Below are 122,601 nucleotides of genomic sequence, written 5' to 3'. Positions count from 1 at the left end.
GCGGCCCTTCCCTCCATCCCCCAAGGCGATGGACACAGAGATGCTGCCAGGGACACGGGCCGCTTTTACCTCCGCTCTCCTGGGAGAGGAATCGGCAGGGAAAGCCCAGGGGACACGCGGGGAGTGGGGCTGCCCACCCCACTCAGGTCGGTTCCCACGCACGGCCCCGCAGCACAAGCGAATCATCCCGACGCGTGTGTGCCTCTCTTTTTTTCTTCCTTTTTTTTTTTTTTTTAAGACGTTAAAATGTGTCAAACGCCAAATTTAAATTTCTTTCCAGGTCGAGGAGACGATGGGGCGAGAGGAAATGCGGGTTCTAACCGTGGGCAGGCGGGGGTGGACAGCAGGCCGGGGCGGGCAACAGGCGGGGAGCTCCCGGCCGGCTCCGGCCGTGGGTGTCGGTGGAGCCGCCGTCTCCGGCTTCCCTTGCCTGGGCTCATTCAAGGCCCCTTTTTCCCGAGGCTGGGATTCGGCCGGCAGCTTTGCCTGAGTTTGCCAGGGGTCCCAAAAAATACGAGAGAGAAGACTGAGGACGGGCTAGTGCTGGTTTTAACTGCAGAGCTGGTCTCGACGTTGGCTGGGGGCGGGGGGAAGCCAGCGTTCCCTCCCAAGAGCTGCAAAGCCCAAACCTGTCCCCTCCGCAGCCCTGCAAAGCCCAAATCCGCTGCCAGGGACCAATCCGACTTTTCGACTGCCTTCAGCTCCCCAAGCGTGTCTGGGTGCGTTCCTGCCGGAGCCACGGGTGCCACGGAGCATCCCCCGGGCTGTCACAGCAAAAACTTCTCCCTGCACACCCTGTCGACCCCGGCTGCTGCTCCTGGACACAAATCCCACCCCCAGCACCCAGTTACAGCCCCCACCCGGGGGCTTCGACTTTGTTCGTTCGTTTGTTTGTTTGTTTGGACAACGCGAATTTGTTTATACAATTGACTCGTGGCCCTTTGTAACAAATTGTTATTAACCTTCCCCTTCTGAGCGTTTCATAATCACAGATGTTAGTTTGGAGATGATATCCAAACATCCCAGGGGTACTTTTGATAGCTGCATGGGCGGGGATTGAATGCGGAGGTCGGATATTAAATCAGCGGGATACAGAATTACTTTTCCTTTTTTTTTTTTTTTTCCCACAAACCCGAGCAGCTAAATAGTTTCCCCCTCTAACTCCGATATGCATTTCACAATAAATGGCGGGGTCATTTGCATATATAGTGCCCGGGTATGGGTTTCTATATAGCCTGTGCGATATACTTCATTAACAGCCAGCGCAGCGGAGGAACACCTTCACTAAACCTCAGTGCTCAGATGCTTCTTGAACAGACTTATGGAAAAAAAATACGCTTAATTAATTACACGGAGGGGCTGGTTGGTGTCGAGTATTGTGCAGATGTATTTTTACTCAGCCCTGAAATACTTCCCTGGGTTGGTTATTTTTATTTTATTGTATTTTTTATGGGACTCCGCTGCTTTGACCGGAGGGGAAGGAGCCTGTCCGGCTAGCAAAGAGCTGCCTGACAGCCAGAAAACGCTGCCAGGCGGTGGGTGACTCCAGGGCAACCCTGTTTCTGTCCCTGCCCCCGCCCCGACGCAGACGGGTTTTGGGGGGGAGGCTTTGACTTGGCTTTTGGTCTTTTGTGGTTTGGGGTCGTGATTTTTTCTTTAAAAAAAAAAAAAAAAAAAAAAGACTCCTCCAGCAAAGCGATGTTACTTCCCTAAAATTGCAAGAGGCTCTTGTGCGACAGCACTTTCTGTTAAATTAATTTGAAATTTTAAATTAACGAGGGCTAATTTAGTTGTGCTGTCCTTCTCGGAGCCAGCGGGGAGCCGCTGCCCGGGCGTGGGAGCGCTGGCTGGGCGGTGCGGGGAACCAGCGATAGCTCCGGAGATGGCGAAAGGAGCAGCAGAGCAGAGGTTTCCGAACCTGTGCCTCTTCCCCTGAAAGCTTTACTCCCCCAAAAAAATCAGAGGCAGGTGAGGAGTGCAGCCCATGCGAGCCATTCGGGGCTCCCAGCTGAAGGCATTGCTTAGCAATGGCAAATATTTTGTATTCTGGTCTGGATAAAATCCAGGGAGCAGCGAGATATTCTAACCTTGCTCCAGAGACTGAACTATCTTAGAGAAGTTACCTTACTATTTTTTTAACCTAAACCAAAATACTTTTTCCTGCTAGTGTCACGCAGCTGTTTCCTGTTCCCAGCGCTTCTTGCAGGCTGGGCAGGACAGGTGGAAACTTTGCCCCACTTCACAGTTAAGCGGGGCCAAAATTCCCCTCGGTGCAGGTTTAGTCACTTCTTAAAAAAAATAAAATCTCCGTGGGGCTTATCCTCTGGTGTTTAATACACCCACGATACCCTTTTGTCCCATCGGACAACCGGGGCTATTTTTCAATCCAGATTTAAAACAACCTCTTTAGTGCCCACCGTCACTGATTTTCTCCCTCTGGATTATTAATCACCTGCCTCCGTTAGTGACCCAAAAAAACCCAAACAAAACCAACCAACCAGCCAAACAAACAAAAAAAAAAACACCACCAAAAATTCTCCTTAAAGGCACGTAAACCAGAAGGGCTGGAAAAACAAAGCGTGGTTTGGGAGATGAGCCCGGGAGCCTCCCCCACCGCCGGGGAGCTGAACCCCCGGGGTGCTCCGGCCCAGCGGCATCGCTGCTCCTGGAGGATTTGAGCCCTTGCAGAATATATCCCAAAGCAGCAGCTTTAAAAACAGAAGATCAAATTTTAAGACCCTCCTCCTTGGTTCTATCTGTGAGCAGGAGCCGGCCCCGAGGGTGAGGCTCTACCCCTTGCTCCCTCTCCTTCTTCCTGCTAAACTGTTTTGGAGATCTTGTGCCCTTTATTGCAGCAAGGCGGGTGATCGCTTTATTTTTGTCCAGCCCGTCCTAAAATCGTGGTACTGTCGTCTCCCCATGTAATTTACAGCGTGCGTGGTTTCGTTGGGTGTCACCAGCAATATTCCCATCACCTCTCCTCCTGAGCTCCAGGTTTACGTGTTTATCTAGCAGAGGGTTTCCAAACGCAGCCTGCCAGAGCATCACACCACCGGCTGTTTAAAGTCTTGAAAAGGTGAAACCTGTTGACAGTACGTGGGGTTAAAGAGATTTTCTTTTCCGTTTTCAGGTGCTTTTTAACACGAAGGGTGCCTTAGAGCTCAGTTGCGGCTGCCCGTTGCCCTCTCCTCCTTCTAGAAATGAATCCTCCGAAGTTTCTTCATCAAGTCAAAAGGCTGATGAGGCGCCTGGCTGCAAAATCACCTCTCTCCTAAATCGCCACGGAATTTACCCCCCTGTAAATAGCTGAAACTATGAAATACTTGTAACTCGAGCTCGAATGCTCGAAAGTACATCCTAAAGACTTTATAGTCAAACATATAGGGATATATAGCCCCTGATAGCACTGCTCCATTCCAACGTCTGAGTGACACCGTTTATATTTCGTAATAAAGTAGGTTGTTGTTGTTTTGGTTTTTATTATTATTATTAAATGCAGTCCCCGAGAACTGAAACACACAAAATGCAGCGAGAACGTTCACAATTTTGAGAGCACAGTTGTAGAGAGAAACATTCATATTTCATCCGATTATAAATATTTGATACTGCAATTGTAAAATGCACATGTTTTATAAACTGGAGAGAAGAAGAAAAAAAAATCCTTTACTTTGTTGCTAAAAGGCAATGTCATTTCATCCTGGCTCCTAAGCAGCTGATGATTATTCACAGGAATTTAAATTACCGTATTTATTTTCTAGTTCGATATTTTCCTTTTTTTTTTTTTTTTTTTAAGTTTATACTGCTATGTACAACGTGTGTCTATTATAGCTGCAAAATAAAGAGGTTTTAAGGCAAAGCACGAAGTTTCCCCCCCTACAAACAGCGTCGCAGGAGAGTCCGTTCCTGAGCAGCCGCCCACGCACACCCAGGCCCACGCAGGACACAGTTCCCCCCCCACCCCGTGCCGTGGGGAGGAGGAACACCACGCTCGGGAAAAAACGTGTTAAACGCAGCCCAAGGCCTCGAAACCCCCCAAAAAAACTCCGATTACAGGAGGTATCTGTGTGGGGAGGGGGGGCGTGGGGAGAAACACCCACCCCTACGGTGCCACGAAGGGTCGCGCTAGCGAGGACCGTGCCGTGGGATGGGGATGACGACGGAGGGGAAGGGGAAAATAAAAACCTTGTATTTGGGAGGTGGGGGTAAAACTCTCCAGATTGCTTCGGGTAGGAGATGCCGGAGCAGAGCCGGACCCCAGCCCGTGGCCGCCCCCCGCGGAGGGGGAGCGGGGTTGGGAGGGCGGCAGGGGGTCGGTACCGGCCCCCCGGTCCGCTCCCCCTCCACTGGGGGCGACCACGGGCTGGAGCCGCATCCCGGAGAGTCTCCCACTTTTTTGGAGGGGTTCCGAAAGTTTTCCCAACAAGTTGGAGAGGGAGGGAGATGCTAACCCCACAGCTGCATCCCACATCCACAGCTGCATCCCGCATCCACGCACGCCCGTGGGTCTCGCTGGGGGTGAAGAGGGACCAGGGGCTCAGGAAAAGATCCTCGGCATGTTGCAAGACGGTGCTTTGAGATTTCTTTCCCTATCCTTACTTCTCTATATTTTTTTTCCTTTTTAAATTAAATTCTCCACGTCTATCCCCAAAACCAGGCCCAGACACACACAACCTCCACTAAAAAAAAAAAAAAAAAAGAAAAAAAAAAAAGGAAAAAATAAAAAGAAAGAAAAATAAATTAAATAAAATGGGAGGGGTGGGGGAAAAAGGTAAAACTCATAGAACAAATAGGAGAACTATTTATTCGGTTCACAGTCGTGTGAAATGCAGCAATAAAAATCTTTGGACTTCAGCAAAAGTTGTTTTTAATTTTTTTTTGAGTTTCAAAAAACAGCGTCCAATGTCCATTAAAACAGCGCTTAAGTCTATAAAAATGTAACTTAAGCATTAAAAAAAATCATAAAGATAACATCTAAAATCTCCATACAACTGATAAAAAAAAAAAAAAAATCAAAGCCAAAACAAAAACCCAAACAAAAAACCACAACCATCCCAAACCCCCCAAACCAAAACCAACCAACCAAATAAAAAAAACAAAACAAAAAATATTTTATAATCAGATATCTTGGATTTTTACACCACCTTACCTGTAAATTATATATACATAGAATATTGCAGAATTATATCTAATACACAATATTTTCACTATTAATGCTGGTATAATCTTTATACACTGGCCCTTATGTTTCTTTTTTATTTTTTTAATTAAATTATTGCATTATATAAACTTTGACTGCAAACGGCCCCCCCTCCCCTGTCTCCCCCCTCCCTCGTTCCCCCCCCTCCCTTGGCTATTCACTGTCCGACTTGCCGTCTTTCGCCGTGGTGGAGTGGTTGTAGAGCCCCTGGGCCATGAGGTGCACTGCCAGGGAGTTCTTGCTGCCCGTCGCCTTCTTGATCTTGGCTCGTTTATTCTGGAACCAAATTTTAATCTGGGACTCGTTAAGCCCGAGCTCTTGGGCCAGGCTTTGCCGCCGTTGCTCCGTCAGGTACCGGTTCGTCTGGAACTCGGCCTTGAGTCTCTGCAGCTGCTCGGCGGTGAAGGCGGTGCGGGGCCGCTTGTCCTCCTTGTTGGGGTTCTTCTTCTTTGGTTTGCGGGAGCGGGGACCTACGGCCGGGAGAGAGGAGAAGCACCGACACCGCCGCGCTCCGCTGCGGTCGGCTCCGCGGGCGCGGTCCCGCCTGGGGGCACCCACGCTCCCCCCGCGCCCCACGGACACCCGCCCCACACCACCCCCCCGAAGAAAAATAAATCCCGCTTTGTGCTTCCGCTGCCAGGGGATGCTCGGGAGGAGGCGGAACGGGAGCCGCCGCTCCCCCCGAATGCCCCCGCAGCCCCCGTCGGCCGCGCTTCTTCCGCCGCTCCCTCCGCAGCCCCTTCCACCCCGGCCACAAACACGTTTACCGACCCTTTTAATCTCGGGGGTGTCCGGCAAGTACAGCCTGCATCAGAGGCAGCGGCACGGAGCTAAATTTTAATCCTTGAGCAGAATATTTATTATTTTAAGGACACCTCTTCTTTTATTTTTATTTTTATTTTTTTTTAGCAAAACTCTTCCCTTTTTTTTTTTTTAATAATTTTTTGGCGAGTCGCGGTTAAAAAATAAATGAAATCAGCCCCCTCCCTGTTTACATTACAAGAAGAAATCCGCCGCTTTGCTGCAGTGCCCATATGGCACTGCACGGCCCGATCCGAATCGCTGGGATTATTCTCGGGAATATTATTCTCGGCAGCACAAGGAGCCTTTTCTGCCCGGGCCGAGCCATTGTGAGGATGTATGTTAATTAAATATTAACAAAGGAGAGCACTGGAGAACAATGGAGTAAATTCCAATTCAGCCCTGAATATTACCTCTGAGTAAGAGTTTGTTTTCAGACATTACGAACTAATTTTCAACTCATCCTACAATCCCTCCTTCTGCTGGCCGGCTCTCTGGGGTGAAAAATCATAGCTCGCTGCTTTTGTAAAAGGAAACCCCCCCTTTTTTTTTCCCCTCTTTTTTTTTTTTTTTTTTTTTTAAATGGGAACAGATCTCCTTCGAGCTTCTTCCAATGCCTTCCCCCGATGATTTCTACTTCTTTTTAGGGAAGGTTTTACCAATCTGTCGGGGCCATTCCTTCTCTCCCTGTGGTAGTAAAAGGACATTTTACCCCTGGGCTTTTTGTTTTTAAATTTTCCCAGTGTTTTTATCGATAATTTCAGGAGGTTCTACTCAAGCCCTTGCCAGGAGACGGACCCTGCCAAGGAAGTTCCCTGGCTCTCGGAAATGTCCCCCGGCCCCTCCAGAACTGACTTGCAGCACATAGAGAGAAATTAAAAGAAAGAAACAAAACGGCGACCGCTCCGAGGCCTCTGTTAGAGAAATAAATGGTCGCCAATTCTTTTTGGCTAAACAGAAAAAATAACCAAAGCAAGGCGAGGCCTGTGTGAATCCACCCTCCTCTCCCAAAAACACAACGCGGAGTTATTTTGCTGGCAGGGAGAAGGGCACCTCGCCGGGACGATGAGCGGGGAGCCCAAAGCCAGATTTTTTTTTTCCTCCCTTTTTGATAAAACCCGGCAGTTGGTTGGAAATGCCCCGAGCCCGAAGTGGCCCCAGCTCCTCCGCGGGAGCGTGAAGGAGGAGACCCCCAACACCCACCTCGTCCCTCCGGCTCCGCGCATACCCAGCCAGCCCTTCCTCTCCCCACATTTTCGTGCGTTTTTAAGACACCTCCCCCCCGCCCCACGCAAAGGAAAAGAAGAAGAAAGAGCGGGAAGCGGGGAGGGGGCCTTTTCCCTGCCGCCTTCCCGGCCCCGCAGGCGGGCAGAGAAGAACCGGGGAACCCGAGGAGAGGGATGCGGCGGTGGGGAGTGGGCCGGTCCCGCGGGCCGGCTCTTACCTGAGGAGGGCCGGTCCGAGTACCGCGTGCAGTAAACCCAGGCGGGCCAGAGCATGGGCTGGTTCCCGGCGTTGGAGCTGGCCTGGGAGCTATCCGAGTCCGAGCTCACCGACAGGTCGCCGCCGCTCAACCCCCGCGCTTTCAGGGCCGCCTCCAGCGCCGCGGGGTCTCCCCCCTTCTTGGCGGCGCCGTGTAGGGCCAGCCCGGCGGGGCTGCCCTCCCCCCGGCCCGGCGAGCCCGCCCCGCCGCCGGGGAGCGGAGCCCCGGGGGCCGGCGCCGCGGCGGGGCTGCGGCGGCTCTCCGCACCGGGCCGCCGGGGTTCTCCGCCGGGGCCGCCCGCTTCCTTCCTCCGCCCGAACTCGGGCCGCAGGATATTGTCGATGAAGAAGTTGGTGATGCGGTGCGGGTGCGGGTGGGGGTGCGGGGGGTCGCCGGGGGGAAGCAGCAGTCCCCGCCGCCCGCCGCCGCCGGGCTCCGCGTCGCCGCCGGACTCCTGCGGCTCGGCCGCCTCCTCCCGGGGGCTCCGGCCGCCCTCCTCCATGCTGCGCGGCCGGCCCCGCCGACGGTTCCACTGCCCGCTGCGCCGCCGGCCGGGCGGCTGCCTAGAGCTTTTTGTTGATGCTGTTGCTGTTGCAGTCGCTTGTTCTTTATTTTATTTTTTTAATATATATATTTATATATATATATATATATATACACGCACGCACAGGTGTCTATTTGCTTTCGCTTCTCCTGGCCGCGCCCGGCATTCAAAATCCAGAGTTTGAAAAAAAAAAAAGATTGAATAGTAATTAAAAAAAAAAACAAAACAACAAGGAAACCAAACCAGGGAGACCCAAAAGCCAGCAGCCGAGCCTCCACGAGTTTCAACTTTGCCAAAAATGAAAACACAAGGGCTCCGGTCCTCTCGCCGCCTCCTGCCGCCGCTCAGCCCCTCGGTCCCGCGGCGCGCTGCCGCCTTCTCCCCCGGCCACCGCCGCCGCCGCCGAGCTTCATCCGCCGCCCCCGCGGAGAAAAAATTAATGATAATAATAAAAATAACAATTTTTGTGGTGGAGGGGGGGGTGGGTAAAGCAAAACGAGAAGCCGGTGCCGGGCGGGGTGGAGGCGGGCTCTCAGCAGCCGGTGTCCCGCGGAGGGCAGGGCGGTGAGGGGCGCCCCGCGGGGCTCCGGCCGGCAGCGCCTCGCCCCGCGCCGCCCCGCGCAGCCCCGCGTCCGCACATGCGGGGGCCGCCGCGGGTGGGGGGGGGGGACTAGGGGGGGGCGTCCCGCCCTGCGCTGCGCTACGCCCCGGCGGCCGCCGCCACCGCCGCGCCCGGACACTTCCACTCCGAATTGTTGTCCTTTAGGTTTTAACGGGGCCCCCGCCGGTGACGTCGCCGGCCCGGGCACTTCGACACGTGCCTCGGGCCAATGATAAAGCGGGCATGCGCACACGTGGTGCGGGGAGCTCCGGTAAGTGACAGCATCCACGCCCCTCCCCCCAGCCGGGCCCGGCCGCCGCGGGGATGTGCGTGGGGGAGAGGAGTTTTGGTGGGGGTGCCCCGCCGCGGGTCGCGCACCTCTGTTCCCCCACCCTTATCCCCCAAAACACTGGGTTATTGGGGTTTTAATTGCCATGCTGTTTACCCCGGGAGGGGGTGGCATCCCACAATTCCTTGCAGAAATGCATAAATAATATTAAGCGAGCGGCGGTGATACAAAGGGGGTCCGGGGGGTAGAAATGGGGCCCGGCCCGGTGCCTGCGGGCTGCCCGGGGCCGGGGGGTTGTGTTCGGCGGTTCCCCTCCCCGCAGCGCGATTCGGTAATTGACTCGTCCTTCCCGCTGCCGGACAGGAGTCTTTGATCTCACCCTCCTGCTCCCGAAACGGCAGCGTGGAACCGTCTTTCCCCTCAGACGCCTGCCTATCACTCTGCGGACACCCAAAAAATCCCTGCTTCTTTGGGATGGGAAAACTGTGGCTATTCTTTTGTCTTTAGGGGGAAATACCCTGGAACAAAATTAGGGAGTAAAGTGCGATTGGATGACCGAGGGAGTGAGGGGCTGAGCCTAGTGAGGGGCACGGATCTTCCGCGGCGGGCACAGGAGGGGGACGAAAATGTGGGCGCTGGGTCCTACCCCCAGCTGACCCGTTATGCCTCCCCAGGACCCGCCGGGACGGGGCGCACAGCGAGGGCCTCCGCGGCCCCGCGGAGGGTCAGCAGAGCCGGCCCGGGGGCGGCTCAGCTCCCGTGGCCTCGGCGACCCGACCCCCGGCTTTCCCCACTAAGTGACATTTTTATTTGGAGGAGACTTCCCTGCGGGTGACATGGACCGCTCCCCACCTCGAGGGGATAGGGACAGCGAGCCCTTCATCGCCTCGTCTTCTTTTCCCTTTTATTTTCCTTTTTCTTTCCCTTTTATCTTTCATACTTATTTTATTTAAAATTATTTCCCCCTTTCCATTGTATTTCTCAGAAAATCGGGTCCATCAGAGAGACCAGCTCTAGCTCATCCAAAGTTGTTTTGCTCAAACAAGCACCTAGAGGTTAATTTCTTTAAGCGCCCCATGAAAAGCGATTAGCCTGTCTCCCAAGAAGTATTTTCTAATTACTTGGAAGCTCTCGCTTTGCTACTACCCCATAATTAAACGTGTTCAAGGTGCTGCACTTCAAATATTTCGCTCCCGGGCGGACCCAAGTTACCGATAAAAACTTCAAACCTCCTTGAAGCCGCGTTACCTGCCCGCTCTGCCGGTACCACGGCAACGTTCCCATTCGTTATCCCGCTCCTTCGCGGGGATAGTTATACCCCTACACAGGACAAGGAGGAGAATTCCTAAGATGAACTCCAAAGTAGGAGATAAACAAAGCTGTACAAAACAATTACTGCATCTGCCTGTCCTCTGACAATAATCCAGCACCTCAGGTATGCAGAGGCAGCGGGGGGGAGGCGAAGGGTGAAGGGGTGATCTGATACCTAGCCGAGGAAATCGGAATGATCTAATTTTTTTTCCCCTCCAAGGTTATTTTTATCTGGGCGTTCGATCTCTGTAGAAACATTCCCCAGCAGCACGTTTTCTCGCCGGTCTGCGGGCGCCCCGCCAGCGGCATCGCGGCGTGAGGGGACTTCTCCTCGGGAACCACCCCGGGTCACCAGGAGAGGTGTATTGAAAATAGGGCTTTGGCTTCGTTTGCTTTTTTGCTTCCGTCCCTCCTTACAGCCTTTATGCTTCCAAAACTCACCTATCCCCTCACCATCCCGATTTCTTTTCCCTGCGCTCCCCTCACAGTTTCAACGAAGCTCATTCTGCACTGCTATTCATTAAAAATACGTTTTTTTTTTTTCCCTCCTGCAAACAGGCGAGTATGTAGACACAACCCCAAGCATGCCCGTGCGGACACCCGCACCGTGCTTTTTCCTCAGTACTTTTGGTACTGACAAGTTTAAAAGCGGGATGACGAGCCCGGTGTTGGGGAGGGAGGGAGCGGCCGGCCGACCCCGCCCGCCTGCGGGCAGCTCCGCGGCCGGGGCCGGGCTGCGGGCAGGGGCCGGAGCCGTTGGTGCCGCTCTTCTGAGCGAATCCTCCTCTGAGCTTTCGCCCACACTTCGGAAAAAAAAAAAAAGCCACAAAAAAAACCAACAAAAAAATAAAATACAAAACAAACAAAAACCCAACCCCTAGGCTCTGGGAAGCCTACATTTCCAGACAGGAGGCGGAATCCCAGGGAGGGTCTGCACCTCCCCGTCCTTCCAGTGTGGAGAATGATAGCCTGCAAAACGTGGGCATGCACTAAATTTCACCGGGTTTTCGTCTATTTCCTCTCATTTTCAGCCAGTCTCTGCCCTTGCCACCGGAGGAGGTCTGGCAGCGGCCGGACACAGCCTGGGCACACCGCCGCATCCCCGCGGCTGTCTCCATTTCCCTCCCGCTTACACCCGGCATCGACTTTTATTTCCGAGCGATGCCCTTTTCAGGCAGCTTTGCCAGCGCTTTGGAGCCGGTGGCTGAGGACGGGGGAGAGGGGAGAGGTCGCTGCTTCTCCGTCCCCTCCGCCGGGGCTGGCCCTGCTGCCGGCCGTGTGCCAGGCGCTGCCCGGCGGTCTGCGGGCTCAGTCTTCCCTGAGGTCCCGTGTCAGTTTGAGAGGGGGAAAACCAGCAGTGACCCTCGCCAAGCCCCGGTTAGGCTTTCCCTGAAAGCGGCCGGCTGGTGAGCTCAGCCATCACGGCTGCATTTCCACCAAAGCAGCCGGATTTTCACTGCACTGCCAAAAACCAAAATCCAAATCAAAACCAGTCAGATTTTCCCAAATCCTCCCCACCGACAGGCTACACCAAGGACGTTTTGCGGCCCCCCTGTTCGCACTCCGGCATCGCCTCCTCTTCAAGCGGGCAAGACTTGCCCGTCAACGGAGGTAAAAGGACGAGTTTGGAAAGCGTGCCTTCCACTTTCTTGCAGGACCATGAAAATTTTGTGACTGGCTTGTGGCGAGGTCAGAGCCCGGCCCGGGCAGAGGGTCCCTGCATAGTGGCCGCGGGCTCCGGCACAGGGTACGGAGGATGCTTGGGAGTGGACGGATTAAGCTGAATGTCAGTGTCCTGACTCGGAAAGTGGTTTGCTGTCACGGCTGCCGTCCGCAGCAAAGAGTGACGGGGGGTAAATTCACCCCCCGCCTCCCACGGGAGGGAGGGTGCGCGGGTGGGGTGTGAGAGCCGGCCCCTGTCTCGCCCTGCCCCTGGCCCTGCCTCTGCCCTCCCCCTGGCCCTGTACCCCCGCTGTCCCTGCCCGCTCCCCGTCCTGCCCCTGCCCCTCCTACCCCCCGCAGGGCAGAGCACACATCTGCCCCTCCGCTGGGGCGGCGGGCAGCGTCCAGCCCGCATCGGAAACGAACAAATAACAATAATCATTACAGACTTTCGCCCAAATTTGGTGGAGGACCAGAAGGTAAACGACAGCCCAGAACTCGATTGTATGATGTTGGTTGGCAGAAGAGAAAGAGAGAGAGAGAAAGAGAGAGAGAAATTGAGAGAGAGAGAGAAAGAGAAAGAGGAAGAGGAAGAGGAAGAGGAAGAGGAAGAGGAAGAGGAAGAGGAAGAGGAAGAGGAAGAGGAAGAGGAAGAGGAAGGAGGAAAAAGAGAGAGGAGAGGAGAGGAGAGGAGAGGAGAGGAGAGGAGAGGAGAGGAGAGGAGAGGAGAGGAGAGGAGAGGAGAGGAGAGGAGAGGAGAGGAGAGGAGAGGAGAGGAGAGGAGAAAAAGGGTGCAGAATGGAAAGAAAGGTGTTGAAAGTAATGTGTGGAAAGGGGGGAAGGAAAGGGGAAAGGAAAAATAAATAGGAAAAAAGAAAGAGGAAAAAGAAAAAAGGAAGAGGAAAAAGAAAAAGGAAAAGGAAAAAAGGAAAAAGAAAAAGAAAAAATGAACAGGTAAAAGAAAAAGGAAAAGGAAAAAGGGAAGAAAAGGTGCAGAGAGGAATGATGTGGAAAAAAGGAAAAAAGGAAACGAAAGGGGAAATGAAAAAGGAAAAAGGAAGGAAAGGAAAGGAAAGGAAAGGAAAGGAAAGGAAAGGAAAGGAAAGGAAAGGAAAGGAAAGGAAAGGAAAGGAAAGGGAAAAAAAAAGAAAAGAAAAGAAAAGAAAAGAAAAGAAAAGAAAAGAAAAGAAAAGAAAAGAAAAGAAAAGAAAAGAAAAGAAAAGAAAAGAAAAGAAAAGAAAAGAAAAGAAAAAAAGAAAAGAGAAAAGGAAGGAAAGGGAAAAGTGGTTTACGGGCGGGGGTGGCAGTACTCGCTGCAGTGCGGCCCGGGGCCCGCAGCCCTGGTGGAGCCCTGGTCCGGTCGCCCGGGGCCAGTGGGTCTTCACCAGGACACTGGGTGGCACTGGATGGCACTGGGGACCGTTTCCCTCCCTGGGATGCCTGGACTTCGTTCTATCGAACCGTCGCATTACGAACGCAGCAGCCAGGCAAAACTCCAAGCAACTGCGGAAAAGTTTTTTTGGCCTGTGCAAGGGAATACTTTGTGCTCCCTCCTAAACAAAACAAAACAAAACAAAAAAAAAAAAAAAAAAGGAAGAAAAAAACCACAACGCTGTGAGAGAAACCGCCTGTGTCTTTCATTCACACCCACAGAAGCTTTGCAAAGAGGGAGAAAACCGGCCCCCAATTTCTGCCTCCTTCAGCTATGTGGGATGTGCCCAGTTCGGCCTCGCCCGGTCCACCTGTTCACCCAGGAGATGCGAAGGCTGCCATTCCGGTCAGGGAGCGCGTCCCCCGGCTCCCGGGCAGGATCTGCCGGGGCCACTGCCGGCCTCGCCGTTCACTCGCCCACCTGGAGCTGTGCAATAGGAAAGCTTCAAAGAAGTGTAAAAATATTTAGCTGAAATCTTTTTTATTTGATCTTCCCAACACGACGCAACCCGCGGTTTTACACTCAAACACTACATACAGGTACACGGCACCTAAACGGGCGTGCAAATACGCATATAACGCGACTGAGGAACGATTCGCCGCTTCTCCCGTGACTCGGAGGAGTTAATCCGTACAGACACAACATAAGCTGTTGTGACGGTAAAGTTCAGCAACTCTACACCGACCTCAGCATTAGCAAGGGCTGGAGTGGGGTGCGGGGAGCTGCTCCTCCGCTTTCCGCATAGGCAGCTAATTCCCCTAAACTCATTTGGATTTACACCTCGGCATTTACTCACAGCTAAAATAAAGCCACCGCTCTAATTAACTGAGTAATTTCCACTCCAGCTCCCCACCGGATCATCAACTTCTATGGTCTTTCGAAGGCTGTTTTCCAGCTGTTGCGGACCGGGAGATCACCCCGCACCGCCGGGGCTGCGGGTCGGGCAAGTCCCGAAGGAGGTGCGAGGGGGAGGGACCCCTGACCCTCCCTGGCAGGATCGGGGCGCTCTGCCCCTTCCCGGCCTCCTCGTTCAGTGGAGCCGGTCCGAGGCTTTCCCTCAAGCCGCGGGTAAGGGGGCTGCGGTCGGCCCCGTTGTGGGGATGGTGCCCGGGGTGGGGGACGGTCAAGGACAACGTCCCCCTGCAGAAGAGGCGGGGAGGGCAGTACTGCCTCTTGGGCTTGGCCGGGCTGTGGGGCCGTTTGACTTCTCCCGATGAGGATGGACATTTCCCTGGGTGCCGCTCCCCCCCCATCCCTCCCCCCACCTTCCCGAAGCACTGGGCTGGCCGAGGGGTTGCCCGCAACGGTGGAGACATGGCCTGGGCACGCCGGGTGCACACAGTCACTTCATTTTCTCTTGTGTTTCCAGGATTTTTAAGAATACCAAAACACACTCGAAAATCAAACAAGAAACAAAACCCGCTATACTCAGCGAGGGCTCCCCTGAAAAGAGAAGTGCTGTACGCTCGAGTCAGGATTCAGGCTGGATGCAGAGGGGACAGGGACTATGCTTGTCCTCGCCTCTCTTTGCTCTGCGGAAAAGTTTATCGGTGAAAACAAATAGCCCCGACCTCCGTCCTACCCCGGCGCTTGCAGCTCTGCCCATCTTCACCCGCTCGCTGTTGGGAGCCCTACATCCCCCGGGCCCCACAGGGCCCCGCGTCGGCCGTCGGGCCTGGAAAGCAGAGAGGAACAGCGAAAGTCCGTAGCGGGGGGAGAAGCTGGGCTGAGGGGCCGGGGGAAGCGAGGTCGCCATCCCACGCCCCCAGAACGGGATCCGTGCGGGCCGGCTCCGGGGAAACGGAGGCGGGAGTGGCAGGATGAGCATCTTTTTATTTTCTTTCTTTTTTTTTCTTTCTTTTCTTTTCTTTTCTTTTCTTTTCTTTTCTTTTCTTTTCTTTTCTTTTCTTTTCTTTTCTTCTTTTCTTTTCTTTTCTTTTCTTTTCTTTTCTTTTCTTTTCTTTTCTTTTCTTTTCTTTTCTTTTCTTTTCTTTTTCCTTTCTTCCTTTCCTTTCCTTTCCTTTCCTTTCCTTTCCTTTCCTTTCCTTTCCTTTTCCTTTCTTTTCCTTTCCTTTCCTTTCCTTTCCTTTCCTTTCCTTTCCTTTCCTTTCCTTTTCCTTGTCCTTTTTCCTTTCCTTTTTCTCCTTTCCTTTTTTCCTTTCTTTTCCTTTCCTTTTTCCTTTCCTTTTTCCTTTCCTTTTTCCTTTCCTTTTTCCTTTCCTTTTCCTTCCTTTTTCCTTTCCTTTTTCATTTCCTTTTTCATTTCCTTTTTCATTTCCTTTTTCATTTCATTTTTCCTTTCCTTATTTTCATTTTCCTTTCCTTCCCTTCCTTTCCTTCTTCTTCCTTTCCCTTCCTTTCCCCTTTCTTTCCCCCTTCCCTTTTCCCTCTTTCCCTTTTCCCTTTTCCCCTTTCCTCCCTTTTCCTTTTCCCTTTTCCCTTTTCCCTTTTCCCTTTTCCCTTCCTTTTCCTTTTCATTTCCCTTCCCTTTCCCTTTCCCTTTCCCTTTCCCTTTCCCTTCCCCTTCCCCTTCCCCTTCCCCTTCCCCTTTCCCTTTCCCTTCCCCTTTCCCTTTCCCTTCCCCTTTCCCTTCCCATTTCCCCTTTCCCTTCCCCTTTCCCCTTTCCCTTTCCCCTTTCCCCTTTCTCCTTTCCCCTTTCCCCTTTCCCCTTTCCCTTTCCCTTTCCCCTTTCCCCTTTCCCTTTCCTTTTCCCCTTTCCCCTTTCCCTTTTCCCTTTCCCTTTCCCTTTCCCTTTCCCTTTTCCCTTTCCCTTTCCCTTTCCCTTTCCCTTTCCCTTTCCCTTTCCCTTTCCCTTTCCCTTTCCCTTTCCCTTTCCCTTTTCCCTTTTCCCTTTTCCCTTTTCCCTTTTCCTTTGCCTTCCCTTTGCCTTCCCTTTCTTTCTCTCCCCTCATCTTCCTCCCTTCTTCCTTTTCCCATTCCCTTCTCCTTCCTCTTTTCCTCAGTCCCTTCACCACCGGCTCCCGCCAGTCCCTCGGATTATTGCAAACTACGATTAACCCATCCAGGCATCGAAGCCGGAGGACTGCGGCAGCAGCGCAGGGCCGGGGTCGCCCCCACGGGCCACCCCCTCCCGCCGGGCTCCGCGGGGAGCGCAGCCGCCCAAGGGGCCCGCGGCTCCTGGAGGCCGGCGGTGTGGGCGGCTCGGCGGGCGGGGCCGTGCCGGACCGCGGGGCATCCCGTGCGCTATTCCCGGGGCAGGGGCCGGGCAGAGCCCCTTGCCAGCCCAGCGATCAGAGCCCGGCTCCGCTCCGTTGCACCGCTCCAATACCGCCAGGGTGACCAGACAGGGGCCGCTGAAGACCTGCCAGTTCCGCAGGCAGGGTCGGGGAGAATAACAAAAACCCTCAGGAACTTCAAAGCCCAGTTGCGGGGAGACAGTGGAAAGGGTGGGATTCCCCTTGCCTTCCTGGCAGGGATTTTTTACAGGAGGGAAGAAAGGGTGAGGGCCGGTTCCAGCCCTTCCGGAGGGGCTCAGGGTCGGGTGGGCTGCGGGAGCGCACGGTACCGCGACGCTGAGCTGTTGCCCTCCGTAGGTAGATATCGCCTTATTCGTTATCTGTGTTTTCTAGGTTTCTTGGATTCCTAGGATGTATTTATCTTGTCTGTCTGGGGTGCTTCGCTAAGTCGCTGTGTAAATGGAAAGGCTTTTTTTTTTTTTTTTCCCCCTCCCTTTTCCTCCCCTGTCCAGCTCACCACATTTTTTAATTAAAGCTTTTAACTCGCCTGATGTTTACTGTCTTATGTAAAGTATCTAAACACATGGAACCGGCCGAATACGAACTCCAAAAGGGAGCCGGCCCCCCATTCTTACCCCTTCATTGTCCAAAAAAAAAGAGCGCATCTCCCCATGTCATAGTTACAGTTCCAAAAGGAAATTGCTTTTATTTGTAAAGGAGGCTTTAAAAAGCAGTGACATGAAGGGGAAAAGCTCCTTAAGGGAGGAAGGTCACGGGGTTAGGGACGAGATTAAAGGAACGATCTCTCCACCTCGCAGGGAAAGCAGCGCCGGAGCCTCCCCAAACCTGAGAGAAGGGCTGCCGAGGGGAAGGGGCAAGGGGGGGGCGATGCGGGGGGCTGGGGCTGGAGGACACTCAGCTGTCAGAGAAGGGAGTGGATGCAAAGAAGTGAAATCCCTTGCTTCAATGCCCAAAACCTCATATCCTCTGGGTCATCCAGCAAGAAACACCACAGTGGGGGAAGCGGCCCCCTCCAGAGATCCGACTCAGGCAGGCGGTGGGACACAGAGGGCTGTGGGATGCGGGTGGCCATGGCTATGGGGAGCCCTGTTCCCCGCTGGGGCTGGGGGAAGGAGGCTGTGCCCCCTACCCGAGCCTGGCTGATGCTGTCTGTTTGTGGGGAGCCGAGCTGAGCGATGGAAGGAGACAGGACTACACAAGCGACCACCCCCAACCCTCCCTTCCCTCTTCCTCATCCATCCATGCTGGTTGCAGTTTTTGCTGCATAACGGTCCATGACAAAGGCAAAACAGCATGAGAGATGCAGGAACAGTTCTTTTTGCCCCCTACAAAGGCAGCACCCTGCTTGGTCTCAGGTACAAACAGCAGCCCCAGGGGCTCCAAGATCAATGCTGACAAAAGCAGTTGTGTCCCCCCACCCCAATGCCCTCTGCCTGGCCAAACCCCTTTCCCGTTCCACTGCCCCTCTGAGCAGGCACAGACAGCTTCTCTCACCAGTCCCAAAATGGGGCTGTGCCCAGCCCTGCCCTTTGCAGGAGCCTGGGGCCATTTCTGCAGGACAGCAAGGAGAGGGAGATGCAGCCCCAGTCACACCCTGGATAGAAAATGTCTTTTACACTGCTAAGAGACATACAAACATCCCTCATAGCTGGGGTTTGGGTCCTGGACTGTCCATGTCCTGTGCTCAGGAGCTCCCTGGTAAGAAGTGATCCCCAGCATGGTAAAGAAAGGTGCCAGTGGTGGTGTTTTCCTTGCTCCTGGGGTGCTGCCAGCACAGGTGAGTGGCTGGGACATTTCTCCACAGCTCTTTCCTGGAGGAAGGGCATTTGGAAGGAGAGCTGAGACTGGCCATGGTTCCTCCTGGGATGAGAATGGAGAGGAGACCACATTTGCCTGACCCACTCAGGATTCCAAGAGCAGCACTGTGCAGTTACCCCATCACCATACCTGAGAATCGCCAAGATGCGGATACAGGGACAACCCTGCTCGGGCTGCATGGGAAGATGTGGCTCATTTGCAGTGTGCAGCATTTGAGGCAGATGTGAGTAAGGTGGTCACATTCTTTCTGTGTCCCTGAACACATTGCTTTGTCCCCCCATGCTTTTTTTTCTACCCTTTCCCGCAGTCCCAGGGCTCTGCGACATTTAGGTAGCATGTAGCCAGTGGTCTGCACTTCTGCATGTCTCTGCCAGTCCCCAATTCTATTATCACTTTCTTCTCCAAAGTGCAATAGCCGCGTTGTTCTCAATATTTGGAGAGCATGAACGAGCATAACATGCAAAGTGATGTGTGGGAGGCTGCTCCACTCCTAAAATACGTGCATTTAAATTGTCTGAGGGAATTACTGACATTAACCCACTTTGGTTTTGGGTTTTATTACTGTCAGTCAGTAAACATCCTGCTGCAACATGGGTAACCAGTGCCCAGCCATGCCCACTGGAGATGCCACTCAGTGCTCTGCCTGCCACAACAGCTACTTGAGGATAATAAATCCATTCACCCTTTTTCTTGCAGGCATTGAAGCTGCTTTAGCCTGTGCAGAGGCAGCTCCTACGGCCTGATCACAGCTCCCCTGACTTATGGGACTTACGTCCCATGGAGCATCTGCAAACTGTCCTGTCCTGTGGGATCCCTCCCAGCCATGTGGGCTCTCCCCATTCTGGCAAAACCCAGCAGCTTGTGTGGACTGGGAATGTGTCCTTCCTTTTCCTCTCACCTTTCTGCATCACCAGTTTTATTCAAAACCACAGGATAGACCATAAAGTCAATCCTCACTGAGAATTGACTGGGTATCGCAGATACACACTGCTCCTATAAATATGTATGGAGGTACAGTCAGCTGTGGTGTCGGCAAACACAGATGTAAATAATGCTGTACACTCCTAGCGTGCTATGGACAGCACTGTGAGCAGGAACAGCAGTTCCTTGTGAAATCAATTTAATGAATCAGTTATAGTAGAAGGGAAATAATCCCAGCAGCATTATTATGCCCAGTAGCAGGAGTGTTGTGATGATGGCTGGGTTATCCCAGTGAGACTCTGCCTGAGAGCATGAGCATGGGAGCAGGAGGAGCCCTCCAAAAGCTTCCCAGTAGAGGAAGATGAAGAAGATGAAGAAACACCGGAGAGGAAATTTGGGTGCAAGTCACAGGAATGAGAAAGAGACAATTGGGTTTTCCTGGCTGTTACACTTAAGGATGTTGTCATGTTAACTAGGATGGTGGCTGCTGGGGTGGGGAGAGGTGCCCTGGGTAGAATGGTTTTCTTGGTGAGCAGAGGACAAGCAAGAAGTGCATGAGATGAAATGGATTGTCTTGGGTGGGAAGTGATGCTTCACGCTCTGGACCCCTCTGGTATCACATACCCCCACAGAAAGCTTGTTTTCCAGTGATTTTGGCCCCTAAATATCTGCATACGCTCAGCTAATGCTAATTTTACACCTCTGCCAGAAAAGGGAGGAGAAGAACAGATCAGGATGAAATCTGCATTTCACAACAGGCTTCCTAATGTCTTTGGGTGAATCACTTCTACAGCACAGTCCTCTCTCCTGATCAGGCATCTCATCTACGCTCCATCTCTGGAACTGTGCTGAGTTACACCATGAGCCCTACAATAACAGAGCAGCCTCCGATTCACAGTTTCTCCAGCTGGTGACCAAGGATCTTTCCTAAATATGGATGAAGTAGATCCATACATGTTGGTTTTGTGTGAGCAATAGTGAAGGTGGGGCAAAAGGCCAGCGCAGAGGCCAAGCAACTCCCGTGCCCTTGGAAAAGTTGGGGTACCTTTCAGGTGCCTCTAGACTGAAGGGTGATGTGTGTAGCTCACAGAGATGCAGCATAGAAGACAGGGAGAATTTCACTGTCTGTGGGCATATTCCTCAAGTCATTCTCAGCCCATGGGTTATCCATAAGAAGTTCAATGGGAGCATGCAGCGTTTCACAGCGTTGACCCATGCTGCTGGACACATGGCTCATGTTAGCACTGGTCTGCTCTGAGGGGGTGGACAGTACTGTCAGAACCAGGTCAGACTTCTGGAGATCTTTTCTAGCTTCAAGTTTTCTCTTTGTTCCAGCCAGGTGATTATTCTGTCAGGCCACCTAAGGAAAGTAAAGGCAAAAAAGGCAAGAACACAGATAAAGCAAACTGGATTTTTTTTTTTTTTAATCTAAATGAGTATTTCAGGATATTTTTTGAGATGTCCATCAGCTCAAACAGTGGGGATACCACTGGGTCATCTTCTTTAGTTGGGTATCGTCTTTGCAGAACTCTTCCATGTGGTAGTTCTGTGCTTATAAACTCGGTGGTATTTTGACTCAACAAGGTTGTTGGTAGAGCAGGAGGATCAGAGGAAGAGGGTGATCTTGGTTTTGGAAGAGTTGAGCAATCCAGTTTTGGTCAAACTGCTTTCTGAATAACTGGACATGAGAGATAAGAGCTGGGCTTCCACACCAGGGACTCTAGCAAGGGTGTGAAATCTTGGTACAGCTGCACAGTGCTGTAAAGCCCCAATGTATTTAGCATCTTTAAAAGCATATTCCTAGCAGTCTGATCCTTGACCTCATAGTTAGTTTCAATCAATTAGACTTTCAGAAAATATTTTTATCCTTGCCTTCCCCTCTTCCCACAGGTTAGTGAGGCCATAGACATGGTGCTGCGCTTCCACTTAGAACAGCATTGTTTTCAGGAGCTTTTGAGCGGATTGCCTTAACCATGCTGTATTGCACTAACACGGCACACTATAGCATCCATTAACATGACGCACTTACACAGTATCAGATTTTGTCTTGACATCTTTTCCTATTCTAGTTAATGGACTGAAGATGTGGAAAAGAAAACCAATGAAGGGCCACAGTGTGGTTGTTCAACCTCCTTACTGAAATCAATCATAATGGTTTTAGGGCTGGATCCTGCTCCTCATTACATCAGCCCAAATCTGGAGTACCTCCACGGGGTTGAACCCCTTTCCCTGATAAATCCATGTGATGGGAGCGGGCAGAGATCTGTTGTAGCTGAGAGCAGGTGGCTGGTAATCAGCTGGGCTGAGGAGAGGTGGGTCTTGCTGGCAGCTGAGTTGAGCAATAGCATAGGGCTGAAATAAAAGCAGAAATTTAATGACCTTTGAGTGAGGGAGCAGAGGGGAAGGACTGATATAAGAGCTCAAGACCAGACACTAGCACAAAACACCCAGCTAGAAACCACAGTGTGTTTTGGAGCATCCCTGAGGACCAGTGTAGGCTTGGATTTTATTTAATCCGGTGACACTAAGTTATTGCTGTTAAAACCCCTTGCTCTGGCTGCTGCCACAGAGCAGAAGCCAGAAAGCGTTCCAGGCAAGAGGTAGCTGGAGCCTTCACAAAAGCAGCCACAAAACATCGAACTGGAGAGAAAATTAGGACAACCATTTCTGGGAGCTTTGAAGGCAAAAGCTGTTTGTTTAGCCTTAAAGGAGACAGGCTGCTCCAGTTGCTGCTTCACTTGCCTCAGCCTGAGAGACATCCTTCATGCTTTCTAAAGGTGAAAGCCCTGCCAGAAGAGGGGGAGAGGCTGGGTTTCGTTTGCTGTGGGGTGCGGTGAGTGGAGCACGATGCCGCCGTGGGGTCCCTGGCTGCCGGTGTGCCAGGGTGGAGGTCAGGGGGTTTGATCTGCCCTGATCCTCCTTCACAGGGGAAATGAAGCGACAGAGACTTTGCTCCAGCACAGTGGCCACTTTGAAAAAATGTTTCAGGCAGATAATTTATCGGGTTTAATTGCTCTTTAATCCCCCTGATCGGCCTGGCGTGGAGAAATCCCCTCTGAATGGGGGAGCCTGTTTGAAAAGGCCCAGGAGGGCTGGGAGGGTTGGAGGGAGGATGGAGGGAAGGAAGGAGGTAGGCTAGAAGGATGAAGGGAGGGAGGAATTGAGGGATGAGGAATGAAGGAAAGGAGGAAGAGATGGAGGGATTGAAGGAAAGGTGGAGGGAGGGATAGAGAGAAGGACAGAAAGCTGGAAGGGAGAAGAGAGGGAGGGGAGGGTTGGAAGGAGAGAATGAAGGAAGGATAGAGGGATGGAAAAAGGCAGGAAAAAATGAGGAAAGGGTGGGATTGAAAGAAGGATGAAGGGAAGGAGGGAGGGATGGAAGGATGGAGGGAGAGATGGAGGGAAGGAGGGAGATAGGGAAAGAAGAAGGAAGAATCAAAGTATTAAGGGAGGAACTGAGGGATGGAGGCAAGGAGGGAGAGACAGAGAGACTGGTGGAAGGATGGATGGAGGGATGGATAGAGGCAGGAAAAGATGAGGAGAGTGAGATATTGAAGGAAGGATGGAGGGAAGGAGGAACAGCATCTTGCTGTGCCCACATGGCCTGGCTCCTCTCTACAGCCTGGTCCCTGGGTGCTGCTGCCCACAGCCTGCATCCCCTTTAGTGGTTTTATGAACGGATTAAAAAGCCTCAGTTCTCTTCTCTTCTCTGTACTTTCCCGCAAAGAGAAGGGTGGACCAAACTGCATCACTGTGGCAAGTGTGCGGCCAGGGTCTTTTTTGGTTGGACCCAGCCTAGGACCCCATTAGTGATGAGCCAGGGAGGTGCCCACCCTGGTACCGGCACCGTGGTGCAGATTGCCCCCAGCTCCTCAAAGCAGCAGGGACTGATGTCTTCCTTCCCTCCTGCTTGGTAAGGTCCCCCTCCTTCTTGCTGTTTCCATGCTATATCCTGGGCTTTGAAAGGTTTTCAGAGGAGGAAATGTTTTGCACTCTCTGTAGGAGCCAGACCTCTGCACTCTGCCGTAATTACATGCGGGGGAATTAAGGCTTGACCCAAAGGGCAGCAGATGTACAGATGTCACTGGATATGGCAAATCACCGTTCCCAACATGGGGCAAAACCTCCTTTATCACTCCCATCTATTCCTGTCTGGTGCTCTTGGCCAAGTTCTGAGTCTGGAGGTAGGAATGAAAGGGAGCACAGGCTTGGAGCATCTCTGGAATGGCTCTTTTCCTTCACTCTTTATGTCCTTCTTTATGTCCTTCACTCTTTATGTTTCTCCAGTTGTTTTCACAGAATAAGGGAATGGTTGGGGTTGGAGACGACCTCTGGAGATCACCTATTCCAAACCACCTGCTAAAGCAGGTTCACCCAGACCAGATCTCACAGGAAGGTGTCCAGGCGGGTTTGAATGTCTCCAGAGAAGGAGACTCCACAACCTCTCTGGGCAGCCGGTTCCAGGGCTCTGGCACCTCAAAGTTTCTACTCATATTCAGAAGGAATCTCCTATGTTTCAGTCTGTGTCCATTTCCCCTCATCCTATCTTTAGCCTAAGATACAGCAAATCACCCAACACAAGACCATGAAATCATCTAGTTTGTGCCTTGACGCCAAGCTCTCAGAGAATTATAAAACTTTAATAATGTTTAAAAAAAAATAGGGTAAACTGAAAAACGTGTCTGTACATCTCACCTTTTGCCATTTCCCTCCGGCTCTTTGTGGCCAAGCTCTGCTCCCTTGCACACTGGTATAAATCCAGAGTGCTCCAGGAGTGAGTTTGATCTGACACCAGACTAAAACCATATCTTCACTCAAAGGCACGGAGCATTCACCATGTGCAACCAGCAGAATAATATGTGGCTTTATCCTGGAAATAATGCATGTGTTCTGTTTCTGTGGTACAGAAACCTCCCCAGCTAAGTGCTCCTTCTACCTCTGTTTTCATAACCCAACACTAGAACAACATTTATTTTTTCTATTCGGTGCATAGGAGTCCTTTCTTTTCAACCAAAGTGCTTACAGATTTTTTTTCACCATGCTGGTTCAAGGTATGTGCTGCCTTTTATCCCGTAGGTATCATTCTGGTTTTATTACACATTGAGTCCAGACTTTTCCTTGCACGGGTACAAGAAAAAGCACTCCAGTTAATTCTCAGTATTGTAATATGCTACTGGGAGCTTGAGTAGAGAGTCTATGAGCTCCCAAGAAAATTAAACCAGGCTTTCCACTTGAGACTTCATTGGTTTTAAATCAAGATCACAAACCAACTATAGGCAGGTTAATGACAGCTACAAGAAAAAAATTGCACTGATGAGCACAAAAGGCCCCAAGGTACATTAACCATAAGACTGATTTTTTTTTTCCAACCTTCAGCAATGCAAACTCTCAAGGAAAACCTTCGTGGTGCTTAAAATATGCAACACAAATAAGATTGCTTTTATTATTATCTGTGGCTCAAAAAAAATTACCTAGGCTTCTTCCAGACCACAAAAGCCTCAAATCTTTTAGGAAATTGCTATAGCTGGAGGGGTGTAGGTGTACTCCGACCATCAAAAGCTGTGGGGAACCTCAAGGACAGGTTGCTGTGATTCACCAAATCAAAAAACCCAGTTGCAATGATGCTGCTAAAGAGCTTTGTGCTGGATCATGTGAAGAAAGGGGATATTTTCGTCTTAGAGTCAATCATGTTCCCATGCAGCAGGATACATGGGGCTCCGGCTGAGCAATTCCCTTAGGAATGGGAATAGTTGTTCTCTCTTGGTTCAATGTAAGCTGGGACCATGAGGTCCTGTTCACTCCAACACAGTGGTGGCTCCTTGGAAATTGCATTTCTGCATTTCTGGACTCACTAACCAGGAAGCTTTGAGCTATAAAATACAATGGACTAGAAGTCCTCTTTTTTCCTTTCCTTTTTTTTTTTTTTTTTTTTTCCCCAGTGGTTGCTCTACCTGTTCAGGCAGGTGTGGGAGAAGTAGGCACTGACTTCATAGGTCTGAAGAACTGACCATCTTCTTTCCTGCAAGCTCATCTCCAACATTGAGGCAGGGCTTGTCCCATGATATCCAACCCATGAGCCATCAGTAATGATAATATGCTGGAAATGGGCTTTTATTCTGGGTGAGAAGGTTTGATCTGGGGATTTCTTGCTGGTGAAGGGCTTCTTCTGTGGCAATGGGCTGGTCTGTAGCCAACTAACAAAATGTTTTCATGTCCATTTTCTCAACAAGAATCAAGAAAGGTGATAGATGAAGCAAAAGAGAGGCCAGGAAAATAATAAAATATGCTCAGTTTCCTTAACCCACCACCACTCCCTAGCATGAGCAAAAATGGGTGATGCCATAATTAATTCCCTTGGAGCCTCCCCATAGCAAGGAACCCACCCAGTGAGCGCACACCTCTCCAAAGTAACCCCCAAAACCATGAAGTCACTGATGCAAAGCCAGGCTGAAGGCTGGATGGGCTTTTTAACCCTAAAATTCATTTACTAAGGAGCCTGCATGGAAAAAAAAAAAAAAAAAAAAAGAGTTTTTAGAGTAATTCAGTCAGAAACAGATTTTACCTCTTGGTTCAACCATATCATCCTGTTAAACCCAAGTAAATGACTCCTGATGATGGTGATGTAGGAGAGTGGAGTCAGAACCTCTAAAATCTATTTTTAGCACAAGACAACAAATTGTTGATCCAACATACTGTAATTCCTCCCCTCCACACCTTTTCTGTGATTGCTCCCTAATGGAGATGTTACATTCCCTCTCTTTATCAAGAACTGAGTGGAGATATATTTTGTCCTTGTGACAGACACAGCCCATCTAATGGCTGCTGGCCATTTTATTTTTTCTTCTCTTTTTTTTGGCAATTTCTCCTTTGGCTGATGATGCCCTCCCTGAGGCAAGAGAGTTTTGCTTTCCCAGGCAGCAGGCTGGCCAGGCATGCTCACCCAGCCTCTCGCTGCTCTAATTATTAGCACAAGGACAAACAGATGAGGAGCCACGAATGGGGTCAGGTCCACCTGAAAAAAGAAAAATTAATATATCATCTCTGAAAATGCCAGGCCAAGGCATGAAAGCACGGTGTGATGGACAGCGATGGAAATGCCAGACCGGCCAAATGTCAGCAGTTGCACAGCACTGCTTATCCTGCGCAATGTCCGAGCTCTTTCCGTATAAGCAGTAATTTACTGGAGGGAGAGAAAATCAGGGATAAAAGGCATGTCCAGAATCACCACATCCTTCAGTAATGAGGAATTAGCCAGGTGAAAATCCAAGGTGATAGTAAGAAATAGGCAGCACCTTGTACTATTTCGGAAGAATGAACCAACATGGGATGAAGAAGCAGCACATCACTTCTCCTGTTTCCGTCTTCTCTCCAAATGTGTGCTAGGCTGTCCTGCCTGCAGATCCATCTTCTTCATAGAGGGTCCCAATATCTACTGGAAATGAAGACCCAGTCTTGCGATTCCTACCCAATCTGAAGAGACAAAAATAAAGCAGATGAAGATGTAGCTGGTACTGTAGCATGAAGTATCCTACTGGGTTGTCACTGTTCACTTCGGTCTGTGATGACTGATGCCCTTGTGCTCTCCTTCCAGGTTTTCTGTTAAGATTTTTTGTTGTTGTTGGAAGAGCTGATGACTTTCAATTGGAAAGGGTAGAGCAGGACACAGAAATCGGAGATCATATGAGGTCATTTTTGTCTTGACGGACTGCAGCCAATTCCTGAGCTCGGTCTTTACCCAAAGGCCTAGAAACTGTGTCAAGCTCACCATAACATTTAACCCCCTATGGAAAACACTTGTTTCCACTACTGTTGGATTAACTAGGACCAAACTATGTTAGCCCTAGCTCTAGCATGGCAAAGGCACAAACTTAAACTGCTGCAGACGTTTTGCCTGGAGGAATGCAGGCACCCCCTGGCCATGGCAAATGATGCTGAAAAGGGTGGCTGAAAGTAGCTGCGGACTGGAGCACATTGCTCTGAAAACCAATGCCGTAAAATCACAGGCACATTCATGATGGGTTTGATTATTTTAGGGATCCTGTGTTGTCAGAGTGAAGCTGTTGTGAATGAATTGCTTTTGGTGATGGAATCAAAATCTCAGCAAGTCTGGGGATTTTCCAGCCTTCACTGTTTCAGCAACCCACATCGGATCCACAGAGCTGGCAAGTGAGTCGTGAACAGATGCTCGGGAAAATTGGATCATTTACAAAGTGTTTACAAACACTTCCTGCTGGCCCCTTGCCAATTTTGACATCCTCCTCACTTTGAGAAAACATGCGGGTATGTCCCCAGCCCTTGCCCTCTGGGTTCTTTCTGATGGGACTGGTGCTGAAGACAATGGCGGTTTTGCAGGAACTTTGTCCTCCCCATCACCCCATTCATGAGGAGAAATGTCACCTGTACAGCCTGGCCAGGGGAGCAGAGGCGTCCACTGGCACTTCTGAGTGCAAGATACAGACCCAATTTGAAGGCATTTTGAATTAAAGAAATGATAAATGGCTTGTTTAAAATACAGAGCCCAGCAGTAACTGGATGTATTTATCCTTTGCTGACATGCTTTGCTGCTACATGCAGAAAATTTTGGGTGTCCCAATCCAGAGGACCCCTCAGATGTCAGACAAGAAGGATTTGGATCATATTTCTAGGGTGAGATAAACAGTGGTACATATCATCCTGTGGCCCCAAACATGAGGAAGACATGGACATCTTGGAGTGGTTCAGAGGAGGGTCATGGAGATGATCAAAAGACTGGAGCAAGTCCCCTGTGAGGATAGGTGAAGAGAGTTGTGGTTGTTCAGCCTGGAGAAGAGAAGGATCCAGGGACATCTTAGAGCAGCCTTCCAGTATGGGCTGGAGAGGGGCTTTTTACAAGGGTATGGAGTGATAGGACAAGGGGTGATGGCTTTAAACTGAAAGAGGGTTGATTTAGATTAAATATGAGGAAGAAATTCTTCCCCATGAGGGTGGGGAGTCACTGGGATTGTCTGCCCAGAGAAGCTGTGGATGTCCCATCCCTGGAAGTGTTGTAGGCCAGGCTGGACAGGGCTTTGAGCAACCTGGTCTAGTGGAAGGTGTCCCTGTCCATGGCAGGGGAATTGGACTACATGATCTTTAAGGTTCCTTCCAGCCCAAACTATTCTGTATCTGTGGAATCACATACTGGCCTGGGTTGGAGCACCAGACTGGTCTGAAATGTCTCAGGTGGCACAGAAGAATCTCACATGGCCTCTCAGATGTGGGCATCACACTCTCCTTCATGTACTCATTTTGCAGTGCAGCAGCTGACACTGAATCTGGCACCTTCGTGAAACATCTGATCTTGGGTGCTGCACTTCAGGGGCAGATGCACTGTCTGGGGCATAAGGAAGCGTTAGTAAGCATGGATGGGGGTGTGACTTGGGTGACTTTCCTTCTCTGCTGCGTTTCTATCCTTATGTCAACATCTTTGACATCAGTCAACTCACAAATTCAACAGCAGTGACTTTGAGGAGATCACAGATTTTGGTTTACAGCTGAATGAGGTGTGGTTTACAGTCCACAGGGGATCTGGTGTTGGGAAAGGCAAAGACTGATGCTTTCTTTAGTGTACAAAACTAATAACAAACCCCTTCAAATGCCATGAAGGTGGTGGTGGTGTCTCAGTCAGTGGTCTTGGCCACTTACCAGCACCACAGAAGAACATGAGTAGTGCTCAGTCTCTGCCTGATTTCAGGACAGGCATCTCTCTGAGAGGACCCCTGGGAGTTAGTGAGAGGGGCAGGACTCTGCCTGGACTTCTTCCTCCACCCCAAACATGTCCTGGAGCTTGTGACAGATTTGCCACTTTCGCACAATGTTTGGTTATGGGTTTTAATCTCCTGCTTGGGTGAGCAGAGTCTGGCTGGGCTGATGCTGCAGGAGAACTAAGGGGGATAAAAATCACCACCAGCTGACTTCTTACTGATGCTACATCTTCTCTGCTAGAAGCAGCAATGCTGATATTAGTTGGTGTGTGCTTTGTAAAGACTCCAGAATAAAACTTCCCCCTATGCAGGCATCTCTCAGTCCTGCTCTCTTCCAAATATCTGTTCTGTGAACCCCCAATTATTGCTCAGAAACACAGATTTAGCATCACTAAGGAGCTCTAGGGCAATCACCATACCATGCCTTTCTCCTTACAGCTCACTTACAGCCAGTTTCTCCAGCTTGCCTTTCTACATGCCAGAACCATTGCAGCCAGATACTCCCACCTGGGCAGGGAGCATCCTCATCAACCCTTAAAACTCCAGCTTTAATGGAGAAAACAAGGTCCTTGGCTGGACTCGCCTTCCCTGGGATGTGCATTCCGGCTGCTCAGAGCCCAGCCCCAAGCCCTTCACTGCTGCACAGCAACAGCAGAGGGAGCACACGCCGTTGACTGCCCACCACCGCGGGTTTTTTACCCAGATGTGACTCTTAATTTTAATTTTCTAGCAACAGATAGGTGGACTGGCCCCATCCACCCCCCTGGTGATTTTCCCTGATTGGCATGGCAGGCCCCGAGCGAGCACAGCTCATGGGTAGTGGCAGGGAAGGGCTTTGCTCCGGCGGCCTGAGAGCAAATCCTGCAGTGCAGTTGCGGTTTGTTCCCTAGTAAGAGGCTTGGAAATATCGATTGGGACTGGAGAAGAGATGTGTACAGGAGAAAGAGCACAAGATTTGGGGATTTAAAAATGATATAATTGGATTCCTGAAATATACTCAGCGAGCAGGAAGGTCAGTAACAACTTCCCTCCAGGGGCTCAGGTTTTCTCAGCCTTGCTTTCCTGACTGTCCAGCGTGGGACCATCCCAGGTGATTTTTCCTGGGGAGGTGATGTACCTGAGCAAATGCTTTTGGGATTGTCTTTGCTGATGTACTGGAACAGTGGTGTTGCTTCCACATGCATCACCTTAGGCTGTTTTCCCTGCAATGCAATGGTACGGAATGGTGGTTCATCTGGCTGGGGCTGGACACTCTTTCTGAAGGATGGGAGGTGGCTTCTGACTACCTGGGATGGCCCATAGCTTCATTTACTAGTGCCTTCTGTCACTGGAAGTATTTAAAATTTGTAGTTTTTTAAGCTATAATATCTTCTGCTGTTTGTGTTAATACTTGGATGCATCTATTTATGCCACATGTGTCTCTCTACACAGACATCTAAATGCACATGCCTGCATGGCCAGGAACCCAGCAGTTCTATAGCATAAGGTTGGTTGTCACACGTCAAGCTGTGTGATGCTGGTATGGGAGACACGGGGTCTGTTTGCGATGTTCTGGGGACAGAGCTGAGTCCCAGCATGGGGCAGCCACCCATGCTGTGGTTGTGGGAGGCAGAGGCAGCGTCCCCTCACGTGGGGGATGGTGCTGAGCTGCCCTGGAGGCCTCACCCCAAAAGCAGGGACCGACCTGGTGCTACCTTTACCCCAAACCCCAGCTTCAGCCCAGGGGATGAGGCTGCATCCCCACCTGTGGCAGAGACCCTCCAAAACATCACCCATGTCCAGGTGGGAACTTTGAGCTGTTAAACTGCATGCTTGTTATTATGTATAGGAAACATATTTGTCTTGTATATGCATTTAAACATTTTGAGAGACCTGTGAGGCACAAAGAAACAAAAATCCCATGTTTTTTAAATTACTCCTTGTAGTTTTCAGGTGTGGAAACCTCCCCAGAGGTTCCCCTGCTCCCTGGCTGCCTCTGGTCAGCTGATTTTCTGACCACATTTCTATGGAAACAAAAAGTGGATGGGTGAAAAGAGGGGGGAAAAAAGTTATTGCGATAGGTGTCATTTTCCAGCTCAGAAAGTAAGATTTTGCCAGGCCAGGGCATTTTTCCAGGATTTTTTTTCTCCGGGGGGTGGGCTATGTCCCAATATGGATGTGGATGGGCAGCAATGGGTCGCCATTGCTGCCTGCTGTACTCAGAGCAACTGTACCAGTCTAGAGGCTTTAATGCTATTATTCATGGCCACTTTGCTGCAATAGAGGTGGTAATTTGGTTAAAAGAATGTGTTTTCTAATGGCTGGGGCAGGACATAGAATCATGGAATCATTTTGGTTGGAAGAGACCCTCAAGATCATTGAGCCCAACCATAACCTAACTAGCACTTAACCATGTCCCTAAGAAAATCATCTATATGTCTTTTGCACACCTCCAGGGATGGTGACTCAACCAACTTTCTGGGCAGCCTGTTCCAATGCCTGACAACCCTTTCCATGAAGAATTTTTTTCTAGTATCCAATCTACACCTGCCCCATTCTGGTTTAGTCTGCTCAATGGTGTGATGATCTCAGCTGATGGTTGCCTCCTGCCTGTGTCTGCATATGTATACAATGATGCTTGTTTACTTTATAACTCTGCTACAAAACTTCATTAAAAAGCCTCTGCAAAGGCTTTGAAGTCCTCGGCTGGACATCTTGTATTGTCAACACGAGCAGTCATAGCAGGTAAGGCTGGCTCAAAGATTCCTACTTCCAATGAAGATATCAAAGCCAAGGTGAACTGCACCCAGCTCAAAGTAAACCTGAAATTATGGTCTCTGCAGGGAGAAGTGACAGCCCAGCTACAGAGATCAAGGATTTATGGAGATGGGTTGGCAAGGTCTCCCTCTTGCATCCTGATAGCTGATGTGACACATCGGGTGTCAGGGTAGCTCCTGTTTCTAAGAGGTTAAACAAGTTATGCGATCAGAAGGGCTGACATTTTGGTCTGAGTGAGTGAATCATTAGATTATATTGCCACTGCCGAGACAGTCAGCGGCAGCCCAGTGAGGTTTACGTAGCCTCAGGTGAGCCGTACGACAGGAAAATATACGTCTGATGTGAGGTGAGGTGCTCTGAAATGTGAAATGAAAATCAGGACAGTTGCTTATTGCTGAGCCAGGCAAAAGGCACTGTCCTATACTGCAGGGTCATGGTTTGTGTTGATAGTTTACATATACATGTGTATATATGTATATGTATATATAACAATAGATGTGTTTATTTTAATATTTTAGATGGTTGTTTGCTTTAAAAAAATATTATAGTCTCCTTCCCTTGGAAACTGACTTTTTAATCGTCACAAGATGAGGAAAAGAGGATTCTTTGATGGGAGTGAGGAGAGTTCTTGGCTCCCACTGGAGAAATAATCTTGTTACCAGTTCATGGGGCCCAGCATGAGGAACACGGGGGATGAACTGTGTCCAGCAAAAAGAAGTCACCTTCTTTGAACATCAACAAGGAGATAGAAGATATACAGATGTACATATATACCTTTATATGTATATACAAGCATTCACATAGACACACACATATATATGCATGTACACACATCTATAAACTGCCAGCATGAACCACAATATACATGTGTATATAAAACGCATACATGCACATATATATATATACATATGAAGTGTCAGTGTTTGTACTGGAGTATACATACCTGGGGCATACATCTGACCTGGGGCTGCTGAGATCCCCATTCCTCACTGCGGTTATTTGATTCACCTGTGCTGGAAAGTGCTGCCACTCTTTTCCTGTCTTCCTCCTTGCACATTTGGACTTTCTACCCCTATTTCTCTTCTCTCAACACCAGGTTTTTAGGAATAGGACAGGGAAATTTCAGGAACAAATTGTAGAAGGAGGAACAACATCAACCTGAGCATCTCATGGTGCAAACTTAACCCTGAGGACAGCGGACATTTGTAGGGTCAAGGGGGAAGGATTGTGGTCTCATTTTAACTTGCTGTTGATTAATAAGCCTTAGGATACAAGCTGAAGGGATGCTCCGGCTCCCCTCCAGCCTGCATTAGTGAGGAGGGGCAAGGGCTCCATGTGTGGGTACTGCAGCACATATGGTGAGTCTGGCCACACGCTGCTCCGGAGCCGTGAAATCCGAAAGCACAAGGGCACGGAGAAAATATCAGCTCAGATCTCTAGCTAGCTCTGGGGCATTCTGTTCAGAGCCATAGCATTACCTGAACTAACGGCTTTTCACAGTGGAAAGGGTTTCTTTAAAAACCCTTCTCAAGAGAGAAGAAAATAAAATCAGTTATACAAGAGGATGCTGATTGCTGCAGCTATTTGCAGCAAAAGGCTTGCGATTTGTAGGTGATTTTGGGAACTGAGATGATGGGGGATGCACCGGTAGGGCCACAATGCAGCAGCACTGACACCCCCAAGGAGCTGGAGGATGCTGCACCCAGTTCCGGTGGGCACAAAAATGCTTTTGGGCCATGCCGTGGGAACAAGTGGTGGCACAAGGACCCTTTGGTTTTTGGGACGCAACAGGAGAAATCACACACCTCTGAGTTTGATATTTGAATAAGTGCAATGCCTTGGACTGCACTTCTGCTGGCTCATTGCCTGTCACGAAACCTGGGCACAGCCAGGAGTTGGGTGCCTTCAGCTCCCATGGCCTTAACATGGCTTTTCTTGTGGGGACTTTTATCCAGAGCCGAGCAGCAGTGCAGCATGCTATGGAGATGCAGTGACTGCATCTGTGCAGCCCTTGGTCATTGATACATGGATGGTTTCCACCTTCAGTGTTGTAAATCTAGGTTCTGTGAGCAGCAGATAGATTAGGGCAATGTTGTAGGTTACACTTTCCCCTTCCTTTCTTTCTGTGGGCACCAGAACTATGAGATTTTTTTGTCTCCTGGATGATGTCAAGGAACATCACTTCACTGGACACAGTTCATCCCCTGTGCTCCTCATGCTGGGGCCCCTGAGCCTGTAACCAGCCTTTTTCTCTACTGGGAGCCAAGAGCTGTTTGGTTTCCCATCAAAGAATTCTTTCACCTGTCTGGTGACACTTTGCATTAGTTTTCAAGTGAAGCAGACTATAAGATTATTATTATTATTTTTTTTAAGCAAACAACCATATAAAATGCAAAAATAAATGCATCTGGTGCTAACCTCTATGCTTCATGTTTGAGGAGCTGTTCACAGTCTGCACAGGTTACCTGAGTAAAGTGAGTTGTCCCCAATTTCATTGTCAGAGCATTAGCAGGAAGTTTCATTATTCTAATTTAGCATGAAAATACATTTAAATAGCATTTCGTTTTGCCCTTTTGCAGTATTAAGTAACTGCAAGAATCTTTTCAAGAGCAATTGCCCACAGCTTTTTGTGCAAATACGCTCTTTACAAAAGTCTCATGATGATTTGGGAGAAGCAATAGGGGAAAAATGTTTCACTGACAGAATAAAGGAGAAGTCTAGTGTAATACTCAATACAGTCTTATTTATCCTGTAGCTAATTACAATGATAATCTGTTGTATAAGGGAGGCATTTCAATGTCAAATTTCATTGAAGAGATTAATTCTCAAGGAAAGATGAAGCGATGGGGGTCAGGGAGCTTTGCAATTGCCCACTGGCACCAAGCATCCCTCCTCTCCTCCGGGTGGGAGCCCATAGCTCAGTCCCAGCCACACTGCTGGGTGCCAGGCAAGTAGATCTGGGCCTGACTGATAAATATATTTGGTTAGTTTATTAAGACCATAGCATTATAGAATGGTTTGGGTTGGAAGGGACTTTTAAAGATCATCTAGTCCAAGCTCCCTGCCATGGACAGGGACACCTTTCACTAGACCAGGTTGCTCAAAGCCCCTTCCAACACAGCTTTGAACACTTCCAGGGATGGGGTATCCACAGCTTCTCTGGGCAGCCTGTTCCAGTGTCTCACCACTCTCAGCATGAAAAATTTCTTCCTTATGTCCGATCTAAAACTACCCTATTTCAGTTTGAAACTGTTGCACCTTGTTCTGTCACTATAGACCTTGGTAAAAAGTCTGTCCCTACCTTTCTTCTAAGCCTCTGTGGAGTATTGAAAGGCCACAATAAGGTCTCCCTGGAGCTTCTCTTCTCCGGGCTGAACACCCCAACTCTCTCAGCCTGTCCTCCCAGCAGAGCTGTTCCAGATCATTCCTGTGGCTCCTTTGGCCCCTCTCCAACAGGTCCATGTGTGTCCTGTGCTGAGGAACCAGAGCTGGACCAGCACTGCAGGGGAGGTCTCACCAGAGCAGAGCAGAGGGACAGAATCACCTCCCTCCACCTACTGGTGACACTCCTTTTGATGCAGCCAAAGATACGACCTGCCTTATGGGCTGCAAGTGCACATTGCTGGCTCATGTCCAGCTTTTCATCCACCAGAACACCCAAGTCCTTCTTGGCAGGGCTGCTCTCAATCCCTTCATCTCCAGCCTGTATTGATATTAAGGGTTACCCCAAACCAAGTGCAGGACCTTGCACTTGGCCATGTTGAACATCATGAGGTTCATATGTGCCCACTCCTCATGTAATTACACCAAGACTGTACAATAATTTTGAAATGCTTCAAGGACCAAAATGTGAAATGATGTTAAAACATCAGTTTGACAGGACTTCACTGTGTTCAGTGCAGTTGTTGCTGGGAAGCAGGTTCAAGAGAACAGCTGCTACTATATAGCAAATGTGTTTAAAAAACAGTGCCACAGAGCCTTCCCTGAGTGACAGCCTTCTTCTGTCATGCATTTGTGGCTCTAATATTCATCTGCTTCCCTGTGAGGTTAGTAATTAGTGATCTGGAAGAACAGAATGAATTACCAGGTAATAAGTCAAATTGCTTGTCCTGAAAAAGAGGGATGTGGTATCAGTGTGATTGTTGCTTATACAAGCAGAGACCAGAAAAATTCAGGTAACACCTATGGTCTTTTCCTGATCACTAATGAGAAGGAACTGCATGGTATCGGTCACCTGTCAAGTTTACCAAGTGGAAATTTGCTCACAACCTTTTTGATATGTGCTCCCAGACCCTGAGTGGGAAGGATTCAAGTCCCAAGAAGACCATCTCTGAGAGGGCTTGTTCAATTAGGTCTTCCTCAAGACATCAACCAGTTGCTAAATATAATTGCTCTGGGAATGGGAAGTGCAAACCAGGAGGTTTAAACGATCCAGGAAAAGCTGGATCACAACAGTAAGAGTCGCTTGAGTCTCTGCCTCTCAGGTGAGCAGCCACGCCAACGAGGAGACACATTACCCAGAGTGAGACCACACTAATGCAAATCCAGTTTCTGAACGATGGGTGTTCTATGGACTGTAGCACAAAACAAAGCACTTATACTCCTTCAGATAATGTACTCAGGGATCCATAGGCACTGGATTTAAGCTTCAGGTATCAAACTAATTAGTTGAACAGTGATGCCGCAGTGACCTTTTCAAGTGACCTTGGAAAAGAGCAGTGGCTCCTTTTGTCAGTCGTAACTTGATCATAAAAAGTAGGCAACAGGCACTTTCTCCTGTCAATCTTGTAACTTGATCATAAAAAGTAGGTAACAGGCACTTTCTCCTGTCAATCTTGTAACTTGATCATAAAAAGTAGGTAACAGGCACTTTCTCCCATCAATCTCTCTCTGTGGATTAAGAACTCGTTGGGATGAGAAGTGCTATGGTTGGACAGTACCTGCATGTGCCAGGGCTGCATGAGGCAGTGAAATAATGAGGATGATGATGATAATGATGATGACCGCAACAACAATCAGCTAGTCAGGGAAAACTTTATTCATAACATAACCAACCAATTAAGAAGCATTTGCTCCAAAGGCCTTAATCCATGCAATTTTAGGCAAAACAAGATCTTGTGAAATCACATAATCAAACGCTGTCTGTGCTCTGGAGGGTGAAAGCCCTGCCTGTGTCTCCTTGCACTGCTGCAGGTCTCCAGTGTCTCTGGCCTCTACCTAAAAATAAAACCCTAAGCAAAGAAGAACAAGCCCCCCACCGGCAGCCTGGCACGGAGGCAGAGCACAGTCGCTGCCAGGCATGTGGTCTCTTTGTCCTTACAGGTCAAACCTGGAATTGAGTTAAGGATGCCAAGTCTCCAGATCAACACTTAGAGCCAGAGCTCCCTCTTGCCTGTCTCCTGTCTGGCAGCCCGCGACCAGGAGCCCCTCCAGACCCCTGCCCAGGGCTTAGCTCCATAGGGATATCAAAGCCCAGCACTGAGGTTGAGGCAAGGTCTGAGGGCATCACCTGAGCTGAGAAGTGCCCTCTCCCCTTCACCACCATGCATTGAAGGAAGTGGTAAAATCCAGAGTGTTTTACCCACACCCATGAAATACTGGAAACTGTGAGACCTCCACTCCAGGCCCAGCTCAGGACAAGTGGAAATAGAAGCTTTACACCACCAATGCTTTCTACTGTGTCCCCTTGCTGGCTGCCTGGGGATCTGAGCCTGTTTTCTCAGGAGGCTGTGGGAGAGAGACTAGGCTGGGCTCTCATCCCATTTGCATCCCCCTTCTTCCCAAAATCCAGGATAAACCACTGTAGTTCCAGCCTGTCTGAAGCACAACAGAACTGTAAAATCCATGTCTGTGCTTCCAGGGTGAAAGGACTGAAGTCCTCTTGCTCTCAAGTGCTCCCCATTTCCTGTGAGGAACATGCCCTTCAGTCCCAACTGCTATTTGCCTTTTGTTAAGCACAAAGAGAAAAAAGGAAATTAAACCAAACCCAACAGTATAAGACTGAAAGAAAAAAAAAAAAAAAGAAATGTTGAGGTTACACATTACTCCAAATCATCACATAAACAGAGCTTCATTAAAATAATACTCCTGTGAAAGTCACCTGTCAGCCATCCTTTCCCACTCTGTTCCACCCTGCCCCTGACTCCCAAGGCAAGGAGTGGAGAGGTTATAAAAAAAAAACCCTAAAGGAGAGAAGCTTTGAGATCAGTTCCAGCAATGGGGATTTCTACTCTGACTCAAAAAAGAGTAGTAAATCTGTCACACGTTGCTTAAAGGTTATCCTTGGCCAGCTCAGGAGTAAGCCCAGTGTATTTATCAAACCCATGGCCTGGCAAAAAGAAGTTGGCTGTCTGAATTGCAATAAAGTTCATTTTTAAAACAGTTGGTTTGAAACTCTTCATCTTGGTTTAGTGAATTATTGGATGCTGGGATGAAGTATTCAAACAGTTTCTTGTGTCTAGGTACTGGTGCCTTGCAGGCAGCTCTGATCACTTCAGCAGACATTTAGGGCTCTGGTCTGGCTTATTCTGGGTCATGTAGTATAGCAAAATAAGGCGCTTTTGTGTCTGTCTATGAATATATATGTATAGATGGATAGGCTTGTGCACTGTATAAATATGTATAAATGTGTTAGATTTAATTGTGTGGAACTGGCTTTGCTTTCAGTCCCATTCACTAACCCAGTGACCGTCCACATGAGTCTCAGACCTTTCTGTGGACCATGAAGATCTGTAGGAGTACAACTGTTGTCTTGGTCCAACCAGACATTCACCATTAACCAAACCCCTCCAGGGGCCCAAGGCACAAGGAGGCTTCTGCAGGACCAGAAAGCCCACCGTGTTCCTCAGGAAACTCTGGCCAGCCTTACTTTTAACCAGCACTGGGCTGAACTTTGCTTCTGGCCAACAACAGCATCACTGGAAGACACTGCAGGAGAATACCTGCTGCTTGCACAGCAAGGAGAGGTAGAAAAGCCTCCACAGCCCACAGAGTTCAGACTACTCTAAAAGCTGTCTGTTTTCTCCATCTGGAGAATCAAAATCATGAAAGTCATATGGTGATGCACACATTTATCCAGAGCTTAGTTTTGAGGAGCCAACGTCGTTGTTTCAAACATTGCCGTCGTACTTTCAAAGCTCAGGTGACTGAGCTACATATGAAGATGTGGCCTTCTGCTGTCAGTCCATGGTCTTCTATGGAGCAAGCAGACAATAATCCAAAGCAGCAAGTGTCTCTCACAATGTTCTTTACAGAAACAATGGTTTTGCAGTATGCAGGGATCAGGGAGTGACCCTGCCCATGGCCATTCACCCTCTCCTTATCTCATTCAGTGTTTGATGAGAATGTCTTCTGTGTCTTCAGCCCATAGTGCTACTGGGGGCCTACACTAAGCACCAATACTTTAAGTGTCCTAAACCTCCACCAAGCCTGGGAGCTGGGCAAACTAGGGAAACACAGAAGATGAATCAAATGTTTTGCTGTTTTCACATACAACTGAGCATCTCTGAGCTGCCAACCAGTGGCAGCAAGACTGAGGTACCTGTAGGCTACAGGTCATTTCATGGGGTTTCTGCAGAGACCCTTCCAGCTTATTGAGGATGCTCTTCCTGGTCTCTGCAGTTGCGTTGGTGGGATGAAACCTGCAGGCAGCCCTCACTAAGGTCAGGTCTGTGCATTTGAAAGCTCAGAGGCACTGAGGTTTGACAGTGACTCTGCTGACATCACTTATGACCTTCTCCTCCCTGGGGAGAAGGATCCCCAGCAGAGGGGAACCGGTGCAGTTCAGCAGCCTGAGCAAACAGGGGTCTGTCTCTGCAGTGCTCAGCGGCAGGTCCTGCCCCTGTCTGTGCCCTTAGGGGTCTCCTTCTGCTTACCTGCTCCAGCCCAGCACTGGACCCCACTGCTTCCCCATCCCTTCCAGCCCCACACCTCTTCCTTTTCCCCATCTACACCCAGCTGGGAGGCCAGGGGACAGGAGCCAGCCTTCCCCTGTAGAAAAACTTCTCTGTTTATTTATGTTTTCCTCCTGCCCATGGAGATCCTACCAATCTCTGAAAACTGTATGAAGTTATTTGCTTGAGCAAACTGACAGCAGCCTCAGGGCTAAACTTTTGATCTGCCAGTTTTCCGCCATCTTCAAAAAGTGCCGCAGCGTAGACACGTGCAGCATCAAGCGCAGGCAGCAGCCATCCTACAGCGACCAGGGCTGGCACAGCTCATCCTGGGAAAGACAGTCAGTGCAGGTAGACCTCCGTCCTCCTGCATGTCACATATAGCCTGGCAGCAAGGGGACGGCTGGTGTTATCCAGCCCCTGGTGTCCAGATGCGGGTGCCTCCATCCCAGCGTGGTGGGAGGCACCAAAGGAAGCACAGACTGGTTCTGGTGTTCAAGTAAACAGGAGCTGAAAGGGCTTCAGCTGTCTTTAATGTCTCTCTTGGCCTTGGGTCCCAGGTTACTTCCTCCTTCTCCTGTACCTTAGGCAGGGGAGCAGTAGGAACCCATCACCCAGCCCTCCCCAGTATTAAGGTTTTCCAGCATTTACTCACAGCGCTCTGTCTGGCTTTCTCCTCTCCAGTGAAAGGCATTTTTCAGCACATCTCACCGTCTCATATCCTGAGGCTTTTCTGTGCCCTCGCAAAAATTCAAAATGATCACACTGATGCCAATGCTGTTGTTCCAATATTTACAACTCTGGGACGAGTTCCATAAAAATAATGCATCATAACAGACAGAACTGCAGGGAGGGATTCAAGCACAGAAGGAAGGAGATAGAGTCGTAAAACCATAAGCTAAGGGGGCTCAAAGTCTGCACTGGATAGCCAAAACTTCCCACCCCAGCTTCTTTAAGATGATGTAGATTATCATGCCGTGAATCTTTGTTCCCTAGATGAGTAGGATGAAGCAACATAGATGAAACCACAGGTACTGTGCATAAACAGGAGTGATGAAGAACACATCCATTGTCCAGCTGATACTGAGAGATTACACACTGTACCAAGGAGATAAAGAATATGGGTACATTCTATGCTGGACCAAACTTTAATGTCTGCTGACTTCAGTGTGTGGCTCCTTGCTGACTGCTGGACCTCACCTTTCAATGGCAAGGACAAGCTGCCTGAGGGAAATGCTGCTTGTGGTTAGTAGACATGCAAACCTGGAAATGCACAGGGAAATGTCATACTTTTAGGAATTGAGCACAAGGTCAGGTAAAAAGCTGTGGCAGTGAAGAACATTCTCCATCACAGATAAATGCTCTGTTATGGGATGGATGTGGATAGAAGTCTGTGCAGAGGATCCCCCAGCTGGTACCATTCCTGAGCACCCCAGAAGCACCAGAAAGTCCTGCTGGAACCCACCTTGGAGAATGGTGCACAAAGACAAAGTAGTAAATGCAGTCTGTCCTGGAGAAAGCGTCATCCTTGGCCCCTAAAATGGGCAGAACCTCCTTTGGCATCTTGTAGTGATCCTTGCTTGCCGTTCTCAGTCAGCACTTTTGAGATGGCTGAATTCTGAAGCCATTTCTCAGTCTTTGCTTCTACAAACTTTGGAGGCAGATGGGTCTGTCTGAGACGCAAACAAGAACAGCAGCTCTTCAGACACACCGGCATCCACAGTTGGGCATCTAAGTCTATACTTCAAGGTACTGCAAGTGGCCTGATTATCAAAGATGTTGAGCATCCAAACTCCACATAGGGCCATAAAAGGAGATCGACATACTTGACAAAAATGAGCATTCTCGCAGTCTCACTGGAGAATTTTTAAACCAATTCAGTTCTCCACAGCTGTGCAGGAAAATCTGGAAATCAACGAGTTACTTCAGGCAAGATTTAAAATGCTCTAATTGTCTGTTGGATTTATGACAAAAGTACCATGAGAGGTAAACTGGTTTCAGTACTTCATTGGCATAATTTGGGGAAAACTATATCTTTCTTTCTTTAATAAGTCATTATTACGTTAGATTTGATGTTCAGGCTTTTCCCATTAATATGGCAGCGTTTTATACCAAAAATGTGTGTATAATTGAAAATCAAAAGTCCTTGAAGATCAGAAAAATACAATATTTTAGTGCACTGAGCTTAAAAAACAACTGCAAAAGGAGATTACCATTTGGGATTTTGCTGCAAAACACACAGGAGGTAGATAAACAGCCCAGGCCGCATTCTGCTCTCACTACCCTGATATAATTTGGACTGATCCTGTTGAAACACAGTGAGTTTCAAAAGCCGGCCTGATAATTTTTTTAAATGTAAGTTTAATACTTTATACAACTCCTACTAGTGCTCATCAGCCCCTACTATTAGTTGTGTTCACATCCACAGGGTATGTCAGTTAATCCCATAATGGTCTTGTCCACTTTTATAGCTGATTTTCAAGTTACCACTACTTTAAACAAACATAAATGTGTGGTTATGCTGTCATTGGCAGGCATCATCTTCACAACCTTGAACGTTGATGATGTAAGGGTGCAGGATTTGGCTGTGTCCAAGGGAGGCACATAGCACCTGGGGTGGTAGGGGGACACCCAGAGGAACTGCCTGTGGGGGAACCCAGTGGTTGTGTACCAGCTCTTGTACTGCCTCTTCCAAATTTGAGTAAGTCATGGTGTCCTCTGAGCCTGCATGTAGATGAACATCATGATCGAAGAGAAGATTGGGAGGACACGCTGCATTATCTCCTCGGGTTTCCCAGGAGATATCATAGGGCTGCAAAGGACACTACATGGGGATGCAGCCTGAGAGAAGGAGTGCTGTGTGCTGTGGGGCTGGGGCTGTGTGGCTGTGACATGATGTGAAGGACGTGGGGATGGGCTCGTGCCCTACCAGGTGTCCCCTCTTTCCTGCCTCAGGCAAGCAGGGTGAGGCATGGAAGAGCAAGGAGAGGGTGGAAGAGGAGAGTGAAAGGTGGAAGAAGGTCAAAGAGTGGAAGAAGAGGGTGAAGGTTGAAAGAGAAGTGTGAAGGGTGGAAGAGGAAGCTGAAAGGCAGAAAACAAAGGTGAAACATAGAAGAGGACGGTGAAGGGTGGAAGAGGAAGGTGAAGGGTAGAAGAGGAGGGTGAAGGATGGAAAAGGAGGCTGAAGTTTGGCAGAGGATGCTGAAGAAGCTATGCTGTGCCAGCTACTTGTGTGTTACTCTAGCAGTAGGAATCCCGTCTTCCTGCCATGTTCTTGTATAACAAGATTTTTTAATGGACATAAGCCCAAACCTCCAGAAAGTTTCTCTCAAAAGGCCAGATTCTCACAGGGCTCAGTAATGAAACTTCACTGATGAAAGTATCTAGTGCTGGTTTACAGCTGCTTTAAGAAATGAGTGTAATGTAAGAGTAACCAGGGGAATGTTGACTTTAAATATGCTGACTTGTTTGGGCTTTAACTGCTATTTTGGATCAAAAATCTTAAAAGAAGCTCTGACACCAGCTTTTATGATAATACTTTTCCCTGATGATACCATACCTTTCCCCCAGTCACCACTAGAAGTAAAACTAAGAATAAAAGCATTTTTCTAATCTTTACACTTTATATTAAAAAATAACTCTCAATAAACACCTTCCAGGATCACTTTTGACATTAAACATTGATTTCTATGTCTGTTATAAACCTTGAAGAATTGCCTCAGGCACTTGTAATAATCTAAGCATTAGAAAGGAGCATTTTCACTATCTAATTATTACCCAGTTTAATACAAGGCCCACTTCAAAAATATTTGAAAAAAGGAATGATCTTAAAATAGGACCCATCCCCCAACAATTCCACTGTTGCTGTTGGAGCCAAATGCAGCACATGCCAATACAGGGAGTACAAGTCGGACCACCCAGTAACATGACTTCTTTGAAAAGACCTTGCAATATATACAAAAATGTCAGAGTCATCTTCTTTCTAAACAGGTAAAATTCTTTCCCCATCACCCTTATTTCCAAGAGGAGTAACATCCAGCTTAGTTCTTTCCTATTTCCAAAACATGCCTCATTGTTCAGCCTGTTTTGAACACAAGGTTAACGCAGCAAAGGGGTTTGTGCAAAACTCTTGTGTCTGAGATGAATTCCTGCTTGTTTACATTTGAAAGCCATAATTTATTTTTGTATTTTTCTCTCCAATACATAGGAAATGAAATTTGAGAACATAATCCAACTCAGAGGAGTCCAGTAGGGTATATTCAGGCACAACACTGAAAATTTCCAGCATGACCTGAGTTTAGGGCCTCTTCTACTTTGTCCAACTGTTTCTATGATTTAAAAGTTCACTTGCTTAACTTGGCTTCGCAATTTTCACTCCAAAAATTATAGAGAAATAAAATACCTAACACAGGAAGCTAAATACTGGAGCTGAGATTAATCTCATCACATGTAACCATAGACACTGGAACCAGTCACCCTGTCTTCTTGGTGGCATAAAGTTTGCAATGCTGCTCATTTCCCAGTAGGTATCTGAGCTGATACCAAAAGGGCTTGTTTCTCTACGTGGACCCAGTGGAGGACTAAGGTGACAAGCCCATGTGGAGACACATTTATTGGAGACAGCTACAGCTAAGAGGGGTGAATCCCACTTTTCAGTGTCCAAATGCTTTAATAGAGATGAAACCCGAGAGACATTACTGAGACGAAATAAATCTGGGCAGAAATGATTGCAACAGTGTTTGGGGAATGGAAAAACAGTGAGAGATACGGGGTTGACAGAAAGCTTGATGTTCTCTGGGGACTTTTTCTGGGTAGGAAAAAGTGAATGTTGTCTCTATGAGCTGTCAATGCTTGCTGGGTCCCATCCTGAAATCTCTTGAGCTGTACCTGGCCTGTAAGGGCAGCTTATGGGCATGTGTCTTACTTGGAGGCTGTTGGGGCAAACACAGGATGGATATACCAGCTTCTGGCTGTTTTCCCAACCCCTTCATCAGAATGAGGGGTGACCAGAGATGGATCTCACCCCTTCACCTGGGCCATTTGCACTGGAGCCCCTCACCCAAAGTGTTCCCTGTTGCTGGACCGAAAACAGCGTTTCTGATGAGTCAACTGCTAGAGGTGCTTTGGAGTAGGCGCTTCACCCCCTAGAAGTACCTACTTCTCCAGACCCCAAAGGCTACTTGCTCTGTGTAATTACCACTATTAATATAATGAAAGGCACTATTTCTCCCCGCAAATGCTGCCTCATTTAAATGCTAAGGAATAGCAACAACCACTACCATTACAGTAATGTTTTCAACACAGGGGGAAGATTTCAAGCTCCTTTTATGGCAGTGCAGCCCAACAAGTATGAGATCATGACAATATTACCTACCTTTTCCCAAAACATTGCCACGCAAACAGAGCTAAATACGGTTTGGGCTTCTGATATCTGCAAGAGGATACAATGGAATGATCAGAAGGTGTCTCCCAGTGGAAGACATCAGTTTAAAAAAGGATAAAAAGCTTGAGGAATAATGGGCTTTTAGATTAATATTATAGAAAAATCAGAAATTCGTGGCGTAGGTGTAAATCTCCAGGTGTAAATCAGCACAACTTTATGGATGCTTGTGTTTGCATTAACCAAAGACCTAACCTCACATGTTTGCTTAAACATGGTTTTGTACAGGGGAATAAAGGAGTGTTGCAGAAGTGCGAGAAAGCGGCTTCCTTCTCCAAGGGGGCACAGGAATGAAAAACATGTCTAAAATAATACGCTACCTAAATAGGTTTTCAGCCTTTCCCGAAGGAAAAGTACACTTCTCTGCAAGGAAAATGCCACATATCTCTATGACCCCAGGAAAAGAATGAGGTCACATCTTTTACTAAAGCTGAAAGAGGTGGATTTTTCATCTATCTATCTATCTATCTATCTATCTATCTGTCTATCTATCTATCTATCTATCTATCTATTTTGATGCAGTGTTTTATCCCCTTCTTCTAGTAATTAGACATACCTTGTTGCGCTGGGGTCCTGGGTGTTCAGCTGGGCTCCCTCCCCCAAAAAAGTTAATTCCTCCCTCAATCTAAAGGGCTAAATCCTGCACCACCCAATACAAAAGCAATCAAAAAGATGGACCAAATTTGAAATCACTGTATCTTTAAAACTGGGTCCATCTTTTTGAAACACCCTGGATTATGCTCTTTTGGAGGAAATGGATTTGCCCCTTGCTTTCATCGGTGTGAATTGGGAGCAATTCTCCTTAAGTCAAGAGGTGAAAGCTGTCCCACTGACTCTGGCTTCAGAAAGGTTTCTTGCATGGGAATGAGGGAAAAGAAGCCAAATTTATAAACCAGATTTTGGTCTCTTTACACAAGGACAATTTGTAATAAACCCTGTGGCTAACATGAAGATATTGCAGATTCGCACTGGTATGAATGAGGTCAGAAACCAGCCTGGGGTGGCTGGGATAAGGCAGCACAGAGGTGCTGGAGCAGAGAAATTTGGAGTTTGACTTCCTTCAGCCCCTAAATGATTTGAACGTAGTGACAGCCCGCCTTCGATGTATTTTGGGTCAAATTGATAAGTGTAGTGGCTCAGGACTGAGCACATCCAACATGGAGAAAGCCACGCGGAGGTTGTCAGAGCAAGCTGGCAGCGTGTGCTAATTAGAGCTGTCTGCTCAATGAATTTACCTTTAGCTACTCACAGAGTGTCTGCAGGTAGATTGGGATTTCCTCAAATTGATTTGTAATTTGAGGTTACTCAATTAATTTTTTTTTTTCTTTTTTTAATTTTTTCTCCCTGGCTTAATCGCACAAGTGTTTGACGCCCAGTATCTGCACCCTCCTCATTCTGATGGATATCAGCTCTCCCTGGCCAGGTACCCTCCGCAGCATCGCAGTCCTGATTTGGCCACCAGCAGGCCAAACCTCCCAAGATTCACCAACCATTTAGAAAGAGGTTTCAAATAAGCAGGATAGAGGAAATTCAAACTTTATTTTTCCTTTTCTGGGCCACACAAGCCTTGCCCAAGGCATTATTCATAGAAAAATTAGGCTGCTGCAAGATTCACTGGCGGGGGCCAGAATTTAAATAGAATTTTCTCTTGTCCCAGTTACACAAAGTCAGCCTGATTCCCCCATCCCTTATTCTGGTACGAAGTGACAGTAATTCCAGCCACGTGGCTGGGATTTGCTACCCACCAAAGGGTCTTTTCCCAGCCCCATAGGTGAGTGGAGACCCAGTGCAGATGCTCCGGGAGATATTTTGTGGTGGCTGCTCCAGGTAGCTGGTCTCAGTCTTGGTTCAACAAGTCCTCTGTGTGTGAGCAGCATCTTCCTTCTGCTGTGGAAAGTTGCATGGGTGCAATGCAAATATATTTTTTCTGAGCATTTTTGTGGTCAAGCTTTGAGCACCAGTGTGTTTGGGGGCAGGGAATGCAGAAGGTGTATGTGTGACTGCTGCAGAGTTGTCATCCTTCATGGGCAATGTTTTATGGCATTCATCTCCCATTCCTTCCAACATGGAGCAAGCAAATGACCCACTTGCCTTTGCAGTCTTTAAAAACTCTCGCTGTTTTAAGCTTCACTGGCCAAAGTCCTTGCTCTGCTGCAGCAGTTCTATGCCAGGCAAATTTGGCTGACTCCAGGGAAGTGGTGCTGTCCCAAAATAAGTGACATGCTCTTGGGAACCATTTGTTTTGGGAATGTAATTGTGACTCCCATTCAGAGAGATTTGCTTTTGCAACAGCTGAGCCCAGTAACAAGAAGAGCTGAACTTTGTGAGGGGATGCAAACCTTTCGCTGCTGCTGCTCAGCCTTGGCCACTTTTGTTCCATCACTGAACACAAGCATCTGCTGGTGGAAATATCTGGTGCATCCTGAGTTCAATGAGCTTCCCTTTACCCCTAGAATTATCCCCCAAGCCATGTAAAAATCAGTGGGAAAGGTACCAGATACTACCTGCCCATGCAGGTAATTTGGTTCATCATTTATGCACTGAACAAAATGCCAACACAAATGTTTCTGCGATATAATGGGATTTTCACGACAAAGGTGTTTGTTCTGGTTTCTGTTCAGCTTCTCACCCAGAGTGGCAATGCCCAAAGCTGTTACTTGCTGCCTGTGGCTCTTCCTAGTGGGGTCTCAGACCTGGAGCCAGGCTTCCCTCCTCTTGACTTGGGATTTTCAATCTGAGCAATTCCACTGACTTCAGAGAGCTGCTTCTCATTTCCAAACATATGCTTAGGAATATAATCAGGTTTACAAATCTCTGCTGACGGCAAAGCTGAACAACAGCTTCCCTTAACGAGTAATGCAAAACGCCACTGGTGGGGGGAGCAGCCTGGCTGGCCACCCAAAGCTCAACAAGCCCAAAGCCGAGCGTGTTCCCAGATCCTCCTTGGAAATTAACATTTTACAAGCAGGATTGGAAATTAATGGGTGATTTTGCACTGTGAGAACTTGATATACCCGCAGAAAGGTGGTCTTTGCCATTGCAGAAGCACTGGCTTTGCCAGTAAACCCCAAAGCACAACTCATAGGGGGTGAGGGTTTCTCCCACCCACCTCTGAGCAGCCCATTTCAGCTCCAGGTGCCAGCAAAGGATCATAGAATCATAGAATGATTTGGGTTGGAAGGAACCTTCAAACCTCATTTAGTTCAACCCCCCTGCGAAGAGCAGGGACATCTTCAACCAGATCACATTCCTAAGAGCCCCGTCCAGCCTGGCCTGGGATGTCTCCAGGGATGGGGTATCTACCATGTCTCTGGGCAATCTGAGCCAGCGTTTCACTACCCTCATTGTAAAAAGATTTCTTCCTAGTGTCCCTGGATGTCCCTGTGCTCACCATCACATAGGAGAAGGTGACACAACCGGTTCATACCAGCAGATACAGTAATATGCTGCTTGCACCGCTCAGCATCACGGTGCTCCAGACATGTCTCTGCTGACGGGGATCACCGCGCTCATCAATAAAATGATTCATCTGCTACCTGGCTACTGCTGGAGCTGGAGGAAATGTTGCTCAGACTTCTGTCAAAGCCACAGATGTGCTGGACAGGACTTAGGCTGGTGTCTCTGTATTGGAGTCTACATGCGAGCAACATGCATGAGCTGCAGTGGTGGTTAGCAGAGACTGGAAGGGTGTCTTGGACACCCATGTGGTGATGGTAGATATCACCAAGGGCCTACAAAAAAACAAAACAAAACAATGCTCTTCTGGACCAGCAGCTGGAGATTTACTGGGGCTCCACACAGACAACCCAGAGCCCAATCTCATGTAGAGGCCCACATCCAGATATTGAAATTTACAGATCCCTTCATCTGCCAGTTGTCCCCTTGCCCATGGTGTTTCCCAGAAGACCATTCTGACTATTTCTCTCATCAACGCCTCACTACTATTCCAAGCCGCCATGGTGGTGCACAGCTCCAGAAGAACAAAACAATCCTGTCTTGTTGAAAATTCAACACCCTCCACCTCCATGGAAATTGTAAATCACCAGGGTGAACCTTAGGATCAATGGACTGGTTCTGCTGTCTGCAGAACCTCAAGGAGAAATTCAAGGTGTCCAGGACTATTTGTTTGGGGGGGGAGGGGGGATATTCATTCATTTAATGCTCGATGGTGTCTCTGGCTGGACATCAGAGAGGGCTTTGTCTTGGGAGGGACTCGTGGCCCTGTAGCATGTGTCTGCTCCATACCAGACAGTGATTTTTGGGGCATGCACATGCACATGCATGTGCAGCTGGGGCAAACATGGCAGGACATGACAGGTACTGGGCTGCTTGGGGACAGCATGGGGTGACCAAGGAAGGGTCAGTTGGCCTGGCCTGTGTCCTGGGAGGGTGGCACTAAGATGTGCCTGGCACTAGGTAGCATTGTCTCACCCCATGTGGGTGCAGCACTGCCTGGGGTGGGTGCCCATGTGGCCAGGAAGGCCAATGGCACCTGGGATGCATTAGGAAAAGTGTGACCAGCAGGTCGAGAGCGGTTATCCTCCCATTCTGCTCCACCCTGGTGAGGTCACATCTGGAGTACTGGGTCATGTTCTGGGCTCCCCAGTTTAAGAAGGACAAGGAATTACTGGAGGGAGTCCAGCGGCGGGGTACAAAGGTGGTGGAACATCTTTCTTATGAGGAGACACTGAGGGAGCTGGGTCTGTTCAGCCTGGAGAAGAGAAGCTGAGAGGGGATCTCATCAATGCTTATAAATATCTCAAGGGTGGGTGTCGAGGTGATGGGACCAGACTCTTTTTAGTGGTGCCCAACAACAGGATGAGGAGCAATGGGCACAGACTGAAGCACAGGAGGTTCCATCTGAATGTGAGGAGAAACTTCTTTGAGGTGCCAGAGCTCTGGAACAGGCTGCCCAGAGAGGTTGTGGAGTCTCCTTCCTGGAGACATTCAAACCCACCTGGACACATTCCTGTGTGACCTGCTCTGGTGAACCTGCTTTAGCAGGTGGGTTGGACGAAATGATCTCCAGAGGTCCCTTCCAACCCCAGCTGGTCTGTGATCTGTGATTCTGTGATTCTGTGATTCTGTGGGTGCAGCACTCCTCAGCATGGGTACAGCATTGCCCTGGGTGGGTGCAGCACAGCACCACTCAAAATCTGTGGCCAAGCCCCTAACATGTGCCATGCAGGGCTTGCTGCTCCCCTGGCTGCATTGGCACCGTGTGCCCCACCTGCATGAAGTTGAACACATCAGCAGCACCTCCACATAGACCAAGACCAGCAGCACCAGGGTCTTGGCTGGATGACAGGGGATCCCACCATTCTCTTTGGGCACCCTGGGGCCCTAGACCCACCCAGCCCTACTGTACCTCCCTTCCGTCCCCCTCTGCCTCTCTCCTCCACAGAAGAAAATGGAAGTTGCCTTTTGTCTGGCAGGGGTCAGACAGAGCTGGTTTGTTCGATAAAGCTTTAACGCTTTGTGAACACGTAGAAAAGCTCAACCCGGGGCCCTTTGACAATCTCTATTGTTTTGCAGCTACCAAAAAAAAAAAAATAAAGACAGAAAAAAACCCCAAAAAGGCTGGTTCGATTTAAAACACCAAGTTCATGGCATTTCAAAGAGAAATGATACACAGTGTGTGGATTTGTGTGATACGGGGAGATAAAGCAGGGAATAAAATGCCAGGCAGGAGCATTACAAACGCTGCTCTCGGGGGTGAGCCTGGTATTTTGCCATCTGATTATTTTAAGAGGTTTCTGTCTCTGCAGCAAAATCTCTGGCATTAGCTTCACATCCCAACTCTCAGCATTTGGGTCAAAGTCTGAGAAAGGAGAAGGTGTGAAAAAGGTGAAAGAATAACTGATACTTTGCCCTAATGTCTAACATGCCCAGGAAATAGCACGTATTTATGGCATGTGTATGATTTGCTTCAGCCACACTGGGGTTCATTGTCTGCAAAATTCATAAGCCACATAATACACCAGTTGCCAAGCAAAGCTGGAATACAAGAACCCTCCCCATAGTTTATTTAAGCAATACAATTTTAAAAAAGGACTCGTGAAAGAATCACACAAGCTGGCAAGGAGGTCAGTTGATTGAATATTTCATTTATTGAATGTGCGATTGCCAAAATAAATAACTCGGGGAAGAAAGCAGTAGTCAGGAAATTGAATGTGGTTTTTTGTCTCTGGTGAAGTTTCCCTTGAGTGATTTCCTTTGGAAGCTGCTGCTGCCTGCGGAGCGCATCCTGCTCCTCCGGCTCCAGCGGCAGCCCAGGCACCGGCAACACGCTCCTCCCGGCCAGGAGAACAAAAATGTGTAATTTCACTGTCCTTATAATGCATGGAGGAAATAGGATTAGGTCCAAATAGCAGCAAGGTAAGTAGGATTAATGGTTGGCTTAAACAAACTGTGCCATTCTTTACAAGGCTTCTTGATATCGTTTCCACCTGGTTGTGCTGCATCCAAGGCAGCATATTGCCGTGCCCAAGAGGTGCATGTCTAGATAAGCTGGGGGACACTGTAAATGTATTCCACTTTGTGGATTTTTATTTTATTTTATTTTTTTTAAGAAGAAATCAGACTTTTGCCATTGTGAGGGACTGAAACCCCTGTGGGAGGGAGGGAAGGAGGGCTAGAGGGACAGAGGGACAGAAGGATGGAGGAATGGAGGGACAGAGGGATGGAGAGATGATTGGATGGGAGGATGGAGAGATGAAGGGATGCAGGGATGGAGGGTGACAGCCTTTGTGAACGCCTCTTGCCCCCTGGTGTCCCCTCGCTGCAAGGACAGCCGGGGCCGGGGAGGGGGGGGCGGGGAGAACGAGGAGGGGACAGGGCGAGGGGACACAGGGGCAACGGGGGGAAAGAGGACGACACCGGCCGCCTCCATCTCTCGTCCCCTCTTTCCTCCAAAACCCAACCAACAAAACCAGCCAAACCAACCCAAGTGACACCCCCGGGAAAAACTTGTTTGTCCCTCCCCAAAGCGTCTCGTAGAAATAAAGATGATACTGTGCAGTTCCTCAGAGCGAGGTTGGGAGGGCAAGAAAGGAAAAACAAAAAAAAGCAAGCACACACACACAAAAAAAAGCACAAGAAATTTAAAGAGTTGGTTGCTAGGAAGGGAATGCCGTGGCTTATTTGGCATTTCTATCCTCTTTTGCATAGTCTCAGTTTCAGCTGGCAGACCAGGAGGTATGTGGTTGTCTCCATTAAATCTGTTTCTCATTGCAGGCTGACAAGATTTTAAGAAAGGTTCCTAATGACCGATGCAGGCTGGCATCGCAGCTGAGTTTTGTAATTAAACGTTACTGAGCAGCGGCAGTAGCTGGGGATAAATGTCAAGGTTCTTTTTTTTCCTTCTTCTTTTATTTTTTTTCCCTCGGTTTTCGGAGGAGAGGCTGGATGTGTCACACGGAAATTGCAACTGCCAAAACAATCTATCAGGAGTACATAAATAAAAATAACTTCCACAAACTTCCCCAGCGAGCCAAGGAAATGACACTTGGCGGCTCACGATGCTGAGCATCTCCCAAATTCCCCAAAAAGCTGCGATTATCGATAGCCCTGGTAAATAGCCCGTCCCGCTGCAGCCGGACCTGGGGCTGCCAGTGCATCCTGCAGTCGTTAAATTGAATTTTACCGAGAAATGATGCTCGGTTGACACATGGACTGTAGGGAGAGAAAAAAAAGAAAGAGGTGAAAAGGAGAAGGATAAATGTGAGTGCTTTTGTGTGCGGGTTGCAGGGAAGGGGCAAGGCAGGAGCTGTGGTGCCGGGGAGGATGATCCCTGCCCTGGGGGGGTGCCCCGCCGCGCCCGGTGCTGCCGCTTCCTGCCCCCCCCGGCCCAGCCCCCTCCACGCTCTGCCGAGGTGGGATCAAATCCCATCCCGCGGACGTGTGGCTGCTGCTTCTCTTCCCTCCTCTCTCGTCTTTCTTGCTTGTTTTTCCTTTTGAATATGTCTTTTTTTTTCCTTCCTTCCTTCCTTCCCTCCTTCCCTCTTTCCTTCCTTCCTTTCTTCCTTCCTTCCTTGCTTCCCTCCTTCCTTTTTCTTTCTGTCTCTCCCTCTCTTTCTCGATTTTCTCCTTCCTTCCCCCTTCCCCTTCCCTCCAAAGCCCCAGCCCCATTTCTCCTTGCTCAGCCCCGCTCAAGTTCAGCGCCGCCCCCGCTCCCCTTCGCAGCGCTCCGCGGGCCTGCGCGGAAGCCTCGGCCCCTCCTCACACCAGCGCATCCCCGCCGGTTCCCAGCCGCAGCCGGGCTCCGGGGCTGGCTCAGCACCGCGGCCCTTTGCGCGGGCGCGGACACCCGGCCGCGGGGCAGAAGGCGGTGGCATCCGGTGCGCACCCGCGGAACCAGCGCGGCGCTCGCCGGGAGCGGCACCACCTCCCCGGGCCCGCTCCGCCGCCCCTCCCCGACCCCCCGCACCGTGGGAAACGCGGGTTTTCCGCTCCACTCCGCGGTGGCGGGCGCAGCGGCGGTGGCCGCGGGAATACCGGGGACTCGCCGCCCTCTGACAAAGTTAACCCCGGCCCGGCTGCGCGCAGCGCGTCCCTTCCGCGCCTCGGCGAGGAATCGATCCAAACTCTTCTTAATTAATTTTAAACCGCATTAAAACCATTTCCCTCGGCTGGGCGAGAGCTTGGGTTTAATTCATTGAATATGCATGCGAAAAGTTTAACGGCGGCAGCAGCCAGGGGTTCAAAATTGCGAAGTTAAATATTTGTTTTTAATTTTCTGGCTCAAAAATTTTAACTAACAGGCAGGATTCCCGCCGCTCTAATGTGCTTGCATAAATGGATTTGTTATTACTACTTTCCTGCTAAAACAACATTTGATTCTCGTCCTGACACATCGTGTTTGAAATCCGGGCAGGCGGGCGAAATCTGCCATCCAATATGTAAAACCTGAAATGAGCCTGCCCGGGCGCGGAGCCGCCTGGGCGCAGCGCCTCGCCCGCGCCCTACGCAAAATTAACAAAACGTGGCACTCCTATTAGTTTTTAATTAGATTTTCTGATTATAGACATGTTTAAAGGACAAGATTGCGTGTTTATGGAGGGAGATTTCCTCAAGAGTCTATTTGATTAAACGTATTTACAATAACTCCGGTGTTTAAACATTGTCACATTTTAGGGGACGGTTTAATGAAAGTATAATTTTAAGACAGGAAAAAGTTGTAGAGAACCGTGTGCTCCAGCCTACCCCCGGCTATTTGTTTTATTTATTTTATTTTATTTTATTTTATTTTATTTTATTTTATTTTATTTTATTTTATTTATTTTTTACCTTATTTCAGTCAGACATTACAACCAATAAATCACAGAAGCCTGGACCGATGGCCCTACAGCCAGACAAAAGGGTCTTTGTCAGGGGGTCCCCGCGGCCCGAAGCCCTCAGGCCCCGCGTAGCGACAACGCGGAGCTGCGGCTGAGGGTGCGCACTTGCGGCCTCGGGCACAGCGCGGTCACCTGCGCGGGGGAGCCGCTCTCGGCCGCTGTGTCCTCCGCGGGCGCGGCCCCTGCGCTGCTCCCCCAGGGGGAACACAAACCCCTTAAGCCCTTTTCTCCGTAGCAGCCAGTGCGGCTTTTTAATTTATTATTATTATTTTAAATTATTTTAATTATTGTTATATATTTCTTTTTACTTGTTTTTTTTTCCTTCTTTCGTGGCGCCGCTTTTCGTTAGGGTCCTTCCTCCGGCTGCATTTTCTTTCGCTCTTCCCTTTGCAGCGCTCCGCCTGCCGCCGCGGAATAACCGCACCCGGCTGCGCAGCCTGCAGCTCCCTCTGCAAAGGGCCGGCGGTGTTGTGCGGTAGGGTGCGGGTGTCACCGCCTGCCCCGTCGGCGCGGATCAGGGCAGCGGGGTCCGGGGGGGCGGCAGGACTCTGTCCTGGGGTACACACGCTCTTCCTCCACCTCTTCTTCCTGCCCTCGGGGCATCAGCCGGGCAGGGGCACCCACCCTCGGGCCCACCGCACCTGTCGGCTCCGCAGACCTCGACGGTGCCTGGCTTGGGGGGGAGTGAAATCAACATCACCCTGATTCTCCTTCCATGGCACCCTGGCTTTGACATCCCCACCGCTCCGAGTTTTAATTCCCCCCCCAGATGTATAATTTCACTAGAGAGAACTGCTTTGGGATTTTTTTTTGGATGATGAAGTAAACACATTTGCCTTTTTGTCTTGCCTGTTAGATATAATTCAACATAAAACGCCTGTTATAATTACTGATTATACAAGGGGTCCCTTGTTTTTGCAAGCTACTAACAGGATTATCTAACAAGTGCTAGGTTTGAAATTAACCATAAACATGACATTGGGATTAATTTTGCTGTGCTGGAAAGGGGGGAAGGAGTGGATTTGGGCATGGGGGGACAGAGAGGTCCTGGGAGCCCTGTGCCCAGCATTACCTCCCCCTTGCCTGAGCCGGGCACACCAGGCAGAAGCTTCACTCCTGCAGAGCCTCTGAAGTAATTATTATAATTATTAAAAATATATATAAAAATTGAAAACAAAATTCATTCTGAAGTGCTGTCTCGGGAGGGTTTGGAGTGGCCTGATCCATCCTGGGGCAGAGCAGCAGCTCAGCCTCCTGCCCATTGCCTTTGCCTGGCCACAGGAAATGGAAAGCTATAAAAAAATCTATTAGAGATGAGTTAATTAATGGTAATTGGCAAAGGGACCTCCCCTATGTAAAATCGTCTTTCTCCACAAAAGAGCATTTAAAAATCATCTGAGAAAAAAAACCCAAAAACCAAAAAAAAATCCACACCACCATAATGAAGCTTGTGAATAAAAGACCTTGTTTTTATTGCTGAGGGGAACAAGGAGGAGGTGGAGGAAGAGGAGGAGGAAGATTCCCCAGCACCAGCCCTGGCCTGGCTCCTGCCAGCAACTCTCCTCACACGCTGCTTGAGCGAAGCCTTATGGTCTGCCATGAAACCTGCTTGGTGGCCACTGCTGCTTGCAGTCCTGGTTCTCCTTCTGTGCGGAAAATGGCTTTACCTGAGGAAAGGGGACCTGGAGGGGCTCAGCCCTGAGCTCAGGCTCCCGGGGATGCTGCTATGGGGTTGGGGTCCCTGCCCTCCCCACCAGCCCTGCCGCTCCTCCTCTCCTTGTCCCGCCACCAGAGCTTCAACTCTTTAGGCCCTGGTGGAAAGTAAATCCTTTTAATGAGTCAAATAATTTTGGACACGAGAAACTTCCCCCCTTCTCCTTTGTAATTAGAGCTGGCCGTGTGTCTAAAATGATCTGCTTTCCAGAGGGAAACAATAATTGAATTGTTGGGTGTCTCCCGAGCTTTGCAGGGCTCCGGGAAGGCTGCGAGGGAAGCTGAGCCGTTCTCTTGTTAGCGCCTGCAATGAGATCGAGACACCCTAGAATTCAATTACGCGGCTCCTCCAGGAACCGTTATAATTATAACGTCAAGTTGTTTTTTAAAATTTCATAATTACGTTTTAGGATCCTTGCGTGGATATTTCGGAACGTGCCTGCCCAGCCCTGGCCCCCTGTGCACCCCCTCCTTTGCCGCAGCCTCCTTCCTGCCCGTGCTTCCGTGGCACCTCGCTCCCTGCACCCATGGGTGCCCTCCCTCTCCATCCCTGTCCCTGGCACGCCATGGCCCCACTGAGCCCTTCTCCGCTCTGTGTCCCTGGTTAGATGCTACAGCATCATGGCACATGCTGTGAACGGGCTGGTGTCAAAACTCCTGTTCAACCCCTGCAATTTTTCTGCCTGCAAAACTGATTCCCACCCACACCTATTCTAGAAGAAAATTGGGAAGAAAGAGATTGCAGTCACCAGTTTCTGATGATTTTGTGTTTGGCTAGTTAGAAACAGGTGTCCAATGTTGTCCTCCCTTCAGTGGCACCAAAGGGAGAAGATTTGGGGCACACTGGGCAGTGCTGAGGGACCCTAAGAGTGGGGTGCTCAGTGTCAGCGCTGCCCGTGCTGAGGTTGGCATCTTCATCTTCAAAAATGCAAACATAAAATACTGAAAAACTCTCTCATTTCTTTTGCAGGTGGAAATTAAAAGCTCAGAAGGTCTTGACGTGTCACTGGTGATGCCTTGTGAGCCACAGCTGGGAGCGGCATCATATTGGGGTGGTGGCTGAGCTGCTTTTAGGCTCGATTTAGAAAAGTGAATCAGTCCACTCATATTTTGTATTTCTGCTGAAATGAGAGAGCTGTGGCTCCTGTCCAGCTGTGGAATCCTTGGTCAGTGCTGCTTCTCTCCTCTGCCTTCACTGTGTGCCTGTTGAAGACCCATTGTGTCCTTCTGGACATGTGCCTTGGGAAGCCCCTGCCTAGGAATCACCTGGCCATGTACTCATCTCTGCAAGGACCAGCCCTGGGCTGGTAAGTACCAGGACTGGATGGAGATCCTCCTGCTGTTTGAAGGTATTTAGTGAAGGAGCTGCTTCTGCAAGGTAGGAAAGAGGAGACTGAGTGAAAGTGCAAAATGACAGAAGAGTGAGAAGACCAAATGGAGGGAAGGTGGAAGAATCATTAGCTGCTTCTCTGCTAAGAAATGGTGAGCAGCAAAGCTGAGCCAAGTCAGAGCACAAGCACCTCAGCACAACCTGTTTTCCAGGTATGTGTTAAAATCCCAGTGTCCCACCATCAGAGGGAACCATCACATCTCAGTTTGGTTCTCCCTGACGAAGCTGAATGAGACCCAAGAATGTTCCTGAGTTTCATCCAGCCCAGTTTCAAGTGTCAAATCGGGGAAAGGATTTGACTCAGACAGTGGTGTGGACACTTAGCGCAGAGCTTGTTGCCAAGGTGGACCACGTTTCCCTGGAGGTGTGCACAGAAGAGTCTGCTATATGTTGGCCATGTCATTTTTCTGTAGAGGGAGAAACTTAGGATCGTAGAATAATATAACAGTTTGGATTGGAAGTGACCTTCAAAGCTCATCTAGTCCAACCTCCCTGCCATGAGCAGGGACATCTTCACCCAGATCAGGTTGCTCAGAGCCCCGTCCAGCCTGGCCTTGAATGTTGCCAGGGATGGGGCACCCACCACCTCTCTGGGCAACCTGAACTGGTGTTCTATCACCCTCAGTGTAAAAAATTTCTTCCTCATGTCCAGCCTGAGACTTGACCATGTCTTTAGCTCCCTGTACCTAGCAAAGAGCCACAATGCACGGGGTCATGGACAGCAGGAGCAGGCAGCAGAAGGTCTGATGTTCTCACCTCCTACCCCATGGCCATTGCCAAGGAAGTTTGACAGCCCCAGGCAGAAAAGAGGGTATACCAAAATGTATCCTGGTAACCACCTGTCAGCACCAAAACATGGGTGCCACCACAATAACCTTGTTTTGGTAGTGCATCTTACACTCAGCTGCTCAAAACAACTTCTCCTGAGCTTGGACCCAGGTCCTGAGGAGGCTGGTGCACACCAACGGATCCACATCGCTGTCTGGCTGAGGTGCAAAAGATTAAGAGTGTGTCTTGGTCTTTGCAGGTCAGGGCCCCACATAACAGTTGTGGTTCTGTGATGGGAGAGCGGAGAGGAATACGCAATGACTATGCTGATTTCAGACTGGGAATAGATTCACTTTTCATTCTCTCAGACAAGCAATTAGAGCCGTCTCCCCAAGCAGTTCCCACCCAGCAAGGAGTTCCAAAATATGAAAATTCTCCCCTTTCATATTATTTTCCAGATGTTCAGTCTTTGCTTCCCTTTATTAATGCTTCTTTTGCCAGGGTGACTCATTTAACAATTAGCTCAGGCACAGGGTGTAGCAGCTGTTACAGATATTACCTGTGCCTCTGAGGCAAAGCTTCTTACCACTGTTTTTTTATCCGTCTCTCCTTTCCTTCTAGGCCTTTAATAAAGTGTAAAAAATATCTTTAAATTAATGGGAAGCTCTGATTCCTCAACCAGGTCAACAGATGGCTCATTTGACCCCCTGCCTTCAATTATGCAGGTGGAACATGCTCAAGGAGCAGGCAGGAAAATGCAGCTGTTCTTTCCCCAAGTTTCACTGCAGTTCTAATAGGAAAGACTCATCCGCTGCCTCCTGTGTGAGGTTACTTGTTCTATCAGCCTCATAACTTTGCATTCAAACTTACTTCAATGGGCTCCATCTTCCAGGAGCTTGGTCCTTCTCATGACCATGAGCTGTGGGTGTGATGATATTGAGATATCCATGCATTGTTGGCTTCAGGTTCTACTGTCAATGTTTGACTGTTGGGCCAAACCCTGAAATCCTGGTGTTCCTCAGCTTCAACACCGAGCGACATCTCTGATTCACAAATCAGTGGACATTGAAGGTGGGGTTCAAAACTTGAGCCTAGTGTCATCTCACTTTAGGATGAGAGGAAACAGCCTCAAGTTGCACCAGGGGAGGTTTAGATTGTGTATTACGAAGAACTTCTTCGCAGAAAGGGTTGTCAGGCATTGGAACAGGCTGCCTGGGGAAGCGGTTGAGTCACCATCCCTGGAGGTGTTCAAAAGATCCATAGCTGTGGCACTTAGGGACATGGTTTAGTGGTGGACTTGGCATTGTTAGGTTTATGGCTGCTCTCAATGATCTTAAAGGTCTTTTCCAACCTAAATAATTCTATTGTTCTAACCAAGATGTCCTACATTCTCTGTGTGGCTTTCAGCTGCCACTCTTGGAGGATATGTGTCTCCTGTGCCAAATCTACCAGCCCCACACGGATGCCTCAAATAGCCTGGAATGTCTAAAATTATGGTAATATCTGTGTTTTGCAACTGAGTTCCATGAAGAGAATCCCTAATCCCCAGGTTGTATCTTCAAGTCTGCATTCAGTATGAACTTGTTCATACCGTAGTAGGACTCTCATCCCAGCAGGACTGCAAGCTGTTTGAATAAAGATGAAGTGAAAACTAAGCAGTGATGTGAGGATCTGCCCTGATGATACTATACCAAGTGCTTTCTTTGCAAAAAAAGAAAAAATCTGATGAAAATCTGAGTGAAATCATCAGGGCTGGTTATCTTGTTAGATACCATCACTATCTTCTACTTCTAGGTGATGCCTCAGCTGCTTACTACTGTGAAGCTCTTCACTCTTACTCAACGTGTTCCAAAATAACCTTAAGCAAGGTGCTCGGGAGGTGACCTATGGGAGGTTTGGTAGAAGGATTACTCCAGGGGTGACCTCCAGCCCTCAGCCCTGACAGTCACTGCTGCTCTTCTACAGCTGCTGCTCCCTTCTGCGAGCAGAACTCCAGACCTGGAGCTGCTTGTGATGCTCAACACATCTCCCATCCCACTGAACTAATTTCATTTCTCCTGCGCTTGAATCCTTTCTGGGATCAGGGCTTCACTGACCACACTGTCTGGTTGTTTCAGTAAAGCAAGGAAAAATGGTTAAACACAGAGTTTGCAAAGAAGTTAATTGCTACAGAGCTCTGCATGGAAATGAATGAGCCTTGCTTGTCTTTGTTGCACAAGAGAGCCCTTGAAGTTTTGATTTTTGCACTATTTATTCTGCTAATGCTGACTAAGTCAGCAGGTTATGTATTCCTGGTGATTCTTCCTTAGCTCAAGCTCTGCATCTCCATCAGCTTCACAGAGATTCCTGGACTCCGCTGTCTGATCCCTGCAAGGTAAAATGTGGAGTGGGCTTGCATGATGCTGGCTGGGATGTGTTGCATGTCTTTCCCACACCAGCTTGTTTCATCTCTTCCACTGGCCCAGCAGTAGCAAATTTCCTGGAGAAATCAAAGCATGTTGCTCAGTCCACCAGCATGGTTCTGTGTAGAAAGACCAGAAGGTCCAGAAGGACCTGCATCCTTGGTCTTCCAGCTGCACACCAGGAGTGATCAGGGATCATAGAGAAGTTTTCTTGCTTTTGAATGGCATCAGGTTCAAATTATATGTAGCATTCCATTTAACAGTAGCTTGTTTTTTATAAATCACCAACAGTGCAACAGGTACTGGTATTAAAAACTAAGTGATGGCTTGCAGGTTTCAGAGTTACCACCCAGTCTGAGGTGTTTCATCTCCCAGAGCCGCTCTTTGAAATCAGGGCAGTCCCCAGGCCAACATGACAGTTACGTTGCTGGCACTGCAAAGCTGCTCTTCTGAGCCAGGGCAGAACAGGTGAGAATTAAACAACAAAACAAAAAGCACAAACAAAAAACAAAATGAAAAAAGCCCCCACAAACCTCCAGTTCATCTTCTGAAACGCGATTGTCAGAACAAGGCAGAGATTTTGCAGAAGAACCCAGCTCCCTGCTTACTACCGCAGGCACAGAGATGAGGGATGCGGGTCCTTCCAGCAAGCTGACTTTTTATTGTGGGAAAAGGTTCAGAAACAGGCTGAAAGAAAGGTGTTGGGGGGAAAGCCTTGAACAAGCTGAAAGTAAATTCTGAGAATGAAAAGGTCTAGTCAGTGCAGTGTGCAGGCTAGAGATCTGGCACAGATCTCTGCTGCCTTTCAAGACACCGTTGTGGTGACACGGACAGAGGTGAAGTCCAAAGGGCGATGACACTGGTGTTGAGTCTGGAGGAGGCTGTTCAGCCGAGAAGGGACATGAAGGAAGAAGAAAGTGATTAAAGCTGGGCCAGGAAATGAAAGATTGATGAGAGTGGTGAGTGAGCAAGGGGATACTTGGTAAAAGTGATCAGGAATTATTTAAATACCTTTTAATCTTTTTTTTTTTCCAAAAAATGCTGATTTATCAAAAAATAATTCCCAATCCAGCACATTCTTACGAACCTCTGTACTATGAAAAAATAACCAAGAAAACAAGTCTGAAAATTGAAATAACTCACCCCATTTTTATAAAAATAATAGTTTAGACTTTTGAATGGGCAAAATATTTTACTGCTAAGACTACTTGGACCACTTTTCAAGGGTCAGAATCAAACCAACATATTTCAAGATGAAAACTAGCGTGTTGGTTGAGACAAACTTCATGCTCGGAGGTCTTGTCTTCATGCAAAAGAAATAAGGGTCTGATCTTGGTTTTGCTGCAGTGGCAGATCTCCCACAGCCACCTCTGGTGGAAGATGTGAACAGATAGTGCCATGTTTGGGCAGTTGCCCTCACATACATGCCAGCCTGTGGTGACAAGAAGCAAGGTGAACCCACAAAACCCCACATCACGGGTCAGATTTCAAGTGATGAGCTGAGGAACATCCTAACAAGTCCAGGAAAACCCAGACCTTAGAGACCTCTCTCAGTGATCATGCCATCTCCTGCTCCTAAACGACCTCTGTTTGTAACATAACATCTCCATTGTGTCTAAGTCCAAGGTTTAGGAATCTCCCCCCACAAAGGGATCACAGCCTCCTTGTTCAGTCTTGTATGTCCCAGCAGTTCTTTGGTGATGGATAGGAAAGGCTGTAGGTACTGCTGGACATGTTCCCAGTTGGCTCGAGGCCTTTCTGCATTGCAGGATAAAGTCTTCTCCAAGCTGTGGTTGTCCCAAGCCACCTGATCAGAAGCTTTCATACATCTCTCTGTACGCTGCAATTCAAAACACAGTCAGAAAAGCCACCACACTTTGTCCTGAAGAACTTCACGGTCACATGCAAACAACTCACATTTCTACAGGAACATCTCAGCGGGCCCTTCTCTCACAGGCCCTGTTGGATGAGATCTTGACTCTCCTGTGAATCCAGGTTGTCTTAATTTTCGGGCACCTATTCTAAGATACCTTGAAAAAGAATGAACTTCTGTGCATTCACGTGCAGTTGAGACACACACACAGCCTTCAGCGGGACTTAAATATATATAAACTGATGCTTGTTTAGCTTGATACTGTCAGAATATAATCTTCAAGGCTTTCTGAAGCGGGCTAAGTGTATTCAGAGTGAATAAATGTGATCTCTGTGAAGTCAGTCAGCTTTTGCTTTACACTGTAACATCAGCTGCTGCGATGGCACTAACGCAGGAGTCAGCCCGTGCAACCTGTGGCCGTATTCGGCAACACAGGAACGTGTGCTCTTTTATCTGGTGAGAACCTGGAGAGAAAGGGTGAAAAAATGCCTTTCCTCCATCCATCCAGCAAAAATTAGGGCCAGTCGTAAGTCATTCTGTAGCCATTCCAGTTCTTGCTTTTGACCAGACAGAAAATCAACGTTTGCACAAACACCCATCATGTATTGCTGTTGGGAGGGAGCTTGGAGCATCCTTGGAACAGCCATAGGAGTTGTCCTCCCCTTCCCAGCCCCAAGCCCTGGCAGCTGGCACAGGAGATACTGGAGGAGACTGCTGGAGCCTCTGACCAGCAACTGAGCTGGGAGAACATGAGATGGCTGTGTTTGATTTCTGTGCAAAAATCCTGATTTGTAACTGGTATTTTAATTCCTAGGAAACACAGCAAGTTGCTGTAATCTCTGTAGCACTCGTCTGATATTTGATATAACAATAAAATAGAGCTCAAACTACTTAATACATAGTCATGACTTACTATAACAGAGAAAACACGATTTGCAGCTGGAGAAAAACTTTACTGAGTAAAACTCACATGAGCCGTGACCCTTTATGACTTTTGGAGGAGTAACACATTATTTATAGAAATTATCACGTCCTTTGAATCCCAGCCTCGAAAGTTAACCAGAGGAGGCCAAAAGCACTGTCACAACCTTATCACACAGGCAAACATGAGGACTGTGGGTTTGTTATGTTAACAACTCACCTGTCCCCAGCTGTAGACCATGAAGACAGAACAACATCACCACACAACGGGAGGATTTAAACACAGGGAAAGGACCCCAAATTAAGTATGGAGCAACTCATGGGGTACTTTATTGCCCAGAGAAGTGACCATCACCTCTAGGTACCTTTCCTTGTCCTTTTAGCTGGAAGAGCCTGTGATCACCCAACACCTCTCACAGGTTTCCAAAACAGGGTCCTCAATCATAGAACAGTTTGGGTTGGAAGGGACCTCCAAAGCTCATCCAGTGCCACCCCTGCCATGAGCAGGGACATCTTCACCCAGATCAGGTTGCTCAGAGCCCCGTCCAGCCTGGCCTGGGATGTCTCCAGGGATGGGGCATCCACCACCTCTCTGGGAAACCTGGGCCAGTGTTTCACTGCCCTCAGTGCAAAAGACTTCTTCCTCATGTCCAGCCTGAATTGCCCCTTCTTTGGTTTAAAACTGTCCTATTGCAACAGGCTCTGCTAAAAAGTCTGTCCCCATCTTTCTTATAGGCCCCTTTTAAGTACTGAAAAGCCACAATAATCTCCCCCCGGAGCCTTCTCCAGGCTGAACACCCCAACGCTCTCAGTCTGCCCACAGTCTCTCATAGAGAAGCTTACTTTGTTCAACTAGGCCAGTGTGCACTGCTTTGTTCTCATGAATTTTGGAGCTACTCTGATGTGCAGGAAGGCAATTGAGACTTAATTTCATTATTCATCTCAATATGTTCCTGCTGTATTCAGAGAACAGACCACGGGCCCTCCTGTGGCTAATTTAGCACCTGCAAATCCCCACACTTAAAGCCAGAGGCTGAATAAACCTCCTGAATGAATCTGCAGGAACCATGCACAGGTCAGATCATCATTCTTGCTGGGAAGACTTTTTATCTTTAGAAATTTTATACACTCTCCTGTCTCAAAAGGAGACAATCCTGTCCTAGTTCTCCAAGACCAGGCTGTATCCTGCATTTTTTTTTAGTAATATGTATTTTCAATTCATTTGGACAAAATCTGAGCAGCATTTGAGGGAAAGCAGTGTACCTGTATGTACAGCTCCATCCTCAGGTTGGAGCTGTTACCTCCTCAGCTGCCACAGAGCATGAACTGAAGTTAAGCAAGCATGGGCTATTTAAGCTAAAAATAGTTAATAAGTTTTTAATGAAGCCACCTTCACCTAAGACAGTCCCTGCAATGGTATGGATGAAGGTTCAAAGAGCCTTGCTACTGCTTCCACCATAAATGTAGCTGCTTCTGCAAGCCTGAAATAAATATTTAAGTGCAGTAAAACTGAAGACTTCTTTGTCTAAGTTTACAAGATGCTATCTTCCCTAAACCAGGTGACACAACACTTAAAATTGCTCAGCCTTACCAGCTGTGCTTGCTCATTCCTACTGTTCGCTCTCCTTAAGATGCTTTAGACTTGGGTAATCATCACCACAGATAACCAAGCCTCCACAGGAACTGCCATGTTTACTCTGCCCTCTCCATATTTCATTTAAAATTATGAATTTCAGCATCTTGGAAGACAATGGTAATAAGATTCTGTACCGTAAGTCACATAACCACAACATATGTTTAATGCTGCCTTTCCTGGCACAGCAGTGAGACTGTTTCCCTTCAGCTGTATAACCCACATTGGAAACCCCTCCAAAAGCTGATCTCTAAGTTCAGTTCAGGATTTTTGTTTTTAAATCACTGAGTATTTGTTATACAACCATAACAACTGTCCTTTTCAAGAGAGATTCCTGCATAATGCAAATACAGAGAATCCAAGGCAAATATGACTTGATCTTAAAACTTTAATAGTAAAAAAAGTGTAAAACCAAACACGCCGCTGAAAACTTATCAGTAAGAATGAGAATTTAAGTGTTCAAATTCAGAATAGTGCAAATTTTCTTCACTCCCCTTCCAAACTTAATCACTTTGGTTAAGATACTCCAAAGTATTGGCAAAAAAAGAACTTTTGACTTACATTTTTGGCTGCATTATTTCTAACACATATGGATTTAGATTCAGTCTTTACAAATAAATCTTAAATGCTTCTCTACAGTTGTAGAGATCACTGTCACCTTTACTTCCACTTTTATAACATTTTGAAATTGGTTTCCAGATGATTACAAAACTGTCTCCCCAGCAGGTAGCTTAGAACAGCTGAGCTGATCCAATCCTGATCTGAGGACCTGATTTCTTCAAGTAGCCCTATAAAATGAGATTATTTAAGTTTTAAACATTTCAGGAAGGATCTTACACCAATTAAATTACTCTTGATTTACACAAAAGCAAGATTAGAACTGGGGTCTGCTCTGTAATACAGACTTTGTGCTAAACTTTTCCAGCTACAAAAAAGCACAAGCAGCAGCTACAGCATTCCCTTAGAAGAGTGAAAACAGCCAGAACACTGCTACTTGTCTCAATGTCTTTTTTGATGGGTCAGTCTTTAACCGATGCCTCTAACTACATCTGAAGCCATGTAAGATTGGAAATGAACACACACACACAAAAGGATAATACAAAAAGGCAAATCCATAAAAGTTTACAAGTACACCATAACCACAAAATTGGAGTATTTCTAAAAATTTGGGTTCAATGAAAGACACAAGACTAGCTTTCCTAGTGAAATAAATTATTGCTCCATTTGACTCCATGCAGCATTGAAATGAACTCAGAACCCTTTTCTCTTTAATCTCTCATAAGAAATGATCGATATTGAAGAGAACATGAGGCTCAGATTTACTGTACATTGCACTTCAACTTTAAGACCTAATACTTGCTATTTAGGTCTCCTGTGGTCTAAGCTATCAAATGAATACATTGTGCTCACCAGAACTAAGTATTAATAAACACCAAATGTTTAATGTAGTGACATAAGCACTTTTTCTTTTTTAAAGAAGGCAATCACAGATTGCAAGTTCTATAGGGTTGTGAAAAAACAAGTAGTGATCTCTTTCAGAAACTGAACTGAGAAAACAAGCTGTCTGCTATTCTCCACATACAGTTTAAATCACATTTTAGGCCTGCTTCTGTTTCCAATAATTTCAGTCCAAACCCTGACTCAAACAGAAGCAAAACCAAGGAGGAAACTGCAAATCTAAGCCAGGGACAGGTACTTGATGGCCAAGCAATGGCCTGCAATGCACATTTTTTCAGTGACACCAGACATTTAAGATACCCACGACGCCATTTAGTGAGATACTGAAGCATGTATCTAATAATAACAGGAGTACTCACACACACTTAAATTTCTTCCTGAATTGGGGCCAGAACTCGATCCTTGCAAATCTGACTGCAAGCTTCAGAAGTAATGAAATCTCCAGTCAAAATTTCCCAATAAAGTTCACTTTAGAACAAGATTGTCTCCAGTGATCACCTGTTGTACTGAAGTAATTTAGAAATTCCAAACTAAGTGACTTCCAACCCTTTGTCCCTCCAACCCTCTCCACAGTCAGACAGAATCTTAATGCAGCATTACAAGTAAGGGCATAATTCCTTCATAAGACTCCTAAAAGCATTAGTGCAATGCCTTTAATCTATTTTGATCACTCTTATTTTAAAATAACCCTATTTTTTTTAAGATTTGGATAAATACTATTCCTATTAAACCATACTTCATCATTGTTAAGCACCATCGATCTACTTCCTTTGGGCACTGATACAAGAGCTTGTAATTAAATTTCAGTTTCAAGGCTTTAAAATACGGCAGCTGCTTCAATAGCTTACACTGGAATCTAATACTTGGAAAGCTGCCACTTAGCCTGAACAGTTGTATGCAACGTGGTGTTAAACTCTTCCAGAGAACAGCCATACGCAAATGCTTATGTGGTAAATCAGGGTAAGATTTCAAGATAAGCAGTTAATTTCACTTGGCTATTCTAAGAATGGATTAATATTTTTTTTCCACAAGTCATTTGTGCAGTGAGCCCATAAAGAGATTATTTTCTCTAAATAATCTTCAATTTAAAACGGGAACACATCTTCGTAATGTTGCTTTCACACTGCCACCGTGCTCTCTTCTTTAATCATTGTGTGGTTTCTCTGGAATACCCTATGGATAAAAAACAAACAAACATTAAAAACATGTTATATTTTAATGCCATCTGTTCAGTGACTATATGATGCAATATTTTCAATGATTAAATAGTCAAGTAACTTCAGTTAGGCTGACAATGACCTATCAGACATGGCTTCTTATAAAAGCTCAACAAGGATGTGTTCCTTAACTGCAGACAAAAAAAAAATCTCACTACAGGTCTGTGCTGCCTCAATTAGTGCATCTAATAAATCCATCTACCTGTTGCACTGCTTTTTGTAACACTTTGTTAGCTTTCCTCCCTATTTCAGTTTATTTCTCAGCAGAAGGTACACACTGTTTCCCTTAACAGGCATTAATTCAGATTTTTAGCAGCCCTCTTTCAAACTGGTCTTCAAGCAACAGTTACCTAATTTTCCAATCAAAGCCTGGTATAAGATAGACTTTCCTTCTAAGCCTTTCTTTCTAGTATGAAGTCCTCTAGTATGTCAGTGTAAGAAATTTAACCAACTTTCCTTTAAAACAAAGTTTGTAATATGTTCTTATTCTAGAGCCAAAAAGTAAACGTATTTCCAAGTATTGAATGTGTTCACAGTTCCACCTCAAGCGAGAGCAATCAATAGATACTTGTGAGGTCCAATTCTGAATACTCCCCTAGTTGGCCAGATGTTGAGAATGATGGTCACAACTCAAAACAAAGAGTTGCCACCCAGCTGGTGAACATCAACTGAGCAACTTCAGGTGTCATAGTGAGCAGTAAGAACTGATTGAAGCAGCACTGTCACCTGTTCGTTTGAAATCAAGCTATTAAAAAAACTGCTTGATTTCATCCTCAAGCTGGTCACTGCATTTAAGTTCACTTGAGATCCAGTGACTGAACAGCAGCAAGCATCTCCCAGCTAATGTTTCTCAGGATGGGGAGCGCCATCTCAGCAACACTTCTCATTCTACTTCTTCTGCTTTCTTTTCTAACTGCAAAACTAGACAGGGGCTTAGGAAGAAGCGAGGCAACTTTACTCTGCTGCAGTATTTTCCACAGGTGCCCCTTCTACTCTAGACATGCCCAGAAAATACCTCCTGTTTAATCTGCAACTGTCACATGCAGCCAAACAGCTCAGGGACTACAGGAAAATGTAGCTACAAAAATAGCTGGTTTATTCAAGTTTCATTAAAAAAAAATTGCAATATTCCATCTTCTTGCCATGTTCACAATGGCTGAGAAAACAGACTGATGCTTTTCAGTCATCTCCACAGAGGAAGCTCCTAGCAAACTGTATGCTACCATTCTGTTGGAGAAGTGGAATTATTTCTGTTTCCAGCACTAAATGCTTCACGGTGACTCGTAGAAGTATTTCTGTAAAAAATGTTTAGCTTCTCAAAGTTTTTCCAGATTAAGTAATGGTAATGTAAAACACATGAGAAGATACTTCTAAACAACCAGAATAGAATGCTTTGCCTTGCCAACTTCCCTCTTTCTTTGGAAGGAAGATGACAAGATTGGCAGGAAAGCTGCAGGCAGGAGCCAGTCTGATTTTAACTACATTCAGGTGAGATGCCAGGTGAAAAGAAGTCAACAGAAAAAGTCCTATGTGCCTAAATTTATTTTAGCTCTTCCTTCTCTAAGGCTCCCTTCCTCTGCTTTCTAACATAAGCAGCATAATAACTGGAAGTGCTGCATATGCCAATGTGAAATACAGAACTATAGCATATAACTGACTATAATTTTATTTTGAGACTCTGCTTGCAATAACAAAGCTTAAATAAAACTATACATTAATATGTCTTTTTTCACTTGATGTCAGTGGCAAATTTAAAAAGATAAATTATACCTTCCCTCCTCCCCATACGTGTATTCCTAAGAAAAAACACACACATAGTATGCACCACTGGGATTTGAAGGAAGAGTGAGCTCGTGTTTTAAAGAACCTCTGAGCAAACCAAAATTGACTGAAGTTAAGATTGTAACCACACTCCCGGGCAATCTATTACTTGGTAGCAAGTCAGCATGAAAGAAAAGCCTCAATAACAGCAGTAGCTTGACCTCATGTCTCTTTTTTAAAAAAACAGCCTTTTCTACAAGAGTTACTGTTAATTTAGTGCAGCTAAGAATCAGTACTAAAGAAATTAATCTTCAATGTTAGCCAGTGGTGGTCAAGCAACAGGGTTCTCTTCCCCAGCTTGTCTGCAAGCCTGGCCATATGCAGCATCAAGTTCAGACTATCTGTATCAGAAGTACATTAACATCCATCCACTGGGTTAGCAAGACTAGGCAGAAGAGACCAAAAGCCTGTTCCAGGCAAGACAGCTAGCTTTAGACTAATCTTTTTACTCACTCATGGTTCAGTCCCAAAAAGCAGCTTCCTGCTCACTAAACAGTTCAGAGACTAATACTTCAGGAACTCCCAACTCCCTTGCTTTAGTAAAAATGAAAGGCACCTAAACCACAGGAGTCTTAGAGAGGTGAAATACTTGAAGGATGTTTTCCAGTATAAAGAACTTACGAAGCAAAGAACACAGAAGTTAAATCAATACAGTATTAATTATTACTATCCATCACTGTCAGAACTCTTCACAGCCAAGCCTTTGACTGATGTGCAAGCACACAGCCAGGTTTACTCTCAAGTACACTACAAGGATATAATCGCTGAAGAACCTGGCAAATGAGACAGTCATTTGTACCATATTGTCCCATATATCTGGAGTGACACTTGAACTACATCTTAAGTGACTGGAAAGGGCATATTTGATTCTACAGTGGTGGAATTTAACACTATACAGGGACATTTCCTTTCATCTACATAACAAAAATGCTTTACTACAAAAATAATTAGAGAAAGCTCCTCTATGTCTCAGCTTTCTAGCTACCCTAGATGCTGATGGAGCAGCAGTGATTGAGATTCTCACTGATGAAGCATACTGATTCCAGTCTTATTTAGGCTGTTGCTGGAAAAAAGTTAAATCCAGATGATACTCAAACCCTTACTAATACGTTTTCCACTCTACTGGCAACACAGGTTGTACATTTACATTTCAACTCTTGGCACGATATCTATTTATCTCTGTCAATTTGTGAGTCATACCCTTCAAGGCATAGTTTGTTCTTCGACTAATAACAATGGAAGGCATTTGTATTGTTAAAGGACACGCTAATTATACAGTAATTACCATAGCCAGTTGGCGTCCTATGTTTCCTACAGTCACACCTCCTGAGAAAAATATGCACGGAAGCCAAGAACGGATGTAAAGAAAATCTGGGGATGTATACCTAGTAAACAAAAGGAAATAAGTTAGAGACAATTACTGTCACCTTACATACTGTTAACAAGACCCTATAGAATTCTCTCCCTGGCCCCAAACAAAAACCAATAACACCAAAGAAGAAATAGGGAAATCAAATTAGGTCTGTTCACTTAATAAGCCCCTCAACCCCACTGTGCTAGCCAGCAAAGTTTAAAAATTCTCTCTCCTGAGAGGCAGTTAATGATACACCAAGTCAGTAGAAGTTCAGTTTGCTGAGCTATTCCCAGTTGAACACACATCCCAACTTATCTGCTCCCCACCCTCCAGCACCACTTAATCTGATCAGCTGGAACAACTGGACAATTAGCTGCCTTAGGCAAATAAGATGTCTTATTATAAGAACATGCCAAATATGTTAACAACTAACTTTCAGTGCATATCCACCCCTGTTTTTGGTTAAGACAAGAAAGCTGAAATAGTATTTTAAAAGTATAACTTACTGATAAACACCATTATATACAAGAAACTGAGTTATCAGAGTTGCTACAAAGGCTATTGTAATTCCAAGTCCGAGACCACTTCTTGAACGATCAAATGTCCACCAAAGACCTAGTGACAAGGCTGCCAGAGTCAGGGACAGCTGGACGTTGTTTGCAAAATCTAGTTTCTGGAAAAAAGATGTTAAGGACAATCCCTTTAAGTTTGTAGACATCCTGCTGCTGAAACTGAACAAGGCAAAACTCAAACTGGAAGTGAGCGGGATTCTGTATCTCTAATCACAATACGCTCAGGATCTGTTTTTCAGACCTGCCAAGCAATCAGAGCTCTTGCTGACTTTGACTGGAGTGTGAGTGCAAAGTAACATCAACTTTTGTCACACTGAGAATCTAAAGAATATACTATATTGTAATACATTTACCTTTTATGGATTTTTTTTGTCCCAAGTAACCCAGTTATCCCTGCTGATTTAGGTTTTCTGCTCAAACCACCATTATTCAAGACAAAAAACACTCTTACTGAACAGTTCAGTGTACATCACTAGCTAATTGTGTTAAGTATTAGATGTAGACAACATACAGATTAAATGACACATCTTACACTGTTATACTTGCAGTTTAAACAGACATACTATGATATTTATCCCTCCCCACTCTCAGTACCCCCCAACTACTTTTAATTGAGCTATGTTATCTCTTTTAAAGTCTCACAGAAATTTACGCCTCTACCAGCAGCACCATCCTCACCTTGTAGTTCTCCCAGACATGAATGGGAGAGGCTGTTTCATGACAATGGAAAAAGCACATCGAGCAACAATGTAAACTAGTTCAAGGATACAGCACTTGCATGATTAATGCCAACGAAAACTGCTATACATCGCATTACGCTGGCCCACTCTCTCTTGAATTTGTGTGGCTCCCCAAGGTGGCTGTCAATGCAGGGATACAGCAGGCCAACAACAGCTGCAAGAGAAGCAACACTACTTGTACTAAGTGTTATACAATGATTACTTCAATATTACTAAATATTAGTTTGGAAAATAAGTGCTTGACAAAGTGGTGCGGTGCCTGATGAAGAAAAGACAATTATTACTCCCCTTTTAGAAAAACAACCACAAACAAACCAACCCCCCCAAAACTCTAACAAGCAATAGTTTGTTTAGACCTTTAAAGCAGAGATATACATTGGTTAAGGCATCTGACTTCAAGCTCTGTTTCTCCCATGAGCATGTATCATTTGACATCCTGAGCATATGTTATTTATTGGTATAAAAACAAACCTAACTTAGAGTGGGGAATGGAATATGCGTTTATTGCTCCTGTGCAGGGAAGACAGTTTATGAACTGCACTCATTAACTGTGAGTGAGGCCCTGAATACCACCTGGACTCAGAAGTTTCTTGGCAGAGCTGTTTTCTCTCCTACTGCTGGGTTGCAAGTCAGTCCATGCTGCCATCTAAATCAGATGAATTTTGATACCAAGCAGAAGCAGAGCTGAACTTAAAGAAGCACCTGCCATCAGTCATATTTATGTCAGGGAAAAAATAACTACTCATATTAGTAACCAGGAAAAGTTTTTATCCTCATACAGCATTTTCTCAGCCTTATCAGTCTCCAAATTTGTTGAAGAAAAAAAAACACAGGCTAGTGTTAGCTCAGCTGCTAGCAAACACTAGATGAGTTTCATTCTTGCAACTCCGTATGTTGCCAACTCCAGGGTCAGACATGCTGCTTTAACTGTACGTAACATGTATGTTTATTTCCTTTCCTACTCCCTTTTCTCCCTCAAACTCCTGAGAGGAATAAGTTCTATGTGAAGAAGGCTACAAGACATATTCTAATAAAAACAAGTGATCTGATGCTGAAACAGTTTCATCACTCTGTTGCCATTTACCACGACTTTTAACCTCATAAGAGCAGCTAAATGCCAAAGTTTAATCCAACTGTGCAGGACTGTGAGAACTCTCATTGGAGTGTATCTTATGGCAATCTCTTTTTAGCACGCTGTTTATCATTCATTCAAGTTTATGCTTTATCACTCATACCCTCTAATTTAGAAGTAGCACATGACAACGTCACCGCATAAAAAAGTGGAAGAGCTGCTTAAAGCACTTCCAACGACAACATAAAAATATTACAATGTGTTTATTTCCTAAGATTTAACACCTTTTTAACCCCCCAACACTTCGCCAAGCCCTTATTTTGTTTCGTTTCGGCCAGGACAGGCCTATTAACGCTGGCACACCGTCTGCTGCACCAACCGCATCGAGCCCCCTGTTTTCGGGGGTATTTTAGGCTGCAGCTCCCGAGCCGGACCCGGCTAGCGGGCTGGTCGCCCCTACACGTGACTTCCTTGTTTTTCGGCCCAGCCCGTGGCCAGTTCGCAGCGACAGCCAATGGCGAGCGCCGCCCGCCACTCACCAGTTCCCCGGCAGCCAATGGGCGGCGAGGGGCGGGGCCACCGCACGGGGTGGCCCCACTCGTGCCCGGCCGTGGGGCGGAGGGGGGAGAGCGGGGAAACCCCGCAGCCGGTTCCTGGGTGTCCCTGGAGAAACGCGGCTTGCAAGGTGCGTGGGAAGCGTGTGTGTCCATGCTCGGCTCCGCGCCATGGCGCTGAAGCTGCTCAGTGGCGCTTACAGACCGCACCACGCTGCAGGAAAAATACACTCTACCCACAGAGTGCACCAGCTAAAAAAAAAACCTTCGGACACGCGTGGGTGGCTCTTGCCCATGGATAAAGCTGGAGTGGGCATGCATCCTTCCAAAAGCTGGAGTTTGCATCACCCACTGTGATGGAAGTTCTAAGCTCCCACACGCATGGGTCACAAATTCAAGTACCCCCGCACTTCTCCACACAGGAGGATGGGGAGCAGAAAAAAAACCAAACCAAAACAAATAAAACCCACGAAAACCCAAACAAACACTCGTGGGGGTCTGTAACTCACCTGCTGCTGTCCCACAGCATAGGGGCACCCACCAGGCAGAGGAGAAGAGAGTGGAAATCACTTCATCAGGGAACAGAGTCACATTTCTCTGGATCTGCAGCAAGTTCAGCACCAGGGCCATGAAAGCACCGACCACAAAAAGGACCACACTCCTCTGCACCAGGTGCTGACTCAAGTTCAAGGTGCTGCTGGTACTGGAGGTGCTGGGGCTGCGTGCTCTGGGACCTACCAACGTCAGCGAGGGGCTGGAGACAGAGGAGCTCAGCATTTCGCCCACCTTGGCAGTCAGCGGGGCAGTTGTGCTTTCCAGTTGGATTTTGTGCCTCCCCCTGGCAGTGCAGGAGCAGCTCCAGGTGCAGTTCTCCAGTCTGGGCATTGGCTTCACTGAAGCCCTGGAAAACACGCGCAAGGACAGGCTGTTAAAACCCCCAACAAGGGTCAGGTCAACCCCTGACACTCTGACACACTGTGTTGTACAGCAACCAAACTCATACAGAGGCACCGGACAAACGGCTCAGAGGGGGAAGGGCCCTGCAGGAGCGGGGTGACCGGACCCATCGGAGCAGCCCCAGGACCAGGGGCTCCGGTGCCCCGGCCGGCAGCAGCAGTCCCCGGCCCCAGAGACCCGAGTGGCTTGGCCGCAGAGGAGAACACGGGCTCCACAGCCCCTTCTGCCTCCGGGATGGGGTTCGCTTCCCGGCCCGGGAGAATAAACCCACCGCCCCCTCTCCCCACCGGGGTCTCCCCGCCCTTTACCTCAGGGGGCTGCTCCCGCCGCCGCCTCGGCCCGTGAGGGAGAACGAATAGCCACGAGCTCCACCGCCTCCCTCCCGGCTCGCCGCCACAGGCCCACGCCCCGTGAAAGGTTTATAAGCCCCCAGCCGCGGGTGTCACGTTACCCGCCGCCGACCTACCCGCGGCCGGAGGCAGCGCCGGGCCCCGCCGCTCCGCTCCGCCACCCCTCCCCTCGGGCCGGGCCGCTCCGGGCGGGGCGGGGCCGGCAGCGAGCGCCGAGCGCGGGAGCCGCCGCGCCAGCCCGGGTGCCCGCGGCCGGTCGGGTGAGGCGCCGCAGCCAATCCCGGCCGGGCGGCTGATATGACGTGCGGGACACACCACCCGCCTCCCCCCCTCCGCCGGCACGCACCGCGGCTGACGGCGGCGGGATCGCGCGGCAACGCCGGCCCGCACCCCCAGGGCGTGGCCAATGGCGGGCGGGGCGGGTGCGCGCGGAGGGGAAAGGGACCTGTGAGTCCTGGGACAGCAGGGTGACCATGAGCCAGCACTGTGCCCTTGTGGCCGGGAAGGCCAATGGTACCTGGGGTGGATTAGAAGGGGGGTGGTTAATAGGTCAGAGAGGTTCTCCTGCCCCTCTACTCTGCCCTGGTGAGACCACACCTGGAATATTGTGTCCAGTTCTGGGCCCCTCAGTTCCAGCAGGACAGGGAACTGCTTGGAGAGGGTCCAGCGCAGGGCAACAAAGATGCTGAAGGGAGTGGAGCATCTCCCGTGTGAGGAAAGGCTGAGGGAGCTGGGGCTCTTTAGCTTGGAGAAGAGGAGACTGAGGGGTGACCTCATTAATGTTTACAGATATATAAAGGGTGAGTGTCAGGAGGATGGAGCCAGGCTCTTCTCAGTGACAACTAATGATAGGACAAGGGGCAATGGGTTCAAACTGGAACACAGGAGGTTCCATTTAAATTTGAAAAGAAACTTCTTCACAGTGAGGGTGACAGAGCCTGGAACAGGCTGCCCAGGGGGGTTGTGAAGTCTCTTCTGCAGACATTCAAAACCCTCCTGGACACCTTCCTGTGTAACCTCATCTGGGTGCTCCTGCTCCGTTGAGGGGATTGGACTGGATGATCTTTCGAAGGTCCCTTCCAATCCCTGACATTCTGTGATTCTGTGGGAGCTGAAGGGACTCTCTGTAACTGCCCGCTGAGTGGGAGCCCTGAGGGGAACGCCAGCTGGCGGCGCTGATGGTGGTGGTTGGTGATGTTGGAAGTGATGGTGGTGGTGAGGGTGTTGGTGACCTCCACAGTCCAGCCCTCACATGCTCACCCAGCCTTCCATGGTGGTTTGGGCCCTTAGGAGATGGTGGTTGATCATGGGGACGGTTGAAGGTGGCTGCTGTGGCATCACATGAAGATGAAGGGATTGGTGATCGTGGCTCTTGTAATTGTAAAATGATGATGTAAGGAGATCTTGCCAAACCCTTTTGTATGGTGCCAAACCCAGAGCCTGTGTCAGTAACCAGCTGTGGGGTGCCCAGTGGATCACAGGCTGGTTGGGGTTGGAAGGGACCTCTGGAGATCATCCAGTCCAATCCATCTGCTAAAGCAGGTTCACCAAAGCAGATCACACAGGAATGTGTCCAGGCGCGTTTGAATGTCTCCAGAGAAGGAGACTCCACAACTTCTCTGGGCAGCCTGTTCCAGGGCTTGGTCACCCTCAAAGTAAAGAAGTTTCTCCTTATATTCAGATGGAGCCTCCTGTGCTTCAGTCTGTGCCCATTCAGGTTCAAAACAAATTGTTATCTCAGGCTTCCAATTACTTCCAGTGATTCATGTGGGATTATTTGTTTACTTTGCCTGAAAAAGGCCCTCTGTGGGCAGCAGTAATTTGACAAAAGATTTTCTGCAAAAAAGAGCACTCGTAAACTGCTATGGAAAGAGCCTCGAATACCCAGAATCTCCTGACTGTGACCATCGGGGCTGACAACCTGAGCAGCTTCACCAGCACTGGCAAAGCCTAGGTTGTGGTGACCCCAGCCTAGTGCAATGTCATTGAAAAGCAGTTAAATGCAAGTTCACCCTCTGGACTCTGCAAAGGTCTGGAAATCAGTTGTGTGTGCTGTTTAGCACCAACAGTTGTCTACAGTGCAGCACTCAGGTGTCTTTTTTAAAATGCTGGTTCTCCAGGATGCACTGGAGGCTGGTGTATTTACAGTAGGAATAACTGCATTTCTTGTTTATTTGGCTGGCCTCACTGTAGCCAGCAGGTTGTCTTTTTCACATGAGATATGTTCTCTTTACAGTTGTAAGAAATAGAGGACCCAATGGCTTCCCAAGCGGTGACACTGAGGATTTAAGACTAGTTGGAAGCCATGACCATCATGGGCAGAATGATGGTCCAAGCTCTCAGACCGTCGGTGTTCAACAGTGGTTCAATGATGGTTGTATTTCGTCGGTATGTTAAATGTAACAAAAAAAAAAAAAGGAATCAATTAAAGATATGGAAAGAGACAGGTGTTGTGTACATGGCAAAGAGTAAAATTCACCTGGGATAGGGTTGTCCGTTCCGATCTTTGCTCAGTTCTAGCAGGGATGCAAAGAGTTTGGAGAGCTGAGCCTGCTGAGCAATGTGCCTTTGCATAAGGTACTTGGCTGTCTTGGTGATGGCCAAATTGTTAGTTCCACTGTTGGAAGCAACAGAAGAGCCCAGTATTTTTCTCTTAATACTGACTAGCTCGGGATCGGCCCAGTCCTGCCTCACAGATTTCACTGCTGGACTGCTGTATACATGTCCTCGACACATAGTCTTGTAAATATTCAGTTTCCATTGCTGTTCTTTCTCAATGGTTTACCAAAACAGCTTTTGGTATTAGTTTCATATGCTAAAGCTGGTTGGACTCTTCTGTCAGATTTTTTAAGACATGATTTATTTCCCTTTCTTCATTTATTTTCCCCTGACCTGGTAGACCTGCACTATTAAGTTTGAGTTAACTATTTTCAGACACAACAGCCTTAATAGATTCTCAGCATTTTATGGCTTCCTTTGCAGAAACATTTCATTTGTTCCAGGAAATCACATGCAGACATAACATTTCCCTTCATGGCAAATGTATATGAGTTTTGAATTGACACAGGCAATTTATCTGTATCCCGGGACCACTAAGCAATACCTTTGGCAGCTTTAAATGAGGGTTAGAACTCATTCCCTGGGATATTTTCTTTCTTGTTGAATCACTTTGAGGTGTATCGAGGATGGTGGATCTGAGATAAAAGAATCCATCTTTGTAAGAAATCTCTTTCTGGAGTTGACCTATGGGAAACAAATATAATTCATCCTTGCTTGTGCTACATCTCCACTGTATTTGAAAAGATATCTTTGTATTAATTTTTTTCTCCCTGAATCTTACCCATATTCTCCATGTCTGGGCAGAGTTCACATTCCCTTGTGCTGTGTCTGCTAATTTTCTTTCCTGAAAGAACTTCTTAAGCATTTTCTTTGTCCTGTGTTTTTTCCTTTCCTCATGGGTATGTCTCCTTTACTGGTTCCTGCAGCATCTTTTTATTACATTTTTTTTTTCCATAATATCATGTGGTAGTGCCCTTCTTTCTTCTAGGCTTCTTTCAGACAACAGAGACCAACTTCTGAGATGGTAAAACTTGCTGCAGCTTCACTAAAACAAATGGAAACAATACGCCTGTGCGCTAGTTGAGAAATTTGCCCTAAGCTTGTTTATCCTGAAGTTACTTGCTTAGAATAAAGGTTCATGTTGCTTTACAGTCATAAAACTTTACATTTTCTTTTAGAATCCTAAAAAGGGTTAGGCCTCTGCACACTTTGATTAATGCCTGAAATTTTATGCTTAACAGTTATTTCTGGAAAGAAGTGCTCATGCGTCTTTGTGAGATTAATGACATCGTTATTTTTATCTCATTCTTTAGCAAAGACAGCAGAATTTGGAAGCACTCAGCTTCACTACTCTTTACATAAATAAATAATTTCACCTGTTCTTTCATGCTTTTTGTATTCGACTCTGTGACGTTCTGTAATCTGACAACATGCCTGTCTCACAAAGACCGTTTCATTGGCCTCTTAGGCGGGAAACTTCAGATGCTGGGACATTTTATTTTTCTCCCTACCTAAACCGGATCAAAAAATGAGCTGGCTGCTGATACAATCTCAGAAAGCAGTGGTAGAGAATCACGGAGCAAGACTTGTATTATGCCTAAAGCTGCTCTCCCTCTGCTTCACTGGAGACTCTTTGGAATTTATTCACCTTCAAGACTTTCTCCTATTGATACAGAGAATAGAAGCCTTCCCAGTCATAAGCTAAGCCTTAATCTCTTGTGTCTCCCTAAAAGGATTTAGTGACAGGCATTGTTTGATTCCTGATGTCAACCTTATGTACAACGGTTCAAAAAATCTTTTGACAGCAGAAGCGGTTTATCAGACTGAGTTCTTTGCTTTATCAGCATCTCTGGTGTAGTTGTGTGAATTCTCAGGAATCTGCAGTGAATCCTGCAGCTCGCCTGGTGCCTTCTCAGAGGTCGGCAAACCTTGGCAATAAATGGCATATGCTGAGTTCTATAGGAGACTTCTGTGAAATTGCCCACGTCCCAGTGCAGGAGCTCATTGAAAGCTGAAAGGAGAAGGATGGGGAGTGATTACATGGTACAATAAGCGAACGTACAGACTCTGAAAAAGACAAATCCTGGTCAGAACACTTCAGGCTTGTAAAACAATATGTGTTGGTAGTTAGCATATAATAATGTGAGTCATCTGCAGTGAGCAGAACTGAAAAACTCGGCTGCTTTTACATAATTTGAGGGTGAGAAACTATAGTTGGAGTCTGAGCATGGAAATTAAACCCTTAAGATATCCTAACAAAGGTCTATCTTTGTGTACATAATAACATTGCAGTGGGCATATGACCAATGTTAATAGAAGTGGTTTTTTGTTTGGTTCCTGACATTTCTCTAGCTGCCTTTTTTACCAGAACAAAACAGAAGAAACAATTATATGTAGGCTGCAGTCTTCAAGTGTCTATAAATTCATGTAACAACTATCACATAATTAGCTAATCGACATCCCGCACGCAGCTGTGGGCACTGACTTGCTGTCAATGAACCTCTGTTTTGACACAAAGACAGTGTCTTTGTCCCAGTTTCAACTTCATTCATTGCCATCGTTCTGCGTATTTATGCAGCAGTGAGTTCATACTTGATATTCAAGATGGTGATTTGGTCTAAACTTTATTATGAAAAAATCTATTTGCTGGTTATATTTTTGTAGAAAAAAATTACTACTTTGCTGATATTAGTAGGTTTATGAGGCTGGTATGAGCAGTGTTACCGAGGCAAGCTGTTCTATCCAGGTGTGGTGAAAAATCGTTGGAATTCTGGTCTTAGTATAACTACATTTATACATTTATTTATACTACCTCCAGATGTTTAAATATGCCAACTGGAAATAGTGTTTACAACCTAGGACATTCTAAGGAGCAGGTTTCCTTGAAAGTAAAATTGTTGGCTATAATAGCTTTGTAAATCAGTAACCAGTCAATTGTTATCAGAGGGGATGGCCAGTTTATTACAATAGTAGCCTAAGTCACGATAGTCTAAAGAACAGGTGAAATACACAGATGTATCATGATAAATACAAAACCAAAACAACAACAACAAAACAGAAGGAACTTTGTCTTTTATATGCTTTTATTTCTTGACGGAAACATTACTTGCATGAAGAAGGAAACTAAGCACCTTTCTATTACTGATCCTTACACAACATCAGGTTTTGAAAAGGTGCTCCTCCAAGGTGTACCTGCAAGCATGTCCATGGCTGATTGTAAGCTTAAATGTTTTTTGCTTGTTTGGTGATCTATAACTCAGCCACAGACTCACAGAATCACAGACTGGTTGGGGTTGGAAGGGACCTCTGGAGATCATCCAGCCCAACCCACCTGCTAAAGCAGGTTCAACAGAGCAGATCACACGGGAAGGTGTCCAGGTGTGTTTGAATGTCTCCAGAGAAGGAGACTCCACAGTCTCTCTGGGCAGCCTGTTGCAGGGCTCTGGCACCTCCAAGTAAAGAAGTTTCTCCTCATATTCAGATGGAACTTTCCATATTTCAGTCTGTGCCCGTTGCCCCTCACCCTATTGCAGGGCACCACTGAAAACAGTCATTTCCATATAGGATGAAAAGGAAATTTCCTCAAGGATTGCAATGTGCTAAGTTCTCCTTATAGCCCTCTTCTTGTGGTACCCAATCCTGCACTTTTTGTTCTCTTGCAGTGACAGCCTTCCCACTTATTCCTGTCATATGTGCCTGAGAAAGATGTTTCTGGAATTCATATGCTGGCTGTAGGGTTAATCATGAAGCCAACACAAGCGAGTTACTCCCCCAGTACGTGCTTAAATCTTTAGATTCCGTCACGCTGCAGTGGAGGACACATGTAGTGACAGTCTCCTGTAGCTATTCAGCTCGCAACTAATAGTTACACAAGAGAGGAAAGAACTTGTACAGCATCCTCAGGTTCCAAACTCTTCTCACTCTGTCAGGTAGAAGGACTCTTCCAATCTCAGTGATGCAGCTGCAGCCTCAGTGTCTGATGGGACAGCCAAGGTCTCAATCCAACTAGCTCTTCTCTGCTCTGCCCCTTCTTTCCCTGTTCTTATTGCGGTAATGACTATAAATAGCAGAGCTGTAGCTACCTAGAATAGACTCAGTATCAAACTCTCTGCTTATATTTGTACATCTTCATGTCCTTTAAACCCTGGAGCACAAGGTGGAGAGCTTTAGAGTGGTTGCTGTCACATGGGAAATACTTTCTTGCAGAGCTTTTCATACGGGATGGTTCTCCCATTGCATTTTTTTTTAAAAAAAAGTACGTTAAGACATCAATAGCTTATCTTGTGGGACTAAATTATGACTGCATGAGAGAGGTCACAGGAGGTGCCTGAATATGCCAGTGCCTCTTCGACGCTGCCATCCTGAGAGCCTGAATATGCAGAGCTAATCTCACCATGATTTTTTTCTCCAATTGTACTGTATTCAGAAAAGTCTTGTTTCTGAACAGGACGTTAAGAGAAAATACAACCAGAAAGACCAACGCAGAGGAGAAACAACATCAGAGAGAGAATGTACATATGCACTAACGCTTGATGTGGCATGAAAGTGTGGCTTCCATGTTGCATCATGATTAGTATTGTAAGCATTACCACTTTTCAGGCAAAATTGTAAGATTCCCATTTCAGTGATTACATCAGTACTTTGAAATGTAGTTCCCTATACCTAGGTGGTAAGAATTGCTCTTAGGTGTGCTTTCAGATTGCCAAGCTGAACTTTAAGTTAAGAAGTGCAGAATATGGGAAGCCTACAGCTTTGCCCAGAGTGATACTTTAGAAACTGCTGAAGCTAGGTTATGCTGAAAACTGTATTTACTTAAAGCCAAACCCTTCAGCTTTTGCTTATAAAAAGGGCACACTTGTACTAATGAGATCAGGCCACTTGCAGGCACACTCAAAGGACATAATTATGTGCTAAATTGTACTAATTATATGCTAATGTAACTCTTGTTATAATTGTAATGCAGGATTGGACCTTATACAACAGCTTCAAATATGTCACAGTAAATTTTACTATTTTTACAGATACTGCTAACAGATTAGTCTTAAATACTAGGTTAGGATTCTGTAAATCATAGAATCACAGAATAGCTTGGTTTGGAAGGGACCTCCAAAGCTCATCCAGTGCCACCCCTGCCATGAGCAGGGACATCTTCACCCAGATCAGGTTGCTCAGAGCCCCGTCCAGCCTGGCCTGGGATGTCTCCAGGGATGGGGCATCCACCACCTCTCTGGGAAACCTGGGCCAGGGTTTCACCACCCTCACTGTAAAACATTTCTTCCTCACATCCAGCATGAATGTCCCCTCCTTTAGTTTAAAACTGTCATTCCTTGTCATATTGTAGTGGGCTCTGCTAAAAAGTCTGTCCCCATCCATTTTATAGACCCTTTCTAAGTATTGAAAGGCCACAATAATCTCATCTTGTTAATGATCTGAGCCGCACACTGCCAGCTTCAGTCGCTTCTTCAGGCTTATTTTGGGACATTGCTTATGCTAAGTGCCAAAGCAGTTTGAAACACATAGGAGAACACTGTGCATGGTTTAGGAATGTTCTCTGCACCCACTTGGTTTGCTCAGATAAAGGCACCAAAGGGAGGTGCCAAACTCAGTAGCTGTTGCTTTCAGCAGGGGAAATGGTACCTCCAGGGGCCTGCGGAGATCCCAGCTTGTCTGGACCGGCCCTGGGAGGTGCCTGTTTCTCTCCTCCCACTGCAGCAACAGCTTCTGCTTGCTTTATTCAGAAGTAAGCAAAGTAGGATAGATTCAAGCTTTGAGGGCAGAGAGCAACCATATGTTTCTACCTTGTTATCATAAGGAATGGCTTATAGGTCCAGAACTCACCCAGGCTTGATTGTTTGGTCAGGTTTGTTTGGGTATTGCTTCACAAGGTCAGGTGTTCGTGACATTTGTAAAGAAGAGATTGGTGCCTTCACGTCTCTTGCAGAGGCTCAGAAGCTGTGATTGCAAAAAGACCTTGTTGCAAACAGGCATTAACCTCTTGGGTGTTACTAGTTTCTGATGTCCCGCATCCAGCAAGTGAGAAACAAACACAAGGAATGAAGAACGATAACCCCGTCAGAGGAAACAGAAGAAACAAATACCGAATACCTCAAGATATTATGACTTCATGTCCCATCTGAGAAGCTAAAAAGTCTCCGTGTCCCGTCTGAGAAGCTATCGGTCTTCTCATCAGCCAACCTTGGCATCTGTTCAACTAAATATGTATTTAATTTTCTCACATTCACTGGAGGAATCTCAGCTGGAAAAATCAGGCAGGCATCTACCGCCTAATTCTGAATCAGCAGCACAAAGATTTGTGGATATCAAAGAGAACTTGCCCCTATTTTTTAACATCTAAGAATCTGCTGGTTTGGCTGTTTTGTGGTTAACTGGTTGCTTGTGTTTGTATGTGGAAATCTTGTTCTTGCGCTGTGTTGTTTCTCTGGAATGCTATGAGCAGTTGTTTTTGTTTGTTCATGCTCGGGTGGAGCAAACTGTCTAATTGGGCAAATATTTGCCACGTTATACTTGCATGCACGGAAGACAAAGAGGGCTGGATTCCTGTTGACACAAATAGCCTTTTACACCAACCTGGCAATGTAAAGGCTTAAATAAAATTGATAACTACAAGGCCACATTTTCTGGTCAGACCATATCAAGTCGATTTAGTATAAATAATTGTCATGTCCATTTTTATTTATAATTACAGATGGACTATATTTTCCAACTGGGAGGTCTTGTGATTACGGCCATGAAGGGGGAAGCTGCCTTATTCACTGACTTTGTGTTCAAAAGTGCTTGACTTCCACTGGGACTCAGCCCTGTTGGAAAACAAGGTATTTATTTACCAGCCTGTCTTTGGACATCAAGGGTGATTTTTCACAGATGTAGAAATTTCCTAAGTGAACATTAATAGGTCTAAATGCCTGAGGCTGTTTTGAAAATTGCAAGCTTGTGGTGCTCATAGAGGGTGTGTTTGTATATATAATAAACTCCTTATATAAACCTTCCCAGGTGACTATTGCATGTGTTATCATTAGCTAAGCTACAAAGTACACTATAAAGATCTACACACATATGAACAGATCCTAATGAACACTTACAACTGAAGAGGCTGTTAATAGGTAATTCAACCTTTCTTTATACAAAGGTTAATAAAAATGGTTGTGACATAAGGAAAAGTGAAATCCACAGCTGAGGAGGTGTGTAGGCCTGACCCTAGTTCAGCCTCTGTGCAGCTGTAGCTGTGAAAGCCTAGAGCTTATCATGAACTCATTTATCGTGTCTAGTCTTGGAAGAATTGCACAGTCTCTTAGTGCTGTTGCTTCACATGTGCCTTAAGGGAACAAATGTCTGTTTGTAAGTCTAACAAAAACACTTTAATAGATGAGAATTTTATTTTATTAACAATTATTTTTGTTCTGAATTATATTTCTTCAAGGTTCAGCTATTTATTCTTGTCTTCAAAAAATAAACAGGAATAATTTAGAATTTCACTTCTGTAGGGCCAAACCCTGATGCTCTTACACTGGCTGGTATCTTACTTATTAGTTCCACTGGGTTCATTGATACCAATTGTGCTGCAAAGTATCCCTCAGACTGAGTAGAATTTCCCAATCTGTTTTAAGCTTTTTATTACCATGGTGTAACCATCCACTCATCCTCGTCCTTTACTGCAAATCAGCTTTTCGTCTGCCTTTCCTGTGTGTGTATTGCAGCTCAGATTGTCTTTGACCGGGCAGTCGGCCCTGTCCCTGCTCCTGTCCCTGTTGCCAGTCCCTGCAGTGTGCTCGTGGGTCTCCCTGCGTCATTGTTCTGCAAAGCAGAATGGGAACGCAAGCCAGGGAACACAGATTGCCCTGCTGGTTTTGGCTGTGTCCCTTCTCCGATCTAAACTCCTGCGTAGACTCTTGTAATCTCATGTTGAGTATTTCCCTCAGTCTGGAACTTATAAAAAAGATTCTGTGTTTTTTCTTGCTACCTTCATTCTGAAAACATCTTGACATTCTGAAAACATCTTACTGACATTTATCCAGTTGTAAAATCAGGTCAAAATTGTTCAGTGGCTTTAAAGGTATAGGGTAAGTAGGCAAGCGAATAACAGACAAGGAGGCAGGGCTGAATATTTTTTTCCTTAAGATAGTAGGCTAAACATAGTGACATTTCCCAACTCAGTATTGATTAACATAGTAAATATATACATGTGGGAGATTTGAGGGATCTTCTTGAGGTTGTTGTGTGGATGGGTTTCTATTAGATAGACATTTATTTCTGAACTAGCCAAAGGAATCTCAAGGCCAGCCTGAAGGCTGCAAAACAGCAGTGAGACTCGGGCGCGTGGACAGCTCACGAACATGGACAATATCCAATCAGCTAATGCATGCTTGGAGTGTGGACGTGTGATCAGGAAATAACTGCATATATAAGGAGGCTGGTTTCTGTAATAAATGGCTTTGCTTGAATTCATATTGAATTGTGTGGAGTCCATGAGTTTCCACCCTCGCATATACAGACAGCCTTCCTTGTGATTTTGAGATTAGTATCACCTATCCTATTTCTTTATAGTGTTTTTCCTGCTTCTTGTGTGCTAAACAATCTGTATTAATAGTACAGCAGCATCTAATCCTCATCTTCTGGCAGCCACCCATGGAAATGAGCTCCTTCTTCAAGTCTTGCCTCTTCTCTGGGTGTTGCATTTAGTGGTGCTGGTGATAGGTGTGTGAGTAGCCTTGGACATTTCTCACTCTCCGTCAGACCTTTATCCCACCATCGCCGTATTTTCTGTATACTTCCATCTGGTTTTCCCTGAAGATTTGGACAAAGCTTTTGGTAAAGCTTGAATTTGTACTGAGATATGAAATGTTTAGTTCAGGTCTTTTGTGAAGATTTGTTCCCAGTAGCTAAAATCCTGTTTGATTTGTCTCTTGCAGCTCCTTTACAGTTTATTGTATAGTACATCGAAAAGGCAAACAAAGCTTTATTCCTTTTCTGAACAACTGTTAGGAACAGACCCACTGACTCACTTGGTCAAGAGGACAAAGCCCAAAATATGGTTCTGTATTCCAAGCTAACGCATATAAAACTTTTCTCCTTCCCACAATCTGATGTAGTACCTGTGAACACTTAACTAAAGAACAAGAGAAAATAGAGCAAACCTAGTATCTATGACTGGATTAGCTACTGTAGCAGTGTTGCTAGTCACCTCTTCTATTGGAAACCACAATATTTTCTTTTTTTTCCAAACTGCCTGAGCCATAGCTGTTTCAAATGGATTTCCAATTTCCTTTCTTCATTTAGTCCATCTGATGATGCCACTAGATATTTTGTCCCCTGAGAAGACTGAAAGGGGGAGGATCCAAAGCTGGTTTAAATTTACTTTCCTCTGCTCACCCCTTAATCTGTGTCAAGTTATGCTGGATATGCTTGAGAGACAGCTCAGGCTTTTTTATCTGTCTTAGTGGCACTGCTTTGCTTTTCATATCAGCAAACAAGAAGCCATGCCTTAAATAAGTCACTTCATTATCTTTTGTTTTGGATCCTTATGTTTAAAAAAAAAATTATCACTGATAATAAATAAAACGTGTATTTTTCCTTGTAGATCATAAGTTGAATGGACAGTTTGTAGTCATTTGTCTACCATTTCAATGTGGAAATCAATTCTCAGTTATCTACGCATGGCTTGTCTGGATTGTGGATTAACCAGGCTGAGGATGCGCTGACCTCCGTTTATTTACTATGTGGAAAGCTGACTTCGGACCGGTATGCTGTATTGATTCAAGCAGAGTGTTGCATGAACATCTGTCAAATCCCCGGCTCCCTCCAGTTCAGCAGCAGCTTATCTGCGTCACAGCTGTGTGAAGGCCCCTCTGCAGCCTCTGCCAGACAGTGAACAGAATCAGCCCTCAGGATCAGGCTCCTGCAGGAGCAAGGCAGAGATATAACACTTCTTTGCACTCTTACCTTAGAATCACAGAACCACAGAATCAGTTTGGTTGGAAAAGACCCTCAAGATCATCGAGTTCAACCATTAACGTAATTCTGGAACTAAACCATGTCCCTAAGAACCTCATCTACACATCATCTAAACCCCTCCAGGGATGGTGACTCCACCACTGCCCTGGGCAGCCTGTTCCAATGCCTGACAACCCTTTCCATGAAGAAATTTTTCCTAATATCCAATCTAAACCTTCCCTGGTGCAACTTGAGGCCATTTCCTCTCGTCCTATCACTTGTTGGGAGAAATGACCAACCCCCTCCATGCTCCAAGCTCCTTTCAGGCAGTTCAGAGATCAGAAGGTCTCCCCTCAGCTCCTGTTCTCCAGGCTGAACCCCCCAGGTCCCTCAGCCGCTCCCATCACACTTGTGCTCCAGCCCCTTCACCAACTCTGTTCTCTTCTCTGAACTCGCTCCAGCACCTCAATGTTTTTCTTGTTGTGAGCAGCCCAAAACAAACACAGGATTCGAGGTCTGGCCTCACCAGTGCTGAGTACAGGGGGACGATTACTGCCCTGGTCCTGCTGGCCACACTAGTGCTGATATTGATATTCTGATATTTCTCAAACAACAAGCTGGGCTTGTTTATGCTCTGGGATCTATGGTGTCAGCACCTCAGCTGTCTGAAGCTGAGAAAACAATATTTGCTCCTTCAGTTGTGCACAGGAGCGATTTTAAATAAAGAAACTATTTAGTTACTAGTTAGTTTAATTTTGTTAGTACTAAATTGGAGTAGACGGAACACACTGTGTTTGTAGACAAGGCTGTTATTTCCAAGAGCTGGTCATGGCTACACAAAGGTCTCGTTCCGTGTGTTTTCCTGCTGGTGGTCCCAGCAAAGTGGTTTTCTTCTTTGCCTCCAGCAGCAAACATGGACTGCTTGACCATAATTTGTATTTACTTTAAATTAATAGCATAGGGTGAGTTTAGGCCACAATGCAGGTCATAGGTTCAATTTTAAATGTTTAGATGTCTAAATAATAGACTCTGTATTAAAATCATGTCAACAAAAAGGATCTAGCTTGTTTTGTTTAATTGAAAGACATTATAGACTTTTATTTACTTTGTGAACTTTATCTTTTATTGTTCCAAAGCTATGGTGAATAGAGGTGCTATCGCACCTTTAACTGTGCTCTTGCAATCTTGCAATCAGTCAAACCAGTAATTTATGTTCCTGTTGAAAGCGGGTGAGAAGTAATTAAGTCATGTATCGCATCCATGTCTTTGCATCTCTTTCATTTTCAGGAAGTATCTGCTGTAACAGGTTGGTTGGTTTTGTTTGTTTTTTTAAATTTCAGACTCTTCAAAACTCCCGAACTCCTACAGGAAAGCCAGCACCCTCAGCACCATACAGGAGTGCTTGACACCTTCAGAATTGAGTCAATTGAAGTCGTTTGCCTTATTCACATTGACTTCAATGGAGCAGTTTGAGACCTGGGGTAACAGGATTCTTTCTCCCACTGAATTAGTGATCCTGATTTTTAGGATATTTCCCCATTCTGCCATGCTCATCCAAAAGTTGTTTGTTGGTCCCTATATGCTTCTAGCAGTTTGTATTCCTAGATGACCTATTCTTGCAAGAATGAAGTGCTTATGACAGCAGGAAGATTTTAGTGGTCCTTTCTGGGCTGGTGTAGTGATGCAAGAGAGGATCTGCTGTGCAGAGCACACTAGAAAGGAACAAGGACACGCTCCTTTTGTATTTTATTAACCTAGTACTGAATCACTTGTAAGTCATGGTTTCCTCTGCAGTTTCATCTTACTCAGCTAAAAACGTTAAGGGTGTGACAGATCAGCAGAGGTCATGAGAGGCTGAATGGAAGGGGAGGAGTTGCTCTCATTTAGATATTTTTTTACAAAACAAAGTTGGTCACACCTCTAATAGCTACAGTCAGCTGTGTTTTCAGGTAATCTTAATAATAGCTTGCCAGAGTGCTTAGCTTGTTCAATCCATTCAGTAATTAGAGCCAGCACCAAAGCCATAAAATTGTGGGGTGATGTCTCAATGAAGACAGTAATTTGGCTTCAAGTACAGCTCTGTACAGCTCTCTACTACGGCTTCCTAGTGGATAGAACAAGGCCATTGCCAAATACAGCACATTTATGTGGCAGCTGAGGACAAAAATGAGCATTTAAGTGACCATCAAGAAGATAATTTCAGCCATGCAGGTTGAGAGAAGCAGAACTCAAGCTGGCTTTGTTATTTTTTGAAGTCTCGAAGTGCAGGGAACTTTATGTTTTTATTCAATATTAAGGCTGATAGCTCCAGCAATAACCACACGCTGAGGCAATGTTTTGAATGACTCACAGGGAAAGAAGCTGTTTACTGAATCACCAATATCCAAACCTGAAGAACCTAAATGTTTTGTTTTTGCTTTGTTGTTTTTTTTTTTTTTTTTAATCTGAATATAATTAAGCATAGTCTTATTCTTTTCATTAGGCGTGAAATATCCACAGATGATGAGACTCCACTTACATAACAGTGAAAAAAATTATTGGTTTTAGTTTCCTACCATAGAATCTGAAATCTGCAACCTACAACAATATGTTGTAGGGCTGAGGAACGGATAAAACAAATAACTAGAAGAAACGTATACGTAAAATAACTATGCTAAATATGAAGACAGCATTTCTGCTCATACATTTCCTAAACCAGAATTTGCTAGAAGCTGGGAAAATATTCTGGAGGGCAAACCATGCAAGTTTGTGCTGTTCTTAACCCAGATACTGGGCTAGCTGGACCTGTGATTTGATCTAGGATGGGTGTCTTCTGTGCTCAGCACGTTGCCCATCTTCTCTAAACACCACAAGTGGTTGCATCACATTAGAAGACTAGACAGTGGGTGTTCCAGACTGTCCCCAAAAATATTTAATAAAAAAATTGTTAGGTAAACATTACATAAGTATGTGAACTAATGCAGGGGGAACAGAGGGTGGGAATCCAAGGACAGGCAAAAAAAGGTTACTAATAAAAAAATATATATTTCCCAAGATCTGGAATGCAGGAAGAAAGTTCCTCAGGGATGAATGCCATTTAGTTTCAAAAGCAGACTGAGTAGCAGGGTGGAAAATGCTCTAAAATAAAGGGTGTCACATTTTTATCTGTTGATTTACTAACCTTTTCTTTACAAAATCTGTTACAAGAAGTGCTGTCCAAATAATCTTTTTTTTTTTTTTTTTTTTTTTGATTTTGTTTTGTTACAGCAGAAATCCTTCTGCTCAGATGCCAACTTGTCTGTTTTCCAAGCAGGGATATGCCAGAACATCAGTAGTCATAGGGACTACCCAGTTTTTGCCTGCTTGAGTGTTGGCAGTATCTGCTGGTAAAGGCAAATCACCTTTTTTGGCTACTTTTATCATACCTACCAGTTTGAGAGTAGACATAGACTTGTAGAACAGCTACAGAGATCCAGAAAGAAGGACCCTGAGGCCTTCATCTTAAGGTCCAGTTCTATACTTATATCTATTTTAATCTGGAGAAGACCTCATCATATTGATCTATTTTTAAACAAGTTTACCTGTAATTTAAGTATTGGAGGTACTTTGGAGTTGTGCTGTATTCTCTGCTATACTAAATGGATATTGCTGTCTTAAGTTGGGTAGAATCAGAACACTTCACAGTAAATGAAGATATGAAAATAGGAGCTGTATCCAGAACTTTTCACCTCCAAGTTATGAAACTCTCCAAGAGAGCTGTTCCATTGACTCACCAATGATAAGTGTTATCCATGTTGAAGGGGCAGCTTTTACCATCAAGGTGCCACCAAACTGACTTACCTCTCCTTCCAGTTGGTGATTCCTTCCAGAAGATGACTAAAGAAGCAATCTGGGCAAGCTTTCCTTTTATCTGGTGTGCATATTATGTGACTAGATGATTGCAGTCACTCTGCAGGTGCTCAATTTAGTTATATACACTCAAAAATAAGGAAGATCACAGCTGAACTCTGTTAAAAAGCTAATTCAAAACTGGCCTCCTGCTAGTCTTTTTGCTGGAGTGATTACATCATTTGGAAGGGTCGAGAAAAGCCACAGGCTTTACAGTGACGACTGATTGCAAACCAGCTGGAAATAAACAGTGGAAAGGGAAGCACTTTGTTGCGATGTCTGTCTTCAGTTGGCAGCAAAGCTAACGATGGCTCTGGCGCTATTGTAGTTGTGACTTTGATTAATGCATGTGGAACCTCAGGAGCCCTGAACACTGCTTTATACCTATTACAGAACTGCCTGGAGTACCTTGTTAAGTAATCTGGCTGCGAGCAGTCACAAAGGTGTTCTGCTTCTCTTACTTAACATTTCAGAGGAGAAAGAATTTAGAATTTTCCTATTCTGCACTATAACAGTGGCAGAGATGTGTGTCTTGTACCCTACCTGCTAATTGCACAAGGTATGAGAAATGAAAATGTCCACTGATAACCACAACAGCTTCTCTTTCAAACATCCTGAGTGCTTCTTCTCCATGCCTCTCCCCTGAGCTGCAGCAAACCTAACCAGCAGGCTGGGACCTGTGCCTGTGAGTCTTTGCTACCTTTTGAATTTTGCAGCACAAGATGCTGTGAGGGGTCTGCTCGTGATCCTCCTCCCCTCCTGTTACTCAGGAGTTTCTCCTCTGACACTTTTCTCTCCTCTTTGGAAAGTCTCTGCATCTACTAGCCACCCTGGGGACTCCTTCCCCCTCCCACCCAGTGCAGGCACTGACCCCACAGATGCTCTGGTCTGAACTGACAGTTTGCTGGGGACACAGAGCAGCTCTGCCCATTGGGGAAAGGAGGTGAGACAGAGTGTGGCTGCTTCCAGCCCTCCTCCCCTCATAGCCACAGCAGTGGAGCTGTGCAAACAGTGACCACCAGCCAGAGGGAGTGGGAAAGATGGAGAAGTAAAATCAGTTTGGTTGGAAGAGACCCTCAAGATCATCAAGTCCAACCATTAATGTAACTCTGGCACTAAACCACGTCCCTAGGAACCTCATCTACAGGTCTTTTCAACATGTCTAGGGATGGTGACTCTACCACTTCCCTCGGCAGCCTGTTCTGGTGCTTGACAATCCTTTCCATGAAGAAATTTTTCCTGATACCCAATCTGAACCTCCACTCACTCAACTTGAGGCCATTTCCTCTCATCCTATCACTTGTTACTTGGGAGAAATGACCAACCCCCTCCATGCTCCAAGCTCCTTTCAGGCAGTTCAGAGATCAGAAGGTCTCCCCTCAGCTCCTGTTCTCCAGCTGAACCCCCCAGGTCCCTCAGCCGCTCCCATCACACTTGTGCTCCAGCCCCTTCCTCAGCTCTGTTCCCTTCTCTGAACTCGCTCCAGCACCTCAAGGGCTTTCTTGTTGTGAGGGGGCCCAAAACTGACCCCGGGATTTGAGGTGGGGCCTCAGCAGCACAGAATACAGGGGGACGATCTCTGCCCTGTCCTGCTGGCCACACTAGTGCTGACATAAGACAGGATGTTCTTGGCCTTTTTGGCCACCTGGGCACACTGCTGATTCACATTCTGCTGCTGTAGGGCTGCTGCATGTAGCCTCATGTTAGCTTATCCGTGGAAACATGATATAGCAACAGAAAAACTCTATATTTCTTACCATCATTGATGAAGGCACAAAAAAAGGAAAATACACTTTAAGTGAGAGAAACAGAGCAGTGAGTGACACTGAACCATTTGCCACCTCACACAAACATTCCAAGGGCAGCTCTCTCCTGGCCTGGACTGTGGGCACACGGGGCTCTAACCCGAGGCACTGGACCTGTTGGAGCTTTTGCCTTTTGCTGCCGGTGCAGGTGGGAGAAGGGACGTTGGTGTTTGTTTTTTTTCTCAGAGGTGAAGAACAGAGGGTTGGGCTGTTTGCTTCACCTCTTCAGCATCCAGTGGGTCATTGCTGCAGCAACACAGCTCCACCATTCACTTTTGTGGTTGCAAACCCTACAGTCACACAAGTCTGCATACATTATTCTGCTATCTAACAACTTAGAAAGTTCCAGTTAATTTTTGTTACCTTGTTTTTCATTTCCGACTGCTCGTAAGGATGGCTGAAAAATTATTAGACCTTCTGTTTCAATTTCCTTGTGTTGTTGCTGGAATTAATTGTTAACAAAGTTTCTTGTGGGGAACGAAATGAAAATAAGGTATGACAGTAATACATTTCTGGTGTGATTCATAGTCGCTGGTGGAAATATTTAATGGTCTTTTTGTATACATATAGTAATTGCTTCTTCTGTATCACAATAATAGGTTGCAATACAATTACACTCTTGTTCTTCTTCATATGAGAAATGGGCACATGAGTGGAACAGAATCAGAAAAGCAGAATGTCCCTCATATCTTTTCAATATTAATCTACTCACTTGAGATTCTGCAGTCTTTTGAATAACACTAGACTTTCATAATCAAAGTAATTGTGCAGCCTTAAGATAAACAATTCATAAGATAGCTAAAGTTCATTTTCATAACAAAACTAGGCATTAAGGAGTTATTCGTAAGGCTTTCCCTAAAGGTAAATCCTCTGAGGAATGCAATACGTTGTAGATAAATCCTCCTAATATAAAGCCATATATTCTCAGTTACACAGAGATGAGCAACACTCACTTTTCTCTAATAAACTTCTGCTGGAACCTGGCTGCTGCTGAAAAAAAACTGTCTGAACAAAGGAGTCCCTGCATTGTGAGAGCTCATTACTAGTGCGATAATACTATTAATTTCTCTTGCACTGTTCATCAGAGGGGCAGCGGTCTCCTGGCGAACTTAGGTCTTGCATCATCCCTGAGCGGCAAGTATTATTCCTCCCATTTTATAGTAATAGAAGTTGGGCAGAGTAGAAAATAGAAACCTAGCCCAGAGCCACCTGTCCTGTGGCTTCCTGTTGGAGAGGGGCCAGAGGAGCCACGGAGATGATCAGAGGCTAGAACACCTTTCCTGTGGGGACAGGCTGAGAGAGTTGAGGGTGTTCAGCCTGGAGAAGGCTACAAGGAGACCTTAGAGCAGCCTTTCAGTACCTAGAGGGGGTCTACAAGGAAGCTGGAGAGGGGCTTTTTAACAAGGGCAGTTAGTGATAGGACAAGGGGTAATGGCTTTAAACTGAGTGAGGTAGATTTAGATTAGACCTAAGGAAGAAGTTCTTCCCTGTGAGGGTGGTGAGGCACTGGGACAGGCTGCCCAGAGAAGCTGTGGATACCCCATCCCTGGGAGTGTTCAAGGCTGTGTTGGACGGGGCTTTGAGCAACCTGGGCTAGTGGAAGGTGTCCCTGTCCATGGCAGAGGGCTTGGAACTAGATGATCTTTATCATCCCTTCCAATCCAAACTATTCTATGATTACCCAGCTAGGTATAGACCCTGAATGTCTTTACTCCCGGCTCTCTGTTCCAAGCTGCAAGCTGTGACCTCTTGCAGAAGCTAATTAACAACTAAGAAAATGCTGTGGCAAGCTTTTAAAAATGTTATCAGTACAGCAGTTTTCTGTCAAAAGTCAAGTTTATAGTGCAGCTGTAATTGTTGTCTGCATTGCTTAAGTTTTTTTAAACCAGTCACAAGACTAAAGACATCCCTTTGTGCCTCATACATCATGAAGTTCCCCACAGTTCCTTGCATCGGTGTTTTCACTGGCACCCTGACTCAGTTCTTCATGGGCATTTAAAAGTGCAAAACCACGAAGGTAGCGACACAGCTTCTTTCAGTCACATGGATGCAAGCAGAAGCTGCCTCTGTCTGTGTATTCTGTTTTGCATATGCAGATGGGAACTGATGTAGTTTAAATTATTTGCTATTGATTTATTTACTCTAAGCTTACTTTATTTCCTGCAATCTACTTTTAAGAGTATAGAAAGCCCTTAGAAAAAGTATCCTAATTAATTTGTCAGAATTCGTTGCAACTCAGCTGTCAAAACAACATGAGTGGCCTTGTGTTTGGATTTATGTTAAATCACAAACATTTAGCTTACACATCTGATTAGGGGGTGGAAAGAGTTAATCTGCAGGTCAAGCTGCCCTATCAACCTTAGAAAAAGCAAGTTACGCAAAAGTTGACACGAAGTGAAAATTACCGAGGAAGTGGATCTTTTGAAAGAAACGATGCGATGAGGGGCAACAGGCACAAACTGAAACACAGGAGGTTCCTTCTGAATATGAGGAGAAACTTCTTGACTTTGAGGTGCAAGAGCCCTGGAACCAGCTGCCCAGAGAGGTTGTGGAGTCTCCTTCTCTGGAGACATTCAAACCTGCCTGGACACCCTCCTGTGTGATCTGGCGAACCTGCTTTGGCAGGTGGGTTGGACTGGATGATCTCCAGAGGTCCCTTCCAACCCCAACCAGTCTGTGATTCTGTGAAATGTGACATTTTCAGCAAAACCCCACTAAACCTCCTCCTCCTGGCATCAAGTACCAGCGGCAGCAGGGTTTGCACCGAGAGGCAGGGAGCAGCAATCTCTGCTTCTGTTCAACCTGGGTGGAAAATGCGTTAGAAAGAGGATCTTGGATGCAGAGAAGAGTCGGGATATCAGTCAGATTATGTGCTTCACTATCAAATTACTTGGTGTGATGTTTGCTACAGCAATCCCGTTTAATTCTTATTCGAGTGTAGTGATAACCTGTAGTCCAGCACAGCCATTCACAAAGCCCTGTGCTGTGCTCCAGCAGATCAGTGCTGCCAATGCTGCAGCACAGTCCGCATCGCCAAGAAACTGTTACTTGCATGAGTTTTACTGCTTCTCTGATAAAACTACAACTCTTTACTCATTCTAAATCATAATCAGAGAAAGGATTCAGAGCAAGGATTTTAAAGAGCACTTTTTCCGATTTGGGGAGTAGCTGAAGACTGAAAGAGGCACATTTTCTCAGCATGCACATTTGAAAAAAAGCCAGCAGCAATCAGCTAAAAAGGCAGAGAGCAAGTTAAACTATCACCTTAGAGATAACCTGGTGGCCAGAGAACCTTTGGCTACTAATCCTTCACCCTTTCGGTTTCCAATGTGTCAGCCAGCTGCTGGGAACCGCTGCCATGCGACGTGCGGAGCGTGACGCCGGCTGAGCCGAGCGGCCTCACCCCTGAAACTGCAGCACAAGGGCTGTGTCAAGCGACGTGCGGCTCTGTCAGTGTTGCACTTGTGCAACGTGGCGGGGTCTGGTACTCTTAGAGGGCTGGATTGACAAACAACGCTGCCAGCCTTTGGCAATGATAAATCTCGTCTCCATGTGCATGCCCTGTTCAGATTCTGCCTGTGATTTAGTATCTTGGCAGCGCCTGCAGGACTGTCTGCTTTCAATCAGTTGGCTCTGTGCCCCGTTTTCCAGCGTATCAATAAATCAGGAAGCTTTCCTCTAGTCTCTCAGGATCTGGCTGTGAGATACCAGCAGGACTTGAGGGATGTTTGGTACCTTGTGGGAGCAGCTTCTCCATTCATCATGTCACCTCAAACCACCTCTGTTTGGCACACTAACTGCTTTCTTCAAGAAAGTTCTTCTCACCTTCTCTTACCTTTTTCCAAAGTTTTTTTCTTCTGCTTGGCTGCCTAGAGCAGACAGAGAGTGATACTCTTCCCTTCAGCCTGGTTATACAGAGGCTAAGCTTAGACTCATTAGTCTAATACGTTTCATTGCCAACGTTTTGTCTCCTACAGCTTTTAATATCTTTGCTTGTTTTGTTTTTTTTTTTCCAGGAATAGCTAATAAAAAGCATTGGTTTAATAGAAGACATTATGTCTTCCTACAAGCCTTGGTTCCTCTGATCATTGGAGCCTCATGGCAGCATGAATGTTGCTATGACTGGCATTTTTACCATATTTTTGTATAATCTTGCACAAGCAGGATTAGTAGCAAAGTACCGGTATTGCTGGTGCTGGTGGAGCTTCACTTCAGTGAGGCTAGAGAGATTTCAGAAAATCCTCCATGTCGATATAGCCTACGGGAGCAATTTAACCTTCATTAAACAGCGGGGCTGAAAGCCTTGACGATGTCAGATGCGATGTGAGTGACTGCTTGTGCCAGCGTCCTCACAAAGCTCTGCTAACGGCTTTCAGTCCTGCCCTCCAGCACTGCTGTTCTGCACAGGGCCCTCTGCTAGTCCGTCTTGTGCCGTGAAGTATCGTTTTATGGCTTTAAGCTACTCCTTTGCCTTTTTTACGCCACATCCCTGGAAATATTCAAGGCCAGGCTGGACAGGGCTCTGAGCAACTTGATCTGGGTGAAGATGTCCCTGCTCATGGCAGGGCTTGGACTAGATGTGCTTTGAAGGTCTGTTCCAACCCAAACTATTCTTTGGTTTTCTATTTAGAACACTGGCATTTTGACTTCAAACTCAGGAAAATTCTAATGCAGTTTAGACCAACAGATGTGAGGAAGGACCGTGCATCTGGATACCTGTGTGTGTCTGGCCCTGCCCTGCCTGGGGGCACACAGCATCGGTTAGAGCTGGGTAAGGAGGCAGCGCCATGCTCCCAAATTAGGACCGGAAGTGCTTTGTTTCCATCCCACTCTGGTACAAGTGACTATGTAGGTCAGTGAGCAAGGCTGAATCATGCCATGTGTCTTGTATGTATTAAAATCATGTTCTTTGTATAGAGGCACACACAGTTTCCTTGTGAGAGCTACCAGGGGCTGGAGCTCAGATAGAAATGGTTTCCAGCTAAGTGCATAAAACTTGCTTGAGCTACAGGGTAGCTTGGATCCAGCACTGGTTTTATGCATTCATTCTGGTTGAGGGCGAAGAAATGTGGTTTGTTGGTGGAGGTGTTATGTGCAGAACTGAACTAGTCCAGGTTTCAGTCCCAGTTTTCTCATAACTTCTTTTTTTCTGACCTGGAGCAAGTCACTTGAAACCCTATTTCCTTGGCTGTACTTAACCCACATCTGCTGATTTCTGCCCAGAGAAGACCTGAGCACCACTCCTGGTCTGAACTGAACCACGCACTGCTCCCAGTGATGCTGTGCTAATCAGCAGTGCACTGGGACCCTAAACCAAATATTCTGTTTGTCTTTGTGCCTTATCAATCAGATGCATGGAAACCCCCTTATCTGAGGGATTTTTTGTAAGAATAAATGCATGGCAGGTATAAATTACTAGATAGGACAGTGAGGCCTCATGAGGTTCCAGGTTCCAGTATAGGTTGGGAAATTACATATTAGAGAGCAGTTGAGGGGAAAGGGACTTGGGGGTCCTGGTGGACAACAGGATGACCATGAGCCAGCACTGTGCCCTTGTGGCCAGGAAGGCCAATGGCATCCTGGGGTGTATTACAAGGGGGGTGGTTAGTAGATCGAGAGAGGTCCTCCTTTCCCTCTACTCCGTCCTGGTGAGACCCCATCTAGAATATTGTGTCCAGTTCTGGGCCCCTCAGTTCAAGAAGGACAGGGAACTGCTGGAGAGGGTCCAGCATAGGGCAACAAAGATGCTGAAGGGAGTGGAGCACCGCCCTTATGAGGAAAGGCTGAGGGAGCTGTGTCTCTCTAGTTTGGAGAAGAGGAGACTGAGGGGTGACCTTATTAATGTTTATAAATATATAAAGGGTGAGTGCCACGAGGATGGAGCCAGGCTCTTCTCGGTGGCAAACAATGATAAGACAAGGGGTAATGGGATCAAGCTGGAACACAAGAGGTTCCACTTAAATTTGAGAAAAAACTTCTTCTCAGTGAGGGTGACAGAGCACTGGAACAGGCTGCCCAGGGAGGTTGTGGAGTCTCCTTCTCTGGAGACATTCAAAACCCACCTGGACATGTTCCTGTGCGACCTCACCCAGGTGCTCCTGCTCCAGCAGGGGGATTGGACTAGATGATCTTTTGACGTCCCTTCCAATCCCGAACATACTATGATACTGTGATACTGTGAGGACTGTGAGGATCACTGATCTTTAACGTCCCTTCCATCCCAAACCATTCTATTATTCTATGACCGCTCGTTCCATTTATCACTCGGACATACAGTTAACCAACCTGTTCACTGATTCTCTTTCTTCAGTGTCATGGCAGCTTTACCACCAAAGCACTGTCTCAGTCAGGAATGCAAGACAACAAAAAAAAAAGAATAAAATCCTTAGCTCTGCCATTATCCTCCAAACTTTGAATCCCAGAAGTGAGGATAAAATCTCAGTTAATGTTCACTGTCTGCAATAGAAACCCAGTGCTGAGCCACCTGCCCGAGGCTCCCTTTTGAGCAGAGCTGTGCAGATTTAGGTTTTACTTTGGAGGAAGCTGAACTGTGCTATTGCATCCCCTCACCGTATTGCTGAGCTCCTGTGATTTATGGGAATCTGGGGTGCCTCTGGCATTGGTGGCTGCCTGTTGCCAGGTGGGTCCCACATGGGTGTACCTGCAGCATGAAGGACCCCAAGATGTCTCATCACAGTTTTCCAGCAATAGTTCCTTCCAAAGGAGGAAACAACTGAAGTACAGTCATACGTCTCTGAGCAGGGGAAACAGAGATGGGGAAATCACGGGATGAGCATGAGCAATCCTGCCCAGCATGTGGTTAGTTAACATGATGAGCCAGCCTGGGTGGCGTGTTGGCCATCGTGTGGCTGGGGGATGAAGGTGGGTCCCTGTGCCTTGCCCAGGCTGGGGCACAGTGTGGGAGCAGGGCAGGCTGCAGGTGGCAGCTGGAAAGCGGGACCTGCTCCCGAACACCATCAGCATTCTCCTTAAAAGCTGTTCAATTGCTTTATAACCAGTTATGATTAGACAGTAATGATTCCTGGGTCTAATGAAAGGAAGTACTCATTAGCACATGGGCAAAGGAGCAGTTCCCCAGAGCATGGACGTTTTCCAAAAGGGAATACGTGAGACATGTGAATTTCCAAAACAGGAAACTGAAATTTTAAGATATAATGCAGCAGCATATTCTCCATTACCACCATCTACCACAGCCTAGAGGAGGACACAAGGAGAATCAAGTCTGCGTAATACAAACTCATAGAATTATAACAGCTTCAACCCAACTTTACTCACTTGGTTTGGAAATAATTGCCCCCAAATATTGGCCTTTGATGGTAAAAAAGGTATACTCACAAGAGAAGCTTTCATTTAGATAGCAAATTAGAGGCATACATTTAAGAAGAAAAGCAAGTCACTTTGAAAGCAGCTACTCCTAGTGTAATATGGAGAACAGCAGCAAACTCTGCTCCGTGTCTAGTGATGGTGCTGCAACCAGCTACATGAACAACTTGCCATAGCAGCATTGTCTGTGCGGGTGTGATGAGGCCATTCATTTACTTACATAGAAAAAGACAGTCTGGGAACTCAAGAGCCAGCATAATATGTTGTCAATGTTTTTCCTTTGTACCTAAGCAAGATGATCTAAGTGCCCTAAACCACCTGAAATTCATAGCAAAAACAAACAAAAAGAGGAGGAGACAGCCTGCCAGCGAGATGCAGACAGCAGAGCACTGTGCGGAATCCCCATTGCAGTCCCCGGGGCACCTGGACATGCTTCTAGTTGTGACTTTTATTTCCAGAATAGAACTGCATGAACCGACCCAGACATGAGGCACAGAATGCACTCCCAACTTTTTCTTAAAATTCAAAAAGAACAAGTCATTCCTGCCGAGACCTCCTTCCTCCTGTACCTCGCAACCCACACACATGGACCAGGTGGCAGATGGCCTTGTGTTGCACTCTGAGATCAATGCATTTAGAGTCCAAAATCAAGAGATTTTACAAAAAAATAGCCAGGCAGCCTATGCCTGACCTCTACAACTGCATGTGCTTGCAGCTCAAGCATTGCAAGCACTTTTTCTAGTTGGAGTAGCAGGAGGATCATTCTGGGGACCAGAGGCAATTATTCTGGTCTGCAATTTCAAGATGATGTTGACTTTTACCACAAATACACAGAAAAGATTAGTTCCAGCATTTCACAATAGCAGGGTCCCAGGAAAACGTTGCCTTAGTCAGACTAATGGGGACCCAAGTTCTAAGAGGAGAAGATATTCCATTGTGTAAGAGGAGAGAAAAGGAGGAAAATCAAGGTATTGTCTGCCATTGTTATCTGCTGGAGGCCCCGCTGAATATCTGCAGATGGTAGATAGCTTTGCCAGCCTTCACAATCCAGTGGCTTTTCCTCATATTTGTTTTGTCTTTTGGGAAATGTGCAACATTTAGCAATTAAATGTTGATCCAACTATACAACAAGGTCAAGGAAAGCTTTTATGTTATAAGAGGCTTTTTTTTTTTTCCCTAGCATAACTAGTTTTAGAGAACATGCTCATCTGCCTTGTGTTGTGGCAACAGTGGAGGGAGAAATCTGTGACTGCAAAGTTCACAGTTTAAAATGCAGAAAAGGCATTTACTGGGGACCCAGATAAATAGGGGATGCAGATGAAACAGGGGCTTCCCAGGGAGCCCGGGCAGCAGAGATACCCCTGGGAGAGATGCTGCTGTTGCTTTATGAATTTTTACTAATTTCTTTGTGGTTTTGCAGACAATCTCCCAGATTGGGCTCATCCTTCCAGAAATCCAGGGCTGGTAGTGGTAATACATTGCAAATTGAGAGTGTTTCAGTCATGCCTCTCTCCTGTATGGTATCTTACGTTGTGCAGTTCAAGCAGTTATTTTTTATTCTGCATTGTTGCTTTCTTTTGAATCATCTGGCTTTCTGCATATCACACTGTCATTCTTCTTTTCTTTGCACACTTGCTGTGAAACTTTTCAGCATAAATACCACAATAATAATAAACTCCCTCCATCTCCCTGGTGTCAGGAAGGATGCAAGAATTAAACATAAGTCCAGTGTACTGTAATACAAATTGATTTGAACCTAGCTGAAAACCAATAAGTAATAAGGATTTGTTGGCTTTCCTACCTCTTTGTATGACAGCAGGAGAAGATAGTATCGAAACTCACATTCTGAAACACTCGGTTGAAAATAACATTCAGAGCAAAAGTAGCTACTGGTGGTTAAAGGCACATCCAGGATCCTGCAGACTCGGGTCTGGGGACCCTTGCCAGTGGGAGCAGCCACCTGGGTGTGTTGGTGAGAATCATCTTGGTGGAAGATGATGCAAAGTGGTCTGTGGCGGTCAGAAACTCACTGTGAATGCGGAAGAGGAGGATGAGCTCATGTCTGTCTCCAGCAGGCATGTCTGTGATCTGGGATGCCAAGTGGAGCCACGGGGCACGTGTCAGAGGATTCAGATGTCATCATTGGCAGGAACCACCAGAGCCAAGATCCGGGCCAGGAACCAAATTCTGCTGGGGAAGGCTGAGAGAAGGCAGAACAAGACTTTCGTGCAGTTTGTGTTCGGTAGCCTCTCATCAGACGTGGGAACTTTTCCTGTTCTGCTCCATGGTGAGTTTTGCAATCTGTTCTTGCTGAGAGAAGCTCACTTTGGTAGGTCAAGGGTAGATTCTTCCAGAGGCCCTGTGCTGATGTTGAGTAACACCAAGTCTAATGTTGCTGAATTCCACATCTGGAGTTTGTTGGCTTTTTTTAGTTTCCTGCAGAGGAAAAAAAACTCTTTGTCACGCAGTGAGATCCTGGCTGCAGTGTCTGTTCAGTGCTTGAAGAAGAGGGAGAAGCAGAGGCTGAGATCTGAACCCAGCACGAGTTCGAAGTGCAAAGCCATGGCATGATGACGATAGGAGAGGTGGCCAAGCCCTCTTGTTCATCAGTTCAGGCCATGCAGGAAGGTGGGCTGGCTCCTGTATTTTCCACGTTAGCTTTGACAGCAACGCTGCAGAACTTTGGTTGAAACCCCAGCAAAACCTAAGTGAGAGGCATTGCCTCACAGAGGCAAGGCAGAGTTAACGTTCCTGGTGAGGCAACAGCTCCCTAAATCCCTGGAGGCTTTATGGAAGATGCTGTTTGGCCCTGCAGCCAAGACCTTGCCTATATGTAAGGAACTGATCCAGAGCAAAAGCCTCTCTGCTTTGCCCTTGTGTGAGGCAGGTATTCTCTCCATACCCAACACTTGGGCTAAAGGGGCTTTCTCTAGCTCCTTGGTAAAGTGTTGGCTCCATCAGGAGATGAGAGCTGGATATGCACCTTCCATCCCATCTCCTCTCCCTCCCCATGCTGACCCTGTGCCAGCCCCATGCCCTGAGTCCTATGGGAGAGACTCGGTGTAGCAGCTGGGAGCTCTGCTACAATGCAGCCAGGACCGTACTTGGATGACAGGGGAGCAGAGCTGCAGGATACATGATCAACTGTGTTATGTGCAGGTCAATATGAAACCCTGAAGGTCTGTTGAAAAGAATTGCTGTTTCCCTCTTTTCCATGCACTTTTTTACTTTGCTTTGCCTCTACTGCACTTGCCTAAGCATGAGGTCCCATCTAAGGGCTTCTTGAAATCCTAGGAAAGACTCTTTATGACCCACAAAGGTGCTGAATTGGCCCATGTTTATCTATTCAGCTCCTGGGCAGTAAGTCAACAGAAGCTGTGAAATATGAATCATGAATCAATATGAAAGCTGGGCCTTCTCCACCCGGGTCTCATGGAAAGCAATGGTGACAGCAGAAGTTGTGAAGGATAAAGGCCTTGGATAAAGGTGTGTTAATCTTGGTTTTATAACTGCTTTGTGTTTTCTGTTCACTCCTCTTTCTGCAGGCTGAGGTTCTTAAGAGTCTGATGAGGCCAACAGAAGACTCTCCATTACCTTGGAAACGAAGAACCATTATCTTGGGTCTGACCCTGAATCATCTTGTTGCCTGCAAGACTGAGCTATGTGGTCAGCAAAATGCTTGACCCCTCCCAGTCCAGCTATTGCTTGTCATTCGTGTGACAACCTGCACGTAGGATGTCAACCTTGTGACAACCTGCATGTGGAGCATCGTCCTTGCCCGTGTTTCGGTCCCCTCAGTCCCTGCAGCCCGGGCTTTGTGCGGTGCAGGATGGCACTGCATCCCAACACGCTCTCGCTGTGCTGCTGAGCCATTTGCAGCAGTTCTGCTGTGTCTTCTGCATTTTCTTCTCATAGATCACCCTCAGGTTTCTTCTGCATTTTCTTCTCATAGATCACCCTCAGGTTTATATATGGCTTTGTGGCAGCTGTGCAGAGGGACACAGTTGTCAGGCCCTGTGGGATGGAAAGGAAAAGTGCCATGTTCACCTGGACAACAGCTACAGACAATCCCCTTTGAAAAAGGGGTTTCACCCTCAGTTCAGTGACCAAATCCTTCAGTGCTCTGGCCATAAGTGCACTAAAAGACCTGCTGGAAGATCTGAGGTATATATTGTGGTCTGTGTTCCCTGGTTTGAGCCTTCTGCTTTGTTTTTATTCCATTGCACCAGTGGTGCTTCATGGTTGTGGTCTGAAGCATACCTTTTTATAAACAAATTGGTATGTACCAATTAACATTCAGGAACTCCAAAGTAGCTTTGGAAAGTATTCTCTTTTAAGGAAAACACAATATAGAATCAGAATAATTTTGGAAGAGACCCTCAAGATCATCGGGTCCAACTGTTAACCCAACACTGGCACAAAATCATGTCCCTAAGAACCTCATCTACGCATCTTTTAAACCCCTCCAGGGATGGTGACTCCACCACTGCCCTGGGCTGCCTGTTCCAATGCCTGACAGCTCTTTCTGAGATGAAATTTTTCCTAATATCCAATCTGAACCTCCCCTGGTGCAACTTGAGGCTATTTCCTCTAGTTCTATCACTTGTTAGGAGAAGAGACCAACCCCCTCCATGCTACAACGTCCTTTCAGGTAGTTGTAGAGAGCGAGAAGGTGTAGATTAGTGTTGATGAGAACATTCTGCTCTGATGAAGGTCAGAAGAAAGATTTTATACCATCAGTGTTGATCTGCTCAGGAAGATGAGGAAGCTGCCTCTTCATTTCAGCTGTGATGAACTGGGATCTCATCTGGATCTGGCAGCTGCCTGTCTTGCCTGTCCTGCCTGCCCTGTCCTGCCACTGAGTCACTCTGCAGAGGGAACTGCCATGTAGGAGCCTCCTGCCCGTGAGCAGGGCAGCTCTGCTCCCCAGGACAGGTGTGACGGCACCACACTGAGCAGGCCAGAAGGTGTCTGACAAGTCATTTTCTAAAAAGTGCTTATTAACCAATAGAATTTCACCAAAACACACCGGTTTAATAAATTTTTGTTTCGGACGCAGCCTTGGACCACATTTGAAGTCTTTTGTTTTCACCTTTCCGGAGTGAAGTGTTCTGTTTTTTTTTTTTTTTATAGATGAGTTTTCATCACAGCTCTTAACATTTTAAAATTATATAGAAAAAAAACATAAAATACAATTATAATTTTTCACTGTGTTGAAATTAAACATTTTGAATAACAAATACATTTCCTTGGAGTTTGCAGGAAATCTCAAAATTACTTGCTTTGTTGCATTTTCTAAAATGGAAAAAAGTCCAAATAATGAAATTTGTGATGAAAAGGAGAAGTAAGAGTCTCTATGTACTTTAAAAGGAGTAACTCAGTTTAAAATAGCAATTTTTTTCTACCGTTTTTAATCTCTCTTTGCTTTAATTATCAATGAAAATACTTTTGCAGGATCGGGACTTATTTGAAACAGATAAAATCTGCTGTCTCCTTGGCACTATATTATTTTCTCAGCTTCCCTTCCCTTCTCAACTTTGGGCAAAAAGGAAAACAGCTTGGTACTTTTCACACCGTTATTCTTGACTTTGTCATTTGGGATCCAGCACTTTTGAGGACAGCTGTAAGTCATCCTCTGAGCCTGGACCTTCATACAAAGTTTTTGTGTGAATTCATCTGCTTTAGCAAGTATTTGAGTGGAGCTTAAAAGTAAGTAGGAAATGTTGTTGATTTATAGTAGTAGGCAGGGTTGATGAGCTTCAGCCACATTAGAGGGGTCATAGCTGGGCTTTTGATTTACCAAACAGTAGCAAAGGAGTAACATATTTCGCCCTCTTTTGTAGGAGTAATTTTTTTTCTACTATCTAAAACCACAGTGGAGACACTCTGTTTTTATTAGGCTGTATGTATTTTTCCCTTCTGAAATGACTGACTGTGGCCAAAGCAAAAATCCCAAGTATTTGGGCTGTTGCTTGGCTGAGCCTCCTCGCCTTGGCGCTCGCTTGGAGCCTGTTGCAGCTCCCGAGGATGATGGAACGGCTCCCACTGGGAGCTGGATCAAGTTTTGAGCTGCTCCTCACTGCTTGTTTATTTGTCCTATTCTCCGGGCTTGGCAGGTGGCATTTTTGCTCAGTGATTCATTCTCCGGCACATGCATTTATCTGGGCTGACATTTTAATCATGCAAATAAGGATCTCCTTAATGAAGAAAAAAATTAATTTCACAACTGTTGCTACAAACACAGTGACATTCCTGCTAATGTCATTACATTTATAATACAATCAGTGGCTTTTCCATAATTGCTATAAACTGGTGCACTTAGCAGCGGAGTAAAGGTTACACAAAGAGCTGTATGACTCCTCTTGTTCACTTGCTTTTTTATCAAGAGTGTTTGGCACTCTTCATATGTCCTTTTGAAATCTTTTGGTCATCACTGCTTCATTGCTTGTACCGCAGATGGCTTCGCCTTTGTCGGAGGAACAGAGAAAATAAGTGGCAAGGAGACAACTCCTCTGTGACCTTTTGTAGCTTCTTGTCTTTCACATCGCAGGCTGCAGAGTAAACACAGTGACTCATTCCTCTTTTGGTAAATAGCTGCTTTCTCAAGGTTTTGTTGTTTGCAGGATTTTTCCGTTAAAAAATCTGCATCCAAGAAGCAGCGGGATGTGAACTACGAGCGGCTGCTGAGCCAGTTTCCGCCTCCGGACCATTACTGATTTGGTAAGCGATAAGGACTTAAAATACCCAGGCAAGACCATACCCTTGTAGCAAATTTTTTTTGTACAACACTTTTTATTTTTCAGTTCTGCCCCAATGCAGTGTATCAGCGACAAGCTGATAAAACCCAGATAGCTGAAAAACAGTCAGGAAAAAAGGGCTTCCCAAGGGGGAAAGGTGCTAAAACTCGCTGAAATCAGCAGAAAACAAGTAGCTTGTGAAACTGAGGTATCAGGATGCTCAACATCATCATGCAGCATCAGCCTGGGAAGAGGAATAGTCTTTTCAGACCTAAAGCCTTCTCTCTCCTCTTTCTCTTCAAGATGTGGGTGAGGTGCCCATGGCCCAGGTAAAGATGCCCTTGGTCCCCAGAGGGACAGGGATTGGGAAGAACACTCTTATCTCAGGGTGATGTGAACCACCCTCAGGTGTTTGAAAACATCTCTCGAAGCAGAACTCTTACGCTTGCGCTCAGGACACTTCCCACAGGCACTTGAGGTTGTTCCTTTAAAACATTTAGTGTGTCAATAATTTCAGGCTCAGTCTTTCATTTCTACCCAAATGGGATGAGTTTCCCTCATGGCAGAAATGCAGGAAAAGCAAAGCTCAACTGCTGAGAGCAAAGCTCTCAGCAACAAGAGGTTTGCTGCCAGACCTTGGGGATTTTTCAGGAGTAAAAGAGGAGGAGGAGAACGGTTAATGAAGGGAGAAAAAGCACAAAACCAGTGAAAGGACTAGAGGATATTAGCAGGGGAGGTTCAGCTTGCCAGTGGGCGATTTAGAAGCTCTTCCCAGATCACTTTGGCCCAAGACTGCCACCATGCATACGCTGATTAAGGACAGGATGTATTTAATTGACCTGTCTAAGCTGGAAAAATCCTGGTGTAGATGCAGTACTGGAGCTGCACTGAACAGCAAAAACACCAGCAGCAGCCACTGTGCATGGTATGGGCCCAGTAAAACTCAGTGGAATTTAAAAAATCAGTGTTTGCCCACACTAGGCAAGCCCCAGTTGGTTTTTCTGTGCAAATAATCTCTATCGCCAGGGACCAGAATGAGTGTCTGTGTGCTGCACCAACCCACCAAAAACTGGGGCCACACTAATCGGGGAGACTGGGAGAAAGACCTGGAGCTGAGCAGTTGCTGGGTCATGGGGAAGGCACCATGGGCTGGCAAAGACCGTTAGAAAGTAAGACTGAGATCTGGGAAATGATGTTGGGCACTGGGAGCAGATGCTGGGATGGGCAGCCAGGCAAGGGGCTGGCAGGGAGGCAGGAGCGAGGAGAGGCTGGAACAGGGACAATGTGTTCTGACCATACATGTGCCACTGACCATACACTTACCATGGCACTTTTGGCCCCTCAGGTGCCTGCCACATTCGTGGCTCGTTGTTCCCAAGCTGCCAGCAACTACCTCTGCAGCCTGATGTGTTCAGGTTGGTCTACATGTTTCCATATATCGTTAATCTTACTTTTAGCAGATGTTCTTTTTGTGAAAGGGAAATATCTGAAAGACCTTGTCATTCAGCACTGGCATTTATTTTCATTGTCTCCTGCTTTTTCAGGGATGTACTAGATTCTGTACTACAGATGTACATTCTGTACTACAAAGTCATACATATATACTACATATCACAGTGGTGCCTGCATCCAGGGTGTGAAGCTTGTGTTATTACTGCTCAGGATATTTTCTTTCCCATATTCGCTGCAGGAAGCCTCGTGCCTCAGTGGGAGATCACATTTCTCCCTGTGTGACAAGGCAGTTTGTTGCCTTTGCTTCAACTTCCAAGAACCTGGAAGAGGCAGTTGCAGTGAAAGATCCTTTGAAGTGTTACTAAACCTTTTCTAGTTCTTCATTCAGGGATGAGTATCATATGTGTTCTTAGTAAGTAATAACCATTAGGTGTGATATGTCTTTTTATCTGATGCTGGAGCACGCCTTCAACCAGAACTGTAAAATGTGGTCCCAGCACCAGGGTTTGTAACCTAGTTCTGTACTTTCCCAGCCAGCCCTCGCAGCACCTGTGGCTTCTTGTCTCACAGTGCCAACCCTCGTTGGTAAAATGTTATGGATCTCACCTTTGGAGACTGAGATGAAAAAGAGAGGATGAGCGCTATGGCTTGCATAACAATTTTTATTCGCCTTTGGTTTTCCAGCCTTTTGGGGTTACACTTTAAAAGATTGCTCCCTGCAGGAACAAAGACTTGGATCTCATTTCTGCAGTGGTAGCTGACATTTGTCCATAACCACATGAGCCCAGGAGCTGGAACAAGTAGCAATGAAATCACATCATGAGAACTGGCAACTGCCTCTTTACTGGTTGAACATGGGAATAAAATATATCCTGATTGTCCCAGTTAAATCTTCTTTGTTTGAGGCAGAAATGAAATGAGCTCTTCCCTTACGCTCTGGGGCTGGTATCAGTCTGGAGGTTGTCCTTGCCCGCTGTGCATGGCGTCAGTGCCCAATGCTCACAGAATACCAAGTTCTGGCAAAGAAATAGTTCTCTGCAGTTGGACACTGTTTGTTGCTGGCGCGCCAAGGCTGGCTGGCGTGTGCCCTGGCAGGCTACTGCCGCCTGTTTCTGTGTCCCCTCCTCTTGGCCAGAGACTGTCCCCAGACCCTTTGGACTCCCCCAGAAATGTTGAAGATTTCCCCCTGAAAATGTTGAAGGTTTCTTTCTGCAGAAAGATGAGGACAGACTTTTCAGCAGGGCCTGTTATGACAGGACAAGGGGTGATGGTTTTAAACTAAAGGAGGGGAGATTCAGGCTAGACATGAGGAAGAAATGTTTTACACTGAGGGTGGTTGAAACACTGGCCCAGGTTGCCCAGAGAGGTGGTGGATGAACCATTCCTGGAGACATCTCAGGCCAGGCTGGACAGGGCTCTGAGCAACCTGAGCTGGTGAAGATGTCCCTGCTCATGGCAGGGGTGGCACTGGATGAGCTTGGGAGGGCCCTTCCAACCCAAACTATTCTATGATTCTATGATTCTATGAATAGGACTTTTCCTCTGCTGGGATCAACTGATTGTCCATCAGATTCTGGGATAGGAGCGGGGTCCTGGCCCCAGAGGTCTCATCTTTTCCCTTCTCAGCACACATCTGTGTTTCTGAGGAATGAAACATTTTTGTGCACCTGGGGCTGGTGAGAAGCCTGAATGCTGCTGAATGGCCCTGGAGTGTCGTGATGCTCTGGGGGTCCCTGCTGGCCTCTGCTTTTGCTGGCAAGAGGCAGCATTGTGCTGCTGCTCCTGCCAGGGTGTGATGGCTTGTTTTGCATTCTGTGGGTTGTTGGGAATTTATTGCTATGTTGTGAGTTGATTTTTGGGAACCTTTGGAAATGGCATGTGGGAAACATAACTGTGTAGCCTGCAGTCCCATCAGAAGGATCGCCATCTCCAGTGAGATGCAGGGGGCATGAAGGGTGTCCTGTGCTTGCAGACCCCAAGACCAGCCTTGGAGGGACACGGAAAAGTTAAAAGTTTTATCTTTCCACTATGAGCCCTGTGATTAACCCAGGCAAAACTTCCAGGGATGTCAATAGGAATCTGCCTGAACACGGGCTGTGTAGTGCTGAAAACAGAACAGGTTTGGCACAGTGAGCTTATATGAGGCTTGAATTAAATTCCTATGAGAACAAATTTTTGCTAAGTTGATAATATTCTTCTGATAATAATTTTCCAGATGTCTAATAATTTTCCAAGTATATAATAATTTTCCAGTCTGACAATAGAAACAGGAGCAGAGTCTGGTGTGCATGGTTCCTTCTGCCTTTACATCAGGAAGAAAACTGTGGATTTCAGAAGAAAAGTGTTTCTGAGCCTTTACTTGCAGTGGCCTGACTATAAATAAATACACTTACATGGCGCATATTAAAAAGTATAGAAAAAACATGATGGCCAAAGCTTGATGGTGTCTGTTCCATGAACCCTGAATCTTGCGAGCCCTTGTGTGGAATGTTACCAGGCAGAGTGGTGCCAGACACATGTGCCACAAACAGGGGTATATGGTGCAACTCATAGAGCCAGCAATGGAAAATTTGGCTTCAGAAAGCAAAATCAGCATGTGAACAGTCATGCTAATGGCTGCCACTGTCTCCTCTCCCCCTCCACTCCCTCCTCCTGGAACGACATGAAAACTGTTAGTTGGGATGTCACCTGCTGAGGATAAAAGTGACATTTCTGAGACACATCACACAGGGGAAGCTGAGATGTTTTGATCCTTCTTAGGCGAGGCGGATGGCAATTTAAAGAAGATGTTTTTTGTGTGTGCTGAGATGTCATAGCGCCTGGCTGATGGACAGAAAAACTGCTGGTGGAAAAGCGGTGTTATATAGAAGATCTCCTGCAAGAGTAGCTGTGGAAGCAGAATCTGATCTTTAATTAACACAGCCATCAGAACAGAAGCCACAAATACTTACCTACAATAGTTTATTTCTTTTAACTAACACAGAAGATAAATATAAGGGACTGATCTGAAACCCCGGGCACGTTCAGTCCACTGCTATTTCTTCCACTGAGTTTTAAATCCAGATATTTATTGTTAAATAACTATTTTAAATATTTTTAATATTAACATTTTCACACACAGTTGAAGTATATTAAAAATAGTATATTTTTTTCTGTCTGGACGGAATTCTGTGCTGTGTTAAACCAAAAGAGAGCACGACTTAGTCTGTACTAGTGGCTGGGTCAGCAGCAGGTTAGACCTTTAATTCCCCATTTTCTCTTCCCAGTCTTTCTTCCCTGCTCCAGTTTTCCTCTGCAAGGTGGGAATCCAGCAAGTGTGAGCTCTATAGGGTCTTTGAAATTTAAAATAGACTTTTAAACTGGACAAGGCTCCCATATTCCTGAGCATCTGATGCTGCCGTGCATGCTCCCTGCTTCACAGCTCATTTTGTTTAATTCAGAAATAGTTATGCGAGACTGCAGTAGCAAAGAGCCAACACTAGATAGCATTTTATGTTTGTTCTGAGAAAGAAAAGGCTTTTGTTCTCGTGTTTAAGTAGATTCTGAAAAAAATTCTAAGAACATGTTTAAGATGTAGTTAATTGTTAGCATTTTCTGATGATCTGTGCAATGTCTCCTATAAATTCAAAACAGCAGGCAACAAAACTATCTTTTCTTTTTCTGTTGTTTTCTTGACATCATTGTATCAGTATAGAATTTATCTGCATTTCTAAAGTGCCTAATACTATTTTGCCTCTAGATGCTGAGGTAAGAGGCTTATATTTGATCTCTGCGTAGGCCATGTTCCTGATCCTATTAACATCAATGTGAAATCTCCACCAGGCTGGGATCCAGCCTGTCATATGCTTGTAAGTACCGTATGGGGAAATAACATCACAAGCAGTAACATGAGCAGCGAATGTGAATTTCTTGCGATGTACAGAACAACAAAAATCTACGGGTGGGATTCAGCTCACAGATTAAGATACACATGCCTTGGTGTCTACATGTATCTGCCTATGAGGAAAATGCTGAGTTACCATTACAGATTATGAGGATCCAGGACTCAGTTTGGTGTCCACATATAGACATCTATTGCTATCCAGTATATTACATGTAACCTGTGTGAGAGCTATGAGCTTCTGGAGTGTCAGCTGGAGTCAAATAGGGATATATCCCACAGCATTTCAGAGCACAGCAGGTCCCTGAATTTGGGCAACTAAATCAAGCCTCTGGTCTGCTCTGACTCTAGTGGGAACTAGACACCTTGCTTACCTTGACACCTACAATGAAGGCTCTTTGACTTAGTTATCTTAATCTTCAAGATGAATCCCATCCTTTGGACAGGATTCAGTCACCTAAACCTGCACATTCAGTGCCATTTGAGAACCCCTAAGGCATCTTGCCTAGCTTCCAGCTGCTGACCCAGGAAGCTGCAGGCCTCCTATTGGGTCCCATGAAAAAGCTCTAGGAACATCTTAGAAACCCTAGGGTCTCTCAAAGGGGTCTACAACTCTTTGTTTTACCAGCTGACTCCTGCTCTAGACATCTGAGCAGATGCCTTCAGGCTTCGCTGAAGCTTTTTGTGACCAAGGGGTTGATCCATATGACTTCAACATTGGATTTGGGCAGTCCCTTGGTGGCAGTGCCCACTCCAGCACAAGTAGGAGTAGGATATGGCCTTATTTCTCCATATCTCACACAAAGACTCCCACTGTGGGTTGCTTGGTGTAAGATAGAGTGGGAATAGGCAGGGAATAGATCCTGAAGGATCCCAGAGGCTGCTGCTGACGTGGGCTCCCACCTTGAGAAGGAGGTGGTGGAGCTCAGCTGCGGCAGGGAGCCTGATGTGGTTCCCGAGGCTCCTGTGTGATTGCAACATCCAGAAACGGCATTGCAAAACTCTCCTTAAAACATGCTGATCACACAGGAACTTGAGGCAGCTGTACCGCAGTGCCTTACAATAATTACTTGGCATCACTTTAGCATATGAAATTGGTTTTGATGAAAGCTCTGATTGCTCTTTTTTTTAGGCAGGTCTTGTGAAGCTGCACAGGACTTAAGAGCTTTGAGGTTTCGCTTTCTTTAAAACACAGAGTTTCAAATTCCTTGGTGATGGTTTGTGGCAAGACACATTTCTCACTGTCATTGCTGCCCTGAGACTTCATTTTTTGGCATTAGTGTTGGTATGTAGTGTATATCTTAGGTGTTTGGGGTGCTTCAGCACTTCTCAGAAAACAATGCTCTACCTTGTGTTTACACTCTCTGCACAGGGAAGCAAGTGGGTTGGAAATCTGAGTAACTTGGGGATCAGCTGTACACCAAGGAACAACTCACTCCCCCTGATCTGTTGGGGGGTTATGAACCCACCTGGAGCTAAATCTACTTGTGCTGGTCCTCAGTGCTGTGCCAGAAGAGCCCCAGTGCAGGTTTCAAGCAACAGCTGCTTGAAAAGCTCAGTGTCAGCCCTGGGGGATGCTGGCATTTCAACCTTCATTTCATCATGGCAAAAAAAAGAGTAAAGGCAATTTAGGTGGAAAAGGAAATGCAGACAACAACAAAAATAATGACAAAACCAGTGAAAACAAAACAAAACAAACAAACAAAAAACCCCAAATGAAACAAGCATTCAATTTGAAAGTCTTTTGAAAATGCTCACAGGTTTCTTTCCACCTTTCCTGGGATCTGAGTACCTTTATGCTTATCCCATGACAGAGAGAGTTGCAGCCTGAGCAGCAGAGCTGATGTTGGGACTAGAAATCCCGGTTTCTGATACAGCGTTTGCCTCCCTTGGCCCTCAGCTTTTTTTGAAGGAGTTATCTATGAATGCACAGATGTGCCTATAGAGGTCTTAACTCTGTGCTTCTCCTTCAAGCTCCGCTCTCCGAGGAAGTTAAAAGCATGATGGAGAACTGAGGGATTCCTAGCAAATGTACGTTCACATTAAATGATTGCAACTGGGCACTGCTATCAGGGGTCCTCTAAAGGAAGAGAAAACAAGATGAGTTTGAACAAATTCCTGAATGCTGGTCTGTTCCCTGAATTTGCTGGGGAAAAACCTGCCCTTGTTTCATGCAGTGATGTTTGCCCAGCAGAGGTGTGACTGCTGGTGTCTGCCCTGCAAGCCCCCAAATACAGCATCTGGTAGGAAAAAAGTTCCTATTTTGGACGAAGAACATGCCCTACCTTCCAAACACAATGCCGCAGTCTGACCCTGTGGCTGAAAGCAACCTGCAGTCAAAATTGATTCCTCACTGCTAAGTCAAGATAAGGTACTTTTAAACCAAAAAATCAGATAGCCCCAAGCAGAGGGTTGTGGTGATCTAACAAGATCCAGTAAAAGCTGTGTCTGCAGAGGTTTTGCCTGTAGCTTTTCTCTCCCATCAAGGAAATGCTCATATATGGCATCTGGTCTGTACTGATAAAATCTAAGTATGATAACAGGGGCAGGACACAAGGAATGATTCTGGAAACCAAATCCTTCTGAATTTTTAAATGTACTTTTAATGGTGGCAAAGTCAAAGCCCCAGGCTGATCAGTGCTAAATTTATTACCCTTAAGCCAGAATCCATTCAGATTTGTGATTGCAATGTCAGGGTTTCTGTTTTAATAATTTTCCATACCCCTGTTTTTATGTGAGGTGTATATTAAGTTGTCACATTTGGCTGAGGAAATTGCTCGCCTGCTATTTGTGTGAGCTGCATTTTGTGTGGTACGCTGCAAAATGCAACACTGGCTCCTTTCTGATGGTGCTACAACCCACTAGGTGTATTCATACAGGGGTGGTTTCTCTTCTCCATCACCGTGGGTGAGATGATGAAGTTTGCCTGCTCAGAATGGGAAGAAAAGCAGCTTTCCCGATGCAGGTTTCCATGCGGGCAGGGCAGGGATATGCTGTGCACTATGGAGCACCAGGGTGGGCTTTTGGGAACAGAGGCCGGTGGCTCAGCATCCTTCCCCTCCTCTTCTTCCTTCTCCTCCTCCCCACCTTCGTGTCACTCCCGGATCTGTGCCTGCACACCAAACCTTTCAAAATGTAATTTCTCTCAGATGATAAATAATCTCAGGTGTTTTACAGTCATAAAGTGTTAACCATGAGAAATGCAAAGGTAACTGTGTGTCCAGGATATCACTGCCTGGCTGTAATTCTACCCAGGAGTGCAAATGAGCTTCAAAAAGCCAATTTCAGCTTTTACAGAGTCAGGTGTTTGTGCTGCATTTTAAGGTACTCCTCTCTGAAGCATTGCCTTAATTTTAGTACCTATGGATATTTAAGCCCTAATATGTTTACATCCCCTTTTAAAGGTGCTTTGGTTTTCACAAGGCTCGTGGCATTTTAAAAAAAGCCCCATTGTGTTTCTTCTTCATTTTGTGTCAAAGAAAATGAAGAAAAAATAGAACAAGGGAACAGGCACTGAGTCCTGACTGAAGTACAGCAAGCCCTTCAAAGGCCACAGGAATGGGATCCCTGAGACTTGGAGGAGCCCATGGGACACCCCCCCGGCATCCAGCAACACTGTGGTAACTGCAGTTTATCTTTTAAACGCTTTCCCTAAGAAAATGGTTGTGTAAGAAAACTTTTTTGTATATGCATGAATGTACCCTCTTCCTAATAAAGTTCCCAAATCTGAAATTCTAAGGTTTTTTTCCAACTTGTAAGACATTTTATGTCTTTCTCCACGAGTAGATGAAAACATTAGGGAAAGCAGAAAATCACAGTTCTTTTGGGTCAGATGAAACCTTGTGACCAAAAAGCTGAAGGAGAAAATGCAAACACAAAGTAACTTAGGCTAAGTTAACACGTGGTTTTGCAAGATTTATTTGCAGTAATTAGTCTTCACAGGCTGCCAATTTACATGTTCCTTTTGCTGCCTCCAAGTGTTTCCCACACATGCACAGGTTTAACAGATTCGAACTAAAAGAAGAAATTTCCTCAGTGGCTTAAGACCAGCAAACCCAGAGCAGTAGCGAGAGCTTAAAGAAAGTGGGAACCTAGTGCTGAACTGTAGGGGGTAATGTTGCTACACATACTCTGCCTGCCAGCTGCAGGAGGTAGATAAAGCTATTGACTGTATTATTACTTGACAAACTAGATATCTGCAGAAAGAATAAAAGCATGTTATTACTCTTAGCAACCTCCTCCCTCCATCCTCGTGATCGCTTGTATGCAAGGACACCTTAGCTCTTAATTTCTTCTGATATCACATTGTTGTATTCTGCTTGATTGTCTTTTTCCAGAATTGCGTGTGTGTGTACAGTCTAGGGGCATATTTTGTATTTTGTCTCTGTTTACTGCATGTGTTCAGGCCTGCTTGGTGTCAAAACACCCATTTGACTAATGTGGCCACCAGCCAGCGAGACCTGGGCAAGAAGCAGGGGGAGGCGATCTATCAGTTTGGCGGACTAATGAGATGCTAATAACCACCTACTGCTGTGATTTATTTTTTTTTAATACGGAAGGAGGTGCAACAATATTAAAAATAAGGGAGGAGGTTGATTGGAGATGTTAGCAAAGGAGTGTTGGGGAAGTAAACAGGCTTCTCTCCTGAGGGCAGGTGGGTTAAGCCCTGCCCGATTGCACAGCTGCTGTGAAAACATGGGACATGCTGGAAGGGGCTCATCATGTAATCCCTCTCACAGATTAGTCCAGGTCTTGCTTAAAAACAAGTGCTGTTGGGGGAAATGGTGAAGGAGAGAGAGAGAAACAAAATCTGTGAAAGAGGAAAAAAGAATTATAGAGTCATAGAATAGTTTGGGTTGGAAGGGACCTTCAAAGGTCATCAAGTCCAACCCCAGACCAGAGCCAGGAACACTTAAAGGCAATTTAAACATCCCACAGATACAGGACATTGCTAATTTGATACTGTTAAATGAGGTAAAAGAGGATTAGTGATAAGGAAAGAAAAAGATCAAAAATACAGTTTTTATACTTGTGTGATCTCTGGAGCTCTGCTGGTGTACGTTGAGCTCCACATGTGTCCTAAAAACATTGTTGTCTTCTCCACGCTCACGTGTCTTCTACAGTGTTGAAGTGAACAAACCTAACCCCCCCAAATAACTGAACCACCATCAGACCCCCCCAGTCCCCACATCGTGGAGACCTGGAGACCATTTTGGGCAGCAGTGGAGAGCAAAAGCAGCAGCTGCTGCTGGGGGGAGTGGAGGTGCGGCCCCCAGCACAGGGACCTGCCATCAGCCGAGCTACAGCTGCTTCCGCACTACTTGTCACTTGGGCAGCAAAGGCCACCAGCTGAGAGCTGCTGTCTGTGGCTGGAGCCCACCTGAGCTCCAGGTTGCATGAGTGTGACCATGAGGACAAGGACAGATTCTCCACTGAAAGCTTTAAGGAATGTATGACTTTTTGATATATGAGAGGAAGGATTCCTGCACTAACTGCATTTTGCTTCTGCATAGATAAAAATATTATTTTAAGGTGGTGGCAGCATTTGCATCTGGACTTCATGCTCACCTACTTGGAGAGAGGTAAAATAAACTGAAGGAGTTTGGCTTGGTGAGAGCCAAACTGGGTGGCTCTTGGCCCCATGGCCCTGGCTTGGTGGTGTGTTCCAAAAATGTAAAAGCAGGCTGGATCATTGTTCTGCTTTTGTGATGCATCAGCCTTTGATGATGCCATTTTTATCAGCCCCACATGTCTGTACCAATGAAGATTGTCATTTCTGACTGGCAGCTCAAGTGTAACATGCTCTACACACAAGGAGCAAAGATGGTTTTTTATCCCCCGAAGACATATCAGACGTATCAGACATATCATAAGTGCCCCGTTTGCTGTTATGGACCCTTTACAGCTGCCTGCAGTTGTTCTCTGGTGCAGCTGCTGTGTCCGTTGAACTGATGCCTCTGTGGGAGAGTTTAAAGGGATAAAAAAGTGGTTTATTGTAGGGGCAACACGGCTCCTCTGTCCCTTCGGGCATCCCAGAGGGAGTTGTCCGCCACACCTGCCATCCTCTGTCTCAAGCTGAGGCCATTGCTTGGTGTTTCCAAGGACAGTTCGCTTTCCGTATCGCCAGGTCGCTGTGTGCATGGGGTTTTGAGCAGAGTTACGGTTCGTACTCTTGAGAATGACAGGGCTGCTGCGGTCCGTAATGAAGTTCTGCTCTGCGCTAATCCGTGTGCTGTCAGGGCTGCGAGATCAGACACCAACAGTGTCCTTCTCCCAATGGCCTGAGCTCAGTGCACCCTCAGCATTGCCCCGGTCCCACATGGAGACCGTGTAGAATGAGCGTATCTTTTCTTCATGTCAATTTGAATATATTTGTGCTATGAACTCAGGCTATACCACTTTTGCATCTTTGCCTGGCTGGTTACAGTGCTGTAAATGATGAATGGCTCTACTGGGGTTATACTGGGGTGATGCCAGGCAGATAATGTCAAGGAAGACTAATTGTGGATACAAATGCTGGAGATGAGCAGAATTAATGGAGTAGTACATCCGACACTGATCAGGGGAGAGGGCGGAACAGCAACAGTCTTATTGTGCATTTCAATTCTGGATGGAGTCTGTACCAACCTCCCAGAATCTGAAACAAGTCATCACCTTTTTTATTTTTTTAGTTATTTTCAAGAAACAACTTTCATTAAAAATGCCTGCACGAAAAAGAAATCTATTAATCTCTGCTAGGTTTTCCCTCTTGCTGTACGATACGGGCTCCTGATTGATGGGGGCCAGGCTGGCAGGTGGCTAAAGACTTTCTTGGTAGTTTCCCATCAGTTTTCAGGCTGGATGTTTTCCCTCGTGGCATTGCGGAGGGGAGGAAAGTCCTGATGGCTGCAGCCTCTCAGGTCACGCTCCATTGGGAAATGGTCTTGCTCTCCCCCATGTCAGGCTTTGAATTGTCATAAATAAATAGGTGTAAAATATTAATGCTTTCATTCAGGAGCAGCTTGTATTTTCTTTGCATGGACATATATGACTTCACCAGGGAGGCTGATGCTTATCCCTCCACATTTCCTACTCCTGTGTGCACATCACATCCATGCAAAAAGCCTTTTCTTCCCGCACTTTTCCGTTGAAGAAGATCTTAGGCAATGAGTACCAGAGTGGTGAAGCCTCTCTAACCACCACAACAGATGTTTTGTGAGAGCTTCTCTTCTCCAGCAGCCTTTCCAAAGGATCCACAATCAATGCAAGGAACCTTGGCAGGAATTGGGCTTTCACTGCCTTTTTTTTGGTTGTTTTTTTTTGTTTTTATGTGGTGTCTGCCACATTGAGACTCTTGGGTCTGATCACAGTACAGCTAATGCAGGAACAATAAAGCTGCTCCCAAGGCAGGGTGACTGAGAGTTCTCATGATGATAGTACACATTTTTTAACTATTTGGCTGTGTTCTTGAAAACCATAGCTAGGGTAAGCTGTTTCCTTCAGTGCATGTGGCAAAAATTACACCTGATTTGCAGAGAGTGAATTTGGCAGCAGCGAAGACATAGTGTAGGTATCTCCAAAAGCATGATTTTTTTTGCTTCATCACACCAAATAATGATAAGATTTGTTATGGAAAATAGGCAGGATGAGACGTGTATTTCTAGGAATACGGGGAAGAGCATGGTGGGGGATTATAGCTTAGTGGAACTAGTAAGAGCCACCAGCCACGCCTCTCACTTGAAGGTACATCAGTCATTCCTCATGTTGTGCATGGATTCAGTGACCTGTGACTTGTGCTGCTCACTGGGGCTGCTTGGCAAGGTCCAAAATAATGCTGCAAAAAACACAGTGCTGGTTTGTTGAGCCGAAAGTGTTCAGTTTTTCTCTGTGGAGAAGTCTTTGCTAAATCTTAATGCAGACTGTGGATGGGGACTTGCCTGGATTCCTGGTGAGCATCTCCCAGAGCCTCATTTGTTGCTGAGCCCCCTTGCACGGCTTCTGTTCATTGTCTGCAGCAACCCAGTGTTGGCATTGCTCTGCGGTCAATGGCTGCAAACTCCAGCAGCCAGAAGAGGCATATTTGCTTTAGCAGTGTCAGCTATGGCTAGGAAATCAATAAGTTGTTCCTCTGTTGCTTTCTAGAGAGGAGGCACAGATGAGTTTTAGATTCAGAATAATTAAAGGATAGAATAAACCAATTTATGGACTGGAAACCACATGCTGGTTATCACACTGACTGCAGGAAATGGTGGCAATGCTTCCCACTCCTCAGAAAACCACCAAGGTACGAACCCTTCCTTAATTAGTTTGCCTTAGCGGCTAATCACCTTTCCCATGAAAAACTTGTGTTCTGTGTTCATTGGTAATTGTCTGGCTGTAACTTTTAGCTATCAGTTCTGGCTTCATGTCCCCTTTCTTCTAAGGATTTCCTTCCTTTAATGGTACTTATGTGCTGTGATCAAACCAATTTTTGATCTTTTTGATGAAGTCAAACAGATGCGGCTTCTCGGTTCTTGTACTAGTTATGCATCTTTTCCACTTCTTAGATCTTTCTGTGGCTTCTTACTAAAAGCTCTCCCATCATTAAACATCCATTCAGAAATGTTGCCAGTCTTACTGCATTCAGTAAGTTTCAGTAAATATTCCGTTTCAGTAAATAAGTTTCCCTACCAAATCTCACCAGTGTTATACATACATATACAGGTAAAAATTACCTCTCTGGTCTCATATTTTCCCATCATTTTGTGAGTCTTCTTTTTCCACATTGTTTAAGAAAATATAGTGTTGAGCTATTTATTAATTGCAGATTATAAATTCCTGTCAGTGTTGTGGTTTTACAGGATACAATCACCTTCACTTATTCTTTAGATTTGCCCTGATAGCTGTGTTCCAGTGTATTTGTATAAAGCAGGTTTTATATAAATAGATACAGCTTGCCAAGAAATCCTGACACCTCTATATGCTATTGCGAGTGCTGTGGCTGTTACATTCCTTCCTGGTTCCTCCAGCAGCAGCCATCCTTCATGTCTTGTTTGAATATGAGCTGATCATTTGAATTTATGAGCTGAAAAATACTGGCAACAATCAAGATGCTTCCAGAGAGAACAGTTCTTTCTTAAGTTACTTTGATAGTGTTCTTTGGTGAGCTAACGAGTTTAGCTGATAGAGGTCAACTGAATGCACTGTAGTTATGCTTTTTCAAGTGTTATCATCAGATGGTATGCTCTAACTCTGTTAAAACTCTGCATAAAAAATGGTACAGCACATTAAATGGATTAAAATAATCTGGTTAATCTCATAAAGTAAGTTAATATTTTTAGTTAGGAATCATCAGCCAATTTTTCCTTTCAGGCATTATTCCTTTGCTGAAGATATATCTATATATTTATCATAAGATCACAGAACTACCATAAATCGAAGGAAAAATATAAGCCATTGGTGAAAAACATCTAAATGACACAGTGATTGTTGGCAGGATCACTTATATAGCATGACCCTAATCACTCAGTAACTTGAACATAATTAAAAAAGGTATTTTAAGGCAGTAAAAGTAAAGTCATAATTTTAGGATTAAGGAATGTATACCATAGTGACAAGATGAGGGACTGGATCCTAGAAAAGACAGGGTCCCCAAAAAGTTAGAGAATTAGTGAAGTCTTCAGTGAATCGGTAGGCAGTGCAAGTGTTTCAGGTGAGACATAGAAAGAATTTAGGAGTCCAAAATTGCAATTCTGACTGCCCTCCTCAGCATTTAGGTAAATAGCATTTTGATAACTTCTAAAGTTCTTTACCTTTTTACTTAAATGCT

At 46.4% G+C, this 122,601-nt stretch overlaps 2 protein-coding genes and 2 long non-coding RNA genes across 5 annotated transcripts; 1 reads left to right on the top strand and 3 right to left on the bottom strand.

Annotated features, from left to right (window-relative positions):
• Positions 1 to 4,851: 4,851 nt before the first annotated feature.
• On the bottom strand, positions 4,852 to 8,120 carry EN2 (engrailed homeobox 2). Its single transcript, XM_065050451.1, has 2 exons — positions 7,443 to 8,120; positions 4,852 to 5,667 (listed from the first exon to the last, which is right to left on the bottom strand). The coding sequence occupies exons 1-2, from the start codon at positions 7,981 to 7,983 to the stop codon at positions 5,351 to 5,353; spliced, it is 858 nt and encodes a 285-aa protein (XP_064906523.1). The 5' UTR covers positions 7,984 to 8,120; the 3' UTR covers positions 4,852 to 5,350.
• A 57,377-nt stretch (positions 8,121 to 65,497) lies between these two features.
• INSIG1 (insulin induced gene 1) lies at positions 65,498 to 75,484 on the bottom strand. Of its 2 annotated transcripts, none has more exons than XM_065050450.1 (6): positions 75,339 to 75,484; positions 74,425 to 74,816; positions 72,319 to 72,443; positions 71,484 to 71,650; positions 70,909 to 71,008; positions 65,498 to 67,758 (listed from the first exon to the last, which is right to left on the bottom strand). In XM_065050450.1, exons 2-6 carry the CDS (start codon positions 74,798 to 74,800, stop codon positions 67,729 to 67,731), a joined length of 798 nt encoding a protein of 265 aa, XP_064906522.1. In that variant the 5' UTR covers positions 74,801 to 74,816; positions 75,339 to 75,484; the 3' UTR covers positions 65,498 to 67,728. The 2 variants fall into 2 exon arrangements, with proteins under 2 accessions (XP_064906522.1, XP_064906521.1); XM_065050449.1 differs by having other exon boundaries at positions 75,181 to 75,398.
• Positions 75,485 to 77,376: 1,892 nt separating this feature from the next.
• On the bottom strand, positions 77,377 to 102,680 carry LOC135578396 (uncharacterized). The gene is made up of 2 exons (XR_010469928.1): positions 102,547 to 102,680; positions 77,377 to 79,792 (listed from the first exon to the last, which is right to left on the bottom strand). It is a non-coding gene; the product is annotated as an uncharacterized LOC135578396 (long non-coding RNA).
• On the top strand, positions 101,620 to 107,135 carry LOC110357740 (uncharacterized). Its single transcript, XR_010469927.1, has 3 exons — positions 101,620 to 101,713; positions 102,821 to 103,032; positions 104,291 to 107,135. It is a non-coding gene; the product is annotated as an uncharacterized LOC110357740 (long non-coding RNA).
• Positions 107,136 to 122,601: the final 15,466 nt, after the last annotated feature.

This window comes from Columba livia, chromosome 2 (genome assembly GCF_036013475.1).
Source record: "Columba livia isolate bColLiv1 breed racing homer chromosome 2, bColLiv1.pat.W.v2, whole genome shotgun sequence".
Taxonomy (NCBI): Eukaryota; Metazoa; Chordata; class Aves; order Columbiformes; family Columbidae; genus Columba; species Columba livia.
This window is presented reverse-complemented; position numbering and strand designations above follow the sequence as displayed.

Bases quoted from the DNA above. Each gene is read 5' to 3' on its own strand.
- INSIG1 (XM_065050450.1), bottom strand. From the start codon at position 74,800: ATGCCCAGACTGGAGAACTGCACCTGGAGCTGCTCCTGCACTGCCAGG. The intron at 71,651-72,318 runs GTATCCTTGAAC...TCTTTTTTCCAG, and splicing joins GCATTAATCATGCAAGTGCT to AAACTAGATTTTGCAAACAA. The intron at 67,759-70,908 runs GTAATTACTGTA...TTTTATCCATAG, and splicing joins TAGGACGCCAACTGGCTATG to GGTATTCCAGAGAAACCACA.
- EN2 (XM_065050451.1), bottom strand. From the start codon at position 7,983: ATGGAGGAGGGCGGCCGGAGCCCCCGGGAGGAGGCGGCCGAGCCGCAG. The intron at 5,668-7,442 runs GTAAGAGCCGGC...TCCCGGCCGTAG, and splicing joins CTCGGACCGGCCCTCCTCAG to GTCCCCGCTCCCGCAAACCA.